At 45.4% G+C, this 118,774-nt stretch overlaps 2 protein-coding genes across 2 annotated transcripts; one reads left to right on the top strand and one right to left on the bottom strand.

Annotated features, from left to right (window-relative positions):
• Nucleotides 1–59,736: 59,736 nt before the first annotated feature.
• Nucleotides 59,737–92,305, top strand: PSMB2 (proteasome 20S subunit beta 2). Its single transcript, XM_044237787.1, has 6 exons — nucleotides 59,737–59,941; nucleotides 65,292–65,414; nucleotides 68,106–68,176; nucleotides 88,123–88,285; nucleotides 89,791–89,840; nucleotides 92,072–92,305. The coding sequence occupies exons 1-6, from the start codon at nucleotides 59,851–59,853 to the stop codon at nucleotides 92,177–92,179; spliced, it is 606 nt and encodes a 201-aa protein (XP_044093722.1). The 5' UTR covers nucleotides 59,737–59,850; the 3' UTR covers nucleotides 92,180–92,305.
• Nucleotides 92,306–100,498: 8,193 nt separating this feature from the next.
• Nucleotides 100,499–117,719, bottom strand: TFAP2E (transcription factor AP-2 epsilon). The gene is made up of 7 exons (XM_044236360.1): nucleotides 117,693–117,719; nucleotides 116,906–117,382; nucleotides 116,295–116,346; nucleotides 104,787–105,009; nucleotides 103,348–103,466; nucleotides 102,696–102,837; nucleotides 100,499–100,781 (listed from the first exon to the last, which is right to left on the bottom strand). The coding sequence occupies exons 1-7, from the start codon at nucleotides 117,717–117,719 to the stop codon at nucleotides 100,499–100,501; spliced, it is 1,323 nt and encodes a 440-aa protein (XP_044092295.1).
• Nucleotides 117,720–118,774: the final 1,055 nt, after the last annotated feature.

Below are 118,774 nucleotides of genomic sequence, written 5' to 3'. Positions count from 1 at the left end.
CTCACCCCTGCCTTAGAGCCACCACTTCCCTGGAGGGTGCCCTGACTGCAAAAGACTGAATTAAGGGGCGCCTGGGTGGCTCAGTGGGTTAAGCCTCTGCCTTTGGCTCAGGTCATGATCTCAGAGTCCTAGGATCAAGCCCCGCATTTGGCTCTCTGCTCAGCCAGGAGCTTGCTCCCCCCCACACACACACCCCGGCCTGCCTCTCTGCCTACTTGTGATCTCTCTTTCTCTGTCAAATAAATAAATAAAATCTTAAACAAGCAAACAAAAGACTGAGCTAATCTCCTCAGATGGTTCTGGCAGATGTGGTTACAGTGCATGTCTATGACTTCAGATATTTAATGCCAGTGTAGACTAGACCTTCTTTTTTACATGGGTTTGTATGATGATTTATCAATTCATTTCTCAAAAATTCACTTGTATAAAAAAGATATCTATTGCTGTATAACAAATTACCCTAAAACTTAGGGATTAAAATAATACACATTTGTTATCGCACGATTTCTGTAGGTCAGGAATCTCTCACAAGGCTTCAATGAAGATGTCGGTTCAGGGTCTGTGGTCTTATTTGTTGGGAGCATTCAGTTCCTCAAGGGAGGTCATTTTCTGTTCCTTGCCATGTGTTTCTTCCAACATGATAAGTGACTTCATCAAAGCGTGCAAGCCAAGAAAGTGACAGAGTCCTAGCAAGTCAGAGGTGATGATTTTCTGTAACCTACTCATAGAAAGGCTAATCCCTCAATGGTGCTGTATTCTACTGGTTAAAAAAGTTACTCAAGGGGCGCCTGGGTCACTCAGTTGGTTAAATGTTCAACTTGTGATTTCAGCTCAGGTCATTATCTCATGGGTCATGGGGCTGAGCCCCACACTGGGGAGTGTGGGGGGGGTGGTCCATGCTCGCAGGGAATCTGCTTGAGATTCTCTTCCTCTGCCCCTCTCCTCACTCACACACCCACACCCATGTGCACCCTCTCTCTAAAATAAATAAATGTAGAAAAAATAAAAAAACAAGTCACTCAAAGGGAGGGTATTATGTAAGACTAATTACCAGGAGGTTGAGGCTGCCTACCACAGAAGGCATTTTTTGATTGACTAAATAAAGGCATATTTTTATTGTTTTTTAATTATACAATCAAAAATTATGTTCTACTTCAATAAATTGGAACATTTCAGAGAAATCTAATGTCCCCTTGTACTTCTCTCCAATAAGATTAATATATTTTAAACCTCACAAAGTGTACTTTTCACTGAAACAGTGATCCAAGGCATTTTTGTTTTGTTTTCTTAAAGCTTTTATTGATTCAGTTGAGAGAGAGTAAGAGAGAGGGAGGGGGAAGAGAATCTGAAGTGGACCCTGTGCTGAGAGCAGAGCCCATGTCAGTGCTCGATCCCAGGACTCTGAAGTCAAAACCAAGAGTCAGCCTCTCAACCACCCAGGAGCCTCAAGGTATTAATAATTCTTGTCACCTTGACATATGCCATTTAAACAGAAACAATACTGCATCAGTTTTAACAAATTCCACTTATTAAGAGATGTTGTTCTAGCTAAGAGCTATAGCTTAATGAACATAATTGAAAATTAATACAAGGAAACCTCATTTGAAAAGCAGTAGGGAGAGCACCTGGGTGGCTCAGTCGTCTGCCTTTGGCTCAGGTCTTGATCCCGGGGTCCGGGGATTGATGCTGGCATTGGGCTCCCTGCTCGGTGGGAAGCCTGCTTCTCCTTCCCCCACTTCCCCTGCTTTTGTCCCCTCTCTCACTGTGTCTCGGTCAAATAAATTAAAATCTTAAAAAAAAGAAAGACGTGCAGTAGGGAGGCCAGAAGGGGGAGCTCTCACTTCCCATCACTCCTAGTCAATTGCATAACCAATGAACCGGGACTACTTTGCATTTCCAACAGGAAAAAGCTAATTCTTTGCTGCCAGAGCAGGAGCAAGAAAGGTTTTCTCCATGCCGGGCAACAGCCCAGCCAATGAGAATCTGTCACAACTCAGCTGTGACCACCACTACACTTCAAACTCCTGGGTTACTCCTACAAGGACTTTTTGTTTATAACAGCTCCTCCCAGTTCTCCTCTTTTCTCTATTAAAGAGCATTCTTCTCCTTTGTTCTCTGGACTTGCTATGGTTTGCTAAAACTTGTTTATTCTGAATTGCAATTCTTTGCTACCCTCAAATAAACCCATCTTTCCTGGTAAAATAACTGACAGTTTTATTTTTAAGCTTTTCAACTTTAACCATGGAGATGTCTAATAAGGAGACAACGCCAATCTCTCAGAGCACAGGATAGTGAATTTTTAGAAGGGGTTCTTTCCTAAATGTGTGAAAGCTCTTGTGAGCACAGCCAGTGGTTAAGATCACAGACTCTGAAGCCAGACAGACCCCTGGATTTGGATATCGGCACCATTGCTCTCTGTCTCTGTGACCTGGGCAAGTCAATTAACTTATCTGTGCCTCAGTTTGCCTCATCTTAAAATGGAGACAATAGGGGCGCCTGGGTGGCTCAGTGGGTTAAGCCTCTGCCTTCAGCTCAGGTCATGATCCCAGGGTCCTGGGATCGAGCCCCACATCGGGCTCTCTGCTGGGCAGGGAGCCTGCTTCTTCCTCTCTCTCTTTCAGCCTGCCTCTCTGCCTACTTGTGATCTCTGTCTGTAAAAAAAAAAAAAAAAAAAAATCTTTCAAAAAAAAATGGAGACAATAGTAGTAATTACCTCATAGGGTTGTTGCAAGGATTAAATGAATATATAGTATGCAAAATGCTTAGAACTCTACATGGCACATAGTAAACTGCATTAATGAGAGTTATTTAAATAGTGCTTTTGTGATACACAATTACATTTTTTTTTAAGATTTTATTTTTTTTTTTATTTATTTGACAGAGAGAGATCACAAGTAGGCAGAGAGGCAGGCAGAGAGAGAGAGAGGAGGATGCAGGCTCCCTGCTGCTGAGCAAAGAGCCCAATGCGGGACTCGATCCCAAGACCCTGAGATCATGACCTGAGCCGAAGGCAGCGGCTTAACCCACTGAGCCACCCAGGCGCCCCACAATTACATTTTTTTTAAATTAAAAATTTCCTTAAGGAATTTGAATCTAAAATTCAAAAGGCATCTTATTTTTTTTTTTAAGATTTTATTTATTTGACAGAGAGAGCATAAATGAGCAGAGCAGCAGGCAGGGAAGGAAGCAGGCAGAGGGAGAAGCAGGCCCTTTGCCAAGCAGGGAGCCTGATGCAGGACTCAATCCCAGGACTCAGGATCATGACCTGAGCCAAAGGCAGATGCCTAACCAACTGAGCTACCCAGGCACCCCTAAAAGGCATCTTAAAAAAAGAGCTTTTTTTAGCTCTCGTTGTCTAGTATTCCTTTCCATAAAAGAGCTGTCTGAACCAAGGAAAAGATAAAGCCAGACCAAGGAACTGGTGTGGTGAATTGTATGGACCTTTGCCAGTCACTGAGGGTCTAGGGGCAGGCTTAGCCCCTGGTGTGGTGGAGATCAAGAGAAGACTCCAGACTGCCTTGGTTTCTTCACCTGTGGCAATTGTGCAGCGTGAATGAGGAAATGAACCTGGAGATGTTTTGTACGCATTAAAACCCGCAAGGCCCTGTGGAGCCTGCCTCTGCCCTTGAGCACGCCTTACCTGAGCAGGCAGAGGAGACTTACATCTCAATCTCGAAAGACTAATGCATAAACCACTCTGGGCCTAGGAGAGGGGAGCTGGGCTGATACTTTGCACAGGTCTCCGCCCGAGACTTCTTTACTCCGGAGCTTGTTTTAAAGTCATTGGGTGGGGATTAGTTAGTCCCTGGGGCTGCAACAGGAGTAGGGAAGGTTCATGCCCAATTAGCCACTTCCCCTTCCAGCCAGAATGGGATCCCATGACCAGGAGCAAGGAAGTCTAACTTGGTTTTTGGTACTACCTGAGGAGTCTTGCTTAGCAGGAGGAAGGAGGGATGAGATTCACAGGGTCAGGGCACACAGCAGAGGCCTGAGCAGGGCCCAGGGACAGGGTGAGGCATAGAAGGGATTGGTGGGGAGGCAGTGCAGGGCTCATCCTCTGGGGAGAGAACTGGCTAGTTCCACAAAAACTTTCTCTCCTAGGAGAGAAATAGGTCATTTCCATTAAGTGTCCCAGAGCTGATGGGGTTAAAGCCTGAGGTGCAGGCAGTGACCTGGGAACTGAGGAAGAGTGTAGAGAGTTTGGCTCATGAGGAGGCTTCAGAATGTGCTGGGTGAGCTCCCCAACCTGGCTCATCAGGGCGGTGTGTGGTGGCTATCTCTGAGGAGACTGAATGCCCCCTGGTGGCAGCCTGTGATCTGTCTACCAGCCTCTGTTTCCTAAAAGCAGCTCCTAATCCCAGAACAGGTGACAGGAACAGAAAAGTGATGATATCTGAGAGCACCTGATCTAGAAAGGCTCCCTGGAGGTAGAAGGGCCTAGAGAATGAGTAAAAGTTGAAGCAACAGAGGATAGTGATTTCTAGTATAGACTGCACCTAGAAGTCTTGGATCCTTCACTTACTAGCTGTGCCTCAGTTTTCTCAACTGTCAAATGGGGATAATTAGTACTTCTTTCATTGGATTATGTGAGAGAGAGTTTACACATGTAAAGCGCTTACACCTGAGCCTGGCACAAAGAAGCGAACCTGAGCTGTTATTAACTGACGGGGAGAAGATGGGGAGCCAGCACTGGTAGGAAATACAGCTGGGCCATTGTGCTATTAGCACAAAGCCTAAGGGGCCTTGAATCCCAGACCCAGGAGTTTAATGAAATGGTGGTGGTTAGAAGAGGAACATGAGATGGGGGGACGTTCTGGGTCTGAGGCAGACCTCAAACACACAGGGCCCCAGATACAAGGTCCCACACCAATGCATGAGCGTGTACACACACACACACACCACTCACACTCACAAACGCACACTCCTGGCTACGGACCCCACATGCTTTCTCCCTCCTCCTCCTCCCTCAATCCCTTTCAGAAGTAAGACTGCACCCAGCCTGGGGAGGTGTCCACACTCCCGCCAACCCTGAGACTCTCCCAGGCCCAGTACCAGACAGCCAGAAATGTGTCTGCTTTTCCTCTCCAGGCCTGGAGGCTTCTCTGGCTAAACCGCATCCTCCGCGCCCCGCTCCTTTCCCTCCAACAACCTCCCCCACTCCCCCTCCGCCCTCAGAACCGGTCGATCCTCTAATCGCTCCATTCTCATTTATCACCAGTAGGTTTGAGAAAAGATTCATCCGGTTATGGGACTAGTGGGTGGAAAGGGGGAGGTGGCGCGCGAGAAACGGGGGTTCGTCCTACTAAGGTCAGGGCCCTTAAGGGATGGGTCCCCGGAGGCCTGTACTCGCCCCCACCTGGGAGGAGGGAGGGCTCGGACCGTGGAGTGGGAGATGTCCGAGGGCCTCGGGCGTTGCGGGGGCGGGGGGGAGCGTGACCTTTCCCCATACAGGCGGGGGTGTCAAGGTGGAGCTCCGTGCTCCGCCCTTGGGAAGAGGGAGAGGGCTGGAGGCCCGCGTTCAGCTGGTGTTCTGCGGGACCGGGCGGGGCTCGTCCCCGAAAGGCGCAGACAAAAGGGCGGCCTCCCCGGAGCCGGGGCTCCGCACAAAGCGGGGGGCGGGCGGGGCCGATCCCGCCCCACGCGCCGGCGCGCCCCGGACTGCTGATCCGCACGACTGGGAGCGACGTTTCCTGCGCTTAATCCCAACAAGCATGAAAACGGCTCGGGCCGGCCCGCCAGCAGGCCCTTTGTCCCGGCCTCCTCGCGGGACAGCTGCAGCCGGGGTCCCTCCTCCTCTTTGTGTCTCCTCCCCGCGCCCCACTCCGCCCTCCCCCACTCAGCTGCCCCGACGGCCTCGAGCCTCCCAGGGCTTTCGCCTCGGGCACTTGGGCGCACAAAGCGGGGCAGCGCCCCTAATCTGGGGGAGGGGAGGATTAACCCCAGGGTCTGCAGGGAGGGGCGGGGCCTGGGGGAGGAGCAAAAAGGGGCTGCGGGGTGTGCCCCCCTCTTGGAGTGCAGGGGTGTGCAAGTGAGAACACAGGTGTGGGACGGGACCTGTGGGTGGGAGCTGGTGCTGCCTGCTTCTTAGACTCGTCTAGCCAGCTCCGAGCAGTCAGTATTTAGACAGCTCTCAGGGCAAGCAACTCCCTCGGTGCGCCCCTGGGCTGTCCTGGGACCGGTTCTCTCCACACTCCTTCTGGGATCTCCTCCATTCTGTGACTTCAGTCCTTTCCTGTCCTTGTGACTCCCTCCCCAACCTCTGTCTCCAGCAGGGCCTCTGTCCCCCACCCCTGTCCCCCCCCCCGCCCCCCTCCCCCGCCCCACAGTCAGCTACCTACTGGACCGCGCCACCCAGATAATCCCGAGCAACCTAAACTTCCCAAGTCCCAAACTGAGCCTTCTTCTCCGTACCCACAAACTTGCTCCCTCCATTCAGTCATCTGGGGCCCTCCTCCGTCTCACTCACTGGACGTCCCCAGGCACTTCTCCAGCCCCCTCCAGCTCTGGCTCCCTCCCTTCCATTCAGGGCACTGACCCTGCTCTTCCAACTTCAGACCAGGGACTGCACTCTCTTAGCCTGGCTTGCAAGGCCTTCTCTGGTTCCTGCATGCCTGCTGGCCTGATCTTTCTCCAGAGTCTGGTGTTCCACAAGTTACTGTCTAGTCCACAAACACCTCCCTCAAGAGGCTCCAGGGAGATTGTTTCCCTCTCAGGCAAGGGAATGAAATCGCTGGCTTAGGCTCATTCCCCACAGAACCATCCCTCAGTGAATAGATACAGGGAATGACAGGGCAGTGGCTGAGTCTGGAAAGCTGAGCTCTCCAAAGATGGTGTATGTGGGCCCAGCCTCACCCACCCTGTGCCTGCCCTCCGCAGGACAGCCAGGCTCCTCCCAAGCTGATGAGAACCTGCCCTTCCTGGGGCTCTCTCAGGCCACTGCGGCCACAGAGGTCACTGCGGCCACAGAGGCCACTTCAGGTGCTTGAATCCCCAGAGATGTTGGACACCCACATCTCTGTCCCACATCTCTCAGGACGAATCCTATCCCTGGAAGGCCTGGAAACCAACAGTCTGCAAGCGTATTTGTGTCACCTTGCTCCTGTCACTACTGTCACAAGACATTTCCTCCGAGGTGCTGCCAGGAACCTGCCTTCATGCCTCATCTTAGTCCCAGACAGGAAGTTCCTGCATTGAACAAATATTTATTACTATGTTCCAGACTCTCTGCTAGGCACTGGGGACCCGGATGAATCCCAGCCTTCACAGTCTCTCCAGGGAGCCAGACCCAGACATGAGTAATCAGAGTGCAGTGTGGTAAATGCTAATGGAAGTCTGTACACAGTGCTATGGAAGCACTTTCCAGAATAATAGGCAGGAAGTAAAAGATTTCCGAGACCAAAGGGTTTGGGTTTAACCATGCAAACTAGAGTTCTTCTTTTTAAAAAAAAATATTTTATGGGCGCCTGGGTGGCTCAGTGGGTTAAGCCTCTGCCTTCAGCTCAGGTCATGATCTCAGGGTCCTGGGATCGAGTCCCACATCGGGCTCTCTGCTCAGCAGGGGGCCTGCTTCCCTTCCCCTCTCTCTGCCTACTTGTGATCTCTCTCTGTCAAATAAATGAATAAAATCTTAAAAAAAAAAAAAGGTTCTTCCTTTAAAAAATATTTTATTTATTTGAGAGAGAAAGAGAGAGAGCAGACATATGAGCAGGAGGAGGGGCAGAGGGAGAAGCAGAGGAGCCCCATAATGATGGGGTGCGATGATGCCATGCTCGGGGGCTCCATGGGATCATGATCTGAGCTGAAGGCAGACAGTTAACTGACTGAACCACCCAGGTGCCCCTTTTTACTTTTACTGCAGGACTCCTCAGGGCCTTTACTGTGCCAGTATGTGTGTGAGTTCCTGAGAGAAGAGCAGCGTATGAAAAGGGCTTCTCAAACTTATTTGAGCATGGAACCCTTTTCTCATGGATCATCTTCTAGATTGAGTGTTCCAGAGATCATATTTGGGAAACACATTGCTGTGGGGACCTAGAGAATGGAGAGATTGCTTCTGTGTCTGCAGTGGAAAGAGGAATGAGGGAGGTAAGGGGCGATCAAGAAAGAGTGCACAGAGGAGCTGAGGTACCTGGGAGGATGAGGAAAAGAGTCTTGTAGGAAAAGGAAGTGGACTTGTCCTTGGGAGGCAGGAACCCAGGGACTCTGGGCAGGGCACTGCGCAAGAGACAGAGGTGTCCTTTTGAGCCAGCAACTGCACTGTGGAAAGGGCTTTATCTATACATCTGTGGCAGATGTTCGCTCTGATCAGTTTGGCCTGGGACATCACGTCACTTCCTGGGACGCTGGGCAGTATAATAAGGTCAGTAAAACACCCCACTGGTCTGTGAGCCAGACATACCTCTGTCTTCAGGTACACCCAGGACTGCCGCAGTTTGGGTGCATATGGGGTAGTAGTGGGTGCAGACTGGGAACCCCAGAAGCCAGTCCTCTGTAAAGAGGTGTTCTACACCAGGGTCACTAGGTGTCATCAAGGGAACCCACAAGATCCCCTCAAATGGGTCTACTTTGTGTCAGCTGAATCTGGTCCTGCAAGAGCCCAGCATATGCTCCATCTAGAACATGCAGGTGTATACAGATGAAAATGCATGTTTAGACTCATGTGAAGAGACCCAGAGCATCTTTTCTCTGGCTGCTCTGGCAGCTTTCCATGCTGTGCTCTCTCCGTGTGGGGCTCCATGTGGGGCTTGATCGCAGGATCCTGGGATCATGACCTGAGCTATAGGCAGACGCTTAACGACTGAGCTACCGAGGCGCCCCATGCTTTACGCACGTTAACTCACCTAATCTTCACAGTAACCACAGGAGGAAGATACTAGTATCATCCGCATTTTGTGAATGAAGAAATGGAGGCCCAGGGGTGTGAGCAACTCGCCTAAATTCACACAGCTGGTAGGAGGCAGAGCCAGGATTCAAACCCGGATGGTGTGGCTGCAGGATCAGTGCTTTCACCCCCTCAAACTCCTCACTGCCCCACTTCCACCCCTACCTACCTCTGTACATTTCTTCATTTCTTCCTACTCATATTCCCACCCCAGTCTCCATGCCCAGATGCCATTATCATCCTGTCCTGAGAGTATGACTCCCGCCCCATTTCCTCTGGGTCCGGTTTCATCCCATTCAGTTCCAGCAGCCTCATTCGACCTTCCCATCTCTGTTCCCTTCCCCTTCCCCAGACCCCTTAGAAAACTGTAAACTTTACAGCCTCTTCTCAAGCTCCTCAGCTCTGTGACCAAGAGAGAAATTCATTTAGCCTTTTATAGCCTTAGTTCCCACATTTGTTAGAAGGAGGTAAGAAAGCAAGTATCATCTACTTTATTATTATTATTTTTAAAGATTTTATTTATTTATCTGAGAGCAAGAGAGAATGGGGTTGGGGGAGAGGGAGAAGCTCCTTGCTGAGCAGGGAGCCTGATCTGGGTCTCCATCCCAGGACTCTAGGACCATGACCTGAGCCAAAGGCAGATGCTTAACTGACTGAGCCACCCAGGCACCCCAAGTACCATCTACTTTACAGGATTATTGTAAGTATTTTAAAAATGCTCTTGTAATTGCTTTATAAATTGCAAGATTGTTACAGGCCAATGTGTTGTCCTTTTTGTTAATTTGTTTTGATATTATTTCCCAACCTTTCTAGAAGCAAATGTCTTTATTTCAGCAGTTGACCATTTGTTTTCTAAACAGTGACATTTTTATGCCGTTCTGAAAATAATTGTATGAAATTTACTGATGTGGTAATCTTTATTGTTTGTGATTAGTAAATTTTTTTTTTTAAAGGGGCGCCTAGAGGCATCTGAGTGGCTCAGTGGGTTAAACTTCTGCCTTCCCCTCAGGTCATGGTCTCAGGGTCCTGGGATCGAGCCCCACATAGGGTTCTCTGCTCAGAGGGGAGCCTGCTTCCCCCACGATCTCTGCCTGCCTCTCTGCCTACTTGTGATCTCTCTCTCTGTCAAATAAATAAATAAAATCTTAAAAAAATTAAATCCTTTAAAAAGTAATTTTTAAAAAGATTTTATTTATTTGAAAGAGAGAATGAAAGAGAGAAAGAGAGAGCATTAGAAGGGGGAGGGTCAGAGGGAGAAGCAGACTCCCTGCGGAACAGGGAGCCTGATGGGATGTGGGGCTCAATCCCAGCACCTTGAGATCATGACCTGAGCCAAAGGCAGTCGCTTAACTAACTGAGGCACCCAGGAACCCCTGTGATTAATAATTTTTTTTAAAGAAAAGGTTGCTTTTATTCGCAAGTTTGGGAATACTTTCCATGGTAGGTTCTGCTTTTAGTATTCCTGAACATGGAGTGGTTGTGAGTGAAAGTGGAGGTGAGATGGGGAATGGGGGATGGGGACAGAGCCGTTGGTGGGAAGAAGAAAGAGATATAGAGGCGACAAGAGGCGTGGGCACCGTGTTTCAGGCCTTCCTAGCGAGGTGCCTTTTCTGTTATCCCATTTTACAGGTGAATATACAGAAGTTACTTTAGGTGGGTTCCACTTCTGGGAGGAACCAGAAATACTCTACATTCTCACATTCCCCCTCCAACCCTGGCCAGGAAGAAACGAGGTTATAGACTCCTTGCCAGAGAAAGAGGCTCATCTGTACTCAGAAAGGGTCTGTAAGTTAGGGAACATCCCCACCAACCACCTGGGGCTGAGTGAAACTGAGCAGGAAAGAGGGGGGAGCTTACCATTGGAATGGAAAGGGGAGGGAGAAATGGTACATGGTACAGTTTCATAGTTAATGCCCTAGATTTAAATTTTTTTAAATATTTTATTTATTTATTTGACAGAGAGCGATCACAAGTAGGCAGAGAGGCAGGCAGAGAGAGAGAGGAGGAAGCAGGCTCCCTGCTGAGCAGAGAGCCCGATGCGGGGCTCGATCCCAGGACCTTGAGATTATGACCTGAGCCAAAGGCAGAGGCTTAACCCACTGAACCATCCAGGTGCCCTTAAAAATATTTTTTTTACTTAATTTTTTTTTTTTTTTTTTTTTTTTTTAGTAATCTGTATACCCAATGTGGAGCTTGAGAACTAATGACCCCAAGATCCAAAGTCACTTGCTCTCCTGACTGAGCCAGCCAGGCGCCCCTCTAGTTAATGTTCTAAATGACGGTTTCCTCCTTCTTATGGGAAAATGGAGAGAAGGGAAGGTGTTACTTATTCTGCTTCCTGTGCTGAATGCCTAGAATCCTCATTCGGCCTCCTGGGACTCCCAAACCACCTTACCCCTGAATTCCTTCCTATCCCCAAACTAAGGCAGATAGGAACAGACTCTTCTATTGATTTCTCAGGTGCAATCATCACTTTCATCTCCATAAAGAAACTTCTTTTGTGTGAGATACTCAGACACTCCCCTAATTCCTTATAAGATCTTCTCATTCATGGCTCTGTGTGTGTACGTGTGTGGGCTTGCACGCATGCGTATACATTTTGGGGATGGCGAGTCAATGATTATGCATTCATCTAACAGATGAGGAGACTGAGGCAGGAGAGAAGGCAGACTTTTCTGGCTCATTTGGAAATGAATGACAAATGACCTTATCGGAACGTCTCATACCTTGTCTCTTCATAATATTTAAGATTTTCTCAAATCACTTCCAGTTCTGTTATTTGGCTATAGAGAAGGTGCAATGAACCCCAATTTTTCAGTGGCGAGGCTACAGCCAAGGACAAGCAGTGTTAACTGACCTTGTGACCTAATGAGTCCCTCACTGGTGAGAAGGGAATGGTTAGGGTCGCCTTGGCCTTATAAACTGCCCAGAGAAGGATAACTACCCTCAGGGGTTCCTTACACCCTCTAATGTGCGATCAGAATTCCGTAGTTTACAGAACACTTTCCCTCTATTTTCCCATTGCTTTCTCATATACTGAGGGGGAGGCATTGTTATGCCTTTTTTATAGAAGAGGAAGTAAAGATCTGGAGAGGTTAAGTGACTTATACAAGCAAGGAACCCGCCCATTCAGCTAACAACCTACTCAAAGCACGCAGGTCCTGGTTGAATCCCACACAACCTTGCAGGACTCACAGGAAAGGCTTGCGCATGCGTGCGGTTAGAGAACGCTTTGGCGTTTGGATAATTCTTTGAGTGGCACTGTGCTAGGCAACGCAGGGTCCCACTTTAGCATCCCTGGCCTCAGATATGAAACCAATAGGACTGTCTCCGCGATGGCTGAGACAACCAATACATCTCTCTCATATTTTTAAAACCCCCCTACAGGGGTGGTGTTCCCCTCCCGCCCTCCACCCCCACCCTCACGCCAGCAGCTTGGAACCGAAGGGCTAGTGTCTCAGTTTTGGACCTCTCCCTTGTCTAGGTTTCGCTCAGCAAGAAGGTGTCAGCCTGCCTCTGAGGCCCAAGGAGGCTGTTCCTTTAATGAGGCTGGTTCCCAGGACTGGGTGGGGGTGGGGTGCTGGGGGTGGGATGGGGTGGTAGGAGGAGGGGAGGATAAGGACCCCATCCCCGCCCCCTGCAGGCCTCACCTAATCGCCACACTCTGCATTATTACCCGCCTAACGCAGCGTGCTTTTAAATAAAATATGCAAAGATTTCCCTCTCAAATTATCTCCCCAGGCAAGCTAGCTTGACTCCAGCTTGTTAATGGAAAAAATGCAAATAGGGCCTCCCATCTCTCTCCTCCAGCCCCTAGGCTCTGGACAGCTAATGTGATTTCCTTCTTTTTGGGAATTTCTGTTTCCATTGAAACCAGTTTTTAGGGGGGTGAGGGAGGGGGGCTTTTCCCAGGTGCCATCCAAAGAGAGTCCTAGAAGGGAGGGAAAAGCTCAGGTAGAAGTTGGAGGAAATCACTTTGTTATGAAGCCAGGCCCTTTGTAAGCCTTATTTTCTTCATCTGAGGTCTCAATTAGTCCCTCCCAGGGCTGCTGTGAGGGAGAGTAGAGCAAAAGGCTGGGGACCCAGATATGTGCGCCTTTCCAGTTTAAACAAACCTGCTTTGCATGTTGGATCCAGAGATGGAGAAAACAGACATGGTTTCCACCCTCATGAAGCTCACAGTCTAGTAGCAAAAAACAAACGACAAAAACAAAACAAACAAACAAACAAAAACCCCAGATCATTTAAAAATTTAAAAGCAATTATAGGACACCTTAATCAAGCAATCAAAATCAGTATCATCATAGTGAGACAAATGGCTCATCCATCTCCAGGTATGAAGCCCCGAGGACACACACTGCCATTGAGGGGGCAAGCCTGCCAACGATACAGAACCAGGAGACAAACCATCAGACAAACCCCAATTCAAGGTCATGCTAGGAAGCAGGCAGGGGCTCTTTAAAAACATCATAGTCAGGAAAGAAGAATTAACTCTTCCAGATTAAAGGGGCAAAAAAGACAAGACAACTAAATGCAATGCATGATTCTGAATCAGATACTGGACTGGAAAAGAAAATTCTGTGAAGGACAGCACTGGGACATTTGGCAAAATGTGAATATGGATTATATTATACATATCTTATCATATCTATCTTAAATTTCTTGACTATGATCAGCATATTATCATTACATAGAAGAATCTCCTTGTCTGGGGGGAAATATACGTGGAAATGTATAGGAATAAAAGATGATATTTGTCATTTAGCCTCAGATGGTTCAGAGAACAAATGTGGCAAGATGCTAACAAGCGGTGAATTGGGTGAGAAATTTAGGGTTGTTCATTGAATTACCCTTGCAATTTTTCTGTAGTCTGAAGTTTTTCAAAATAAAAAGTTGAAAAAAGAAAATTATAATTGACTTTTATTATTTAAAAAATTTAAAAGATTTTATTTATTTATTTGACAGAGAGAAAGAGTGTGACACTAGAAGCAGGGGGAACAGCAGAGAAAGAGGGAAAAGCAGGCTCCTTGCTGAGCAGAGAGCCTGATGCAGATTTGATCCCAGGATCCTGAGATCATGACCTGAGCCAAAGGCAGACGCCCAACTTACTGAGCCACCCAGGGGCCCTTATAATTGACTTTTATTTATTAATTAATTAATTTATTTATTTTTAAAGATTTTATTTATTTGCCAGAGAGAGAGATCACAAGTAGGCAGAGAGGCAGGCAGAGAAAGAGGGCGAAGCAGACTTCCTGCTGAGCAGAGAGCCCGATTTGGCGGGGGGGGGGGTGGGGGGGGGTGGGGGGGTGGGGGGTGGGGGGGGGTGGGGGGGGTGGGGGTGGCGGGGCGGTTATTGCTCGATGGGGAGCTGGTGCAGGGCTGGATGCAGGGCTCAATCCCAGGATCCTGAGATCATGACCTGAGCCGAAGGCAGAAGCTTAATCCACTGAGCCACCCAGGCGCCCCTATAATTGACTTTTAAAAGTACGATGAAGATACTGTACCTAGGATTTTTAAAGTCCTTCTCTTTTAGAGACACTTGCTAAATAAAATATTTTCAGATGAAATAAAATGCTCTGTATTGCTTGCTTAAAAATAATACAGGAGGGGCGCCTGGGTGGCTCAGTGGGTTAAGCCGCTGTCTTCGGCTCAGGTCATGATCTCAGGGTCCTGGGATCAAGTCCCGCATCAGGCTCTCTGCTCAGCAGGGAGCCTGCTTCCCTCTCTCTCTGCCTGCCTCTCCATCTACTTGTGATTTCTCTCTGTCAAATAAATAAATAAAATCTTTAAAAAAATAATACAGGAGGAGGGAAATAGTTGGGAGCTCAGGTGAAATCAGATTGACTATGAATTGATAATTGAAGCTGTGGAGTGAAAATAACCTCTTTTGTTTTTCTTATGTTTTAAGAAAAGCAATTACAAGAAAGATGTGTCAGGAGAGAAGTACAGGACTAGCAGAGGGGACACAATCAATCAGTCAAGGGGTTTGGAGCAAACTTTCTAGAAGAGAGGAGTGCTTAAACAGTCTTTGAGCGGGGCCAAAGTAAGCAGGAGTAAGGTAGGAAAGAGCTCTCTGAGGGATTAGTCCAAAAGGTATGAGAGCGAGACCCAGTGTGGTGGGGTTTGTAGGACCTGCAGGTAAGGCAGAGAAGAGGCCAGTTGGAGAATGGAGAGAGTTGGAGCTAGAGAGAACCTTGCCTACTAGGTATGGACTTGGGTATTTATCCTGAGGGCAGTAGAGAGCTTTGAGCTCTCTACTTTGAGCAAGGAAGTGAAAAGATGCGATTTGCAATGAGAAAGACCACTCTAGTGTGCTGTGGGCTAATATTATAGAAAGGTGCAAGGCTGGAGACAGTTGAAAGGTCCTGCCCTGTGAGCTGGAGCTGAATCACTTCTGTCTCTCAAGGCTTCCTGACCTTCCCTTCCCAATTAAGAGATGAAGCTTGGGTACCAGCTTTCAAACATGAAACCAGCCGGTTCTCAAAGCCGGGATGGCTGTCTCCCATCACCAGTTCCTTTGGCCTCCATCATCACAGGGAAGCAGTATGGTTAATGGTTAAGAGTTCGGACTCTGGAACCAGGCTGCCTGGATTCAAATTCCACCTCTGTCCTTTACTTGCTGATGACCTTGGGTGAATTTCTTTACTTCAACTCCCTCATGTATAAAATAGGAATGATAGTACTATTACTCAGTCATGGAAAAGTTGTAAGGGTTAAATGCATTGGTGTGTGTCAAGTGCTTAGAACAGTGTCTGTCTTGCAGTGAAGACTCAGTAAGTCCTCTGTACCAAGTACTGTCCCAGGATGATGCCAATGGATGGAAAGGGAACACAGATCAAAAAGCAGTATCGGGGTGTCTGGGTGGCTCAGTGGGTTAAAGCCTTTCCCTTCTGCTCGGGTCGTGATCCCAGGGTCCTGCTCGGCAGGGAGCCTGCCTCCCTTTCTCTCTCTCTGCCTGCCTCTCTGCCTACTTGTGATCTCTGCCTGTCAAATAAATAAATAAAAATCTTAAAAAAAAAAAAGCAGTACCAAATCAGTATATTATTGCATTATTTACAATATTATATGCAGCTAGAAAGGACCAAGGTCCATCAATCAGGGAATGGCTAAGGAAATTGTTATATCCAGTCATGGGAAAATTCCATTTTATCATATTAGGTAAAAATGCCATAAGTAAAATTGCAAATGTCATGTGACTTGAGCCATATTTTAGAAAGAGTAGAGAGAAAAAAAATTCAAAGGAAACACTGAAATATTTAGAGATTACCTCTAGATGGTGCTATTTGGGTGTGGTTGAATTTTAAAAAACTTTTCAAAATATCTCATAAAATGCATGAATTACTTTTATAATGGGAACATTTCAACTTTATTTTGTTAAAAAAAATTCCTTTCAGTTACAAATGAATAATGGGGAACATCATTAGCCATCAAGAAAATGCAAATCAAACCACAGTGAGATGTCATTTCACACCCACAAGGATGGCTATAACCAAAACAACAGATAATAACTAGTGTTGGTGAGGATGTGGAGAAATTGGAACGTTCGTGACCTGCTGGTGGGGATGTAATATGACGCAGCTGCTTGGAAAACAATCTGGCAGTTTCTCAAAATGTTGAAATAAAGTTACCATAATTCCACAACCCACTAATTTCACTCCTAGTAAGTCTATGCCCAAGAGAATTGAAAATATACATTCACACAAAAAACGTATGTGAACGTTCAAAGCGACATTCTCCATAACAGTCCAAAGTGGAAACAACCTGTTAAAAAACAAAATCCAACTGAATAAATTTAAAGATTTAATTGACTTTATTTAATGATTCATGAAAGGGCAGCATCACAGCAAATAGAAAGGAGCTCCAAGGAGCCATACAAAATGGAAGGTTTTTTAGGCAGAAGGAGGTGGGTCAAGAAGTAATTCTAGCAGAGAGGGGACTGTTTCAGGCGAGGTTACCTTCCTTTGAGGAGATCCTGTAGATTACCTCACTACTGCTGATGAGGTTCTTCTAGAACAACTGTTTAAAGGTTACATTCCTGGGAGAAGCTCAAACTGAGGTTACATTAGGTATTAAGTCTTGGTTGCTGATGTGGGCTTAGCACCAGTGATTCCATTAAAAAAAAAAACAAACCAGATTTTATTTATTTATTTATTTGAGAGTGAGCATATGTACACCCATAGCGGGGCAAGGGGGCGGGGAAGGAAAGGTGGAGGAAGAGGGAGACAGAGAATCCAAAGCAGATTCTGCACTGAGCACAGAGCCTGATGCGGGACTGAATCCCAAGACCCTGAGATCATGACCTGAGTCGAAACCAAGAGTTCAATGCTTAACCCACTCAGCCACCCATGTGACCCAACAGTGATTCCATTTTGAGCTTGCAGTTCCTTTTTTTTTTTTTTTAATTTTTAAGAGTTTTTATTTATTTATTTCACAGAGAGAGAGATCACAAGTAGACAGAGAGACCAGCAGAGAGAGAGGGGGAAGCAGGCTCCCAGCTGAGCAGAGAGCCCGATTCGGGGCTTGATCCCAGGACCCTGAGATCATGACCTGAGCCAAGCGCAGAGGCTTTAACCCACTGAGCCACCCAAGAACCCTCTTTTTTTTTTTTTTAAAGATTTATTTATTTATTTGAGAGAGAGAGAGCGTGCACACATACGAGCATGCAAAAGTGGGAAGGGGCAGAGGGAAAGAATCTTAAGCAGACTCCCAGCTAAGCCTGGAGCCGGAGGGGTGGAAGTTGGATCCCATGACCCTGAGATCATGACCTGACCCAAAATCCAGAGTTGGACTCCTAACTGACTAAGCCCCTGAGTGCCTCTCACTCTCTTTTTTAAACAGTATCCCAATAAATCTTCTGTGCAGCGCCTGTTCTGTGCTATGTGGCTCCTTCCACTGAATATACTCAAAGGTAATTGAATTACAGTGCCATAAGGTTGTGAGTGCTTGAGCCAAGTCAGTGGTGGGAAAGAAGGGAATCAGGATGAATTCATGACACTTTAGGCCAATTCGAATATCCGAATCCAATACATCATTTGGATGTAAGGTAAAGAAGGGGGGGATAGTTCACTCAGACTTGACCAGCCTAAGAATTGGGTCAGAACATGAGAAAACCCAGAGAAGGTGCAGGGTGGTTCAGTCTGGGGCAGATCAAGTCTGAGATACCCAAGCACATCCAAGTGGTGGTAGCGTGGCAGATGCTGTGGAATATCACTCAAATCTCTCTTTCAGGGCCAAAACCCTCATTCCCTCATCCCAGAAGCGTTGGTGGCTGAGGGCTCTCAGCTGAGTCCCTGTCTGTATTTGCCCTCAGCAGAAGAGGCCCAAGGTCACGCTGTCTTCCTAGGAAAACAATATCAATGACTGACCAAAGTGGAGATATAAAGGCCAGGCCCCCCAAGACTGGACAAATCCGAAGGCCATCCAGATTCCAGAGTTCTTTATAAGATTGGTGGTGGCTTTTGTTTTGACCCTTCAGTTTCCTCAACTGCGCATGTCTACTTCGTCCCCTCCCCCACAGACGCTGATCCCAAGAGCACTCCCCAATGAGCTTCCTGCCTACGGATCTCCATCTTGGAGTCTGTTTTCAGGGAACCCACTCTAGACAGTTGGAAATACATATCTGAGCTGGGGAGGAAAGTTGATTTGAGAGAGATAGATTTGGGAAGGAGGATAGGAGAGTGGGGGAAGGTGATGGAAGATGAGGGGCCGGATGGGTCTTAGGGAATGAAGGCCTGCGTGGAGGGGCTGGGAAAGGGCCTCTCAGAGTCTGACAGAGTTCAGGCCGTTATTTTTTAGTTGAGGGTCTGGGTAAATTAAAAAATGTCGAATACTAATATAGTGGGCTTAAAATGTAGTATAATTTAAATGCTTCCATTAATAAATTGATTCTTTTATTTTTTATTATTTTTTCTATTACATTTATTTTTATATTATATTTTATATTATATCATTTTCTATTACATTTATTTTTATATATTATATTTTTATATTATATTATATCATACTATATTATATTAAATATAATATGTTATTTTAAAATAATTTTATTAAATTATTATTTTAAAAGAGATTTTATTTATTTTTTTGAGGGAGAGAGAGAGCACGGTCAGAGAGGAGGGGCAGAGGGAGAGGGAGAAGCAGACTCCCCACTGAGTAGGGAGCCCAACAGGGGCTTCATCTCAGGACCCTGAGATCATGACCTGAGCTGAAGGCAGATGCTTAGCTGACTGAACCATCCAGGCGCCTCTAAATTGATTGTTTTAACAGTGATACAAAAACAGAATAAATCTATGTACTATCTCAATGGAAATTTAAAATAATATTTAAAAAATTTAAAATTTAAAATACAGAATTCAGGCTCCTCATGTATATGAAGCCTGAACCATGAGTCCCTTGTGGCTGCTGATTGTTCCGCCTTCCCCAGCAGTCAGCAGAAGCTGAGCTGGTTGCAATCTGGAAAACAAAACCAGAAAATAACAAACGTTGATGAGAACTTGGAGAAATTGTACTCTTCGTGCCCTCCTGGTTAGAGTGTAAAATGGGGTAGCTGAAAACAGTACAGCAATTCCTCCAAAAGTTAAGGTTAAAATACTATATGATCTAGAAGTTTCACATCTGGGTAAATACCTAAAAGAATTGAAAGCAAGGACTGAAACATGTTCATGGCAACATTATTCACAGTAGCCGAAGGTGGAACCAACTCAAGTCTCCATCAGTGGATGAATGGATAAGCGAAATGTGGTATAGACATAGAATAGAATAGTCTTCAGCCTTAAAAAGGAAGGAAATTCTGACATACGCCACAGCGTGGATGAACCTTGAGGACGGTACGCAAGGTGAAAAAAGCCAGTCAACAAATACTAAATGATTCCCCTTATGTGAAGTACGTAGGATAGTATAATTCAGAGACAGAACACAGAATGCTGGTTGCTAGGGATTGGGTTGGGGGAGAAATAGGGAGTTAGTGTTTAATGAGTATAGAGTCACCAACTGCTGCCTGGGCTAATCAGAGTCAAGTGACTTCATGCAATCCATACTCAGCAGTGTCACAAGCAAGTGGCATACAAGTTACAGCAGCCGTCAGCGCTTAGGAACAAAACCAACTCTGAAGGTGATACAGGGCTTTACAAGTCATGATTGAAAAATGGATTACTGGGGCACCTGGGGTGCTCAGTCCGTAAGCGTCTGCCTTTGGCTCCTCCGATCATGATCCCAGGGTCCCGGGATCCAGCCCCGCATCAAGCTCCCTGCTCTGCTGGAAGCCTGCTTCTCCCTCTCCCACTCCCTCTGCTTGTGTTCCCTCTCTTGCTGTGTCTCTCTCTGTCAAAAAATACATAAAATCTTTAAAAAAAGGAAAAATTAATTACTTTTACTTGTGGCTGGTGACTAATAAAATAATCGTCTATATCCTCTGCCAGGAAGGAAAAAAAAAAGGCTACAAGCAACAAGCGCAGACCGCTTAAATCAGGACAGCTTAAATAACTCAAGTTCAGAATTTGGGAGGATTTGCCTTTTTGACTTGGGTGATTTGTGCCTTTTGGAAAAAAGAGAAGAACCTGAACTCCTGTCAGTGCACTTGCCTGGAACTACAAAGACGGAGATAAGATCATCATGGTCTACGTATGGTGTCCTAGACATGTAGAGTCTACAGCCTGTGCAGCTGAGCTCCTTGAGTGGCAGGCAGTGAGTTAAAGGAACAAGTAAACACCTCCCTGAATCCTCAGAAATGCTTGGGAGAGGGGATGGGCTTCCATAGTCACGTGGTCACGCAAGATCAGTACTGGGTTATTGCTATGCACACAAAGGCACAGCCGTTGCATTAGGGAATCTCCAGTTTATGTGTGGGCAGGTGTGTGTGTACTGGACGCAAGGGCTACCCCCTCCTCCAGCAGATGGGATCAGAAGGAAGGGCTCTCTCCCTACTGCCAGGAGCTGGCGGTGATGCCCTTGACTGTTAGAATGGTGTTTGTAGAACTCTCACAGATGTAACCACTCACTTCTCCAGATAGGTGTGAATTGTTATGGGCTATGGGGCTGGAAAGGGGTCCTGAGGGCTGACCTTAGCAGCAGCCAGGCCTCTCCCTGGCCCAGTAATTCAGCCTGGCCCTGCTTCCATTGCCCCAATTCCAGGTTCAGGGAAGGAGGACCCAGTGCCTGAGTTAATGGCTCTGGGCTGAGTGAATGTCCTGGTTCCTGTGATCCTAGTGTGTTGCGTTTGGGGGAGAGGGCACTCCGTTTTCCCAGGCTATAGTTGGGCTTCATCTGAAGGGCTGAGTTGAGACTCCAGGGGCTTGGGGTTCTGGCCAAGTGCCTGCTCCAGTGTTGGGCACCAAGTCTGCCTCCCAGTCTGGTCCTTGGTTCTCCAGCCCTCCCTACCCCATCGCCCCTTTACCAGAGATGTGGCTGGCTGGGTCTCCCCCAGGCAGGTGCATGGACGGGGACAAAGCCCAGGGGAGAAATCAACCCCATTCCATCTCAGGACCCTCTGTGTCCCTCTTTACAACCCTTTTCCTGGAAGTCTTTTGTGCAAAAGGAGTGAGAGCCAGGACAGAGTAAGCCTCTGGCTCTTTATTAAAGATGTGTGTGTGTGTGTGTGTGTGTGTGTGTGTGTGTAAGGAGAGAGAAGTGTGCTGAAAAATGAATGTGTCCCTTTTCCAATTTCCCCACAGCTCCCACCTCCCAGCCCTGCTCATCTGTGCAGGTGGACCCCAGGCTTGTCATTAAGTCTCTGTCTCTGACACCTCGCAGCTTCCATGCCTGGGGCACCTCTGCCTCCCCTCACCCCACCCCTCCCCCTCAGCTTCAGCTGCAAACTGCCACCCAGCGTCCCCAAAGCTGCTCCCTCCAGCCCCAGTGCCCCAACCTGGTGCCAGCCTACAGAAGGAGCCCTTTGCTAAGTAACTCTCCAGCCCCGCTCCAACCTTGGCACTGAGCCACTAGATAACAGGAGGAGGAGACAGAGGAAGGAAAAAGAGGAAGAATACAGAGAACATAACTGAGTCTAGAAGGACCGGGTTTAGGGAGGAGAATGAATCTGTCGGTCCACTTATTTTATACTCATCTACTCACCTAGACATTTTCCCCCTGTCTGTCTCTCTCTCCAACTTCTCTTTCTCTCTTTCTGTGTTTTCCTTTGATCTATTACTTATCATTCATTCATTCATTCATCCATCCATGCACTCATTCATTCTTCATCTACTGATCAAGTCCCAGTCAAAGGGAACCAAAAAACAATTTACATATAAGAAAACATTTCCAAGCTCCACTTTTGGAAACATTTATTTCACCAGTTTTTCCACTTTCTGCCCAAGTGTGGTTTCTCTCTCTCTTTGAACCACTACTCCACCCAGCTCCACCTGTGCCGGCCCCACCTCTTCCTCAGCACTCCAATTCCCTTACCCTCGGCCTCCTGCGGCATCTGCCTCTCTAATATGCACTCCAGGCTGGCCTGTGGAGGGTTGTGGAGGGGTGGGGATCCCCTGGCCTTTCCACCTTTGAGGGCCATTCAGGGATGTTGCCTCTCCTATTCCCACTCATCCCACATACTCAGCTCCTCCCAAAGACCCTACCTCCTCTGCTCTTCATCTCCTTAACCAGGGCCAAGCTATGTATTCCACTTAGCCGGAAATGTGAACCCCTCCACTTACCCCCTCAATTCAAATGATCTCTGCTCTTCCATCTTTCTTTCACTTTTGATTCTGATTTCTCTTTCTGGGAAAGACCAACAACAATGTTGTTGTTGTTATTATTATTAAGGTATAATTGATATATATTAATTTCAGGCATACATCATAGGAATTCAATATTTGCATGTACTATGAAATTATCACCATAGTAAGTCTAGTTGCTGTCACCACTCATAGTAACAAATTTTTACTTGTGATGAGAAATTTTTCAAAAGATTTTATTTATTTGAGAGACAGAGATCACAAGTGGTAGGGAGGGGTAGATGGAGAGGGAGAAGCAGACTCCCACTGAGCAGGGAGCCTGATGTGGGGCCCGATCCCAGGGCCTGCAGATCATGACCTGAGCTCAAGCTAGACACCTAACTGACTGAGTCACCCAGGCATCCCTCTTGGGATAAGAACTTTAAAGATTTACTCTCTTAGTAACTTCAAATATTTGTCTTTCTCAGACTCATTTTACTTAGTATATTGTCCTCAAGTTCTTTCCCTGCTGTTGCAAATGGCGAGATCCATTTTTTAAAAAAGATTTTATCTATTTATTTAACATAGAGAGGGGGAGGGGAGAGAGAGGGAGAGAGACCACAAGTAGGTGGAGCAGCCGAAGGAGAAGCAGCCGCTCCACCAAGCAAAGAACCCTTCCGATCATGACCTGAGTGGAAGGCAGATGCTTAAACAACTGAACCACCCAGACATTCTGATTGATTCTTTATATGGCTGAGAGGTATTTCCTTGTATATATGTGCCACATCTTCTTCCATTCATCCATTGAATCCATTCATCCATCAAAGGATGCTTAGGTTATTTCCATGTCTTGGCGATTGTAAATAATGCAAGGAACATGAGGATGCATATATCTTTTTGAATTAGTGTTTTTGTTTTCTTTGGATAAAATACCCAGAAATGGAATAGCTGGATCATATGGCAATTCTTTCTGTTTTTTTTTTAAAGATTTTTTCTTTATTTAACTGACAGAGTGAGATCACAAGTAGGCAGAGAGGCAGGCAGAGAGAGAGAGAGAGAGAGAGAGAGAGAGAGAAGCAGGCTCCCTGCTGAGCAGAGAGCCCAATGCAGGGCTTGATCCCAGGACCCCGAGATCATGACCTGAGCTGAAGGCAGAAGCTTAACCCATCAAGCCACCCAGGCACCCCGGCAATTCTATTTTTAATTGGTTGAGGAAAATCCATACTGTTTTCCATAGTGGCTGCACCAATTTACTTTTCTGCCAATAGAGCACAAGTGTTCCCTTTTCTCCACATTCTCACCGACACAGATATATAAAAAGAAAAGGCAATCAGACCAACAGCAGACTTCTCAATAGTAAGAGTCGATGCTAGAAGGCAATGGAATAATATCATCAATGTGTCAAGAAGAATGACTGTCTACTTAGAGTTCTGTACCTGACTGACCTATAACAGAAAGTGGATGGCAAAATAAGGTGATCTTAGTCACATAAAGACAAAAATAGTTTTTGCTAAAAGAGCTATTAAAGGCTGTCTAGCAGCAAGAAATACATAAAATCTAGAGAAGGTGTGGGATGCAAGAAGCAGGAATGTTTAAAATGTTTCTAAATATTAAAACAATTCCATCTCCTGTTCAGGATTTTCCTTCCCAATTCATCTCCTAAATATTGCTGTTACTTTGAATTCTGCTCTTTTTTTTTTCCTGACGCTACCTGGGCAATTATATCTACACAAATATTTTCAAATATCATCAGTAAAGAGAAGTTTTAGAACATTCTATCTCTGTTCTTGAATTTGAGCCGATATATGCAACTGTATGAAGGGCATCTCTATTTAAATATCCCAAAGACTGCTTCAGTGCATCATGCTCAAACTAAATTCATCACTGTTTTCAAACCCGTTCCTCCTCCAGTTTCCCTGTCACAATAAATGTCACTGGTCCCTTCTCAGTGGCCCAAGCTACATGCCTATACATCATGGTCAACTCAGCCTCCCCAAATCCAATCTTTTAATGACTTCTAAAATGTTTCTTGAATCCATTTTCAGGCCACCATCATCCCTAGCTTTGACTGTAAAGGCAAGGAAACTTTTACTTGTAACCCTTGACTTAAACAAGGCAAAACAACTGGCACAATGTCCATCAGACAGCGACTACATAATAAGTGACAGGTATTTATTTATTTTTTTGACAGACAGAGATCACAAGTAGGCAGAGAAGCAGGCAGAGAGAGAGGAGGAAGCAGGCTCCCTGCTGAGCAGAGAGCCCGATGTGGGGCTCGATCCCAGGACCCTGAGACCATGACCTGAGCCAAAGGCAGAGGCTTTAACCCACTGAGCCACCCAGGCACCCCCAGGTATTTATTTTTTTTAAGTTAGTTGATCATAAACACTTTATGATATAGGTTCTACTCTTATTCTTATTTTAGAGTTCAGACAACTGATGTCCATGGAAACTAATGTCTCTTACCCAAAGTCACATAGCTTTGTGATAGAAGACCTCAAGCTTTTAACCACTGTGTACTTAATATATAATATTTTAATCATGGATAGAGGTATCTATCACACCCCCCCAAATACTAGCAGCTGCCCCAGGGTCAGGGACTGGATTCGATTTGTTTCTGTGTTATCCATAGATATTTGCTGAACTGAATCTGATTGAGACCTTTGAGGATGAAGCAGACACTGATAGTTGCCCATAAGGACTACTGGCAGAGTTAGTGAAGAGACTACCAAGCAGGGGGAGGGGGTATTTGTGGGCAAAAGGTAAATCTGGGGGCTAATGGAAAGAGGAACTTGATGTGGGGGGGGCCTGAAGCACACTGTCTGGGAGTTTTAGACTCTTGTCCTATAGCTGTTCCTTCTTGATGGTCCTTTAGGCTTTATTTGGGGGGAGCAAGGTAGGGATGCATGGGCGCTACGCTGGCACTGAAGGGGTCACATTGGGAGCATCTACACTCTTCAGTGGACCTCTGGATGGATAAAACAGAAGTTTATGACTCCTTTCTCAGGGGAAAAAAAAAACTGATTCAAAGCTAAGTATACAATGGCAGTTTCTTAGTTTTGACAAATGTATCATGACAATATAACATGTTAACAATGCAGAAGTTGGGGCGCCTGGGTGGCTCAGTGGGTTAAGCCGCTGCCTTCGGCTCAGGTCATGATCTCGGGGTCCTGGGATCGAGTCCCACATCGGGCTCTCTGCTCAGCAGGGGCCTGCTTCCCTTCCCCTCTCTCTGCCTGCCTCTCTGCCTACTGTGATCTCTCTCTGTCAAATAAATGAATAAAATCTTAAAAAAAATGCGGAAGTTGAGTAAGGGGTATACAGAAACTCTCTGTAGTATCTTTGTAGATTTTCTGTAAATCTAAAGTTATTTAAAAATAAAAAGTTTATTAAAAACAGAAAAACAATGTGTCACTAAATCCACGGCTAGAATCCTAGACGAGCACAGCCTCTAGAAATAGAAAGGAAAGCCTCTGTTGTCCTTGGGCAAGCTACCTTGCTGCTTTGAACATCAGTTTATTCACCTGTGCAATGGAGAAATATCCTTTTGCAGTGTACCTGCTGGAAATATGATGACAATGAAATGAGCGAAGGGACAGGAAAGAGGTCTGGATCCAGCAGAACCATGAGATTTAGGACCAGGCACGAGTCTAGCAGGGAAACTAACCTAAGCCCTAGGCAGAAGCAATGGTGGCGCTGGGTTCAGTTCATCCCAGTGCAGGGATGATAATTATCATTGATACCTCCCTTGATACCAAGGGAGGATAATTCAAGACCCTGTCCTCAGAGATAAGACCGTGGTCCACTTGATGGAGAAGGGGCAGGCAATGACTAACTCTTCCTTAAAGATGATGTCCCAAAGCCCTAGGTTCTGGGTGGCTTATCTCTGGCTCATCCTGTCTTTGTGTATCCCTGGGAGAGATGAACAGTTCAGTGGAGGTTGAGAGGGCCAGAACCCAGGTTCTGGCCCCAGAGGATAGGTCCTCCCTCCCCCATCAATGGAGGTAGGAGGCAGGTAGCAGCTCATGCCTACAGGAACAAAACAGCAACTTTGAGCTGGGGGCAATGAGTGAAGCTGGGCTCTGGCAGGTAGAGGCTGAGTGTTTCTGCACACTTGGGCCCTCCTTTGAATTAATTACCCACTGACATGGTTTGTGCGCTGCTCTCCCTTTGTGCTATTTTAATTAACAGAGATCTCCTCCGAGCAAACCAGCTGCTATGTAAGTTGTCAAACTGTCAGCACACACAGGATGGGTGCCATGGGGACATTAAGTGTGGAAACTACTGATGGGCTCTCCATCTCCTTGGTGTATTTGAACTTCCCTCTAAACCTACCCCTGTGGTAATAATGGGCAGAAGAATGCCAAGATCAAGAATTGGCTTTGGGTTTAGACAGACAGGTCTGACTTTGTGTTTGCCACAAATCTGCTGTGAGACTTTGGACAAATAACTTTACTCTTCTGGATCTTATTTTCCTCATCTGCAAAATGGGAATCATACTTACCTCGTCACGGGGATTGTGGCAAATGAAACATATGACATGCCTCCTCTAGTGCCTGTAGTACCCATTAAATATGATTTGTTATGAAATTGGTTTTCCTGGTCAGTATGGAGTTCCCTATCCGGCCCTTGAAACTTTTTTTTTTTAAAGATTTTATTTATTTGACAGAGAGAGATCACAAGTAGGCAGAGAGGCAAGCAGAGAGAGAGAGAGAGAGACAGAGAGAGTGGGAGAAGGAAGCAGGCTCCCTGTCTAGCAGAGAGCCCGATGTGGGACTCGATCCCAGGACCCTGAGACCAGGACCTGAGCCAAAGGCAGAGGCTTAACCCACTGAGCCACCCAGGCGCCCCGCCCTTGAAACTTTTAACTAAAACACGCATGGGAGAAATCTCATAGTTCTCACTATTTTTCTCTGCATTGTTCTATGCTCAGTAAACTCTCTTTCTCAGTAGTTTTGCCTCCCATCAAGTAATTAGGACCCTATAGTCCTCTTTCTTCCCTTTCTATTCCCCTAGCAGGTCCCTGGGTGGGATGGGCATTCTCTTTGAGAGCCTTAACGTTTATATGCAGCTACTCTCACCGAATAAATGAACACATGAATAAAAGGATGGGTGGGATGGGGAGGGTTTTAAGGAACCAATGGTTGAGTTGGGCCCTAAAAGATAAGTTGTTTAGGTGAAGGTAGGGACAAGGGTAGGGAAGTGTTCTAGGCAGAGATAATAGGACATTCAAATGACTAAAGGAAAGAGATAGCATCCTGTATTTCAAAAGTTGAAATGAGTTTAGCTAAATTGAAAAGGCTTATAAAAGGCAAGGGGGGTAGGTGTGAGAGGTGAGGTCACAAGAGAGGGTAGAATGTGAACACAGGCTTTGGTAAGCCACCTTTCAGAATTTAGATTTTATCATAGAGGCAAAGAGAGGCCAAGGAGAGATTTTATGCAGCAGAAGGACAAAGTCAGATTTGTATTTTAAAAGGATAACTCAGATGAAGTATAGATAGTAAGTTAGAAAAGGCAAGAGTGGATCCAGGAAATTTAGTTAGGGAGGTGTTGTTGGAATTAAGATTAAAGCTGAGGGGTTTGAAGTGGCGGGGGGTGGGTGGGAGGTTGGGGTACCAGGTGGTGGGTATTATAGAGGGCACGGCTTGCATGGAGCACTGGGTGTGGTGAAAAAATAATCAATAATGTTTTTCTGAAAATAAATAAATTGAAAAAAAAAGATAGTAAGTTAGAAAAGGCAAGAGTGGATCTAGGAAATTTAGTTAGGGAGGTGTTGTTCGAAATAAGATTAAAGCTGAGGGGTTTGAAGTGGCGGGGGGGGGTGGGAGGTTGGGGTACCAGGTGGTGGGTATTATAGAGGGCACGGCTTGCATGGAGCACTGGGTGTGGTGAAAAAAAATAATGAATAATGTTTTTCTGAAAATAAATAAATTAAAAAAAAGATTAAAGCTGATAAGTCTCATTTGACAAAAAGAGAGGTAGACTTCTTTTCTTTTTTTTTTTAAGATTTTATTTATTTGTTTGACAGAGATCACAAGTAGGCAGAGAGGCAGGCAGAGAGAGAGGAGGAAGCAGGCTCCCTGCTGAGCAGAGAGCCCGGTGCGGGACTCGATGCCAGGACCCTGGGATCATGACCTGAGCCGAAGGCAGAGGCTTTAACCCACTGAGTCACCCAGGCGCTCCTAGACTTCTTTTCCTTTGCAGATCTTTAGGAGGCAGAAGCTACAGAATTAATATTGATTGGACATGGAAAGTCAAGGAATAGGACAGAAGAAGAAGAAGCCAATAAGAAGTGGCTAGAGAAGTGGGAGGAAGACAAGAGAGTCAAAATTTGCCAAGAGAGAAGACAATCAGGGAAGACAACCCAAGGAGGGACTCACTGGTCAGTAATGTCCAACGTTGCCAAGAGCTTCCAACAGTGAGGACTGGAAAGTGGACACTGGGTCAGCTCAAAAGACATGGCTGGTGCCCTGGGTGGGGTGGGGGTGGGTGGAGTACAAAGATGTTGTAGTGACTGGGGAAATGCAGGGTGGTAAGAAGAGGATAGAGTGAGCAGACACAACTCTTCAGAGAAAACTGGCAATGAATGGAAGGAGACAGACAGAATGGCAGATAGGAAAAGTGTTGTATAGAAGAACAGCTTATTTTTTAAGCTGGGAGGATATGAGCATATGAGCACATTTAAATGGAAGAAGGATCTTGTGGAGAGCAGGCTAGTCGATGGAGAAAGGTTCTAGGAAAGATAGATGGGGATGGGAAGCAGAGCGTCAGTGAGCAATTCGTTGCGGATACCTCTGAGATGGGAGGACATTAGGATGAAACCAAATTTGAGGAGGATTCTATTGGGGGGTGTTCAGGAAGCTGAGAGGGTCTGCTTCGGTTGGTCCTTAAACCATGTATATTCTCTGTAAAGAAAGAAGTGAGATTATACGCTGAGAATGAAGTCAGGAGTTGGTGGAGATGAGGGTTTCAGAAGAGAGGTTGAAGCAGCTGTTGAAGGAAAGGCTGGGAACTGGTTGGGGGTTTGGGAAAAGGCCTCTGTGCCAGGTTGAGGCCCCAATGAGACAACCATGTGCCGCTCCCAGGATAGAGCTCTTCCTTTCTCTCACTCAGAGTTTTTCATCACCCAAGTGGAGACCCATCTGCCCACGGCTCACCTGCTTGCTGAGGATGCAGCAGTGAAATCAGGAGAGGAGAGACTGGGGGCAGCTAAGTTTGTGCAGACATCCTATGGGATATATCTGATGATTGTGGCATTGGCCTGGGGGATGAGGGTTCTCCAAGGACAAGAACTGTGGCTCAGAGGATCTGCAACTTCTGCTCAGAGGTGTGAGAACGAAGACCCCTAGGCATCTAGAGAGAGGCAGACAAGGAGAGCGAGGGAAGAGTTCAGTTCTTCTAAACCTTCTCTCTCTCTCAGACTCTCTGCTTACCTGACTTGGCCCCAGACAGATTGTGTCTCTGAGGATATGAATGTCCTGACGCAAAGTTACAGGTTGGCAAAATCATTTGCTAACCAAGATGTCTTCCCTGGCTCGTGGATGTCCAGTCAACTCAACCCTCTCTAGGCAGAAAGGCTTTCAGTTTAGGGGCACCTGAATGGCTCAGCTGGTTAAGTATCTGCCTTCTGCTGGGGGCTGAGATCAAGCCCCGTGTTGGGCTCTGTCTCAGCAGGGAGCCTGTTTCTCCCTCTCCTCCCTGCTCAGGCTCTCTCTTGCTATCTCTGACTTTCTCTCTAGGATAAATAAATTATTATTTTTTAAAAAGCATACCTCTACATGTGTTTATGGGTTAATGTGTCTGTGTATCTGTGTGAGCCTGTTTGCCAATAATAATGATAAAATACTAATATTTGTATTATTCATATTTTACAAGGCATTTAGACATGCTTTTCATTTCATCATACTTCTCACAACCTTGTGAAGAAGAGTCTGGGAGTGGGAATGAGAATATGTGTGGTTAATCTCAGTGTTGGGACACCCACATCTGTCCATGTGAACGGGTCCCCTCTTGTCAGCACAGGTGGAGCCTGTGGAGGTCTGGGCTCTCTGAATGCACATGAAGCAGTGGCAGGGGATGCTTGGAGGGAGCCTGCACATAACTAGCTCTTGGACAGCCCTTCACTCTTCTGCATCTTCAATCTGCATCTTCATTTTCTCCCGATCTATTGGCTCCTTCTTTTGCCTATAAACTTGCTTACATCGTCTCCATTCCAAAATAAGCTTACCTCAAACCATCATTCTAATCCCTTGCTTCCCTTCACTAGTGCAATTCTTGGAAAAATAGTTGTGATCAGTGATACACTTCCCTCCCTTCCAATCTCTTTTTGAAACACTGCAGTCTGGCTTTTCTGTCCCACCACTCTCGATAGAGCTACTAATAAATCTGAAAGCCAATCCCAGTGGCCTTTCTCACAACCTGTCTGAAACATTTGACACTTGTGGACCCTTGTCTTTCTCCTGAGATCCTCTCCTCCCTTGGTTTTTTGACAGCACTCTATGTTCATCCTCTTTGTCCTTTGCAATACCTCATTCCTGGTCCTGAGCTCCTCTTTCTTTACTCACCCTTTGTTAATTTTACTTTATTTATTTACTTATTTTTTTAAAGATTTTATTTATTTATTTGACATACAGAGATCACAAGCAGGCAGAGAGACAGAGAGAGAGGAAGAAGCAGTCTCCCTGCTGAGCAGAGAGCCCCACGTGGGGCTCAATCCCAGGACCCTGGGATCCTGACCCAAGCTGAAGGCAGAGGCTTTAACCCACTGAGCCACTCAGGCTCTCCTTATTTTAAAAATGTTATTTATTTATTTATTTGACAGACAGAGATCACAAGTAGACAGAGAGGCAGGCAGCGAGGGGTGGGAGGACTCAGGCTCCCTGCTGAGCAGAGAGGCCGATGTGGGACTCCATCCCAGGTCCCTAAGATCATGCCCTGAGCTGAAGGCAGAGACTTAACCCACTGAGCCACCCAGGCACCCCTATTTACTTATTATTAAGTAGGCTCCATGCCCAAAGTGGGGCTTGAACTCACAACTCAGAGATGGAGACCTACATGCTTTACCAACTGAGCCAGCCAGGTGCCCCTCCACCCACCCTTTACAGGCTGGGGTGGACTCCAATCTGCTTCTCTTACCTATAAATCTCATCTATGCCCAAGTCATGATCTTCCAACTCCCTGGTCTCTTTCTCCAGCGCCGATGTCTCACTCGGAATCCAGACTCTCCTGTTCCTATTCCGTGCCGACACCCAATGCTCCTCCCCTCCTCACACTCCCCTTGCTGCGGTAAGCTCTTTGCCATTGTTGTGTGAGCACCGCTACCATTCAGCTCCAGAACTCTTCGTGGTCCAGAACTCTTTGCCGTGCGAGCAGACCCTCTGTGTCGGTTACATAACAGCTCCCCATTCCCCTCCCCTCTCAGGTTCTGGCAGCCACCATTCTACATTGTCTCTCTAAGGATTTGGCTATTCTAGGACTTCATATATGTAGAATCATGCCGTATCCGTCCTTTTGTGACTGGTTTATTTCACTGACCATCATGTCAAGGTTCACTCATGTGGTAACATGTGTCAGAGTATCCTACCTTTTTAAGGCTGAATAATATTCCATTGTGTGAATATACTACCTGTAGTTTACAGCTTATACCCTTACATATTCTGCATAGTTCTATGCAATAGAGATCATTGTCCCCATTTTTCAGGTGAGGGAACACACTTAGAAGGAAGGTAGTTTGCGACTGTGCTGAAGGTGGAGCCAGGGCTAGAACCCAGGTCCCATCCTGTTTCTCTCCTCACTCCTCACTTCATTATAAGGCCCCCAGGCACAGGCCTCATGATCATCTGTGACTGAGATTCACTTATGATTGAGATTATCAGATAGCTCATGGTGGGAGATTGGCCCCTGTTCTCTCAGCATGCAAATCATCATAAACTAGACTCAGTTATAGGAGACACAGACTGAGATAGGGACCAGACCCCATGTAAGCCTCCAAGGACAGAATGGGAGAGCCCTTGGTGATGAGGTGGGGGGTAGGCTTGTTAGGCAATCTTTGGCTCTGGTAGAAAGCAGTAAGACCTGGCTCTGACCTTAAGGATGGGATCCTTGGAAGGAGGAGGGATGAGACGTGGGGAGATTTCTCTCATGAAATAGCAGGGGGAAAGGGTTTTGTAGAATTTGGGCAGAAGTTTCTCTATGCATTTGCCAGACAGGCTAGCAAGACACACAATTGCATTCCTAGGATGCAAACTGTTCCAGATGGAACTTTAAGGGTGGGTGGGAGCAGGAGAAGGGAAACACAGAGAGAGGAGCGCCTTTGCTGAAGCTTGCTGCTAGGGGCAAGCGCATGTGAGGGTCCACTCAGGTATGCACTGTGTGCTAGAAAGTATGATGCCATGTTCTGGGTCACACCCAAGTCCAGAGAGGGGGAGGGGGAGGGGTCACACCCAAGTCCATGCCATCTTGGCCACTGGACAAGGATTCTCTCTGTGTCTACTCCCACCCCCATCCTGGGCATAAAGAAGACAGATCACATCACATCAAAAGCTGGCATCCTTCAGTTTGTCTTACCCTAGTGGAGGCCATCACAGAAGCCCCACGGATATTGCCTGGTGCCTCATTAATGGCATTACTAAGCTCATTAAATTGATCTTTCTCTTCTCCTTAGTCTTTCAGCTCTGAGCTGTCACCTCAGACAATCCCAGCCTGGGACTGCGTTAACTCTTGGTGGCTCCAGCATAGAGGATCCTGTAGTCGGGGCATTGGGTGGCACAGTCGGTTAAGAGTCCAACTCTTAGTTTCAGCTCAGGCTGTGATCTCAGAGTCATGAGATCAATCCCCAAGTCTGGCTCCACGTTCAGTAAGGCACCTGCTTGAGACTCTTTTTCCCTCTCCTTCTGCCCCCACCTTTCTCTCACACACAGAAAATAAATAAATAAAAGAAAAAAAAAGAAAAAGGAAAAAAGAAGATCCTGCAGAAGTTGCTGTTGGTTTTATGACACATATTCAGAAAGTCCCCCTTTGGCGGTAGATTAGTTTGCTAGGGCTGCCATAACAAAGAATGACAAACTAAGTGGCTTCAGTAACAGAATTTGTGGTCACACAGTCCTAGAGGCTAGAATTATGAGATCAAGTTGTCCACAGGGTTGATTCCTACTGAGGGCTATGAGAGTGACTCTGTTTCAGGCCTTCCTCCCAGTTTCTGGTGGGTTGCTGACCATCTTTGGCATTTCTTGACTTGTACAAGTATCACCCCATCTCTGTCTTCATCTTCATGTGGAGATGTTGATGTGTGTGTCTGAGTTCGAATTTCCCTTTTTCTTGAGGACACTAGTCCTATCAGATGAGGTCCCACCCTAATGACCTCATTCTAACTGGATTTCTCCTGGAAAGACCCTATCTTCAGATAAGGTTGCATTATGAGGTGGGGGAGGGCTGGGACTCCAACATATCTTTCTTGGAGAATAGAATCCAATCAATCACGGGGACACAATCTTTTGCCCTTCACAATCTCCCTCCGGACACCATGTGTCATTAGGAAACACCTAACCTTTGCACCAGGAATGGTGTGTACTGAAGCTCAAAAATAACTTCCTAATAGGACATGGTGATAAATGTGTCTATGGCCATGGGGGAAGATAAGGGAGAAGGGCAGGAGGATAGGAGATATGGGGAAGTAGAGAAGATGAGGAGATGAAGGAGAAAAATTACCTCCAGACTTGCTTTTAGGGTGATGTTAATGAGAAAGAAAACCATGGCCAAGACTCTAAAGACTTGGGTTGAATCTCTCAGTTGGACCCAAACCAAAGCCTTGGCCAGGGACTATGATTTATATTAAAGAACCTTTCCTCTCACAGACAAAATGTTGAGTGAAAGAAGTGACACATAAAAGAGGACATGCCACATGATTTCGTTTATATGACAGTGAAGATGAGAGGAAACAAATCTATGGTAATAGAGGTCAGCAGGTGTTACCTTTGGGAGGTATTGATTGGGAGGGGGCCGTAAAGGAGTCTCTAGGGTACATTGATCTGGGTGGTGGTGTACACATATGTGACACCACAGAGCTTTATATTTTAGACAACCTCACCTGACTGTTGGTAAATTATGCCATAGACGAATAATCAAAGCTCATTCTTTATGTTTTTTTCTCAACTGATCACTCTAGGCCACTCTGTTCAGTTCTCAAGCTGTTTCTGTGCTCTGTGTCTACAGACACTCACAAACGAGAAATGATACCGATAATATGTAGCATGATGCCCAGCATACAGCAGGTACTCACAAAGTGCACATTCATATCATGTTCCTGTGCATATCATGTTCTGGAGACAAAGCTCTCACCTCACCTCCAATCCATGGAGAATGATGCTGGGCCCTGGGAGTAGAAGGGGGTTCAGGTCTTGGTGGAAGACTAGTAAAAAATAATATCCCCTATTCCCAGGAACAGAACATAGCCCAGCAGAAACCCCAAATCATAATTAAAAGATGCCCTGCAACTCTCTTGGCAGCATAAATTTTGAAGATGAAAGTAAATGATTAAAATAATTAAACACTTCAAGCTGACAAGCTGGAACAGAATCTTGCCAGCGGACGTTTGTCAGTAATTAGCTAATTAATCCTGGCGCAGATTATAAGCCATAACAAACCAGTCAGGCTGAACAGAGCCTGCTGCTCGGAATTAGACTTTTAAAAAAGAGAAGCACCAGTGGGGGGAGGAGAGGGTGGATAAGAAGGAAGGAGGAAAAAAATAAGAGAAAGACGTGGTGTTTGTGACCTCTTACTTTTTTACATTTAGCAGATGGTGTGGGTCCAACCTGTCAGGGGCTTCCTGGAGAGTTCTGGGCCCGTGTCTGGGCCAGAGACCCAGCATGTGTTTGGACTTCACGCAGAATGGGTAGTGGGGAGGAGGAGAGGGCATGCTCTGGCCAGGAAAAAACAAAACAAAACTCTGGACAGTGGGAAGGAGTCTAGGCAGGTGCTGATGTCCACGCCAGGCGGGTTTGGCATTAATGCATTTGTTACTCCATTCAGCAAGGGACTCCCATGGTGACAAGGGTCCCATTTCTGTGGAAAGCAATGACAAGACCCAAGCAGTGGATCAGGGCCCAGCCAAGTGGTCTGGGATCAGGACGGATCGCAGGCTAGTGCTTTCCAACACAAATGTGATGCAAGCCACAGATGTCATTAAATAAAGTAAAAAGAAACAGATGGAATTCATGATAGTAATATATTTTATTTAACCCAATAGTATATTTAAAAGGCTATCATATCAGCATGTAATTCATATAAAAACATTTTTCCCCACGAGATATTTTACATTCTTAATTTTTTTTCAGTCTTTCAATTCTGGTATATACACTACCCTTACAGCTCACCTCAATTTAGATTAGCCACATTTCAGGTGCTCAACAGCCACGCATGGCTAGTGGCTCCTGTTTTGAATGACAAGCTCTCGACAGAAAAGAAGTGGGGGGATTGGGATCCTAAGCCAGGGGAAGTCTGTGGCAGGTTGGAGGCTGGCCAGCGTGTTTGGATCTCCTCACAGTCTTTTCTCTTCTTGGCCATTCTCCCACCTCGCTGCTCCTGCAGGGTATTTCTAGCCAAATCAATCCCTGTTTCAAGGGTCTCCAAGACGAAGGGTCTGGAAAGGACTGGGGAGAATGAAGAGGGACTAGATTTCTCCCCGGCGCACACACGTGGGGGTAGGAAATGCTGCTGCTGTACCCAGAGTTGTGGGTGGGAAACAGTCTGGGGATGGGAGTGCGAGCGTGCGTGCATGCATGTGTGTCTGTGTGTGCACCTGGACAGGAGTGCTGACCTTGGGACAGCTCCCTGCAGCTGCAGTCCTCAGGCAAAACTCAGTTTCCTTCATTCTAATCAACACCAGTCAGGGGACCTGAGATGGCACATTTTACTGCAGTAGAATGTTCTGTAAAGACTCAGATGGACTCTTGTCTCTTGGAAAATAATCAGGATCACTTCTTTTTCCACATTTTTCAATTGCGATAAAAATGCACATAACATAAAATTTACTGTTTGAACCATTTTAAGTGTACAGTTCAGTCGTGTTGAGTACATTCACGTTGCCGCACAACCATTACTACTGCCCCTCCCCATAACTTTTTCATCTCGGAAAGCTGAAACTGTTTCCACTAAACAATAACTCCTTATTCCCCTCTGCCCCCTGCAGCTCCTGCCAACCACCAATCCACTTTCTGTCTCTGAATGTGACTAATGTAGGTACTTCATGTAAGTGCAATGAGATAGTATCTGTCTTTCTGTAGCTGGCTTACCTCCCTTAACATCATGTCTTCAAGATTCATCCAGGTGGAACCATGTCAGAATTTCCTTTCTTTTAAGGCTGAATACTGTTTGGGTATACACCATAGTTTACTGGTCACATTTTAGTTATTGAGAGCAGGGCTGCTAATCAGAATCTTTGTGAGATTGAGGTCAGCTCTTTTGGTTAGAGACCAGTCCCCTTTTCCACAGCTCTTTTGGTTAGAGACCAGTCCCCTTTTCCACCACCGCCCTGGCCTAAACTCTCTGTGGATATGAACGGAAGCTCTCTGAATCAACATCAAAGGTCTGGTAAGAGGGAAGGAGTGGTATGCAGCTTCAAACCAATGGCACAGACTTGTTGGTGCAGCCACTGCCACTGCCCCGTCTGCCTGGAGGAGACTTCTGGAGAGAAGAGAGGATGCAAGAGGGAGAAGGTAGACCTCAGACTGCAAGGACACAGAAGCTACATTAACTTCTAAACTCATTACCAAAGAAACAAAACTCTCCTTGCCTTGCCTCCAAACCTCATCCTTGTTTAGTCAGGCTTGTGTCTCTTGACTGTAGGAAGGAGGAAATCTCTTTTGTTATACACTGAAAGATCCACATTTTACTATGCATCTTGGCCAGTAGCTCTGTGCCCACTGTGGAATAAAGTAGCGTTGCTTAGGGCCAAGGGTGGTGCACAGAGAATCCTGTGGTGGCTCAGGGCCCAGGGCTCAGGGCCATCCTGTTAGCTGGGTTGATGAGGGAAGGCCCCTTGGAGATGAGGAGGAATCAGAGAGCAGAGAGAAGGAAGGAGGGAACTTGGGTAGGGGAATTTAACAAAGACTCTCTCATTCAAAGGGCTCTTTGGCGCTTACGAAGTATGTTCACACGTGTAACCTCATTTCATTCTCACTGGGCTGTGGGATCCCAGAAGCACTGTCTCATTTGAGAGGCAATATAGCATGGTAATTAAGAGTGCAGTCTTTGGATTTCTGGTTAAGTGTGGCAGATGGAATACATGCATTTATATCTGCGCCCTCAACAAGCCTCACTAAAATAAAAGTAAAGGAATATAAAAGAGGCAATGGTGGACCACAGATGTCAGCACATCTTTGGAAGATTAGCAAGTGGGATGGAAAAGTTGGCAGAGCTGGGATAGCTGCATATCAGGTGCCTCAACAAAAGATACCAAAGAGGAGTCATCCAGTTGGAGACCCAGACCCAAGAAAAGATACTGGAGGCAACAGTTACAGCAGAAGCTGGGAGTAAGGCATAGGGCTAAGAACAAGGAATTGGGAACAAGGGAGCATCAGAAACAGACCCCTTCCTTATTACACACAGATACCTGACCACACCTCCCCTAACCTGGAAGGGACTGGAGGTTTTATTCTGTTTCAAAAGCAAACCAGAAAGGCTCTAGTCTAGGAACAGTCAGCACTATGGTAATCAGAGAAGAATTGTCCCAATGAAAAGAGGAACATTAACTGAGAGTCTGAAGAGTGAGACTCTAGGGCTCACGAGACATGGCTTCTAAAATGCTTGTGGTCAGGGACATATCTGCTCAGGTGGAGACTGGTGGGTTCTTCGCTGGAGAAACTGAGCAGAGAAAGGATCTTTAGATGTTGAAAGATGGAGAAAAGAGGTTCACAGAAATAATAGAAGAAATTCCTCAGGGCTGAAAGACATGAATTTTCAGGGTGCCAGGTGGCTCAGTCTGTCAAGTGTCTGCCTTTGGCTCAAGTCATGATCCTGGGGTTCTGGGATCAAGCCCTGAGTTGGACTCCTTACCTAGTAGAATGTCTGCTTATCCTTCTCCCTCTGTCCCTCCCCCCTGCTCATGTACTCTCTCTTTCTCAAATAAATAAATAAAATCTTTTAAAAATAAATAAAAGACATGAATTTCCAAGTGAAAAGGCTTACCAAAGATGTGACAAGTAATATAAATTACAATAGGCCCCTATCAAGTCTCATGAACTTTTAGATGGGCGAGGGCACAGATAAAATCTTAAAAGTTTCCATATGGAAAGGACAATATACACATAAAGGACAACAGTGGAAGCAGCCATGGCAATGGACTTCTCAATAGCCATGTTGGAAGAATGACTTCAAAATTCTAAAGAATTCCTATACCAGCCAACTATAAATCACCTGTGAAAGTAGAATAAGTAGAATAAAGAATTTTCTGAAATTCAAAGTCTTAGAAATTTTACTTCTCATCTATTCTTTCTCAGGAAGCTACTAATGGATGTCCATCTAAATGAAGGACTAACCAAGAAAGAAAAAGATGTGGGATCCAGGAAAGAAGATTCAGCCCAGAAAAATTACAAAGGAGATTCCATGACCAACTGTGGCCCAAAGAGTCAATACACATTGAGCAGGTAGGTGGAAGGTTCCATCAGGGATACCCTAAGAAGAAAATAAAAGTAGAATTAATAGATCATCTGATGTGTTTTGCTATGTGGAAATTAGCATTTAGAAGGCTTTAACATTCTGTTGGAGAATCTGGGAAGAATGAATGGTAAGCAAGTACAAAACCAAGAAAATGCAAGAAAGGAAATAAAACAAGGCTGTTAACACAAGGGAAGATTAAGAAAAACCGTACAGGAAAGGTCATGCAATATTAGTGTCAGCAATGCATGACGTGTGCAAAATCAATAAGGCAAATCCTGAATATTGATGTAACCAAAAATTGTGATATAATTATATTAGAAGGATGCAACAGGGAGAGGTAGGGTGTAGGGGTAGGGTGCTATAAGATTTAATTATCTTTCCTAATAGATTAAAAACTAGCACAAAGGCATATTATTTAGATATTGAGAGTTAAATACTGGTAGAATCAACTCATATTATTTTAAATGACTGCCTTGGAGAGTGAGACGAGGGAGTGGGGTATGAACTGTTGTTTTTTGTGGTTATACTTGTATTACTAGCTGACTTTTAAAAACTATATATACGGGGTGCCTGGGTGGCTCAGTGGGTTAGGCCTCTGCCTTAAGCTTGGGTCATGATCTCAGGGTCCTGGAGTCGAGACCCGCATAGGGCTTGCAGCTCTGCAGGGAACCTGCTTCCCCCTCTCTCTTTTCCTGTCTTTCTGCCTACTTGTGATCTCTCTCTCTCTCTGTCAAATAAATAAATAAAATCTTAAAAACAACAACAAAACCATGTACACATATTGATTTGCTTTTTTACAAAAAGTGGGGGTGCCTAGGTGGCTCAGTCAGTTAAGCATCTGACTCTTGGTTTTGGCTCAGGTCATGGTCTCAGGGTCATGAGATTGAGCCCCATGTGGGATTCCACACTCAGTGCAGGATCTGCTTGAGATTCTCTCCCTCTGCCCCTCCCCCCATTCGCATGCATACTCTCTCTCTCTCACTCTCATTCTCTCTAAAATAAGTAACAAACTCTTTTTAAAAAAGAAATAAATATATGTGGTGCCTGAGTGACTCAGTTGCTTATGTGTTTGACCCTTGGTTTCAGCTCAAGTCATGATCTCAGAGTTGTGAGATTGAACCCAGAGCTGGGCTCTGTGCTGGGCGTGGAGCCTGCTTGAAATTCTCTTTCTCCCTCTTCCTCTGCCCCCCATACACACTCTCTCTGTCTCAAGAAAATGTACATTGGAATATCATTCTTCCTTAACAAGGAAGAAAAGTCTGACATATGCTACAACATGGGTGAGCCTTGAGGACATTATGTTAAGTGAAATAAACAAGTTATGGACACCCGGGTGGCTTAGTCAGTTAAGTGTCTGACTCTTGATCTCAGTTCAGGTTTTGACCTCGGGGTCATGAGTTCAAACCTCACATTGGGTTCCACACTGGGCATGGGGCCTATTTAAAAGAAATAAGCCAGTTACAAAAACTGTATGATTCCATTTATATGAAGTACCCAGATTATTCAAATTCGGAGATAGAAACTAAAATGGTGTTTGGCAGGGGCTGAGCGATGGGGGTGATGTTTAGTGGGTATGGAGTTATACTGTTGCAAGATGAAAAGAGTCCTAGGGATGGTTGGTGATCATGTGAATGTGAGTGTACTTAATACCAATACTTATAAAGGTTAAAATGGTAAATTTTATGCGATGTGCATTTTACCACAATTAAAAAATTTTAATTGAAAAAGAAAAGACTACAGCCTTCAATTCAGATATCCAGAAGATTAAATGTAGGATTAGAATGTAAAGATTAAATGTAAACTCCAAAAGGGCAAGATTTTGTGAGCCCTGGAGCCTAGTACAGTAAGCACTCAATAAACAAATACATTTGACTACCAAACAACACAGCTTTGGACCGTACAGGTCCACCTAAATGGATTTTTAAAAATATAATACAGTATTGTAATTGTATTTTCTCTTCTTTATGCTTTTCTTGGTTGTTTCTTTACTTTTTTTGTAAGAACACAGTAGATAATGCATATAACATATAAAATAGGTGTTAATCACCTGTTCATGCTATCAGTAAGGCTTCAGGTCAGCAGTAGGCTATCAGTAGTTAAATTTTGGGGGGAGTCAAAATTTATGTGTGGGTTTTTGGTTGTGCAGGAGGTCAGCATCTCTAATGCTCTGTTGTTCAAGGGTTAACTGTACAGCGAGCAATCAATAAATGCTTCCTATCATTTTTCTTCATATTTGTCTTCAGTGCACATAGTTTCATGAGGGCGTTGCTTCTCATGCAAGTACACACGTGTACATACATGCACACAGGAATGCAGGTAGGTCTCAAGGCACATTTCTTCAACAAACTTGCTGTATGAATTAAGAATAACTCCACAAGGTAAGCGTTATTACCCTATATTTCAGAGGAAGAAAATGGGCCATATAACCCATAAAAGAATAATTCTCATTTCCAATCTTGGCCTTCAGACTCCAAATCTGGCGTTTTTTTCCTCATCAGCCACAGCTGAAGAGTTTTAGAAGCACATTGCTGAGAAATTACCTAGATTTAGTGGGAAGGACAGACATGCCGTTTGGCTAGAAAAGAGGAGGATTCATGCAGGGGAGGAATGGGTGATGACTGGGGATGTAAATATTTGTCAGATGGTGGTGGACGGCCTTGAGCATCAAGCAAAGGGGTCTGGAAATTATTCAAAAACAACGTAGCTTCAGTGAGAGTCCCAGATGAAAGAAACCTTTGCAGGAGCATCATTTGGCAACAGAAGACAGAGTGTACTGGAATGGAGGAGAAGGTCATAAAAGCCTCTTAGGAGGCCACCACAATAAAATGATAATGTCCCAAATTGCCATAGTGGAGGTGGTGGAAGGAATAATGAAAAGTCAGTGAGGGGCATCTGAGTGGCTCAGTCGGTTAAGCCTCTGCCTTCAGCTCAGGTTGTGTTCTAGGTTATGATCCCAGGGTCCTGTGGTGGGAGCCCCTAGTTAGGCTCCCTGCTCATCAGGGAGTCTGATTTTCCCTCTCCCTTTGCCCCTCCCCCTTTCATGTTCACTCTTTCTCTCTCTCTCTCAAATAGGTAAATAAAATCTTTTTTAAAAAAGAAAAAAAAGGGACGCCTGGGTGGCGCAGTTGGTTGGACGACTGCCTTCGGCTCAGGGCGTGATCCTGGAGTCCCGGGATCGAGTCCCGCATCAGGCTCCCAGCTCCATGGGGAGTCTGCTTCGCTCTCTGACCTTCTCCTCGCTCGTGCTCTCTCTCACTGTCTCTCTCTCTCAAATAAATAAATAAAATCTTAAAAAAAAAAGAAAAATCAATGAAATTTATAAATCTCGAGTCAGACTAATCAGGAAAAATGGAAATAAGATGTAAATTGCCAATATCAACATCAGGAACCAGAAAGGGTTTATTTATTACTGAAGATCCTACAAAAATTTAAAGGTTCATAAGTAATAAGAGGATACTATGAACAACTTTACACCAATAAATTGGATAAAAATACAATTTCCTCGAATTACTCAAGAATAGACAACTGGAATAACCCTATGGCTGTTAGAGAAATCACATCATACTTTAAGGTAAAGGGGGATGTGCCTATAATTTCCCACAGCTCATTGCGAGAAGACTGGGCATTCAGTGTCAGCATAGGCCCCACCTCACTCATTCAGCTCAACCAAAGACTAACAGGTTAGTTTAAAGTAGGTTTCCATTTGTTGACTAGTCCATGATCTTAAAAAGAGTGCAGTTTCAGTACAACAGCAGCCTATGGCAGCTGTCCATGGTGCTGACTCTATGCCCCTAGTCATTGCAGCAGGAGGGAGTCAGGGCTACTGAACTCATTGTCACACCAAGCACCCCAAACCCTCTTGCTTTTATCCATGGTTCTGACCACAATCCCATCATTTGCCACTATAGCCTGAGGTTTTATATGAGTTTATAACTAAGTCACAGTCTCCAAATTTGGGGATTCAAGAAGATGCTCCCCTTTGGCTGTAGCCTCAGAAAACTTCAGTGGTCCCACAGTGGCCAACTAAGGCAACTGGGAGGCCAAGCTCTTGTAAAAGAAGACCAGCCATTACAAGTATATAAGTCCATACCCCTGGGGCAAGTTCAAGGCAGGAAATCAAGGCTACTACCAAATGGAGAGAGCTCCAGCCTTAGAGAGACAGGGAAGAAAACTAATGAAAAAAGCTTGTCATATAGACTAGGCACAATTGAGTATGATGGGAGGGGGCACAGCCTGACATGCACAAGAATGCTAAGGGCACCCCCTATATACCATGTAACAAGCTTGGGCTAGAACCTCTAAATCCAGATGAATCTTGGGGGGGGGTCTCATGAATCTGAGCCTATCTGGTCCCTTTACTGGAATTTGACACTCCTCCAAAGGCAACCCAATACTATAGGTTGAGGTTCCTTGGAGGACAAACTTCTCCAGGTCATAGCAAACACTGAGGTTTTGCTGTCACTTGAACATGACACTCAAGTGATGAAAAAAGAGATAGAACGAGGATTAACTACAGAAGGTTTCCCAGAGTGGGTGTCTCTTGAGGAGAATGGAGAATCAATTCCAACTAACTACTATGTGCCAGGGACTGCAGAGTACTTTTATATACACTTCCTTATTTAATCCAAACAATCCAGTGAGAAAAGTTATTTTTAATCCCATACTGTATTATTCAGGGTTCTCCAGAGAAACAGAACCAATAGAATATATTTAGACATATATATATGGAGATTTATTATAGGAATTGGCTCACATGGTTATGGAGGCTGTGAAGTCCCACGATACACCATCTACAAGCTGGAGAACCAAAAAAGCAGGTGGTATAATTCAGTCCAAGTCCGAAGGCCTGAGAACCAGGAGCTCTGATGTCTGCAGGCATGGAACATGGATATCTCAGCTCAAGAAGAGAAAAAGAGAACTGGCTCTTCCTCAGCCTTTTTATTGTATTTGGGTCCACCGACAGATTTGATGGTGTCTGCCTACATTGGTGAGGACAGATCTTCTTTACTCAGTTTACCGATTTAAATTCTAATCTCTTCCAGAAACACCTTTACAGACACACTAAGAAATAATGTTTTACCAGCTATCTGGGCATTTCTTAGCCCAGTTATTTGACATGTAAAATTAACCATCATGCACTCACATGGAGAACTGGGGTGCAGAGGAGCAAATGACTTGCCTATGGTCACATTGTCAATATGTGGTACAACCCTTGCTTTTTCCATAGCTTGTTATAAGCTACAAACTAAACCCTGTACCCGCTCACTCACCGATCCCTCCAAGCAGGTAGTGCCTTTTGAAAAGGCCATCTGTCCTCCTGCCAGCTGTACCTAGCATGGCTGGATGATGGGTAGTAGCCATGCCCTCCTCTGAGCACCCATTAGGCCTGGGAATTGGAGAGGAATTGGAGACTTCAAGTACCAGGGAGGGGGGAGCAAACTTCTGTGGAGGGAGGAAGCTGGTGGGGATGGATGTGGGAGAGGACTGGCTCCCCGCTGCTCCTGGAATGATTCTCACCTGCCAATCGATGGCTAGAAACTCACGCAAGTGCTAATCAGGTCCATTGACACACAGAAGCTGGGGCTACAATCCATTTTCACATGGGATGGCAGATCGATTCCTCATTCTCTATAGTCCTCAACCAGCCTCATCAGGCCATTTGTCCTTGAGGGGTTGAGAAGCTGGTTAACTCTGCACCTCTGGTCTCCTGAAAGATTTAGTCTTCTGTATATTTTCCCCATATTACAATCTCATTCCCCAAACCATTGCCAGGTAGAACAATAGAGTGGAATTCTGGGCTGGGAGTCCAATAGGTCTAGGTTTCAGTCTCAGGCCAACTCTAACTGTGTGACCTTGGACAAGTCACATCAGCTCTTCTTAACAGCGTCAGTCCTGACTATATGACCGTCTACTGGATGGTGCTAACAGCATCCTCATTGGTCTGCTGACCCCTAGTCTCTCTCCCTCCAACTCTTCCTCACAACTGCTACACCAGCTTTTCTAAAACATGTGCCTGGCTATGTTATACTCTTGTTTTAGCAGCAATGGCTCCCTTGGGGAAACCATTAGGGGAAACCAAGTAAAAGATATCTTGAGGGACGCCTGGGTGGCTCAGTTGGTTGGACGACTGCCTTCGGCTCAGGGCGTGATCCTGGAGTCCCGGGATCGAGTCCCGCATCAGGCTCCCAGCTCCATGGGGAGTCTGCTTCGCTCTCTGACCTTCTCCTTGCTCGTGCTCTCTCTCACTGTCTCTCTCTCAAATAAATAAATAAAATCTTTAAAAAAAAAAGATATCTTGAAATTCTCAGCACTACTTTGAAACTTTTCTGTAAATTAAAAATTATTCCAAAACAAAAAGTTTTTGAAAGAAATCATGGCTTGGGGTGCCTGCGTGGCTCAGTAAGGTAAGCATCCGACTCTTGATTTCAGCTCAGGTCCTGATCTCAGGATTGTGAGATCGAACCCCACATTGGGCTTTGCACAGGGTGTGGACCCTGCTTGAGATTTTCTCTCTCGCTCCGTCTCTGCCCTTTCCTCCCCTCATTCCATCTCCAAAAATAAATTAAACAAACAAACAAACAAATAAATAAGTCATGGCTCACCATAGCACTTACCCTGATATTCAAGATCCCCTAGCAAAGCCCTGCCCCCCATGGCTTTACCACCATTTCTTAAGGATGACATTCTGTTGGAAACCTCAATACCATTACATTATCTAGAATGTTCTTCTTCACACCCTTAAATTTCCACCCTGTCAGCCTGATGAATTCCTAGCCAGTTGTGTTTATTTACCAAACACTTGTATAGTGTTATGTGCTACTTATACTCAGGTTCTAAGCATTTTACAAATATCAACCCATATAATCATTGCAACAACCCCGTAAGGGCAGTATTATTATGAACCCATTTTATATGGGTAGTTGGGTGGCTCAGTTGGTTATCTGCCTTCAGCTCAGGTCATGGTCCCAGGGTCCTGGTATCAAGCCCCAAATAAGGCTCCCTGCTCGGTGGGGAGTCTGCTTCTCTCTGTCTCCCTTTACCCCTCCCCCCACTCATTCTCTCTCTCTCCCTCTCTCAGGGATAAATAAAATATTTTTAAATTTTTATTTACTTATTTGAGAGAGAAAGAGCTGGAGAGAGAGAGAGAGAAAGAGAAAACAAGCAGGGGGAGCAACAGAGGCAGAGGTAGAAGCACAGGCTCTCTGAGCAGGGGTGGGGCTTGATCCCAGGATCCTGGGAGCAGGACCTGAGCTGAAGGCAGATGCTTTAACCAACTGAGCCACCCAGGTACCCCAAATAAAATAATTTTAAGTGAACCCATTTTATAGATGGGGAAAGTGAGCCACAAAAAAGTTATGTAATATGCTCCAAACCACATGGAATTGGTGTTCCAATCCAGGCATTTTGGATCCAGACTCCATGCTCTTAACCAGTACACTGTGCTGCCTTTTCAGCTTTCAGGGTTCAGCTCAAATGCCAGTTCTTCTGAATCCTTCCTTGACTTCTTTCCAGCAAAGTTACTTTTTTCCCTACTCCAAGATCCATTAGTTCTTAAATGTTCATTCATTGCTCCATGCACTCATTCTTTCAATATTCACTGAAACATATTTACTGAGTATTTACTATGGTCTAATATTCTTCTATGCATTGGAAATATATTCATATACAATAGTCTCTATAATCCTACATTGGAATTCTTTTTGAGCTCTCTTGTTCCCTGTGGACTTCCTGAAGATGTTAATCTTTATAACTCCTTTAACATCTTGCATGGTACCTGGCATGCAGTTCATAGTTTATCTTCAGTAAATGCGTTTTGTAGGAATAAATTAATAGTTATCAAGAATGGTGATGACAGTAATAATAATGTCAACCATTCAGATAAATCTGGTGTGCAACTGCCACAGTGTGGGCCAGGGGCCAGGTACATTGTCACAATTGAGCCCCAGGCCAGGAGGCTCCTGGGGAGATGACAAGTACCTTCTGCATGTATACCAAGCCGTTGTTGTCACCATGATTATTTCTGCCATTAGTGTTGGTGTTATGCTACAGCGTGGCAGGTGCCAGCAGCAACCTGGCCTGCCATACTTCCTCGTGGCAAAAGAAGCATCAGGGAAGCAAAGTCTCTTAGAGGAGAAGCAGCAAGGAGGACTGGGCTCAGGATAGGCTTTCAGCCCAGAGTCTCAGCAATCCAAACATCAGCTCTGGGTGGTTGGCATCAGAGCTCATTTTCATCTTTCTCCTGTCTCCATAGTCCTAAGCTCTAGATGTGTTCGGATATAGGGATATAGAGGACGTGTGCTATGAAGCAGAAACCTACAGATTAAAGGGCCCTAAGCGAGATGGCTTATCAACTTTCATTGCATCAAGAGTGGGTAATTAAGGGTGGGCTGTCTATGGAGGTTGATTTGGGGTGAGAATGGGGACAAGGGAGAGGTAAGGCAGGGCTTACCATGGTTCTAGTTCCTTTATAGTTCCAAGACCTGGGGAGAGGCTCACTGGGCTTCCTGGTTCTGTAAAATCTCCTCAGAGGCCAGAAATTCGAGGGCACAAATGGTTGTCTGATCACGGACCACTTTAATTCTATGGGGGCTGCATCAGCTTCTGTGAGAACTACCAGAAGAGTTGTATTTGGGGCCACAAGCAGATATGATCATCCTGGTCCCTGGGGCTGATGTGAGGGGCAGGAAGGTGTCATTTGTCTGACAGCCTCTCAGATTCTGGGGCCTGATGCTGAAAACATCAGTCAGCTTTGGTGTTGGTGGTTTAGGCAAATCACACCCCAGGGATGATGGGGGGAAACCAGGCCATTTTCCGGGCAGAAGTTTTCTTTCCCAGGCAGAGAAACTAAGGCCTGGTGAGTGAGATCCAGTCACAAAGTTTGTTCAATCTCTAGGTCCCTGATTTTAAATTTAGCCTCCTCCCCAAGACTGGCTTCATTCCAAAGTCTTCTAACTGAAAGCCAAACTTCTTTGTTCCCAGGTCAGAAGTGGGGAAGCAGGATTCCCCTCTCCCCGTGATTCCCACCCCCCCCCTTAATCAGTACATGGAATCTGGTGTCAATGGTAGATCACAATGAGCCCCCTTTGGAACCTTCCCCAAGCCTCTACGTATGATCTGGCTGGGACAAGGACACTGGATTTTCTTGAAGATCAATCTCCTTCCACTACTACCCATTCAGGTTCTGATCTGTCCTGGCTCTTTTCTTCTAAGGCTCTGCTTCTATCAACTCAGGTTACCTTAGGTCTGGAAGGATATTGTCTTTTGGGGTATTTGTTCCAAATCTGTAAAGTTCACCCATTTATATTTTAACCTTTCACTGGTCACCCCAAACACACACTTATCTATCCCTGGTCTTCTCCTCTGCCCTGCCTCTCTAGTTGAGGCTTTGATGGGCTGCCTTCCCCCCTTCCACTCTTTGGCTTGGTGCTTGTGTTCCATCTGGCCTGACTGCTCTGTGGCCCAACCTCTTCTGTAATGAACTTCTGGTGCAGCCTTGGTTCATCTACCTCCCACAGTGGTGAGGGCTCTGATGGACAGTTCTTACTAGGTATTGCTTGGCCCTTTGCATAAGTGCTGCATAATTCTGGGCTTGAATAGCTGCCTTTGAAGATGGTGAATAAATAATAATAATGTCATTTATGACATGTATACTGCGTATTAGGCTCTGGGCTAAACACTGCTTGATCTCATTGTCTGTGTTATAAAAAATGAAACAGACTAAAAGAAGTTGAGCATCTTGGTCAAGGTCTCCTAGCTTGTGAGTAGTAGAGCCAGGATTCGAACTCAGGCTTGTTTTATTTCAAAATATAAGCTTTTCTTTTTTCTTTTCTTTCTTTTAAGTAGGCTCCACACCTAGTGTGAAGCCCAGTGTAGGGCTTGAACTCATGACCCTGAGATCAAGACCTGAGCTGAGATCGAGAGTTGGACACTTAACCAACTGAGCCACCCAGGTGCCCCCAAAATACAAGCTGTTAAACACCACATTGTGCTGCCTATCCAGGTTGGAGGACTTGAGTTTCTCAGAACATGACAAGCATCACTGGTTAGTATAGAGACTGTTTTATTTATTTTTAAAAGATTTTATTTATTTGACAGAAAGAGATCACAAGTAAGCAGAGAGGAAGGCAGAGAGAGAGGGGGAAGCAGGCTTCCCGCCAAGCAGGGAGCCCGATGCGGGGCTCGATCCCAGGACCCTGAGATCATGACCTGAGCTGAAGGCAGAGGCTTAACCCCCTGAGCCACCCAGGCGTCCCTAGAGACAGTTTCATAGGTATTTAAGAAATGTATGTCTGGAAGAAATCTTCCTGACACAATGCAGCAAGTGCTAGATATAAGTGTGATGAGGAAAGATGAACATCCAGACTAAAGTAAAAATAGATACCATGAAGGTCAAAGATGTGATATAGAAAGGTCCTTTGTAGAAAAGGAGGAGGCTGGTAATATGAACACAAAAATACCTATAAATAGGATTTAGAAATGCTGCTTATGACTTCAGGTGTCTAATCACTAACAAAATAGGGATGATAAAAAAATGAACTTAAAGTATTTACCCAGCCAGGGGTGGACACCTCAGAGGTACCAACAAGGGTGAGTAGAATGGGACACCTGATTTGAAAATAGAAGAGGATGTTTTATACAAAAAGAGTCTATGAAGACCAAAACCTCAGGAGTATCAGGGACTGTTCCAGGCGGGCAACTAGCATATATCAGATGAAGTCAAGGAGGCAAAGGTAGCATTGAGAGATGAAACCAAGGTCAACTGATGAATGTCAGTGGTTGCCATCATGACTAGTCTATGAGGCAAAGGTAGGACCAAAGGTGAAGCTGTCATTACTTAAGTTTCAGTCAGAATGTACCAAGTAAAAGGCTACAACTGGCAGACACAAATGAAACAGGGAACCCAGAAGCTTGAGTCAGGAAATGGTCCTTCAGTTAACCGTGGTTCTGCAGTTGGTGCCTTGCGAGCCTGAGACTGCTTCCTCTCAAGTTGTGGACTGTTCTGAAAGTGTCATGCTAAGCAAAATAAGTCAGTCAGAGAAGGACAAATACCTTATGATTTCACTCACATGTGGAATTTAAGAAACAAAGCAAATGTGAGGGAAAGAGACAAACCAAGAGACAAATTCTTAAGTATAAAGAACAAATCTATGGTTATGAGAGGAGAGGTGGGTGGGGTGATGGGGGAAATAGAAGACAGGAATTGAGGGGTGTACTTGTCATGGTGAGCACGGCGTGACGGACGGAATTGTTGAAACACTATATTGTGCATTTGAAACTAATATAACCCTATATGTTAACTATTCTAGAATTTAACAGAAAGTGAGGTAAAGAATGCTTTTAAAAAGTGCTGACTTGCATCTGGCAATGGAAGAGACACTTTTTTCAAAATAAATCCACTTACTGGAAGAAGTATGTTGTAAACTATATGACAACAAGATATTCACCCATAATGGATGTGAATTTTACAACACTCACATGTAAGATGTGGTATATTTTGTACATTAGATAAATACTCTTTAAGCCCTCACTCACTCTGGTTAACAAGAAATTCTATTTCAGAAATGTTTGGGGGAACTCTACTTCTCCATAAGGTTACATAAAAATTCTGACCAGCATCCTCTGGGTTGGTTTGCCTAGAGGCAGTCTGAGACAGTGATTCTTGTTCAAGTGATTTATTGGGGGAGTCATTTCTGGAGGAAGCCTGAGAGAAGCAGAATGAGACAGGCAGTAAAAAGCTGGCAAGGATGTGGTCTCAGCTGATTCTGCAAGAAAGCTCTGGAACATGAATTGGACCTCAGAATCAGTTCCTTATTGAAGCAAAAGAGCCAGTCTTTCATAACCCCTTGTCAGTTTTTTATTGCCCAGGTGGAATACAGCCTCCCACTTGAGGGAATTGACAGTTCTCCATAAGAAAGGGTAGCTTTGATGGGCTGAATATTTGTGTCCCCCCAAATTCATATGTTGAAGCCCTAACCGTCCAAATATGATGCCATTTTGAGATGGGGGTAATTAGGTAATTACCTTTGAGAAAGGTAATGAAGGTTGGATTAGGTTGTGAGGGTTTGGACCTCATGATGGGATGAGTGGCTTATATGAATAGGAAGAGATACAAAATAAAGTCCTGGGATGTAATGTACAGCACGGCAGCTATGGTAAATAATACCATATTGTATATTTAAAAGTTACTAAGAGAGTAGATCTTAAATGTTCTCATGACAAGAAAAAAATTTGTAACTTACATGTGGTGATGGGTGTTGAAGAAACTTATCATAGCAATAATTTCACAGTATATACATATATCCAACCATTATGTTGTATACCTAAAGCTATGCAATGCTTTGCATAGCTTTAGGTATAACATGTCAGTTATATCTCAGTTTTTTAAAAAGGAAGAAAGGAAAAGCACTCTCTCTCCTGTTTCTCTCTCAGTGTGCATGCACTGAGGAAAGGCCATATGAGGACATGGTGAGAAGTCAGCCATCTGGAAGCCTGGCAGAAAGCTTTACCAGAAACTGAATCTTGCTGGTACCTTGATCTTGGACTTTCTAGCCCCCAGAATTGTGCGAAAATAAATTTCTGTTGTTTAAGCCACCCCGTCTGTGGTATTTTGCTGTGGTAGCCCAAGATGACTAATACAGCAGGTGTGAGTTGTTAACCGTCAGTGTAGTTGGGGTGTGGGCACACCAGTAGATTCTCAGCAGTCCACCTCTTGTACCAGTTATCTCCAATTGTTTCTTACATTAAATTCACTCCGTCTAGGTATGGCTGCTCCAGGAACCTGATCGGCCATGATTTTTGCGAAAACTTGCTAGAGAAGGGTTAATGGAATGAACTTTGGCATTTGGCTCATGAATTGTAACTGATGCTCATCACCTCCTTCCATTACTACCCATTTTAGATCTCCTTCCCCTTTGGCTTGCCTGGTGAGTTGATGCATACTGTCATTTCTTTCCTCCCCAGCTTTATTGAGATATAACTGACATATAACATCTTGCAAGTTTAGTGTGTACAATGTGATGATTTGACATATATATTTACACTCTTATTTCTTTTTAAACGTATTTTATTTTATTACTTTTTGAGAGAGAGAGAGAGAATGCATGTGCATATGCACACTACTGGGCAGGGGAGGAGCAGAGAGGAGAAAAAACCCCTCAAGCAGACTCCATCCAATGTAGAGCCCAATGTGGGGCTCAATCTCAGGACCCTGAGATCATAACTTGAGCTGAGATCAGCATTTAGCTCCTTAACCAACTGAGCCACCTAGATGTCCCACTCTTATTTCTAGGAAGTAAGGCCTCCTGGTCACCACACTTTTCAGGCTATGGTGGCAATAATTGCACATTTATAACTCAACTGAGCATAAGTGGATCAAAAGATGCCCCCAGTGGATCACATGAATGCCAAAAACATTTCTCTATGCTTTTGTTAGGTAGCAGCAGTCCTAGGTCCTCATAATGATTAGGATTAATTACCTCTGACAGATTGTGCAGCTTACCTATATTCTCTGGACTTCCTTTTATTTATATGAGAGAGAGAGAAAGAGTACAAGCAGGGGGAGGAGCAGAGTGAGATGGGGAGGGAGAAGCAGACTCCCCTGCTGAGCAGGAGCCCTATGTGGGGCTGGATCCTGGGACTTCAGGATCATGACCTGAGCTGAAGGCAGACGCTTAACTGACTGAGCCACCCAGGCACCCCAATTTTGTACTTCTATTTTATGATATGTTACTGCTGAGCCCACAAGACCTTATAAACTGATGGGTTTGACAGAACCTAGCTCATAATGGGAAGTTCAAGCTACATAGTCATTTGGTACTCTATAGTCAGACACTTGGTTTCTACCAAGTTGGTAATCCCCTGTTCTAGATTTCTAGAGGTTTGTGTCTTGCAACTTTTCCATTGTGGATTATCAGAAGATCCATATGGCATATTCCTTAACCAAAGGCACCTCAGTAACATGCAATCAGCTGGGTCAAATGGCCTGATGTAGTCTGATGTTATTCCAGAGTCCAGCACAGCAGAAACAATGAAAGCTATTACTTGGTTAAGCATGTAGTGATCCATTGTCATCTGTTGTAGCTCTTCAAATCTTTGCAAGTGACAAATTGGTGAATTAAATGGAGTTAAGGGGGTACCTGGGTGACTTGGTCATTAAGAGTCTGCCTTTGGCTCAGGTCATGATCCCAGGGTCCTGGGATCGATCTCCACATCGGCTGTTTGCTCAGCAGGAAGCCTGCTTCTCCCTCTCCCTCTGCTGCTCCCCTGCTTGTGTTCCCTCCCTTGCTGTGTCTCTTTCTGTCAGATAAATAAACAAAGTCTTTTTAAAAATGGAGTTATGATGAGATGACCACCACAACATCATTGAAGTATTTGAGGGTCACACTTGGGGTGCCTGAGTGGCTCAGTTAGTTATAGCATCTGCCTTTGGTTCAGGCCGTGGTCTCAAGGTCCTGGATTGAGCTGCATGGAGGGTTCTCTGCTCAGCACAGAGTCTGCTTCTCCCTCTCCCTCTGCCCTTCCCCCCAATTGTGTTTTTTCTCTCTCTCTTTCTCTCAAATAAATAAATAATCGTAAAAAAGAAGAGAAATATTTGAGTGTCACTTTCTCAAGATATAATTAATGCATATTAAAATGCACATACAGGGGTTCTGGCTGGCTTGTTCGATGGAGTGTGTGACTCCTGATATTCGGGTTGTGGATTTGAGCCCCATATTGGGTGTAGAGATTGCTTAAAAATAAAATCTTTAAAAAAATAAAAAATAAAATAAAAGACACATACAATCTAATGAGTTTTGACACATGCACACAACTGTGAAACTAAAGCTGTACCACATTTTATTGCACTTTGCTTGATTGTGCTATGCAGATCATTTCAATTTTTTACAAACTAAAGGGTGGTTGGTAGCAGCCCTGTGTCAGGCAAGTCTATCAGAACCATTTTTTTCTTTAATATTTGATGTCTATCAAATATCTCCTTATTTGATAGGGAGAGAGCACAAGTGATGGGAGGGATAGAGGAAGAGGGAGAAGCAGACCCCCGCCGAGCAGGGATCCCGCCTCAGGGCTCCCTGTGGGGCTTGATCCCAGGACCCTAGGACCACGATCAGAGCTGAAGGCAGATGCTTAACTGATTGAGCCACCCAAACGCCCCTTTCAGTGCTATTTTCTAACAGTATTTGCTCACTTCATGTCTCTCTGTCACATTCTGCTAATTCTTACAATATTTCAAACATTTCATTATTATTGTATTGGTTATGGTGATCTGTGATCAATGATTACAATTCACTTTAAAGCTTAGATGATAGCTTTTTAAAAGCAATGATGTATTTTTTCAAAAAAGATTTATGTATTTATTTTTGAAAGAGTGTGGGGGAGAGAGTGTGGGGGTGGGAGAGGCAGAGAGATAATCTCAAGCAGACTCCCTGCCGAATGCAGAGCCTGTTGCAGGACTCGATCTCAGAACCTTGAGATCAGGACCTGAGCTAAGACCAAGAGTCCATGGCTTAACAGACTGTACCACCCAGGCGCCCCTTAGCAATAAAGTATTTTTTTAAAAGATTTTATTATTTTATTTATTTGTTTGAGAGAGAGAGGGAGGGAGTGGGGCAGGAGGGCAGTGAGGAGCAGAGGGAGAAGGTCAAGGAGACTCCATCCTGAGCCCTGAGCCAGGTATTGGGCTCTATTCCACAACCCCAGTATCATGACCTGAGCTAAAACCAAGAGTCAGATGCTTAACCAACTGAGCCACTGAGGCGCTCCAGCAATGAAGTATTTTTAAATTAAAGCATGTACATTGGGATGCCTGGGTGGCTCAGTTGGTTAAGCATCTGCCTTCAGCTCAGGTCATGATCCTGTGTTCCTGGGATTGAGTCCCATGTGGGACTCCTTGCTCAGCAGGGAGCCTGCTTCTCCCACTGCCTGCTGCTCCCCGTACCCCCTGCTGCTCCTCCTGCTTGTGCTCTCTCACTCTCTGATAAATAAATAAATAAAAATCTTTCAAGAAGTGTGTACATCGATTTTAGACATGATGGTATTGCTCCTTTAATAGACTATAGTATAGCATAAACATAACTTTCATGAGCACTGGGAAACCAAATAATTCATTTGACTTGCTTTATTGTGATTTTCGCTTTACTACAGTGGTCTAGAACCGAACTCTCAATATCTCTGCTGTATGTCTACATAACCACAATCAAGATAATTAACATGTCCACAACCCTCTAAAACCTCCTCATGCCCATTGCACACTTTCATCCCATCCCTCGCCCCCCTCTCCATCTAAGGCAACCACATATAGCTTTTCTATCATTAAAAATTAGTTTGTATTTCTAGAATTTTATATAAATGAAATCATACCATGTGTATTCATTTTGTCTGGGTTTTTTTCCACTCAGCATAATTCTTTTGAGGTTTTTCTATGTTGTTGTATGTAACAACTGTTCTTTTTTTTTCTGAGTAGTATTCCATTGTACGGATAGGCAACGTGTTATTCATTCATCTGTTGATGAGCATGACTCCCTCCAACTTTTCCAGTTTGGGCCCATTATAAATAAAGCTGTTATGAACATTCAGGTGCAAGTCTTTGTGTGTATTTAAATTTAAAATGGGTGAGGTGCCTGGCTAGCTCAGTTGGTAGAGTATGTGTCCCTTAGTCTCCGGGTTGTAAGTTTGGGCCCCATGGTGGGTGTAGAGATTGAAAATAAAATATTTTTAAAATATTTGAAAATAAAATATTTTTAAAATTTATTTATTTATTTATTTTGACAGCGAGAGAGTGCACGCGACCACAAGCAGGTAGAGAGGGAGAGCAGGCTTCCCATTGAGCAGGGATCCTGACCTGAGGCTTGATCCCACAACTCTGGGATCATGACCTGAGCCATGGTTAATGGACAGAGCCATCCAGGTACCCCTTGAAAATAAAATCTTTGGGGCGTCTGTGTGGCTCAGATGGTTAAGCATCTGCCTTCAGCTCAGGTCATGATCCCAGGGTCCTGGGATTGAGTCCCATACCCAGCTCCTCGCTCAGTGGGGAGCTTGCTTCTCCCTGGGCCTGTTGCTCCCCCTGCTTGTGCTCTCTCCATTTCTTTCTCCTCTGTCAAATAAACAAATTAAATTAAAAAAATTTTTTAAGATTTAAATTTTAAAAGATTTATGTATTTAACTTATTTTTACTTTTTAAAGATTTTTTAATTTAAAGATTTATTTATTTATTAGAGAGAGAGAGAGAGAGAGAGAAAGAGCACGCACAGCTCAGAGAGGCAGAGAGAGGGAGAAAAAGTCTTAGGCAGACTCTGGGCTCAGTGCAGAGCTTGACACAAGGCTCCATTTCACCACCTTGTGATCACAACCTGAGCTGAAATCAAGAGTCGGATGCCTAACCAACTGAGCCACCCAGGAACCCCACCACCAGTTATTTTTTAAAGATCATAAGATTATGATTTTTTTAATCATAAGAAACAAAGTCTTTTAATTTGTCCACAGAGTTACCATTTCTAGAGCTCTTCATTCCTTCGTGGAGACCCAGGTTTTTGTCCAGCATAATCTCATTTCCACTTGAAGGACTTCCTTTAATATTTCTTATAATGCAGGACTTCTGGTGATAGATTTTTTCAGCTTGTCTATGACTGAAAACACCTTTGACATAGGCCCTTCCACTTCAACACAGGTGAAAGTCCTAGGAATTGCAGTGTTACAGGTTTGAGACTGAATATTTCTGCCACCAGCGTTGCGTCCTCACTGTCATCCACCTAGTGAGCGTTCTCACTCTGCAATCCCTTGGAGACTGCTCTCTAGGATCACTTTTGGCACCAGATATTTTAGTTCAAATTCCTAGACACAGAACCAGAATGAGGATGTTTATTCAAATCATTTATTGGGGAACTGCTCTTGGGAGAAAGGGAGTAACATTAGCAGGATAGGGCCAGGGACAGGGTGGTGAGGAACCTGATCTATGGGGAAACTCTGGAGGACAAACTCTATCCCACTTATAGTTAGGAGAATTGACTTTTTGTCCTTGTGTCAATCAGTCATTGGCTAGGGCATGGGTATGGGTGCATAGCCTCTCAGGCAAGGATGCCTCCCATATGACTGAGGGAAATCTCTGGAGAAAGGGAGAGTTGTGAGTTGTATCAACAAACACGTATAGCCCCTGAGGGGTAGCAGCTACCACAGGTAGGTAAAAGGGCCATCGGCAGGCATTAAGAGCATCAAATAAATTAACATTCCTGAATATTTAGGGGTAGGCCTCTGATTTCCGGTCTACCATTGTCCCAACTCTATTGTCTAAACTCACAGGGTCTTTTGAGTGTGAGCTTCCATGTCAAGCTTGGACTTGGGAATGTTGCAAAGCTGGTAGCCTCCCATATTATGGTCATGCTCTCTAGGTACATTGTAGTCATTCTTCTTTCAGATCCTGCCAGACTCCCCAGGGTTCATGAAGGAACCGGATATAGTTCCTTATACTCAGGGAACCAACGAAATCTGCATCTTCTCCCCATCTCAAGAGAATTACAAAGCAAATCTCTCTTCTAATTGTCCCTTTATAAATAAGGAAATTGAGGCACAATACATTTTGCAGCAAGGTTGGAAGAAGTAGAGATAGAGCCAAGTTAGGCGTTGATTTACAGGTCTCTCACTCCATCAGGGGTCTGCAAACTATAGCCCATGGGCCAATCCACCTCTCCCCCTCTTCCTCATCTTTTTTTGTTGCTGTTGTAAATAAAGTTTTATTAGATTATAACCAAGTTTGCTCATTTATGTATTGGCTATGGCTGCTTTCCACACACAGTGGCAATGTTGCATAGTTGTGACAGATACAATTTCACCTACAAATTAAAAAATATTTATTGTCTGGACCTTTACAGAAAGAGATGGCCACATTATGCTTTTTCTGGAACCTCCACAGACACTTATTCTAATTCTAAGACTCAGTTATTCAAACACTTTATTTTTTTAAAAAGATTTTTATTTTTTATTTATTTGAGACAGAGCGAGCGAGCAAGAGAGAGTATAAGCAGGGGGAGCTGCAGAGGGAGAGGGAGAAGCTGCCTCTTCACTGAGCAGGGCTCCCCAATGAGCAGGGAGCCTAACTTGGGGCTCCATCCCAGGATCCTGGGATCAGGACCTGAGCCTAAGGCAGACGCTTAACTGATTGAGCCACCCAGGCACCCCTATTCTAAGACTTTAAGTGGATAAAGGATTCTCTCTGGTTCTTGGTGAGATAGTACAAGTTAGGTCTTGAAAATCTACTTTCTTTTATACCAACAGAGAATATCTAGTGTGACTTAACTCGAGGGGATTTCCTGGGAGGAAGAGGGAAGATACAGCTTTAAAGACCCTTGTGTCTTTTTTAGGGGGAAGAGCGTTCATTTTCCAATTCAGAATGCTGAAGCTTTTGTGAATGAATGAATGAATGAATGAATATTGGTATGTACAAAGGAAGAAAAATCTGGAAGGATACAGATATCTGGTGGGTAGTTACCTCTGGTGGGAAGAGGAGAGGTATTTATATTTCTTCTGCATGATTTGTGTTTAGGGTACAACTGTGTACTTTTTGCAATTAATGTACAAACACACACAAAGAGAAAAGGAGGTGGGAGAGAGACTCAAGAGACTTCTCCCACCATGGAGTTTAGGAAAAGAATCTTTCTAGGATGATGGATGCCTCTGTGTTCTTAGTGGTGTGGTTGACTTAATGACCTCACTTGCCCCTGGCATCCATCCTATGATAGATGGGCTGCCCCTAACTCTTCAGGCTCTATATTCCTTCACAGGCACAGAGCTGTTAGAAACATTCTGAAGGGAGTGAGGACTACAGATTTCTGCAGGAGCAAATGAATTGCAGAGTTGTGTTGGAAATAGAATTGCAACTGTTTTGCCATTTCTCAGGAAGCTAGTAAGGCTGGCATGAAGACCAAATTGTGAATGTCAGGAACTAATCATGGAATATTTCAGATTTTCCCAGAATGGCTGCAAGATATAAAGAGATGGCCAAGTGTGTTCCTATTTATAAGAAATGAGTAATACATGAACATTGTAGAACATTCAAACAATACAGATGTGTATAAAGTAAGTGAGAGTCCTCCCTTCCAAGTCGCTGTTATCAGAAGTAACTGCATGTAATTTGAAATTAGGACATCTGTAAAGATCTTTTATAATGTCTTCATGCTTAAATCTTTAACGCAACCATGTTTTATTTTTGTGAAGCATGTAACGAGGGCTCCCGTCAAGTTTATTTTTCTGTAATCTGGCTTTCAAGAGAGGTTCTGGATTTATTTTTACCGAGGGAAGGGAAACAACCATTTAGGAACGTCCGCACGCCTTTTTGGCACCCACACGTGCTCGGCACTTTATTTGCAGTGTGTGATTTTACCCCCACGCGAGTTTTGAACTCAACTCATAAGTAAAGAAACCGGGCGTTATCTAAGAAAAGCAACCCGTAGAGCGGATTTACAACAAAGCCGACAGACGGAAAAGCGAGCGTTAAGAATCCTGACGCCCAAAGCCTCGCCCCCTTTCCAACCTCTCGCGACAATTGTGCGTCATCCGAAAGCGCCGGTGGCCCGGGCGGTCGCGCGGCCTGTGTCGCACGAAATCTTCGCTCGGCCGTGCTGTCTCACCGGGGAGGCCGAGAAGCCGGAGAGTCCCACACTGTCCTCTCGGCTTCCCGACGCGATGGAGTACCTCATCGGCATCCAGGGCCCCGATTATGTCCTTGTCGCCTCCGACCAGGTGGCCGCTAGCAGTATTGTCCAGATGAAGGACGGTGAGAGGAAGCAGGGGAGATCCGGCGGGGCCTGGGTGTAAGGGGAGTCGGAGGGAGTTCGGGATGGGGGGTGGGGTGGGGGGAGTTCGGTGAGCACCAGGGAGGTCTAGGAACCCCGCGTGTCTTGCTCTGTCCTTGCATGTTTTATAGAAGGAGGAGACGGGCAGACTAGCTTAGGGCCTTGGCATTCGCTCCTCCTAGGTCTCCGAGGTAGTGCCCTGCTCCGGCCTTCGCTAAATGCTTGCTGGGCGCAAGGTGCTTGTGGGAATTCAGTTTTTAAGAGTTTAAGCGCCTGCCGGGCACCAAGCTCCCTTGATCCCCGAATCTTTTAAGTTTTTCTGTTGTCGCTGCTAATGAGGTAGATTTGCTGGCGGTGTAAGATGGGATCCTGGGGAGACTGAGACTGTGGGACTAGAAACTTGGCATTTCCCTTCCGCTACCTGTATCTTCCCCTTTCTCAGCTCTTATCCTCCTTTTCCAGTTTTCCGGGGCACTGGCTGCCGAGTTTTCCTTGTATTTAGGTAGTTAGTGGAATTCGCAGACTGGAGTCTTATGACTTACTTTCTTTGTGACTTTGTACAAGTTTTGTCACGGTGGCCAGATTGGCTCATCTGTTAAGTCAGGTTATTAATACCAACCTCACAATCTTGTTGTGAGTATGGATTGAAACAGTTTAGTGCAAATGCTTTAATGCAGTGACAAATAGTAGTAATGATACTAAGGACTTAAGTAGGTGCTATTTGAAGTGATTTACATTATTTCATTTAACCTTTTTTTTTTTAAGATTTTATTTATTTATTTGACAGAGACAGATCACAAGTAGGCAGAGAGGCAGGCAGAGAGAGAGAGAGAGGAGGAAGCAGGCTCCCTGCTGAGCAGAGAGCCTGATGCGGGACTCGATCCTAGGACCCTGAGATCATGACCTGAGTCTAAGGCAGCGGCTTAACCCACTGAGCCACCCAGGCGCCCTTCATTTAACCTTTTAAGATCACTGTCATATTGCCATTTTACAGATGTTAGTTCTGAGGCCTAGGGTTAAGAAACTTGCCTAAGACCACAGGAGGCAGAACCCAGGTTCAAACCTATGCAATTTGACTCAGATCCTTTGCCCATAACTGCTATACTGTACTGTCTCCCCATAGTCAGTACTTAATAATTTTTTTTAAGATTTTGCTTGTTGATCTGTGGAATCTAAGAGTGTGTTTTTGTGATTGATCACAGACATGCTACTGTTGAAAAAGTATTGTGCTTTGGCTCAGATGACTTCATGTTTATTTGACAGATACTGTGTTTTGACACCTGTGTTGCCCACTACCAGTGCTAGATTCTGAAGGGATGCAAGAAGAATAAGATGTGGCCTGTATCTGAAAGGAAGTTACAGTTTAATAACAGACTCAGATATGTGTACAAATAATTACAGAACAAGCTTGAATATTCTGCTATGTATGAAAAAAAAACTTCTCAGGTAATGTAGAGGAAGAAGAGATTCTTTCTAGTTGTAGAGATTAGGGAAGGCTTTGAGAAGGCAGGTATAGTTCATCTTTGGTTTAAGGAAACGAAAACTAAATCTGGAGTTTTCTGAAGTATGTGTCTATCACTGCTTTTATAAGCAACAGGCATCTGATTGTCAGGCTGTCATCACTTGGGGAGATGGAAAGAACACTGAGGGACTCTTCTTGAGTTCTGTTCTTTCATTCTTCTTCTTTTTTTTATTTTGTTTTTTTATTTGCGTTATAGTGAGTGAGTGTAGGAGCAGGGGAGCAGAGGGAGAGGGAGAAGCACGCCCCTGCTAAGCAGGGAGCCCAATATGGGGCTCGGTCCCAGGACCCTGGGATCATGACCTGAGCAGAAAGCAGACACAGCCATCTGAGCCACCTAGGTGCCCCTAGAAGTTTTATTTGTAAATCATGCTTTCCAAAGCAGTCAGTTTGTTTTGAGGGCAAATCTGTCCATTATTTTGAATACTAAGACCTTTGATATACAGGTGATTTTAGGATGAAGTAGTGTCTGGGTAGAACAATAACCAAGTCAATACCTTTACAGATACTCTGTATAACCAACACAGGGCAATAAGACATTAAGAAAACAAGGAAACAAGTACTATAAGATGATTTTGTATGATGAAAGAAGTATCACTAGTCAGTATTAGTTTTTAAAATAATGATTTCAGGAGTAAAGCCTAAGGGTATTCAGAGAAAAGAAAGATCACTGTTGTACGGAAGAAAGATGAATTTGAGTTAATTCTTGAAAAATGGGTTGGAAATAATTGCACTCAAATCTAATTTTCCCTGTAGTCTTTTCTGGTATGAAATGTTTTATGATAGGAGCTTTGAAATTCTATGAGGACTTTTCCACCTTTCATTTCATGAAGGAACTTAGGTAGGGTAAGCAGAATGCTGAAAATGGATAAACTTTTGGGATTTATTTTCTCCAAGTATAAAATAAGAATGATAATTCCAATAATTTTTTTTGTTTTGTCAGTTTTGTAAGATATTTTGATATAGAGAAGGTATTTCCCAGAGATTGCTTGCTTATGAAAGTGCCCCACATCTTCAGTTTGATTATATGCTACAATTCATGTCTCTTGTCTCTTGGTCTGTACAGAATTGCTTTTACATTTCTCAGAGTAAGGCACCTGGGTGGCTCAGTGAATTAAGCATCTACCCTCAGCTCAGGTCATGATCCTGGGGTCCTGGGATTGAGTCCCACGTCAGGCTCCCTATTTAGCAAGGAGTCTGCTTCTCCCACCCTCTGCCCCTCCTCATGCTTGTATTCTCTCTCTGTTGCTCTCAACTAAATAAAAATAAAGTCATTGAAAATTATAAATTACTCAGAGCACTTAAACCCACACAGAATGCTTTTTTTTTTTCTGAATTCATATAGCGTGCGTAATCTGAGTTACACTGACTAATACTGAATATGTGATATTGTTCATGTATAGTTTTCCCTCTGTACCAGGTAGGATAAGTGATGGTATAACCATTTTATACACTTGGAAACTAGAGCCCAAGTTCAGAGTGCTGAGTCCAGATTATAATATAGGTCTAAAGGGGCATCTGGATCAGTTATTAGAGAATGCAACTCTTGATCTCGGGGTTGTGAGTTCAAGCCTCACCTTTGTTGCAGAGCCTACTTTAAAAAAATAAAAATAACTAACGTCTGATGGGTTCTAGTATAGTTGGCCTTTCACAGTATTGTATGGTGATGTTCAATTTGTTTTCAGTTTGTTTCATCTGTGTGGATTTTTAAAGTTCTTTGTCAAGGATCAGAAATTCCCTAGTGTAATGCAGGCTGTTTCCTCAGAGAGCCATTAGCATTTATAACACCTCCCTTTTACTATTCACTGGACACACAATAAATGTTTAAAACACACTTTGGCCTTGTATTGAATTCATTTCAAAATTGAACAGTTTACTGCCTAGAATTTTAGCATTTTTTCTTAATGTGACATTAATTCTTTCTAAACAAGCTTTTTCTTTCCAAAATAAAAACAACTTTTTTGGGGGCGCCTGGGTGGCTCAATTGGTTAAGTGTCTGCCTTTGGCTCAGGTTGTGATCTCAGAGTCGTGGGATCAAGCCCCGAGTTGGGCTCTTTGCTAAGTGGGGAGTTTGCTTCTCCCTCTTCCTCTTCATCTGTGCTTTTCCTCTCTCTCAAATAAATAAAATCTTTAAAAAAAAAAAAAAAACAGAAAAAAACCCCAGCTTTTTTTCCTCATTATGAAAATAATAGGGCACCTGGGTGCTCAGTCGATTAGGCAGCTACATTTGGCTCAGGCCATGATCCCAGGGTCCTGGGATTGAGCCCCACGTTGGGCTCTCTGCTCAGCGGAGTGCCTGCTTCTCCCTCTCGCTCTGCCTGTTGCTCTGCCTACTTGTGCTCTTCTCTCTGTCATATAAATAAATAAAATCCTTGAAAAAAAAAAAGAAAAGAATGCAAGCTTATTAAGTAATATGTTCTTACAAAAATGATACAGGGCATTTTAGGAAATGCTAATAAAAAGAAAGAAATGAAAATCGCCCATACTCTTGCCACTGGCAAGAACATGGATGCCAGTGGCATCTAATACTTTTCTGGTCCTTTTTCTTTGCATAGATAATATAGCCATAAGTGAATTTTTTTTAAAGATTTTATTTATTTTTATGAGGGTTATTTTATAATCTTTTGGGATGTGGGGGCAGAAGGAGAAGCAGACTCCCTGCTGAGCGTGGAGCCGATGCAGGACTCTGTCCCAGGACCCTGGGATCATGACCTGAACCGAAGGCAGCTGCTTAACTGACTGTGCCACGCAGGCGCCCTGAATTTTTTTCTTTTATGACCATGTTTGCAAACAGTCTTTAAATCTGTAGCCTACAACACATAAACATGTGTTTGTTCAGGAATTGCAAAGCAGTTTGATACTCTCTGCAGGTACAATTTGTGTTTTTTTACCCCAAGTCTAAGAAGCCACATTGTGGTTCTACAACTTTCGAACATTTGTAGAATATTTGACTGTAGCATTTTGTTCTTTAAATCCTATTAAGGGATTTTGACATTTCAGAAGCTTTCAGACAGGAAACATGTCTCCCAGGGAAGATTATTCAGCACTATTTGAAAAATGAAAAGTGAAAGTGAGAGTGAGATAGGGAGATTTAGGCTTTTTCTGAAGCTACAGACTGCATTTGGGGTTTTCTTCCTTAGGCACTAACTGCTATCTGAATATTTATTTATCTGTGTAATCTGAATGAGTCTGGTTCAACTAGATAAGATTAGACTATGGGGATTTTTGAGGTATTTTTAAATAGCATAGTGTTAAAATATTCATTAGAATTTTTGCTCTGGCATTATAATTTTCTCTTTGCTTTGGAAATGGTGTTGATTTACTTTTTAAGGTAATTTATATTCTCAGTTGATTTTTTTTCTTTCTCGAGATGACTCCTTAATATTCAGTGTAGCTCTGGTCCTTCATGTATGCTTTTGTGTGTGTATAAATAAAATAACATATGTATATGAAGAAACATTGCAGGGCTTTGAAATCATGAACCTAAAGATGATGGCCATTGGCTTGATTCCTTCAGTCTTTGAAAGTTCAGTTTTTGCATTTCAGGGGCCTTCAAAAGTATTTAACTGTATTTTCAGTTTTCAGCTTTCAAATATATTCTCCAGCTGAGACTGACCTTAATAAAATAGGCCAATGGGTTTAACATGGACAGAAATAGAAATAATTAATACAGTTACCCATTAAAGTCTTCTAAAAATAGTGATTGGTAAAATTTTTCAATATAGTGATTGATAAACTTGTTTGTGGTTGCCTGTGTAATAGCGGTAAATTTCTGGTGAGGTAATTTTTAACATTTTTTTTTCTTTGAGCAGATCATGACAAGATGTTTAAGATGAGTGAAAAAATCTTACTCCTATGTGTTGGAGAGGCTGGAGACACTGTACAGTTTGCAGAATATATTCAGAAAAATGTGCAACTTTATAAGATGCGAAATGGTGGGTAATACTTGGAATGTATCTATGTTTTTGGAATATAACTTGTTTTGTCTTTAAATCTGAAATTAAAAAGTTTACTCTCTACTGGCAATTCTACACATGAGCAGACCAGTGTGGTCATATTTTTACTTGAATCTTCCTACTTTTAAAACATTATCTAGACCCTCCTGATCCTAAAAATTTTCTGCACAAATCCCAGAGCTGAGAAAAGAACCATTACAACACTGATACTTGAGGTCCACCTTGGAGATGAACATGGTAGTATCAAACTTTTTTAAGTGTTAGATATTTCAGAGGGTGTTACTTGACTAAAGTATATCTGATCCTCAGAACTAAAAGACCTCAGTTAAACTTGGTTTTACTATTTTTTTTTAACGTGACAAGTCACTTAGCTTCTTTGAGTCTTTATTTTCCTTACATCTAAAATAGGATAATAATAATATTAATGAATAATATGTAAAGTGTTTGTAAACTCAATGCTCTGTGTAGTTGTGGAGGAGATTTAATGTAATAGAAGAGTTCTGCCTTGCCTTTCTGGTGGATTCTTGTCTAGGAAGATAATTAGGATTTTTGTGAGTTCCCTCTGGGGCTAATAAGCTGTCATCCTTATTAGAGGATTCCTCACTAGGATTTCCTCATTAGAGAAAGCCTCACTAACAGATAATATTAGCCACAAGCTTTATGATCCAGGGAAGTTTATAGTGACACCTTAGCAGAAGGGACATTACTTCAGTTACTTACTTCATAATTTAATACACTTATGCACAGCACTGATACAGTGTGGGACTGTGAAAGAAGTTAATTTGAATATAATTGTATGAAATGGCTAGATATGACCCATTTATATAGATTTTAGGCAGCAAATTTAACATCATACATTTAGTTCCATGAATAATTTTGAAGGCCTCCTCTATCTTAAGCACTCTGGCTATTACCACAGGGAATTCAAAGATGAAAAACACCTAAAGGACGTAGCACTCAGGTTTAAGCAAATTGAGAATATTTCAAGAGTTATTTTTTAGTGGCTCTCTAATTTATGCCTATGGCAGGTGAGGGATGCCAGTATTGTTTCTCAAGTATATTTCTCAATTAGCTACAGCAATATTTCACTGTCCTGTCCTGGGAGAGGGAGGGAGAGTAAACAAACAAGAGTTGAGAGGGTTGCTTATTGCGTAGGTGTTAGGGTTTAAAGTCAGTGCACAAAACAAAAATTATGTGTGGTTAAAATGGTCTTTAAAATTTTTTAAATTGGGGCACCTGGGTGGCTCAGTCATTAAGCATCTGCCTTCAGCTCCGATCATGATCCCGGGTCCTGGGATCAAGCCCCACATTAGGCTCCCTGCTCAGTGAAAGGCCTGCTTTTCCCTGTCCCTCTCCCCTGCTTGTGTTCCCTCTCTCATTGTGTCTTTCTCTGTCAAAGAAATAAATGAAATCTTTAAAAAAAAAAAAAAATCTTTTAAATTACCTGTCAAGTGTAGTTTTGTTTATATAACCCTATATAGTAATTCTTATGCATATTAAAGGTCAAGAACTGAGCTAAAATAAGGGAAAGGAGGGAAAAATCTATATGTAAATAGGCATCAGACCTTTCTGCCTTTAAGAAAGGTCTGTCAAATCCTTAGTGGTGTTTAGGGGATTAGGTGGAGAATTGAAAAGTATTCCTATTTGTTCACAGTTGCTTGCATTATAATTTAATATGCACTAATAGCCTGGTTGTGAGGATGAAGTTTAATAAACTGTGAAAGCACCTGGCACAGACCCTGAAACATAGCTGCTGTTCAATAAGTAATTGTTAGAATTTTAATCTAAATCTTACCTGCTGTGCTTGCTTCTGCAGCACATTTTACCAAATCTTACCTGCTGTAGCACTGGTGTTTGATGATAACTTAACACGTGCTGTCTTTCCAAAGTTGCAGTTTATGCATGGGTCTTCTCAGTTGCGGGTCTTTCTTGGCTTTTGGCTTTAGTCCCATTTTACTGGGGGCGGGGGTTAAGTCCCTGAGAGAGTGCATTATTAAACGCACACCTGATGGCATTCCTCTGGGCTGTAGTTTTGTTGTCATTACAACTTTTTTTTTTAGAAGTTTTTATGCTTTTGATACTCCCATTTTTTAGAAATGTTGCAGATAGTGATGGAAATGTTTTTTTTTTCTGTTGCTTGTACTTTTGAAAATCATATTTAATAAACTTATTTTTTTAAAGAAAACCTTATAAAGTGGGACGCCTGGGTGGCGCAGTTGGTTGGACGACTGCCTCCGGCTCAGGGCGTGATCCTGGAGTTCCGGGATCGAGTCCCACATCAGGCTCCCAGCTCCATGGGGAGTCTGCTTCGCTCTCTGACCTTCTCCTCGATCCTTCTCTCTCTCACTGCTCACTGTCTCTCTCTCTCAAATAAATAAAATAGAAAAAAAAAAAAAAGAAAACCTTATAAAGTATGACCCCTCCTAACTTCTATCCTCTATTTTCCCAATATTCTTTTTAAATCAACTTTAAAAATCAGCATCTTGAGACCTCTTTCTTTTTTCCCCAATACCTATACATTTGTACCCTCTTCCTTCTATAGAAGAAACCAGTCTGACTCCGGGCGTACAGAGAGTGGAAGGATGTGAAAACAGGAGTAGTGGAATGATTTGGGGTGCTGTTATTCCTGCTGCTTCACTTTTAAGTATGATTGTTTGTCTCTTGTACCAGGTTATGAATTGTCTCCCACAGCAGCAGCTAATTTCACACGCCGAAACCTGGCAGATTGTCTTCGGAGTCGGGTGAGCAATATATCAAGCAGCCTTACATGAAAGCAGAAAAATCTTCTGTGCTTCTGTATCTTACTATACATGGGAAGCATTTTTGCCCTTTTTTTGGACTTCCTAAGCCGTTCTTCTTGGTACTTCTTCATTCTTCGGTCTCTATGGACTTGTTTTCTTTTTCTGCATAGTTGCTAATTAAAGCCCAAAGGACAAATACACTCCCAGAGAATTTGGATGGGGCACACCAGTATGAAGGCCTATGAAAGCCTTTAAAATTTTTTTAAAGTTTTCATAGCAAACTATGTTCCTTAATTCCAGTGGCTGAAGGTTCTTATGTGGTAGTGGAGGCGAAACTTTGAAAATAACAATGAAGGAGTACCTGGGTGGCTCAGTGGGTTAAGCCTCTGCCTTCGGCTCAGGTCACTATCTCAGGGTCCTGGGATTGAGTCCTGCATTGGGCTCTCTGCTCAGTGGGGAGCTTGCTTCCCCCTCTCTCTTTGCCTGCCTCTCTGCCTACTTGTGATCTCTCTCTGTCAAATAAATAAAACAAAATCTTAAAAAAAATAACAATGCAAGTTTTATCTTTTTTTTCTTTTAAGATTTTACTTATTTATTTGAGAGAGAGAGATCACAAGCAGGGGGTGGGTGGGTAGAGGGAAAAGCAGACTCCCTGCTGAGCAGGGAGGTGGATTTGAGACTTGATCACACAACCGCAGGACCGTGACCTGTGCCAAAGGCAGAAGCTTAACTGACTGAGCCACCCAGACGCCCACAAATTTCATTTTAAGATTATGTGTCTTTCTGTGATTATTCTTGCCAAAGCACACTGATTTATTCATCTTCACTTACTTGGGCCTTGTTGCTGTCTTAGAGCTGTTTTTGTTCCGTGGACAGCATGTTAAAAAATGGCAACATTAAGTTAAGGATTGAATGTATTAAAGATTGTGGAGGATGTGCCAAGAAAGTTCATATGATTGCTAAAGGTGTGTATTATTCCCTTCCCACGGGAACTAAGTAAATGGAGCCTTACCATGTGACCTTACCCCCTGTGCCTGTTTACTCATCTATGAAATCGAGATAACTTCCTAACCCCGCAGGAGTGCTAGGAAAATGAATGCTTGTAAATCATAATATTTAACATTCATATGACTTTTGCCCAAAGCATTTTGCTTAATAATTTAATCTACTCACTATTCCACTGAGATATATAGTAGTTAACTCTCTATCACTGATTCGGAATGAGTGGCATAAAGTGGGAGACGGACTAGCTCCAGGTCACACAGCAGGTCAGACAAAGTTACACTAATGGTGCCATAATTACTTGACTGTTCTGCCTTATGTCAGCTCCTTGATTTTTCAGTAGTGTTTCCAGAACATCAGTGCTATTCATATTTTTACTATGGTTTTAGTTTCATCTACACTTGCTTAAGCTGAACTATGACAGAAATCTAAAGTAGAGGTTGTTTTTTTTTTTTTTTTTTTTTTTAAGTTACATCAGAATATCTCAATAAGTAGAACCTCGTTTTCTCAGTGCTACCTTTGATCCAGGGGCTTGTGCAATATAAGGGTCATGAGGTTTGAAGGGAAGCTAAAGATATTTTGGTGAGAAGGAGATAGATTTACCTATATTGTTTTGATCTGGATAAAAGGTCAGTGGCCTTTTCTTGTTCACTGCTCTGTTGAGAGAGGAAAATGGATCAGATAAGGCCTTTTCCTGCCTCTCAGAAATTCCTGTGGTGTTTGGTAAAGAGTATGCTGTGGCTTGCTGTGTAAAATCTTCCTTTGACTTGTCAGGCAGAACTGGAATAAGAATTCCAGCTTTGGGCACAATAAAGACTTTGTCATAAATATAGCAGACATGAAGTAAGTTAAGCTCCTTTTAGAATTGAAATAAGAGTGGCAGGCAGTGTGCTTCATGTAAATGCAGTGGATCTGGTTAATCTAGCAGAAATGTTTGATGTCTTAACAAATAAATACCCCTTGTAGACAGTGACATAGGGCTTTAGTGAATACTGACTACATCTGCCTATGGTTCTCAGCCTAACCTTTGCTCTCCCTCCCTTCTATCAACTTAGATTGTTAGCTCTAAAATATGAGTTGATATTTTAGTCATTTTATTCTGGGGAGAAAGGTGATGATATTTTTTCAGTCTTTCTAATAAGTGTGAAGTCACTAGATTTGGTTCATTTATGCAGTCACACCAGGTGGCACATGAGACTTATTTCGGGTCATCCAGTTCCCATGTATAACTTTGTGTCTATAGCTCAAATTGTCTGATACCTAATTTGGTGTGTGTGTATGTATGTGTGTGTCGTTGGGGGTGGTGTTCGGTTGGGAGGACATTTACTTATTGCAGAATATATAATAAATTTATTGTAAATTAGTTCTTTAAGATGCAAGCACATTGAGCATTGTGATTAAGCACTGTCTCTGGAATTAGACTGCCTGAGGTTTTGTTTTGTTTTTTTTTAAGATATTTATTTATTTGAGAGAGAGAAAGCAGGGGGCCGAGCAGAGGGGGAGGGATGACAGCAGATTCCTTGGTGAGCACGAAGTGGATGTGGGGCTCAGTCTCATGACTCCCGAGATCATGACTTGAGCCCAAGTCAGGAGTGAGATGCTTAACCAAGAATTGAATGCTTAACGGAGCCACCTGCATGCCCCCTAGCCTCCCTGAGTTTAAATCTTTTTCTCACGAACTTACTAGCTATGTGTCTTTGGACAGATTCTAAGCTTAATTTCTCTATTTGTAAGATAATAGCACCTACTTTACAAAATTAATGTAAACTAAATGAAGTGGTCATACAAAGCTGTTAGCATAGTGTGGGGCACATATGACTAATCAGTCACTTGTTTCTATGCTGCCATTGCTGCTTGGTTGAAGAAGCAATTTAATAGCTATTGGTTGGTTTTTTATGGAGATTCTTTGTTGTGCAAGTTCAGTTGAACTTCTTTGCTGGTAAAGAGGATATAAAAAAGTATTGATATGAATAGGGAAGATGGAAGTAAAGCAACATTGATCATTTATTATGTGCAAGGCTTTATACATTTTTATGACCACTAGTCATAAGTGGCAATTAAAATTTAAAATAATTAAAATTAAATAGAATTTAAAATTTGGTTCCTAGGTGAGAGTCTCTTGGACTTTGAATGAAAAATAAACTTTTGTTTCTCTACGAACATTTGGCTCCTCAGTCATAGTAGCCACTTTCCGAGTGCTCAGTAGCCCCATGTGGCTAATAGCTACCATATTGGACATTACAGAACATCTTCATCATTATAGGAGGTTCTCTTGGACAGTGCTGTTCTAGATAGTTATATATGTGACCTAATTTAATGCTTACTATGACATCATAAGATGAATGTTATCCCCATTTTACTTATAAGCCTACTTTAGACTGGTTACTAATAAAAAGGTTAAATATTTCTGTTTCGTGTCTTGAGTATACCAAAGACACGAGTATAGCCCGTAAAAGTCTAAGGTAAAATTCTAAATTCCAATACCATACTCTTTCATACTGTCTCCTTAATTAGTGACTGGACTAATATACAAGTATGTTTGTGCGTTTGGGGAAGTATAAAATTTCCAGTTCTGTTCAAGTGTTTAGATCTCCAAATAAGAGGGGTGGCTCAGTCTGCTGAGTGTCTGCCTCTTGATTTTGGCTCAGGTTGTTGATGTTGGGGTCGTGAGGGCCAGGCCTGCGTCCAGCTTCATGCTCAGCATGGGGTCTACTTGGGGTTATCTCTCGTCTCTCCCTTTGCCCCTCCCCCAGCTCCAGTGCATGCATGCACATGTGTTCTCTCTCTCTCAAGTAATAAAATCTTTTAAAAGATATCCATGTAGGATTATATAGATAAGATATAAATATGTGCCCATTGTAGGCATTCAGTAAATATTTGCTGAATCGAGGCGCCTGTGTGGCTCAGTCAGGTAAGCCTCTGTCTTTCGCTCAGGTGCTAATCTCAGGATCCTGGAATCAAGCCCCGCATCGCATTGCATCGGGCTCCCTGCTCAGCGGGGAGCCTGCTTCCCCCTCTTTCTCTGCAGCTCCCACTGCTTGTGCTCTCCCTCTCACTGTTTCTCTCAAATAAGTAAGTACAATCTTTAAAAATATATATGTATTTGCTGAATAAATGTCACCCAGTTGGTCCACAGATACCACTGAAAATGTTATTGTACATTTATATATTGGAAGGGAATTTTATTAAAAGATTTTTTAAAAGATTTTATTTATTTATTAGAGTGAGAGAGCACAAGTCTGGGGGAAGGGCAGAGGGAAAGGGAGATGCAGACTTCCCACTGAGCTGGGAGTATGGCAGGGCTCAGTCCCAGGACCCTGGGAATCATGACCTGAGCCAAAGTCAGGTGCTTAACTGACTGAGCCACCCAGGCACCCCTTATTAAAATATTTTTAATGAATTGATGTTGCTTTGCCATGTACTATGAAACTAAAGATGAAATCAGCAGGAAGAGATGGAAAAAAAACACAGAATGGGAGAAAAAAATCAAAGGCTTCGTTCTAGTTTTTACTTAAATGCATGTGTATGTTTAAGTTGAGCTCCCCTTATTATACCCTAGGGAGCAGGAAAAGGCTTATTAGGCATTTTGCTATGGGTTTGTCTCCCCATTTTTTGATTATTTATGAGGCTTCTTTGAGCATGGGTTTTGGAGTCACATATATCAGAGTTCTAATCTGTTCTGTCATATGTTCTAGTTTCTGTGATCTTCACTAAGTCACTTATGTTTGCTAAGCCTCACTTTCTTCATCTGTTATGAAGGAAGGAGTGATCAGATGTGGCGAATTACAAGAACTAAGAATTAGCCATTGGCTTAATGAAATACATTTGGATGAGTGAATGATACCTCCCTAAAAATAGCAAGTATTAATAATGACTTTATCATTAAGAACATGCTGTTTGGATTTTTAATAGGATTATTTTGGAAAATTTCGTAATGGCTTATAGGCATAGTTGGCACAATGCTTATTTCGAGTCTCCTTATGATTTGATTAATGGGCTATAGAAGAGAGAGTGATAAGTAATGGGGCTGTTTCTTGCTTAAAATGAATTAGGTGGCATATTTGGCATAGTATTTGAATGCCCTAAAATTATCTGTTATTATCCACCCAGATCTTCATTTCACATATGCAGAGACCAAGGTATGAGCCAGCCAAATCTGATATCCTTAGGGACTGTGGCATGGCAAGGCTTAGAGTAGAATGCTGCCCTCCATGGTATGTAATCTTCAGGGCTTTACTGCTGCTACTCACTGGCCAAAGTGTTCTCATAGAACATTTTCTGCCAAGTACTTGGTGAGCCTTTGGTAATTTATCTTTTTATAGCGCTATACTTGCTATTGCTTAGCACCTAAAAAATGGAAATAACGAGTTGGAAAAATTATCAGCCAGGCTGGTGTGGTGGTTTTCAAACTCTGTTCCATGAAGCTGCCTCAGGAAAGTCACCAAGGAAGACCACTGTGGTGAAACTTTAGCTCTGCTTCTATTCTATTTTATCTATTGGGGTTCCCTGTAGGCTTTTATTTGAAAAAAGCAGCTTCACGGTCCCCTTTCTGCCAGAGTTTGGAAACCAGTAGTGTAATTGAAAGGGCCCTGCTTTAGGAAGTTTTCCCATCTTTCTTGTGAGGTAGTTGAAAAAACCCTGGGAGAAAGAGAGAATTTGTTTGAATAATTTTTATGGTTTCTTCTAGCCCTCAAATAGTATAAGTTAAAGATCTGATGTCAAGACCATGACCAGACTGAATTTATTTTTTTCAGGGAAAGGTAAAGAATGTGTTGGAAGGAATTTCAGGTATTAGTCATTTTTGGAAGTGACTGTGATTTATTCCAACACCCTGGCCTGACTTTGAGTGTATTTCGTCTGGCTTATAGTAGGCATGGATATGTGGTCTTGTCCTAGAACAATCTTGGTTGCTTTGAGCCTCTAATCTGACCAATAGAGTTACTGTCCTCTTGGCTGGCACAAAGATATCATCTATTTGTTGTTATCAGTGAGGTCATGTGACATGGTGAGCAGATGGCCCTGGTGAAACCTTGACTTTGCAGGTCTTGTCCTCTAAACACGACCAGCCGTTTGTTACATATGATTAAAATACCACTAACAAGGGTAATTTCACATGCTTTTTGGCGAATGTGGTTAGCAGGATGTGACATGACACAGCACTACCTTCTTCCTCCATGTGCCACCTCCCTTGAGGCCTTGTCTCCCCTGCGCACTCCCGTCTCACCCATGCCCAGGCTTGCCTTCCAGCTTACCTGCTCCAGATGGGCGGCACAGTGGGAGGACACTGGCAAAGGCAGATGTGTTTATTTTCCGGAGACAAAATGTTTTGCTGCCACAGATGGCAGCGCCTTCGAGCAAATGGCAGCCTTTGACACCACTGCCACACAGCCTGGGCATCTCGACAGACAGAGCTGGCTTACTTTTGGTGATGAGGAAATTGGAAAAAAAAAAAAAATCAAGATGTTCATCGTGAAACTCATGGAATTTCAGTGCAAGCAGCAGCTCTTTTAGACCTGGAGAACAGTTCTTTCCCACCAGACCGCAGTCAACTAGTCAGCTAACTAGATGGGCCAAGAGTTGTATATTCGTTTATTATCTGGTTTCCTAGCCCGAGTAGGACATACAGTAAAAACTGAAAACATATGATTACATTTAGATGGATATTTAGTGGTACTGCAAAACACATGTGCACCTCAGGTCGCATCTCACAGGAGTCTCTTAGGATTAGGGGTGGCTCATGTCTGCCCCATTGGAGATAGTGCTGTTCTATTTTTAGTGGTCATTTTGATTATCCAAGGGCCCAGCCACAGATAATGCCTTCAAGTTCAGATGCCTTAATTAATATGATAACACGATAACACTTGGTGCTTACAGTGTTTTCCTCCCAAGAAGAATAAGAATTCTGACAGTGGCCCTTTAACACAGTTTCCTTACTTAGTCATTAGGGCTTGACTAAGTCCATTAAGAAGACAAAGACTTGAATGTTGAAATCATTATACTTACTCATCTAAGGAAAAAATGGCTTAAGAAGCTCCTTCTTTGAAAGTTACTGGCTTTATCAGGAATCTTTTTTTTTTTTTTTTAAATATGTGCTGTTTTTCCCAGCCTTAGTGCTGATAGAGCTAGGAGTTTGCAGGTGTAAAGTCCTCCTCCCTCCCCTTCCCCATCTCTCTCCAGGGGGTTGTATGTGAGAAGGTGTTGCTTTCTCACTCAGAGAGCATATATGTGCTACCCTGTTGGATGCCTGCTGTGAGCAGAAAGAACCCCTGTTCTGGTTGAATGGAATGAGCTTATTGGGTAGCTGGGATTGTGCAACCCCATAATGCCAACTTTTCACTTCAAGAATCTTTCCTACCCACAATGGGGTTGAAGGTAATTGGTCTAAATTCATACTGTTTTGAAACTTGTGTCCTGAAAATTATGCTGTTTCCTACTAATAAAGCTTGGAGCAGCAGAGTACTGTGTCTGCTTAGTAAAAACATGCTTTTATTTTGAAAATGTGTACCATCAGAAGTACAGGTTTACCCTGCCTTTTAGGATTGCTTTAACCCTGGCCTGTGTGGGCACTTTCAGACATACACACAGATAAAAATATGCAAATATGGGACGCCTGGGTGGCGCAGTTGGTTGGACGACTGCCTCCGGCTCAGGGCGTGATCCTGGAGTCCCAGGATCGAGTCCCACATCAGGCTCCCAGCTCCATGGGGAATCTGCTTCGCTCTCTGACCTTCTCCTCACTCATTCTCTCTCTCACTGTCTCTCTCTCTCAAATAAATAAAATAAAATCTTTAAAAAAAAAAAAATATGCAAATATTTTGCCTCTTCCCATGCCCCCCAGCCACCTGCAGTTGCTAATGCCTTTATTTTTATTTCTTTAATTTTAATTCCAGTATAGTTAGCATACAGTATTAAATTCATTTCAGGTATACAATATGTGATTCAACTTGATGTCTCTCTTTTTTTTTTTTTGGCCTAACCCAGGATCATGCAGGCCTATGAATTCAGTGGCTGGTCCCAAAAATTCCATGGGGTTTTCCTGTACTCTAGTTATCTAAAGCAAAGGACAATGGGAAGTTTTTTTTTTTTTTTTTTAAAGATTTTATTTATTTATTTGACAGAGAGAGATCACAGTAGACAGAGAGGCAGGCAGAGAGAGAGGAAGGGAAGCAGGCCCCCAGCTGAGCAGAGAGCCCGATGCAGGACTCGATCCCAGGACCCTGAGATCATGACCTGAGCCGAAGGCAGCGGCTTAACCCGCTGAGCCACCCAGGCGCCCAATGGGAAGTTTTTGTTTGTTTGTTCTTTAAGATTTTGTTTATCTGTTTGAGAGAGAGCACATGCAGGAGCAGGGATAGAGGTAGAGGGAAAAGCAGACTCCCTGCTGAGCAGGGAGCCCCACATGGGGCTCAGTCCTAGGACCCTGAGATCATGACCTGGATCTTAAAGGCAGACACTTAACTGACCAAGCTACCCAGGCACCCAGGACAGTGGGAAGCTTTTGAAGAGGGAAGCAGTTCACTGTAGTATTTCTTAACCTAGAAAGTAGTTAACGTGTATACTCATTTTATTCATTAGCCTGTGTGTGTATATTCTATGCAGCTTTATATGTGTATGTTACTTCACAAAAAAAGTTTAAGCAAATAAAAAGGGTAAAAGGGCAAGAAAGCATAACACGTTTTTGGATAAGTTGAAGAAAATGAGGTCAGATTTACCATTGCTTTTGAGTGTAGACCATAGAGCAAATAGGATTAATTAGTTTGGAAAGAAAAAAGGCAGGGAGAGGAAGTAATGACCTCTGAGTCTTTGCAAATTGAAGTAACCTGCCAAACTCTGCATTTCCTTTCTGATGCCTCCTAATGTGTGCAGTTTTTTATAGGTGAGAAGTTCTGCAGGTGCTGATAGCATTCATTCAGTAAATCTACAGCTTGCATTGTCCTTGGGGCTGAGAAACAAGTGTAGAGCTCAGTGAGTTTAGATGGAGAAATTGCACTGCAGAGTGACAAGTGGCACATTGGCCATACAGAGATAGATGGGTGCTCTGGGAACAGAACCTAACCTGAGCCTTAAAGAACCCACTGTCATTAAAGCAAAGGTGAGGCCAAAAGGAAAACCAGAAGCACAGACCAAAGAGGTGTGTGAGAGTGTGTTAAGTCAGGCATAGGGGTTTTCTAATGAGTTTGGAGTGGGGGCAGATAGTTCTCTGAGCCTCCTACTCCTAGTTTTTTAGCTGTTTTAACCAGTTGGGTTAACCAGGACTCTACTGGTTGAAAAAACAAATATAAATACATACCTCTATGTAGTTTTTACTATGTATCCTACATATGTAAAATCCACAATCTAAATAGTTTGTTAAATATGGCTGAGATTTTTAGGGGAATGGAAGAGATTGAAACTAGAGAGGTAGTCCATGTTATGAAGACTTTGATGAAAAAGCTTTATGCTAAAGCAGTGGAGCTCTCTGGAAGCTTGTTGACTAGGAGGGGGATAGCATGATCAGATGAGATTTGGCTAGACCATTGGCTCCTTTTTGGTGAAGTGTTTGGGGAAAGAAAAGAGAAGCAGGGAGAACAGTGAGAAGCTTCCATGTCAGTTGAAGAGGTAAGAGTAAATTGTGTTGAACCTAGGCTGTTAATGGGGAGCACTATGTTCTAAAAGAAGGGCTCCTGAACACTTGTGGTTGCTGTGGCCGTCCAGAAACATACACAATCATATATGGTCCTAAATAGTCTTTCCCAGCAGACTTATTTATTAACTCGGGAAGGTGAATCAGCTCTGATGTTCGATATCCGTTGATATTCATGGGCATGCTTAGTATGTACAACCTAATATTTGCCTTGTAGTGTACAAAGCATGGCTTCTGCACTTAACTTTTTGAGAACTGACTTAAAGGTATATAGAATCTTGAATTTTCCCTGGAAACTGCTAGCTCATGAAAAAAATTCAAGTGGCCTTGTTGCAGACAATGGTGGTGTTGGTTTTACCATTGCACAATCAGCAATTTTATTTTGATGTTATTTGGGAGAAAGCAGTATTTTTGATTAGCAAGTAAAATTAATGTAGAAAACAAATACCGTGTTAACTAGTTGGTATAATAAGGCATCTGTGCCATGCTGCATTTCAACTCATTAAATTTCTAAACTTCTAATTACGATAAGATTACAACTTTAATGGGAGAACTCTTCAAACTTGAAGTTAGTGATGGCTTTAGAGAAGTAAAATTTACAGAAATTTTGGAATTATTGAAGGAGAACTTTAAAACTTAATTTTGCTAAAAATTGAAATAGGCACAATATTCAGGTTTTTTGCTCCTAAAATTCAGATTCAGTTGACATTTATTGGGCATCTACTACTTATTAGGCCTTCTTTCAGAAACTTTAACACAGAACAGCACTCTATTCCTCACAGCTGGCAGACAGGCAATACCATCCCCATATTTAGACGGGGCACTTGCCCCTGGAGGGCCAAATGACTCTCTCAAGTAACAAATGTAAAATGACAAAGCTGCAGTTGATCTTGGGTCATCATTGCTTTTTTTCACAAAAATACATCCCTATCTTCTGACTTACAGCATTTAAAATCATAGTTTATTCAAATAATAATTTGTTTGCTTTTAATTTTTTTTTTAAGATTTTATTTATTTATTTGTCAGAGAGAGAGGGAGAGAGAGCGAGCACAGGCAGACAGAGAGGCAGGCAGAGGCAGGCAGAGGCAGAGGGAGAAGCAGGCTCCCTGCCGAGCAAGGAGCCTGATGTGGAACTTGATCCCAGGACGCTGGGATCATGACCTGAGCCCAAGGCAGCTGCTTAACCAACTGAGCCACCCAGGCGTCCCGCTTTTAATTTTTAAAATGGTGGTAATTGCAGTAATTTAGAGATTGCTGAACTTAGAGAACTCAGCCATTGTAAGAATGTTGCCAGTGTGTTAAAACATTTGACATGAGCTAATCATTATAAAGGAAAGTGAGGACAGTTCTTACATGATGATGATTTCACATCTGCCAGCATCAAACAGGTACACCAAATAGACTTTCAGAGAAGGACCTATGGGGGAGAAAAGAGAAAGAAAAAACTTGGCTAGACACTCTCATTTTCATGGTAATGCTTTTATTTTGTCTTGGGCCTCTAAAAATCAAAGGTTTGCTTGTTTCTCTATTTCTCAAGTTAGTGTGAGAATCTATAAATATGGGCCAGTTTGTTTTTTTAGCACTACAAAGACGAATGTATCCCAAACAGGAGAAAAGGCAAATCAGGCGGTCATTTTAATCTAACTTCCTTGTTGTGAAGCTCAGATTGTTTTAAACTCTTAGTTTTTTTCAGTTAGAGGATTAGGAGGAAACTCATTCCAACTTCCAACTTCATACTTCCTTTTTTTTACCCTGTAAGTGGAAACAGTGGGTAACAGAGCTGATCCTAGCTTGTGATCATAAAGAAAGTCCAGTTTCTTCTCAGCTCCCCAGAACGTCTCTCTTAAACTTAGAAGTCCGTGCATAGTCTTCAAGATCATCCTCTGTTTTTCATCTTTCACCTTCCACTGCTGACCTGCCTCACCCTTGTCACCCTGGCTTTCTCCACTTCTTGCCCAGTCACTCGCACTCCCCAGCCTGCTGTGTGTTCTTTCTCGTCTCTCTGTTTTTGCTGACCAGGCCACTTTATTAGTCATTCGTGCCTGAATGTACTTTGACGTCTCCAACTGGCTGACTTTTAATTGCCATTTAAGACTCAGTTCAGCATTTTCTGGGGAAACTTACTCTATATTACTTTACCCCCCACCAAACACACACACATGTCACCCTCAGTTTCTTGGTGGTCTCATGGCAACCTAGGGATAGCTCTGCCAGTGTCCTTTTGTAATTGTTCACTATCTTTCTTACACATGCGAACTTTTCACTATCTTCCACATGTACAAGAATGAGTATTTGTAGAAATGAAACCTCCTGACTGGCTGGCTCTTCATTCAGGCTCCTAATTTGGGTTGTAAACTCTTTTCTCTTTCCAGCTGCCTCTCGAAAGCTCATGGGATCCAAATTGAGTTTTTTACATTTGCTCTACCATCTTTTCCCTTACTGAGAGCCTTAACTCCTCTTTCTTTCTCATCTTCTATTCTACTAGTTATTAATTCCTGTCAATTCTACGTTCCAAATAGATCTCATATTCCATTTCTCCCCTTCCATCCCTACTGCTTCTGTAGTATCCTATGACGTGGAAAAGGCTTGGCTCAGCAGGGGAATAGGAGTGGTTTTCACTGGCTCCTCTTCGGTTTACATAGTGAAGTTCATTTTCTTTAGGAAGCCAATGACGATATCATCCCAGTTCCTCTGCTTCCTGACAAAATCACCTAATTCACTAGCTATACATGTTCCCATATTTACCAGCACCCACAGTAAATGCTAAGTAACATCTGTTGAATTTAAAATAAAGGGGCGCCTGGCTGGCTTAGTCAGTGGCTTAGTTGGAAGTTGCTGAAGTCTCTTGAGATTTTTTTAAGTGTTTGATATAGCGAACCTGGCAATTCTAATATAGATACAAAGTCCTTTCATTAAAATGGCAAAATTGACATTGAAATTTTAAATTTATTTATTTATTAGAGAGCAAGAGCACAAGCGTGCTGTGGGGAATAGGGGACAGAAGGAGAGAGAAGACATCTCAAGCAGACTCCCCATTGAGCACAGTGTCTGACGTAGGGACTCTGAGATCATGACTGGAGCTGAAATCAAGTCCGACACGCAACCAACTGAGCCACCCAAGTGCCCTGACATTGAAATTTTAAAGTTATGCCATCAAACCCATGCAAAGCAGGTATCTAGTATCTAGTGAATTCTATTGATTATTGGAAACAAACTCCTGATTCAGAGTTCAGAGTATCAGTACAAGGAAATGATAACTAATCCATTTTGTTTATTAATGAATTTATAAAATTGGGCATTGGCAAAATAGTTACGGTATTGGTATCTGCTCATCATCACAGGTATTTATTAAGTACTTATTACATGTTTTATATAGTTTTAGACACTTTGGGGGAGTCATGTGGTCGGACATTAAATCTGCCTTTTTAAAACTTAAAATATTATTGGTCGTGTAAGATGGGATACATGAAATAGAGAACAATAGATACTGGTATGCAAAATAGTATATCCTGAAATATTTGAGTGTGAAACTGACATTTACATACGGGATCATATTTTCACACTGATTTCCATTTTGTGGAGGCAGCATGGTTTCCTAGAAAAGCACACAGACTCGGAATCAGAAACCTAAACTCTGGTCCTGACACTAATTAGCTGTGTGGCTTAGGGCACATCATTGTCCCTTCTTTGATTGAGTCCCCACATTTGTAAAAGGGGTGTTGGACAAACTAGTTGAGCTTTCTTCTAATTCTGTAAACTGCATTTTTGTGAAATACTCTTGGTGCCAAAGGTGAGATTTTAGGAAGCTTTGACAGTCAGCTGGGGTGAAAGAAATAGCACACACTGCCCTTCCAAGCCCCGTCTCTGTTTAGTGCATTCAGAAGTCTGTTTATTAAAACACTGTATTGCTAGATAAACTCCTTTGTCCTATTAGTGGTTCTGCATCTCCTTCCATTACCCCAGGAATGGGAGTATGCTTCATGTTCCAAGGTACAGCACAGGCAAAAGCAGCTGCACCTCCAGAGCACCTCACTCCCAGCGACATCGTCCTATTCAATTAGAGGTGGCAAAGGCTGGCCTGGCTCCAAGGGAAGACTGTCAATTCCTCTTTTTTCCTGTGTCCACGCTCGGCAGGATGCTTCCTCACGCCCACCTCTCCCCCCCTTGCTGTGACTTTGGCTTCCGCCAGATGTCACACCGCTGCTTGTCACCGCCCAGACTTTCGTCGCTGATTTTGTTGTTTCAGTGTATTTATCACAACTGTTCTCTTTAGCTGTAAAATTTATGGAATTTCACACTCTTCTTAATCACACAGTGTTTCTTTTTCATGAGAGAGGGAATATACAAGAAGTTGTGTGTGTAAGAGTTGGAAGGGGCAAAATGCTCTACCTAACTTGAGGAAAGTTTGTATGTGTGTACCATCTCACGCCCAAATACACAAAGTGGAACCAAGCTCAGTTCTACAGGGCTCAGGTATTAGGAAGTCCATTTCAATCCCAGGAAGAAGTGCACTGGAGATGTACTTATTGGCTAATTTCCCTGACTTAAATTTTATCCCTTTTTGCAACCAAAAACAGGGGTGATTTTATTGGTTCTTAGTGGGACATCTCGATATTATTTATCTAGTCAGATCTGTTAATAATACAGTCAGATCCTAAAAGTACCAGTCGTAGTGGTGATTATGGTTATAATAACTAATCTGTATTTTTACTGTCTAACAGGCATTTGCATTGGACACTTTACATTTACTGTTATTATCCCTGTTGTATAGATGAAGAAATCTCAAAATGACTTAAAGCTTTCCACTTTAAAATAACCTTATGTCATATATTAGGGGCAAGGGGAGCAGAAGAGGGAGAGTGAATCTTAAGTAGTAATCTTCCATTCCAAGTAGGCTCCTGAGATCATGACCTGAGCTGAGATCAAGAGTCAGACACTTAACCGTCTGAGCCACCCAGGCTCTTCTCATAGATTTTTAAAAAATATTTTATTTATTTATTTGAGAAAGAGAGCACGAGCAGGGGGAGGGGCGGAGAGAGAAGAACAAGTAGACTTCCCACTGAGCAGGGAGCCCGGCACTGCCTGGGCTCACTGGGCTCGATACCAAGACCCTGGGATCATTACCTGAGCTGAAATCAAAAGTCAGATGCTTAGCTGCATTGCCCACTCCCCAAAGAAGCAAAATTTTGGTGGTACCTTGTTTTAGAAGCTAAAATTCATTTCGTGTTACCAGAATGGTGCATTTAAATTTTTTCTTTGTCTCTCATTAGATATAACTTTAAAACTAAGCATTTTGGTGTTTGCTAGGCTGTTGGGCAGAGAGTATCTCATCTAAATGTTTGGATTCATTTATTGGTCATCTGGATGTTTAGGTTAGTTCAAAATTGTGTTTAATATTCAGTCCCAGCCTATATTGTGAAGGGTGCCTTGACATACAAGATACAGTTCTTGCCTTGGGGACCTCATAACTTTGTTTCATTACCTAGACTTGCTATCTAAATAATTAGAATAATGGTAACAGCCAAAGACTAGATTATATCATGACAGAACAAGGATTACTTTGTAAAGGATTCCATTTCGCTAGAATAATTGGCAGATTCTCACAGGGAATGCTGATCATGAGGTAGAATGGAACTGATGAAAAAGCTGGAGGGGCGCCTGGGTGGCTCAGTCGGTTAAGCTGCTGCCTTCAGCGCAGGTCATGATTCCACGGTCCTAGGATCAAGCTCTATGTCGGGCTTCCTGCTTAGCAGAGAGCCTGCTTCTTCCCCTCCCTCTGCCTGCCACTCTGCCTACTTGTGCTCTCTCTCAATCTCTCAAATAAATAAATATATATGTACCATATATATATTTACGTGTGTGTGTGTGTGTGTGTATCATCTTACCAAAAAAAAAAAAAAAGGTAGCTAGAAAGTGAGGCCTGGCACTCAGGTGCACATATCTATAGTGGAGGAAACAGCATGAAAGTACTTAATAAATAAAGTACTTTTATTTATTCTCCAAGTCTACGTGTAAGGTTTGTTTTTATTTGTATTTTTTCAGGCTTCCAGAAAATCTCTAGGTCTCCAGGTCTGTGATCAATCTCAAGATAGGTTAGGGTAGGTTCACGGTGAAGTGGATATGCTCTAAGTTAAGATACTTGCGAATGTCTTTGGCAGTGAATACAATCACCACGAGGCCCCTGAAAGGAGTCTGGTAAGGGGAGAGGAGGAAACTGTCATTTACTGCATTTCTCCCATGTGTCAGGCAGTGTGCTAGGGACATAATATACCTCCATGTCTCTTTATGAAGACACATATGCTAGGAGTAGGTGGACTTCTCCTGAATTCTTGTTCTGTGTATTTCATGGGCACTGTGAACTGCATAGATGATTGTGTTTCTCTAGTCATAATTTTAGCATTTATCAAGTCTTTACTGTGTCTTAGGCACTGTGCTTACTGTTTATATGCATTATCTCTTTGAATCTTCACTGTAGCTCTTTTGTATAGGTATTAGCCCATGTTTTTAATGAGAAAACTAAAGTTCAGAGAAGTTAAGTGACAAGCTTTCCTAAGGCCACACATTGGTAAGAGAGCCAGATTTTGAACTCAAGTCTAACTGTATAGTGTAACCCAGCAATTTTTTCATAAGATACTTACTTATGCTATTATTTTCCCTTTGTTCAGTTCTAAATGCCTGACCTGTATCCTTAGTTTTTCTTTACTTAGCAACCCATGTCTGAAGGGAGGTAGAAAGAGAAGGACCTAGGAATCTAACAAAAAGCAACAGTGTGTGGACATTCAGAGAGATGCTGGCAGTCTGTTTAGACTTGAGTGAATTCTTGGAAGTAGGACCTATCACTTTCTGACATTTGTTTAGTGGTTTTCCTCATCTTGGGATACTAGGCATTAGCCACATATAAGTTAAAACGTGTAATGCTTTCTGGTATGATTATTACTCAGCAAATATTATATTGAGTGTGTACTATGTGCTTATATATCATTGAACAAACATAATCCTGCCTTCATGGAGCTTTTAATTGGCATAAATATTTGAATATTTGTATTCAATACAAATTATATTGTATTTGTAGCTTACACATAAGTATTTCCCTAAACACACCACTAGCAGTCACACATGTGTATGTGATCAGAATAGCACAAAATTGAAGGGCTTGGAATTTGTCTCTTTCCGGGACAGTGGTAAGGATTCGAGAATATGAGGGGCTGTAACAGTCAAGAAACCCATAACTATGGCTTTGTCACTTTGAACACCATGATTCTCAGAGGAGCAGGAGTGACAGTATAAAAGACTTTATTTGAAATTTTAAAAAACTAGTGTGAGCCAGAGATCTTCGGTGGAGCATTATCAGAAGAATTTCAGAAACTGCCAAGTTGTTACACAGATGTATTGATTTAATTAGTCTAGATAACACCATTTATTTATGCTTAAGCATCTCACACTTGCGAAAGTTGGTAATTCAAAGTCACACAATAATTTGTGAGTTATCTTCTCTACCACGTATTGTGGCTTCTGAATACCGACTTCGACGAGTGCATGTATCAGATGCTTCAGCATAAATAAATGATATTATATAGACCAGTTAAGCAATACAGTTTGCTTTTGAAGTTCCGTTGATACAGTTTCATGTAAAAATCTTTTGGTGGTGGCTTTTAAAATCACGTGTTTTAAACACAGCGTAATCTCTCATAGTGTAGACAAGATCATCCCTGGAGATCATCCGGGTTCTGTTGCTTAGACTTCTTGGGGTAGCAGAGTGGATCCTTAACTTACCATTACAACTTGATAAAATTGTTATAGTTGACCAGATGGTGGGCGTTTTGGCCTGTGAACAAAGAATAGTAGAGTTAACCTCTTAGCGAAAAGATGAACTTTTTTTGTGATAGGTGAGAGAATTTATTATGAAATCTCTTGGGGAGGAAAACCAGCTAGAATCCCCATCTCTGTCTCTCTCCCCCTTCCCCTTGTTCTTCTCTGTTTCCTCTTTGCTATTTCACTTTTAACCATAACAACCTGAAGGTATTCTGTGTCTGCCTGATTTTACAGTACTGTTTTCACACTTGGAAAAAAATTCTATTAGATAAATATTTTTATCTCTAGCCAATTTAAACAGTTTTGTCTTTGTTGTTTAAAGTGGTAAACTACTGAAAGGAGACTGGGGTATGGCTAATATACTAAGAAATTTAGGTAGCATCTTTTCTTCCAGAGTTTGGGATGCTCACCTCTGTTATTTTTTCTCACCATACTTCCTGGAAGATAGAAAGGGGAAGGATTAACTAACCCAGTTTATACAGAAACAGAAGCTCCTAGGGGTTAAGTGTCTTGCCTAAAGTCAGACTTACTAAGAACTTAGTTGTAGAATGTGGCAGAGAGTTCTGGAGCCTGGCAGAGTGTAGCACACTGCCCACCAGGAAATGTGACAGGCAGGTAATTATTTTCTCAGAAGACTTGACTACTGCTGGTCAGTTCCTACTCCTCTCAGACCATTCACCATCTTATCCCTAAGGCAGAACCTTGTTTGCAGTTTAGAGCTACTCTGTAGTATTTGAGAAATGTTACTAGGACAGCTGGCTTGGAGTTCCAATTAAGTATATAATATTTTCAAGTGTTCTTCTAACATGAGTTTCTTCAAGTTTCCAAGAGCCCATGTTAACCATTGTTCCAAGAATGTGAGGTGTCACTTTTAAGACCACTAGCTGTTACTACTTGATGCTCTATAAAAGGGTGTGTAAATATATTCAGTTTCATTTAACGTGCATTTAATTGAATATGTAACTTTAAGGATGGGCACATAATCTTGAGCAAGGCTTGCTCACTACCCACAGAGGCAAATGTAAGATGAAAAACACATTTTGCAGTGAAAAAGGAAGCTATGTAAAATGGGAGTCTCACCACTGATGCCTAGGGGCATAGACAGGCTGAATGTGACATGGTAAATGGCCCAGCTGGTGTAAAAGAAAAAAGCATCCATTTGGAGATGAAGAGCAAGGCAGACTTAGTCAAGGTTCTTTGTAGAAACTTGCATATTTAGGGGCACCTGGGTCGCTCAGTCATTAAGCGTCTATCTTCGGCTTGGGTCTTGATCCCAGGGTCCTGGGATCGAGCCCCATATCAGGCTCCCTGCTTGGCAGGAAGCCTGCTTTCCCTCTCTCTCTTCCCCAGCTTGTGTTCCTGTTCTCTCGCTCTCTCTGTCAAATATATAAATAAAATCTTTAAAAAAAGAAACTTGCATGTTTAGATTTGCTTGTAATGCAAAGAAAAGACACCTGTTAATTACTTTACATTTGTCTCATTGATATAAATTACTTTTCAGTTATCTTAGGTGAGCCTTGTTATATAAGGAAAATATTATTAACATTTCACTTAAATCTACAGTTCTTCTAGTATTTACTATGTTTCCACAGTTCTAGCATATTTTTGGACTTCCATTATTACTGTCTGCACTAAAAGTTTAGTGATTTGAGGGGTGCCTGGCTGGCTCAGTTGGGGAGAACATGCAACTCTTGATCTAGGAGTTGTGAGTTTGAGCCCCACATTGGGCATGGAGCCTACTTAAAATTAAGAATTAAAAAAAAAGTTTGGTGATTTGACTTAAATTTTTGAGACTGCTATCCTTCTGCATCCCATGAGTTGTTTCTTTAATACTGGGGCATATGGTCTGCGGCTTGAGAGTTTGGTCCCGGTGCCCAAACTGAAACTATTATGGAAGAAGTGGTTGGGGCTGCTGCTTGCTTTATTCTGTGGCATGACACTCTCAGAACTGTGTTTGTTGGTTTCAGCGATTAGGAAAGACAGAAGAGCACCGATGCGTTCTCTGCCTTTGAAATGCTTTTGTAACAAGTTCTTGTCCAGAGGCTTTAAGAAGAAAGCAGTTTTTGTTTGTTTTAATACCTTAAAGAGCTCCCAATGCTCTTCTGTTCAGAGAAAAGAAGCCAACCTCCCATTACCTCTTACCACACTCTTGGACCCTTAAATTTTTCTCAGTTTTTACTTTCATCATGATTTCCTTAGCTGGTGCTATTTTCTCATTCATCAAGAATTGGAATGTTTCAGGGCACCTGGGTGGCTCAGTGGGTTAAGCCTCTGCCTTCAGCTCGGGCCATGATCTGAGGGTCCTCGGATCGAGCCCCACTTCGGGCTCTGTGCTTAGTGGGGAGCCTGCTTCCCTGCGCCCCTCTCTGACTGCCTCTCTGCCTACTTGTGATCTCTGTCAAATAAATAAAAATAAAATCTTTAAAAAAAAATTTGAATTTGGTGTGTTCCCATTTGTCATGGAAAGAGATGTTGGTGTTCCTGCTTTGACCATGTCTTTCTTTTGCAGACCCCGTATCATGTCAACCTCCTCCTGGCTGGCTATGATGAGCATGAGGGTCCAGCGCTCTACTACATGGACTACCTGGCAGCCTTGGCCAAGGCCCCTTTTGCAGCCCATGGCTATGGTGCCTTCCTGACTCTCAGTATCCTGGACCGATACTATACACCGAGTAAGTTCTAGTGCACTAGGTAGGGAGTAGTAGCAGAGCCCCATCCTGAGCTGCTTCCCCATTTTGTACACCACCTCTTGGGCTTGTGTGGTCAGGGCTTGAGTAGAGGATGGATGGAACCTGGGAAGCATATCCAGGTACCTTGTGGAAGCTGCTCTCCCTGCAGGTCAAGGCTGTTGAAGGGCTAATAAAAGTAGTCCCTTTCGGCCGGACAAAAGGAGATACTGCCTATGTCCAGAGCTGGGTTTGGTTTTGTTTTGAGGGGTGTGGGAGTAGTGAATAAGACTAACTTTTCAGTTTTTTAACTCACTTTGCTCTGCCTAGATGCTTATTAGCATCTTAGCTATAAAGAACGAGCAAATAAACCAAGTGGTTTGTGTGTTTGTTTTGAACTTGTGAGGTTGAACAGGTCGCTAGCATGACAACTGAGGATGTTTTTTGCTTAAATGTTAAAGCTTTTGAAGGCCACAAGTCTAGGCCCTTCCCTTGGTTCTTATCACCTGATGGCTGACCCTCCTATAAGAAAGAGCTGGCTCTCTCCTTGTCGATAAACTGTTAGCTTGGCCAAGCTTTCAGCACAGGAATGCTTTTGTGCTAAGTTCTATCTTCTGACTCCAATCCCAACCTTGATTTTCGCCACCATGAGCAACAGGCACTTGGGATTTTTCCCTTTTTACAGGCTGTAGATGCAGCACAGATAGCCACTTCTCTCCTTAAATTCCATTCTTCCCTGTCAGTATAGGAAAAATCTGGCTCCTCCACTCTTTTTTTGGTGCTGCCCTCTCATTCAACCTTAGCCATGCCAGAGCTCTAGGCCACATCCTGAAAAGAATTAGCCTGGCCTCCTAGTGACTGTTTCTTGATTTGGCATCTGTCAGTAATACAGCTGACTTGCCCACCAAAATCACCACTAACCACCCCTGAAGCTGAACTGCATAATATGTCATCCCAGTTTGCCATGCTTCTGGACAGTTCCTTTGGCTCTGATTTTATGAGAGTCTCAGCCCTATCCCATGAATTCTCTTTCCATTGTTAAAGGGAGACCCAGCTGGGAAAGTGAGGCTAAAACTCGGGCCCTGTCCTCCCTTTCCCTGACTTGCAGCTGGCTAGGGCAGATGGAACTGATTTAAGCCCTGGTCTAAAAGGGGGGGTTGGGGTGCGTGTAGGGGTGAGGGGGATGGGCTGTAAAAAAGAGGCAAGCCGCTGGACTTCTCTAGAGGCAGGCCCTGGCCATGGGAGGCGGAATTCCGTCATGCTTACCCTTCTCTGTAGCAAATCAATTTGCAATGGCTTGTGGCTGCCAGAGCACTGGGTCTGGGGCACCTTCCACTGCATATGGAATAAGTTTATTGCAAACTAGAAGGCTAGGCTTTTTTTTTTTTTTTTTTTTTTGCCATTTCCATTTGTCTGGCATACTGAGCTGAAGAAGTTTGAAAGGTAAAAGTTGTGGCAGATAGACTTAATGGCATCACCTTGAGTGCATGGTCTCTCGTGTTCTCTTTCAGCTATCTCTCGTGAGAGGGCAGTGGAGCTTCTTAGGAAATGTCTAGAGGAGGTGAGTAGCTCCCACAGGATCCTGAAAGGAATGTTTATCTCTGTTTGCCAATATTGTTCCGTTCCTTGGTTGCATTTTTTTCTGATCTTTGCCAGAAGGTGTAATACATACCCACTAACCAGATGTGAAGTTCCTACCAGGTATAGAGTTTGGTGGGTAATAAGCTTAGTTTTTTCCTCTCCTGGGTTTCCTCTCATCCATGTCAGTTTTACAGTTTAGATACTTGTTAAGTGGGGGTGGACAGGTTCATCCAGCCTAGTGGCTCTTAGATTTTGGTGTGTATAATCTAGGGACCTGTGGGGTTTTTTGTTTGTTTGTTTGTTTTTCATTTTGTTTTTAAGCAGATTCATGACTATCCCACTCCCACCTCCACCTAATTTTTTTTTTTCTTTTAAAAATGTTATTTATTTACTTGACAGACAGAGATCACAGGTAGTCAGAGAGGCAGGCAGAGAGAGAGAGGAGGAAGCAGGCTCCCCGTGGAACAGAGAGCCCGATGCGGGGCTCGATTCCAGGACGCTGGGATCACGACCTGAGTCGAAGGCAGAGGCTTTAACCCACTGAGCCACCCAGGCGCCCCATTCTGATTCATTTGTCCTGGTGTGGAGCCTGAGTAATTGGCAGTGCCAAGTGATTTTGTTGCAGGTGGTAACTGGAGCATACTTTAAGAACTACTACTGCTCTAGACTTTATACCTGCTCTATTCTTGTGCCATCTGGAGTTGCCATACTGTCTGCTCTCTCATAGCACAGTGATCCTGGAGAGAAAGCCTTCCCTGAGAATTCAGGAGACCACAAAAAGCAAATAGGAAGCTTAAAGCAGAAGAGAAGGGAAGCCTTTAGTTTACGAGGCCAGGCACATGGACCCCACCCATTCCAGTACTACTCCTAAGAGTCTTTGGGGTACATATGGAGGATGAGGAGGAAGAAAAAGCAGCTCCCATAGGCATTTGAATTCTTTCTCTGTTTCTGTGGCCTAAGGATGAACTTGAATTTGTGGTCTGGTGAGAGAGTAGGAGGGTGAGAGCCAGGTGGGAGCATTGGGCATGATGTCGATTTGCCTCTTATATGGTCCTGTCATTTTCAGTCCATGGTGCCCCCTTCTTCCTCTTGTTTGTGAATCCCCTTTCCAAAGCGGAAGCTGAGAATAAGCTCATGTGCTTTCTTCAATCATTCAGCTAAGAGGCTGTTATTAGTCCAGCAGTCCTAAGTGTTACAAGGGGCCACTAGGGAGAAGTCACTGGCATATCAAGTGTTTTGAGACTTTATTCACCATGGATTCTCAGGTTGATCATTTAGAAACCCACATTTCCTTATTGTCACCTTTTCTTGATTTTGCAGTTTGTTTCTGGACATAGGAGCCATCAGCTAGAGGGGTCTCAGGAAATGGAATGGGTTGTTGTCGATGCCTAGTCCTCTGTTGTAAGAGGAGATGGGAAATATGGGAGGGTGGGCATCTCTGGGATATGCTCCTAAGGGAGCAAGTAGAGAGCTTTCTGCCTTCTCTCTGAAGACTAAGTGAGGTATCTGGGAAGGGTGGCTGCAGAAGCATAGGTTTCCTCCAGCTGTGTTCCTCAGCTGTGTCTCTAGCCAGGTTAGTGGGGGCTGCTTCCATGCACCTAGACTACAGCTCCTTTGGAACAGTCTCTTAAGCAGAGAATCTTAAGAAAGTGCAGAGCTGTTACTTTATTCACAGGTCAGCTTGGATTGCAGGAGTCAAGCAGGTGTTGTTCCAAGAGCAGTTCTGCCAACCTCCTCCCCCCATTCCTCTAGCTGCTCACACCTGGGCCTTATATAATGTTGGGGTGGGGGGGTTGACTGGAGCAAATTCTTGGGACGTAGGAGTACCTTGCTTTGGTCGAAAGCTTATTCCTAGGGCAGTCACTCCTTTGTTGGCTTACTACCTTGAGAATTTTAAAAAAGAAATCCGCGTTTGCCAGACTGATTGGTAGCTGACTGTGGGGAAAAGAGCCTTGTCTTACTCTTTTATCAGCTGAGTGACCAGGGACGAGCTCCCAGCTGCCTCTCCCAGTTCTTGCTCACTGCCCCCAGCTTCCAGCTACGGTTTGGGCTTTCTTCAGTGTCTGAGTACTGACTGCCCCCGGTAGAAAATAAGCTCCACAAAAGCAGGAATTTCTATCTGCCAGTATGCCCAGTGCCTCGCAGAGAGCCTGGCCTATAGGTAGTGCTAAGTAAAGATCATTGACTGATTTTCTTCATGTCTCTCTGCAGCTCCAGAAACGCTTCATCCTGAATCTGCCAACCTTCAGTGTTCGAATCATTGACAAAAATGGCATCCATGACCTGGACAACATTTCCTTCCCTAAACAGGGCTCCTAACCTTATGCTGTCCCTCCCACTTGCCAAGGGACTTTTTTTGATGGGCTCCTTCATCTTTTCTACTCTTTTGACGTGCATCCTTGACAGATGGTTAATTCAGAATAAAGCTAAATCTGGATAAATTGAGCTCTCTGGTTTGAGTCTCAGTTTACCTAGTATCACCTCAAGACAGAAACGGAGGGAGGATTATCTGCATTGGACTTTTTGCCGGGACTGTTTCTCCCTCTGCCCCTTTCCCTTCATTAATGCTCTAGTTGCCCGTTAGTAGCAGACAGCCCCACGTTCTGTTTCACTGCCCGTCAAGCTCTTCATATATCTTGCTCACTAATGTCTCATTCCCCTAAAGCAGTGGTTCTTTTTGCCCCTAAGCTTAACATTTTAAAAATTAATTAATATGAATAGGTGATGCATACACTTAATTAAAAAATGCAAAGGATACAAAGTAAAATGTTACAAGTAAGAAAATTATAAATTAGAAGAAATTACAAAGTAATTACATAGTAAAAAATATTTCTCCTTTCCCTATAATTTGATCACCTGCTTCCCTTCCCAGAGGAAACTTCAGCTATTAATTTCTTATCTATCCTTTAAGATCTAAGTTGTTCCTATATAAAGCATGCATATGTATGCATGCATGCATACACATATCCCCTCTGAAAAATATTTTTAAATGTTCTACATATTGTTTTTTTCATTTAACACTTTACTGGAGATTGTTCTATATCTGTGTGTGTGTGTGTGTGTGTGTGTGTATACACATATTCTTGTTGACAGTTTTGTAATATTCTATTCAATTGATATACTATAGGCAGCTAACCAGATCCTGTTTTACTTCCTAATCTAGCTTTTTGGGTGATTACATGAATAATGTAGGTGTTTTTTGATTAGTGCCATTGAAACAGTGGTTCCTAACTGGATATTTGTATCAGAATCATCTGGGGAGTTTTCTTTTTCTGGGTACATGATTAGGCTGTTCGTCCAGATTCTTCTTTTTCTTCTTTTTTTAAAAAAAATATTTTATTCCTTTATTTGAGAGAGAACACAAGTAAGTGGTGGGAGTGCGTGGGGAGGGAGAGGGAGAAGCAGACTCCCCCCGAGTAGGGAGCTTGCTGTGGGGCTCAATCCCAGGACCCCAGGATCATGACCTAAGCGGAAAGTAGATGCTTAACCGACTGAGCCACCCAGGCACCCCTCACTCCCAGATTCTAACTAAGTAGGTTTGGGTCTTAGACATAGGAATATTTTTTAAAGCTTCCCAACTTATTTTTATTTTCAACCATGATAGAGAACCACTGGATGGAAGTTTCTTTAGAGAGTGGCCCTCAAACTTGAGCCTGGAGGGCTTACTGACACACAGCTTGCTGGGTCCTACCCCTGTAGCTTCTACATGTTTGGGGTGTGGCCCGAGATCTTGCATTTCTAACATTTCCAGTTGAAGCTGCCGCTGCTGGTCCAGCAACCAAACTTCAAACCCCATTTGATCTCAGACTAAGATAAGGCCTACCTTATCCGATTCTGTGCTACTCTTAATATCAAATACAGATAGGTTTTTTGTTTAGCTGAAGTAAAATACCATCTCTCTACAGATCAGAGCATTTGTACTAACAGTATTGTGTTAACATCAGCTTAGAATATCATACACTTTTTGATAAGCCACTGGTAAATGCTTTATACCTTAAGAAGGAAGTTAATCATTGGATAAGAGGGGAAAGAGATGGTTCATATCACCACAGCCGGCTCAACTGCTACTGCAACTATGAATATGCGTGGGTTTGGGCTTTTGACTGGATTCCTGAGCCTCTTTCTAGGGCATCTATTTTTTTTTTTTTTTAAGATTTTATTTATTTATTTGCCAGAGAGAGAGAGAGTGAGCACAGGCAGGCAGAGTGGCAGCAGAGGCAGAGGGAGAAGCAGGCTCCCCGTCAAGCAAGGAGCCCGATGTGGGACTCGATCCCAGGGTGCTGGGATCGTGACTCGATCCGAAGGCAGCCGCTTAACCAACTGAGCCACCCAGGCATCCCTAGGGCATCTATTTTTAAAGCTCCAGAGGGGATTCTGATACTTGCCCCAGTAGAGGACCACTGCTAAAATATAGGCGGTCCTGCTTCCTGTTTTTTTTCCAACCATGAAATGGTCAAAATTCTATCTATTCCATGGGGGATAGTTAGGAGGATTCCACGAGTTAATTAATGTAAGGCATTTCGAACAGGGCCTGGCATGCGGTATGTGCTCAGTAAGGATATAATTGTTGGTAAACTTGGAATTTTGTATCCATGCCTCACTAGGAATGAAATGGTTCTCTGCCTCTGAATGTTAAGTGTCCCCAGGACAATCTAGGTAAGCCCACCAGCCCACCCTGATTCCCAGTCTCTTTTCTCCAATCCAGATCTCTTTCCTGAGCTCCAGATCAACTTATTCCTAAGTAGCTTACCCTCCTGCCATAGAAACTCATGTCTAAAGCTGAGCTTTACCATCTGCTCCATCCAGAAGTCCTCTGCAGCATTCCATCTTAGATAATAATGGTCACCTAGCTCCCAGGTACCCAAACCAGAAACCTAGGCATCTTTTTTTTTTTTTTCTTTTAAAGTAATTTCTGTATACAATGTGGGGCTTGAACTCATAATCCTGAGATCAAGCATCAGATGCTGTATCAACTGAGCCAGACAGATGCCCTGGCATCATTTATTTTTAATAAATGTAATCTAATTACATTAGAGCCCGGATGGCTCAGTTGGTTAAGCATCTGCCTTTGGCTCTGGTCATGATCCCAGGGTTCTGGGATCATATCCTGCATTGGGCTCCCTGCTCCACGGGGAGCCTACTCTCTCTCTCGCTCTCTCTCTCTGTCATGAATAAATGGAATATAAAATAAACTAAACTTGGTTTTACAGAAAAGTTGCAAAGATAATACAGAGTTTTCCTATACCTCTCACATGGTTTTCCCTAAGTTAACATCTTACATAGTCACTGTGCATTTGTCAAAACTAAGAAACCATCACTGGTTGGTACGTTAGTATTAACTAAACTCCAGGTTTTATTCAGATTTTACCAGTTTGCCCACTAATATCCTTTTTCTGTTCTGGAATGTAGGCCAGGATACCACATTGTACTCAGCTAAGCACCATTTTTGGTGCCTTCTTTTTCTTCTACCTTCACATAGTCACCAAGTTCTAACAGTATTAGTTCCTGAATCTCTTTTAGTAAAAATCTCTACCCCAGTATTCTGATTTATTCCCTCATAATTTTTCCTGGACTATTTTTTTAAAAGATTTTATTCATTTGATAGAGACACAGCAAGAAAGGGAACATAAGCAGAGGGAGTGGGAGAGGGAGAAGCAGGCTTCCCACTGAGCAGGGAACCCGATGTAGGGCTCGATCCCAGGATCCTGGGATCATGACCTGAGCCAAAGCAGATGCTTAAAAACTGAGTCACCCAGGTGCCTCTTTCCTGGACTATTTTAACAGCCTTCTACCTTCTCTACTTTTCCTCTCTAGTTCTTCCTCTGTACGCTACAAGTTTGATCATTCATACCTCTTTTCACTTAAAACTTTGATGGGGGGGCGCCTGGGTGGCTCAGTCATTGGGCGTCTGCCTTCAGCTCAAGTCATGGTCCCGGGATCCTGGGATCAAGTCCCACGTTGGGCTCCCTGCTCGGCGGGGAGCCTGCTTCTCCCTCTCTCACTGCCCTTGCTTGTGTTCCCTCTGGCTGTCCCTGTCAAATAAATAAATAAAATCTTTAACAAAACAAAAACTTTCTGATGGTTTTCCACTACTTACAGTAGTGGAACTTATAGTTCTTTAGTTTGACATGCTGGGCATTTCTTAATCTCTATGCTAGCTCCCCAATTTCCTTTCCCTCTTCTATACCCCGTAAAGCCCTTGATTCAAATGCATTTCTATGGACTCAGCATGCGTTTTTACTCCACACCTATTTGTACCTACTAGACGAAGGGTGAACATTGCTTCAAGAAGCTTTTCTTACAAATGATGTATATGTATGTGATTGAGTCATAGTGTGGTATACTCTGATGTTTTCTAATCTGCAGTCTACTTAGATTATTTATTTATTTTAAAGACTTATCTATGAGAGAGAGAGAGCAGGGGGAGGGCAGAGGGAGAGCATCTTTCAAACAGACTCTCCACTGAGTGCAGAGTCCAGTGATGCAGAGGCCTGATCTCACAACCCATGACATCACCACCTGAACTGAAACCAAGAGCCAGACACCCAATCGACTGAGCCACCCAGGCACCCCCAGATTTTGTCTTTTTTTTTTTAATGTCAACTGTGTCCCTCTTAAATTGATTTTCTGAAGTTTGAATAACACTGGGAATTCACTGATTCTTTAACACTCCTGCCCAGGCTCCTCAGAACGGTCTTCTGATTGGTTCCCATCTGCTTTTAGGTGATTAATACACAGAAAACAGTCTATTCCTTTCCAGACCTGAGGTGAGAGGAGATAGGCTGGAGAAGAGCACTGCTGGTTTGCCTCAGGGTAGGGAAGCTCAGCCCCAACTGGTGAAGAGGTTGGGAAGTGATGAGGAACAGTGGAGGAGGGCACTGAAATAGCTTGAGAAGTGCTTGGCTTCCCAGCTCAGGAACAGTGGCTGAGCCTGCTCTGCCTGAATCCTGGCTAATGCCTGGAGCTCGGAGTCCTTTCGCTGTCTCCTCAGCATGGCCCTTGGCCCGAAGCAGCAGCTGTGTAGAAGCAGAAGGGGGGGCCTTCTTGGGATTCAAACTGTCTGCTGCTCCCTTAGCTCCACTGTGTGGGTTAGGGATACGTGTTTGACGGGAGAAAGGCCTGCCACTCAGCCTCACTCACCGAACGTTATGAGGTTTGAAAGTGGGACAGGTATTCAAAGGCTACTCTTACTCTTCCTGGAGCCCCATGAACCTTTAAAATAGAACAGGAAAGTCTTTTCTTTAAATGAATATAAACTCCAAAAACTGATGCTTAGAGTCTAAACACTCTCCATTTAATTCACAGCTCTTTGCTTTACAAAAAAGAAGCCACGTAATCCGTCCATATATGCTTTTCCCTTAATCATCATCTACTGTTCTTTAGGGCTAGACCCAGTTTGTCAGAGGCTAACACACAATTTTTTCCCCTGTGGAGTAACAAACAAAGCTTACTGGGAAGAATCAAATGCTGAGACCTCATTTGAAGCTTCTTATGCCACTTACATTCCCCACACTTACTCCTGCCTCTCCTGCTGCCGTCTTGACCGTAGACTGGAGGACCAGAGCCTTGGGGCCCAATGGACTGCAGGACCTGCTCCCTCGCTGGACTCAGATCTGGGAGCCCTTCTGCAGAGGGCATGGGGAGCAGTGGGAATAGAGGGGTGGATCAGACAGACCTGCATGCGTTCCTCTTGGTCGCTCTGTGACCTTAGTCAAGTTACTCGGGACTAGAATTTTCATATCTCTAAAACAGGACTTGGTTAAGACTACATGGTTAACAGGGAAAGTTGTCCAGCACCAAGTCATTCCTAATAAACTAATTTCCTCCTTGCTCACCTTAGAGATACCTACAGCCTTATATTGACTTGTTGCTATGTGTGGAGCATTGTTTAAGTGCCGTATGTGTCATCTCATTTAATCCCCTCAACTTCCCAAGGTCTCAACTTTAGTGGTTGAGTGTCTGTTTCCAGGCCAAGGACTTTGGTCAAAGCAGAGCATACATGCTTCCTGCCATCCCTCCCTTCTGTCTTCCATATGGGTAGTATGAGGGAGTGAACCTTCTTGGGAAAAGAGGTCATATCTTTGGACCTTTACCCTGGGGATGATCGCTAGACCTTTTGTTCCCTTCACTTCTGCAAAACACTCAACATCTTGGCCGAAGAGCATTCCTGGCAAAGAGCACAGTGAGTGCTTCTGCCCGGAAGCATAAGACTAAGTGGTAATTGCAGGTACAAGCAGGAAGCTAGTGTGATTTGCTCAAAGGGAATCAGAAAGAGAATAGTTTAAGATAAGGTTGGAGGTAGGCAAAGCCTGGGTCATTGCAGGGCTTAGTATGAGGGTGTACGGTCAAAACCGAGAGCGGTTGGAAGGTTATTGCAGTAGTCCCGAGGACTAGGTTCATGGCAGAGGGGACAGATGAAGATGGGTCTGCTGATGAATTGGGTGTAGGGAAAGAAATATGACCCCCCACTTTCTGGCTTGAGCAGCTGGGGGAGGATGGTGCCATGTTCTCAGAGGGAAAGTGTGGAGGAGGTCGAGATGGGAGAATCTGAGTCATATACTGCAATTTGGACGTACAGTTGAGATGCCTGTTAGTCCAGTGGAGACATCGGACAGACAGGCTAATGCACACACAAGCCTGGAGATCAGGGAGGCGCCCCCAAGGAAGGGCAACACTTAGAGATCAAGTAGAGAAGGAAGCCAGGATTGGAACCAGAGAGGTCAGAGAAACCGGATGTTGGGAGCCAGAGAAGAGTGTTTCTTTTTTTTTTTTTTTTTTTTTTTTTTTTTAAAGATTTTATTTATTTATTTGAGAGAGAGAGACAGTGAGAGAGAGCATGAGCGAGGAGAAGGTCAGAGAGCGAAGCAGACTACCCATGGAGCTGGGAGCCTGATGTGGGACTCGATCCCGGGACTCCAGGATCACGCCCTGAGCCGGAGGCAGTCGTCCAACCAACTGCGCCACCCAGGCGTCCCTAGAGAAGAGTGTTTCAGAAAAGAAAGTTGTCCATCATGTCAGAGCCTGCTAACCCCACAAAAAAGGCCTTCGGATTTGACATTGTGGCCATTGGTGACCTTGCTGAGTGAATTTCAATAGACTAGTGGGGATGGAAGCCAGAGTGAAGTGGGTTGAAGAGTGAATGGGGGGGGGAGGAAGGGGAGGCAGAGAGGTATTGATCTTTCACAAACTTGAACTGAGGGAGATAAATGGGGGAAGGTTTATGTTTTGTAAGGTGACAGACCCTAGAACAGGAGTGCTTTGGGGAGTGACGTAGTAGATGACTGTGTAGAGAAGGAGACACTGATGGATCCAGGAAAGGCTGCCTGAAGAATGAAATCCTCAAGAAGACAGCCAGACACTGGACACTCACAGTCACCAGCATCCATACTGACACAGACCCAACACCAACAGTCGTGGTAATACATCACATAGCCCTACAGCTAGACGGACACTTAGACACAGGCCCGCCGAGTCCAAGAGTATACATACACACCTGGGATCCACTTCTCTTAAACACACACACAGTCACAGATACAGACACACACACAGACACACACACACACACACACACAGAGATGACAGCCACACTGATGAAACAGATAGATACACTCTCTGCAGCACCCCCAACACACCCAGGTACCCACAGCCCCCTCCTGTGATTTCTCCCTCAGAGGCCCCTCCCCACTTGAGAGGCAAATCCAGGCCTGGGCTGAAGAAGGACAGGGAGGTTTTATACCCAGTGAAAAAATTTTATTAAGAGAATGAAAAAGTCGGAGAGCCAAAGAGGTACATCGATTATAGGGTCAAGAGAAACAACAGCAAATACAAAATCTTCGTGAAAACCTCATGATCTCCGACATAATCTTTCTTCCCCAAGCCCCCCGGCCCTCCCCCAGCCCTTTGTGAGCAAACACACCCTCTCCGTCTTGGTCCAGCTGGACATCTTGGTGTGTAAAGCAGAAAACAATGAAACAAGAATCCTCAACTCGGGATAAATAAGTTGCATTCGACATGTTTAGACTTTCAAATTTAATTACAACATACATAAATAAATAGGACAGATAGCAAGAGGACTGTGACATGCAGCCTGGATTCAAGTTCTGCAACGTGTGCTTTATCTTTGCTCCTTGAGGGCTTCCCCTGCCCACTTCTCCCCAAGTGGGATGGTTCCAGGACCCACGGGGGCCTCTCACCAGCACCCCTTTTCTGGGGGTCGGAGATGCTGGGATGAGGGATGCCATCTCCTCAACACGTCTGGTTTGTTAACAATTTCCCCCAGCCATAAGTAAAAACATCAAGGCCTTAGCTTCTAGGAGAATCTACCTCTGCCCAGGCACCCTGACGCACGGGGCTCAGCCTCAAGAGCAGGCTTCCCCATGCCATCCCTGTCCCAGCACTTACCAGCAATTAAGGGTCAGAAAACTGCACACACGTGGCAGAGCTCTGGGCCCTTCTCGACAAACAGCCACAGAGAAGCCACCTCCCCTTCTCCAACCTCTCACTCAGGGGTCTTGGGATGAAGGTTCTCTTTCTGGCCTGACACAAGCTCTGCCTTTTAATCCTTTCGGGCCCACTCCCAGGAACTAAGGCCTCATTTCAGGCCTTGGCAACCTCTTTGGGATGAGGTAGCGGAGACAGTTACTTCCGGTGCTTGGCATCCTTCTCTGAAGCCTTGGTGTCACCGTGCCCACTGCCCGTACCGCTTAGAAACATCTTGTCCAGGCCCTTGAGTGACTCCAGCAAGTAGTTCTGGAAGGCTGTAAGGGCAGCACAGATGGCGGGCCCACCAAAGCCATGGGTGATGAGGCTAAAGTGTGTCAGGCAGCTCTGTACTCCAGGCTCCAGGATGAGTGCTGGGCGGCTGTTGCCCAATGGGGAGCGGTCTTGAGCCATCAAGTCTGCAAACTCCTTGCAGATCTGCCTGGTGGGGGAAAGGAGGGTGGGGGTTAGAGGACAAAAGTCTGAGCCTAGAGAAGGACCTATTGTGTGTGTGACAATGTTTATATATTTATGATTGCTCACCCTGTCAATAGTCTGCAAATGATGATCATACCCATTCTACAGAAAAGGAAGCTGATTCAGAGACACTGACTGACTTGCCCAATATCACACAGCTAGTGAACGGGCTTTGCCAATACCCTATAGTCTCTTCCTGTGGATGTCCTGACCACGTTCAAAGTCCAGCTCTCCTACCTTATCCAGGAAACTTGCCTCGATCCCCTCAGCCGCTCCCATCCCAAACACCCAATTTTTCACAGAGCTTTGTCTTTGAAGTAATTAGGGAACAATGACCAGCTGAACCAATGCTGGCAGTGACCGTGAAGTGAGGCCTAGAGGCTGTGCCAAGCACTGGCCACCTCATCTGAGTCCTCACAACAAACCTACATAATCATCATCATCCTCATCACATGCGAAAGTTGGTTTCAGATAGGTTGGCTGGCCTGTGCAGGTGATGAAGCTGGGAACTCTTGCTTCAGTTTGTGGCCATTAGCCGTTTCTTTGCATCCTGCATGGGGCTCAGGCGGGAGGATGTACCCTTGTCTCACCTTTGCATCGCCATGGAACCCAGGCAGCATTTTACACATGACTGAGCCGCAGGACGTCTTGATGAGTTAGAGGACTCATGCGTGAGGGGAGCCCTGCCCTGGATATGTTTCTCCAGCAATGATAAGAACAGCCTCAAAGGTCCCATGAGACAGGGCCGTCCCTTGAGTTTGTAATTCTACTTCTGCCTCAGGAGCCTGAGAAAGTCCCAGAGGACGAGGGTGGAGGTGGGATCTGACTGCATTAGGACTGCCTTAGATGGGGGACCAGATGGTGTTCTAAGCAGCAGACATGAGGGCAGGGGATAGCAAGAAGGTCAGTCGCAGTGGGTGGGGTTTGTGCTCGCCAGATTGTGGGGCCCTCCAAGGAGTCCTAGACTTCCTCTTCTTCCCTCTCTCTGTCTTTTCTTGCAATGGGACCCTTCTGAAAACTAAATCTGAATGGAATACCAGTTCATTAAACAGGCCCTGGGACGCCTGGGTGGCGCAGTTGGTTGGACGACTGCCTTCGGCTCAGGGCGTGATCCTGGAGTCCCAGGATCGAGTCCCACATCAGGCTCCCAGCTCCATGGGGAGTCTGCTTCACTCTCTGACCTTCTCCTCGCTCATGCTCTTTCTCACTGTCTCTCTCTCAAATAAATAAATAAAATCTTTAAAAAAAAAAAAATACATTAAACAGGCCCTAAAGCATCCCCAGCGAACCTAGCTTGAAAATCAATGTGGCAGGTGGGGAGTCACTGAAGATTCTTGGGCAGGGGAGAAGGACACGTGCAGGAAAGCTGGGGGAACAGGGGAGCACCGGGATGAAGTCCAGGAGTGAGATCAGCAGGCCAGAGCTGAGGCGGCAGCGTGGGAGGGGCAGTGGGGGAGCCCCCAACAGGACTTGAAGGGGGTTACTTGTGAAGTAAGGACAAGGGAGGGCCAACTTGTGGCTGGGTGAGCACGGGTGCCCTGATGGAAGTGGCCGGAGCAGAAGGGCTGAGGGGCAAGGCTCAGGCGAGGGGGCGGGGGGAGCAAGACCACCGTGGTGGGAGTGGGGGTGGTGATGCCATGGGGCAGTGACTCCGGTTTTGCTGATGCACATAACCCAAGTTATGTTCGCGTGTCCTCGTGTGCGCCATGGTGGGCCCCGCGTGGTGCCTCGCTGTGCTCCCATGCAGTGCTTCTCGTACATCACATGTGCTCTTGAGTGGTGTCCACGGTGCCCCTGCCCGGTGTGTGCATCCACGCTGCCCCTCCGTGTGCCTAGTGCACGGTGCCCCAGGGCACCCCCGCGGGGCGCCCTCACTCACTTGGCAGCCAGCAGCATGCTCTTGCGGCTGTGAAGCTCCCCGGGGTCCGCATGCTGGCGGCACAGGTACTCAGCAGCTGCCTTGGCTGGGAACTCAGTCTCGCAGACGTAGCCAAAGTCTCGGGCCAGGTGCACGGCCTCTCCTGCCAGGGAGGAGAGGCAGAGCCTTGAATACCTTTGAGTCTGGAGCCTGGCCTTGAACCTCCCTCCCCCTGGCTGGGAGTCATTCTACCCCACCCCCTCCTATAGATACCTTCCTCTGGTTTCGCTCCCAGCGCAGCCTCAGCCCCAAGCCCACTGCCCTCCATTGGGACCCTAGGGGATGAGCTCTAAGCTCATGGGTGGCTGCTGAGCCCACCGTGTATCCCAGAGCCTGGGCTCGACATGAGCGAGCCCAGAGTCCCCAGCCTTCAGGGAAGAGACTCTCACCCCCTCTTCCCTTCACCCCACCCAAACACTGGCCACTCCTCTCCAACCCTCCACAAACCCACACACACAAACGTGTCCGCATGCCCAGACACATAAAGACTATACACGTGTATCACATACACCCCTTCCTTATACATGACATGTTAGGGACAGTCACACAGCCCCACTGGGTGACACAGGTCCCCGCATACTCACACTCACACCCACCCTCAGGCCTCACTCACCCTCCACCAGCGACGTCAGAAGTGTCACATTGGCAGCCTTGCGACGGCCAGCTGGCAGGTTGAGCCCAATCTTCTCCAGCCGTTCCCGCAGACAGCGGCCCCCATTCTTGGACTTGGCCCTTGACGTGCACAGAGAGAGACAGACATACACTATGAAGACAAGAAAGAAGCCTTTGGCTAAGTGGCCCCAACAGGCCCTTGCTGCCCCACCTGCCCCTGCTGAAGCTGGGGTCTGGCCCTGGGGATGCTCTGGGGCCTCTTTCAACCTCGTCTCAATCTCCTTCTAACCTCACTGACTTCGTAGCCAAGGCGGGGTTGGGGGGCCTAGCACCCCAGCTCCCAGAGCCACTCAATTCCCTCTAATCCTCTCAATAGCAGCAAGGACAGCCTGGGTAGGGAAGGATAGGCCAGAATCTTGAGGTGCCTTAGCACTCCAGCCGAGCCATACACAGCTACCCAGGGACACACAGAGCCTGACATGCAGAGATACACAGGGACACACACAGTCACCCAGGGGCACATAGATAAACAGGCACACAGATGAACACACACCGAGAGCGATAAGGACACACACACACACACCACAATCGTCAGACGCACACAGAGTCATGCAGACTCAGGCTCCGAGGGACACACGGGTGCAGAAGCATAGGTCACACCGAGCCAGGATCCCAGGGACAGATGTATAGACACTCGCGGACTCACACAAGCCCCTCTGGGGTGTTCAAAGAGACCGGGAATAGAGACAACCTCACCCCTGCACAAATGCAGCCTCAACACAGAACTGCAGACGTGTAAACACACATATGTCTATCCCTAGAAGTGCACGCAGTCACACAGAGGAGGACACACTGTAGCCAATGCAACAAAAGAAACTCACATTCATGGAGACATATATAAGCCTGACTCTCCCCTATACCACACACACACACACACACGCACACTCCCTCCTCACACACATCAAGACTCCTAGCCCTGAAGTGCAAATACCACCCCCACCAGGGCATTAGGATGTGCACAGAGAGAGACGCACACCCAGCTATGAAGACAAACCACAGACCTTAAAACACACACACCAGAGAGGCCTGTGTTCTGCAGGGAGTGGGCCTTGGGTCCTGGGGTCCCGTTCTTGGGGCAAAGGAGGAAGATGGCCCCCTCTCTTCACCAGCCCCAGCCTGGTCCATCCTGCCCAGCACAGGTCAGTCCTCCGTCCCTTCTCTGTGATCGGCCTTCTTTGTCCACCCCCACCCCCAAGCCCACACACCTGTGGGAGCTGCTGGAGACCAGGGCCTTGCCCCCAGAACATGCACAGTTCCCTAAGGAGACAGAGATGGAGAGGAGGCTGTGGCCTGGTGTGAGGCGGGCCCCTCTCTGCGCCCCGGAGAAGTCTGAAATGACCACGGATTTGGGCAGGGAACTGTGTGGGCTGGCCTTCCTACCTGCGAAGGACACCGCCTAGCAGGGAAGCATTGAGGCACTCGGGAGGTGAGAGTCGCCGCTGGACCTCCCCCACGGTCACCTTGTACTTGGACGTTGAGCTGAGCAGCGAGAGCCGGCCTGGCACGGAGCAGAAGACCTCACTGGGGTTCGTGATGCCACCAACCAGGCTGTCTTTGGCCAGTGAGAGGGCCGGGAGGCTGCTGGCTTTGGAGGGGATGGGGACTGCAGAATGGAAGCAAGAGCAAGAGGGAGAGAGACGACACTGAGCCGGGGGCCGCAGGACGCGGACGCTGGCCAGCTGTGGAGCGGGAGCACTGAGGAAGCGCTGACTGTGTCCTGGGCACTGGGCCACATGCTGGGCACGCAGCCACATCGAACCATCCCCGCGCCTCTCAGAGGACAGTTCTACCGTCCCTGCTTTACAGAGGAAGAGACTGAGGCACGCGGAGTTTATCGTGACTCACCCGAGTCCACTCAGCTAACAGGGTGGTGGAAACAACCCGGAGTCGTCTGGCTCCTGCACCTGGGTTCCCTTTTCTGAGTCAGGCTGGTGTGCTGTTAACTCAAACAGCCTCTGCAGAGTCCTGGAGTCTGGGCAAGTGCAATCCAAGAGAGAGCCACAAATGCGGAGGCAGGAGCTCTGGGTCACTGCCGCAGGGCCCAGCTAGGTCTGCACAAACGCAAGGAGTCCTCAGCACCCCCTGCCTGTTTATGACCCCCACGTGCCACCCCCACCCCCCCCGGATCAGTGAAGGCCTGGGGACTTTGGGATTCCACATCCTGGGTGCAGGAAGGTTATGGCCCCATTAGGCCTCTGGCCCTGGCCCCCTGGCTGCCGAGTCACTATGGGATGCTCAAAGAGACAGGAATAAAGAGATACACCCCCACAGGCCCCTGCTCAAGAGCTCTCAGTCCACTAATCTGTGTAGGACAGGGAAGGGACTCTGAGAAGTTAATTTTCTAAAACCCACTTGGAGGGGTGCCTGGGTGGCTCCGTCGGTAAAGGGTCCGACGCTTGATCTCAGCTCAGATCTTGATTTCAGGATTGTGAGTTCAAGCTCCGTGTTGGACTCCACGCTGGTCGTGGAGCCTACTTGAAAACAAACAAACAAACAAAACAACCCCACTTGGATACTCTTGGCCCTCAAAGAAAGTTCTTTCTGTGATCTAACTTCCATCCTCCTGCCTGGCCTCAAAGGGAGGAGAGAATAATCGAGGTACTTGCTTCCACCTGGGCTTCTCTTCCTACAAGGAAGTGAGAGCCTTGGGAGAGCAGGAGAGAAGGCAGTCCTTGTGTGTCTGTACCGGGAGGGACTAAGTGGGAAGCCAGAGACCAGCAGTTAACTGGGCACTCCCTGTGCTATGTACTTTACACGGATCATGTCACTGAATCCATGGAACAACCCGGGAGGGAACTATGTTTACTATTCCCATTTTACAGATGGGGAGACTGAAGCCCAGAGAGGTGAAATAGTGTGCCTGAGATCACACAGCTGCAAGACTGAGAACCAGTAACAAGCCCTGGACTGCGGTCTCAAAGGCAGGAGCCCTCCAGCCATTCAGCCATTACTCGCTGAGCCCTGTGTGCGGGAATGCAGAGGTAAGCAAGGCCTGCAGTTCCCAGCCAGGCAGAGCCCCTCTGCTTTTCCTGGATTTCTCTGGATGTGTGGAAACCCACCCTCCCGGCTGGAAACCTCAGTGATGCCCTCCACGCTGCCCCCTCCCGCCACATCCCTTCTGTCACTGTGTCCTGCGGCTCTCCTTTCTCCACGGGCCCCAGATGTTACAGCCACTTCTCTCTACACGTGCACAGACACTCACTTCCCATCTGAAGTTCGGGGCAGCTCTGTGCTGGTCTCCCTGCCCCGGCCCCAAAGGATCTTTCTGAAACACGTTACTTTCCACACTGACACCCATCGGTGGCCATCACTGCCCCTCGAATCAGATCCCAGTGTCAGAGCTGGACAGGACGAGGTGGTCTAACCTTCAGCGAGTGCCAACTGTACACCAAGTGCTTTACACAAACAGCTCTGTGAGGCAGATGCTGTTCTCCATCCCCGTTTCAAGTTGGAGAAGCTAAAAGTTCAGAGAGGTTCAGAGGGATGGCACAGCAAGTAGGAAGCGGAAATGGGTCTTGAACTCTGATCACAGACTCCGAAGTTCACATCCTTAGTCATCCTAACGCTGTCCATGGAATGTTCTGGAATGCTCTCCTTTGCCCACTTTGTATTCTGGCTGCGGCCTACCCCTCTTGCCTGGTCCCCCATCTGTCCTTTAGGCTCTGATGAACAGAAATATACTATATTACATATATACTATGTACTATATATATATAGTATATATACACACACACATATTATATATATAAATAGAATATAAATTTAAATTTAAATGTTCTGGTAGCTCCATTTTAAAAAAGTAAAAAGAAACGTGAGGTTAATTTTAACATATTTTATTTACCCCAATGTGTCAAAAAATACTATTGTGGAAACATGTCATCAATATTTTAAAGATTATTAATGAGCTATTTTACATTCTTCCCTTGTACTTAGCCTTCAAAATCCAATGCCTATTTTATATCTCCAGCCCATCTAAATTCAGACTTGCCACATTTCAGGTGCCCAACAGCCACACGTGCCTGGTGGCTCCCCCCGTGGACAGCACAGCTCTAGACCTCAAAGAGGGGTAATGAGGAAGCCTGGGGGGACAGGCACCACTTGGCTGGGGGTTACCATGCAGGACACACCAACATTGCCAGAACTCCCACGTTATTTATTTGCTGATGAAACCAGGATCCTGGATTTCTCTGTGAACTTGGGATTTTTAAACCTTGGCAACCGATTCAAAAAAATTTAAAAAGCCAGCATAGGCCACACGGGACATGGTGAATGATGTGCCATGCCTCCTGGGGTGGGGGATGCCAGGGCACTAGCTCTTTGGGCCCCAGAGAAGGGCTCACTGTCTCCGTATTCCTGAGCAGGCCCCTCCTCCCCAAGCCGCAGTGTGGGCACCAGGCATTGGTGCAAAGCTTCCTGGCTGCTTTCCAGGCCCACGACCGAGACCCTCTCACCCTCCAGCCCTGACCTCATCGCACTTTACGTCTGATTCCACCGCTGTCTTCCCCATTAATGAGGAGTGGGCCTTGAGGGCAGGGACTCAGCGCAAGTGGGCCTCAGTGCATGTGGGATAAATGAGTGGAGACCTGAAATGGACAGAAAAGTCATGTCCCACAGCCCAGACTGGGGGAGAGGGTGGGCATCGGGAGAACCTCGTCCCTGTCGTAGCGATGGGTAGTAAAACAGCCCTTCCTCCCTGGGTCCCCGTTCGGGTACCAGAGAGGGGCCAAGAGATCACAGATGGGGCGAGTGGAAGAAGAGGAAAAGGGCAGAATGTGGAGGGAATGAACAGCACACATTCTACCCCAGGCAAGTCTCTGTCCCCAGAACAGAACCAATGAGGGAGGCAAGTGAGGCACTTGCCTTGGGGGCAAAAATCTAAGGAGGCACCAAAAACTCAGCTCAGCAAGCAAGATAAACAGTATTTTAATGCAATATACATTGAGGAGGGGAGGGGCAGAGAGAGAGAGAACCTTAAGCCAACTCCACGCTCAGCACAGAGCCCTGCTCTGGGCTCAATCTCACGACCCGGAGATCAGGACCTGAGCTGAAAACAAGAGTCGGATGCTTAACCGACTACACGACCAAGGTGCTCCTTTAATGCAGTATCTTGAAAAATAAAAATTAATGTAAAAAAGACCTGGTGACAAAAATCAACGTTTTAATTAGAAACAGTCTCTGATGCTGCTCTCGGCTCCACCCTGCCTCGCTGCCCGTTTCTTAGTCCCAGCCCCCTCCCAGAGTGAGGAGCAGAGACGTCCTAACTCAACAGACACACGGACACGAGACAGACAGACAACGGGAGCCATGCCCACCTCCTGCTCCTTGTCTCCCAGGCCTGTATGTGGTTCCCTCTTCACCCGTGTCCCTCTCTCTGGAGGGCACTTCTTTGGGGTGATGGGACTACTCTATATCGTAGTGGTTACATGACCGTATGTTTAGATTTGTCAAAATGTAAATAAATGCAGGCGTAACATTACTTACACCTCAAGTTGACTTAAAAAAAAAAAACTACAAATTGATAAATTAAAACTAAAAAGAAGCCTTTAAAAAAGGGGGGGGGTGCCTGGATGGCTCAGTTAAGCATCTGTCTCTGGCTCAGGTTATGATCCCAGGGTCCTGGGATCGAGCCCCACATCGGGCTCCTTGCTCAGCAGGGAGCCTGCTTCCCCCTCTCCCTCTGCCTGCCACTTCCCTTGCTTGTGCTCTCTCTCAGTCAAATGAATAAATAAAATCTTTTTTCAAAAAATAAGTAAATAAAAAGAAGGGCAGAATGACCATTCTCCTTCCCATGACCCCTAGCCAGAGAAAGCAGTCAGAAGGAACAGAAAATTCTCTCCTTCAGCAGCCTCCTCCATCCCAAACCAGGTGCTCCCTGAGGCCAGGCTCTGTATGAGGGGAGGGAGACCAAGGCTGCATGAGGCTTTTTGTGCACATGCAAACAGAGATCAATGCGAGTCTCAAAAATGACCACACACACCGCAATGCCTGTCATGGACAGAGCACTGAGGGCCAGACTGTGCACGTGCACACTTACTCACTGAACAAGACTGGGCCCCAGCTATAATGCAGACAGAGTTTCTGCCCCCCTGAGTTTTGCAGGGATGTGGCCACATGCATACGGGTACCTGCAAGGGCTCCTGCTCCTGTCCATATAGTTAAACACAGAGTGTTTGCTCAAGGTATGCAAATACAGGTGCTGCTAAGTGTAGGTGTATGACAGGTGGACATATGTCTGGATATGGAGGGACAGACTCTGCTGCTTCCCTCCTCACTCCCCACCCCCCACTTGTCCTTCCCCTTTTCCTCAGAGCCTCTTCCCTCAATGGCAAGAGCAATGGGACCCAAAGTTAGGGAAGTGGATGGTGCAAGAAAGGGACAGTCATGGAGGCAGGAATTAAATTAGCACAGACTGCAAAGCAGGGACACTGGTGTTTGTCTCCCACATCACAGTGATTCCTGGGGCTGAATGGTCTACTCATGGTGTCCCCACTGCCTCCCCCTCCCCGCTCCATTACATAAGCAGAAGCCAAGACACTACAGAGGCAAGAGTTCCTAGTTGTCCAACCTGTCAGAAAAACCCACACACTTGTCTACACACTCCATCCACAGGTGGTAGATATGGTCTGACCACAGAATCTGGGGAGAGTACAAAAGATTCTCCCAGAAAACTGACTACAATTTCAATTCTGTCTAGAAGAAAACATAGGAGAAAAATCTCTGTGTTCTTGGGCTGGGGAAGGAGTTCCTGGATTCAACCCTAAAAGCATGATCCACAAAAGAAAATAATGATAAAGTGGACTTCAGGAAAATTAAACATCCTTGCACCTCAAAGGTACTACCAAAAAAGCTGAAAGACAAACCATCAACTTGAAGAAAACATTTGACAATCACATGTCTGATCAAGGATGCATGTCCAGAATATGTAAAGAATTCTTGTAATTCTATCATAAGATAAACAGCCCAACTGGAAAAAGCTCAAAATATGTGAATAGATAGCTCACTAAAAATGACAAATGGGTGGGTAATAAGCACATGAAAAAGTGCTCAACATCATTAGTTATTAGGGAAATGCAAATCAAAACATACTGAGGTACTACCACAAGGGCTATCGTAAAAAAGACAGACAATACTGGGGCGCCTGCGTGGCACAGTCGGTTAAGCGTCCGACTCTTGGTTTTGGCTTGGATTGTGATCTCATGGGTCCTGGGATGGAGCCCCAAGTGAGGCTCCGCGCTCAGAGGGGCATCTGATTCTCTCTCTCTCTCCCTGTGCCCCTCCCACTCGTGCTCCTTGGTTCCCTCTCTCTAAGATAAATAAATCTTTAAAAAAAAATAAGACAATATCAAGTGTAGGTGAAGAACCCTCTCGCACTGTTGCTAGTAGAAATGTAAAACAGAACAGTCCTGTTAGAAAGCCGCATGCCAGTCTCTTAAGAAATTAGACACAAACTTACCATAACATCCAGCAATTTCATCCCCCGGAATTGACCTAAGAGCCATGAGGACCCACGTCCACGCAAAGACATGTATGTGAATGATCGGAGCAGCATTATTCACAGGAGCCAAAAAGTGGGCACCATCCAGGTGTCCGTCAGCTGACGAATGGATACACAAAATGTGTTTCAAGCGCGCAGTGGAGGCCTACTCAGCAACACGAAGAAAGGGGGCTACTCACACCTGGTACGACACAGATGAACCTCGAAAACATTATGCTGAGTAAAAGGAGAGATGCACCTGTTATTTATTCCGTTGATATAACATGTCCGGATTATGCAAATATATAGAAAGAAAGCAGATCAGTGGTTGCCTAAGGCTGGGGGTGGGAATGAGAATTAACTACAAATAGGAATGGAGGAATTTTAGGGGATGATGGAAATGTCTTAAGACTGATTGTGGTAGGGGCACCTGAATGGCTCAGTCTGTTAAGCGTCTGCCTTCAGCTCAGGTCATGATCCCAAGGTTCTGGGATCGAACCCTATGTCAGGCTCTCTGCTCAGCTGGGAGCCTGCTTCTCCGTCTCCTGCTCTCCCTGCTTGTGTGCTCTCTCTCTGTCAAATAAATACATGAAATCTTAAAAAAAAAAAAAAAAGACTGATTGTGGTAATGACTACACAACTCTATAAATTACTAAAAATCATTGAATCATACTCTTAAATGGGTGATTTTTTAAGGTCTGTACATTTTAATTCAATAAATTTGTTAAGAAATGCAAGTTCCAGGGCCATACTTCAGGGACTCTCATTCAGTAGATGTGGAGTGGTGCCCATGAAATCTGGCATTTTCTTTTTCTTTTCTTTTTTTTTTTAAGATTTTATTTATTTATTTGACAGACAGAGATCACAAGTAGGCAGAGAGGAAGGCAGAGAGAGAGAGAGAGGAGGAAACAGGCTCCCCGCTGAGCAGAGAGCCCGATGTAGGGCTCTATCCCAGGACCCTGGGATCATGACCCGAGGCAAAGGCAGAGTCTTTAACCCACTGAGCCACCCAGGCGCCCCAAATCTGGCATTTTAAAAATAAGCACCTCCAAGGGATTCTGATGCACGGGGTGTTTTTAGCCTACACTTGGGGTACGCTGGCCCACAGCGGGGGAGGGGAGCGGCTGGAGGAAGGCAGACCTTCCCAGCCCACTTGAGCCTCTCTGCCGCCCTTCCTGGGTGGGGCCTCCTGGCGAAGTTTCCTTCCCACTAACTAACCCTCACTCTCCTGTCCTATGTGGCCCTCAGCTATCATCCAAACCCTATCTGCTTGGGTACTGGATTTTCAGTCTCTGGGGAGGCATGTAGAAGTGCTGGGTCAGATCCTCTCATTATGTAAAACCTTGATTTTTGTTTCTTGTGGATTTTTGGCAGTACTTCTTATACTAAAGTACTGCACTAAGATACATTATTTATGGGGCACCTGCGTGGCTCAGTGGGTTAAAGCCTCTGTCTTTGGCTCAGGTCATGATCCCAGGGTCCTGGGATAGAGCCCTACATTGGGCTCTCTGCTCAGCGGGGAGCCTGTTTCCCCCTCTCTCTCTGCCTGCCTCTCTGCCTACTTGTGATCTCTGTCAAATAAATAAATAAAATCTTAAAAAAACAAACAAACAGATACATTATTTACCTGGGGTGCCTGGGTTGTTCAGTTGGTTAAGTGTCTGACTCTTGATTTCAGCTCAGGTCATGATTTCAGAGTCCTGGGATTCCGCCCTGCGGGGGTGCTGTGCTCAGCCAGGAGTCCCCTTGAGGATCCTCTCCCTTTCCCCTGCCCCTCCTCTCTCTCTCTCTCTCCCTCCCTCTCTAAAGTAAATAAATAAATCTTTAAAATATATACATATTATTTATATAATCTTTGTCTCAGAGGTGAGTACTTCATTCACTCACCAGAGGCCTGGCCCTGCAGGGATTCACTGGGAAGCCCAGACCCTCCCCATCTCCCTTTCTTTCCCTAGAGCCAAGCAGAGCCGTGGAGAGGGTGGTTATTTACCTCAGCCCTTGCCCTGGAGACCCTGAGGTTGGACCACAGGGCCCTGCAAAGGGGATGTTCCTGCCCCCAACTAGGCAACCACCCACTCTCCCCGAGAGGAGGAATGATTGATCTCAGTTCTCATCCCTGAACCCCTTCCCTCCAGCTGTGGCTGCAGAACTTGCAACCCCAGCAGATTTTAACCTTTGTAAGGTAGCTGGCTTTTCCACAGTGGAGGGCCTTTGCACATGCTGTGCCTAGGGCGGTGAAAATAGCTCCGCCCTTTCTACAACCTCTCTCCTGATGCGCTCAGACCTCAAAAACCATCACTCATTTATTCAACCAGCACCCATGGAACACCTGCGGAGACCGTCCTAACCTCTCCTGTAGGAAGCCCCCAAACTCAGGCATTCTGCTATCCTCCTCTGAGCTCTCACAGGACCAGTACCGATACCCCTCACCACATTTCTCGGCTAGGAAATATTCCCATCCAGGTGTGTGACCCCACCAGTCCCGCTTGCTTTCCGTGCTCCTTGGGGCATGTTATGAAACTGGAGGTAACAAACGTGGGCAGAAAATGGAGGGTTCCCGGCCTCTCCTTGGGTCCGCCTCGACTCCATCTGCCGCCTCCGGCTTCACACCGTGGCTGCAAGGGGCAGCCGACAGGGAAGTGTATGGCGGGGCAGAGGCTTCGCTTCCCTTCTCCCCAGGACAAGTAAGTGCCTGGAATATGGAAAGTTTTACAAGCAAGGTCTGGACCCTCGAGAACTCCCAGGCTTCCCTCTCCGGCATGCGATAGGAAGACGGCTTCAGGGGTAGGGCCGGGGTGGCTGCGATTTCGCACCCAGGGCCTCGACTGCCCGGCCTCAACCTCAGCTGTCCCTCCCGCCAGGGCCTGGAGCTGCTGGAGGAATCGGATGCTTCAGCGAGCCCCAAATGACTTCCTAATTCCAGGGTCCACGGGGTCCGCTGGGTCCCCCACCACCTCCGGCGGGCGCCAGAGGGCTTCAGGATTTTACAGGGGCTCTCGATGTCATCGAAAGGGCCTGAGGCCGAAGAAGGACGCTAATCCACGACACCGAGTCCCGCAGTGACGGCGCAAATCCCCGGCGAAAACTGCCCGCTGCGCGCCGGGTTCCGGCCGGCGCACCTGCTTAGCCGCAGCGGCTCGGCGCTGTCGCTCGTCCATGCGGCCCCTTAGGCGAGGACCTTCGGGGATCAGCTCTGCCTCGGCGTTTACGAAGCTCGAAAGCGCCAGTACTGACCCTCTCTCCTCCCGAAGGCGCGGCGGGTGGAAGGCCGAGCTCGCGGCTAGCGAACCAGGCGCTTCCCTCCGAAGGAAGCCCGGAGCTTGCACCCCTGGTCCTTTGCCGCCGCGCTCCAGGTTGTGACTCGTCGTCCAGGGTGGCGCACCCAGGTCCCCGCGCTCCATCTCGCGGCGCTCGGCCACCGACAGGCTGGCACCGCGGTACCGCGGGTGTGCGCGCCCGCGCCCGGGACGCCCAGCGCAGCGCCAGCGCCCACATCAGCCCCGCCGGCCCCGCGGGCCGCACTCGCGACACCCCCGACTGCCCTCACTGTGGTCCTGGGACCGCTGTTGGGGATTCCGGCGCACACCTAGGACCCAGAACTTAAGACAGCTGATGTCCTTTGAGAGAAACCAACTCAGGGCAATTCCAGCGCCTCCTCGCAGCCAGTTCCCGGTGCTGGCTCTGGCCTGGGGATTGGAATTTAAGGTGCTCAGAGCCCCAGCTGATCCTTCACTCTTCCCCAGGGCAGAGGTTCCCAAGCTCCTACCCCGAAGGCGGGAGTCCGGCCTCCTCCAGGGAGTCAGTGAGCCTAGCAGATCCCGCAACCCGCCCCAGCCCCCGCCAGCGTGGGCAGGAGTCCGGAACTGGGGGCGGAGACCATGATCATATCTCCTGGCGGACGCAGCCCAGGGGCAGGCTCTTGCCAACCGCAGACAGAGCTCTGCTTTCCCACGGGGTCCAAAAAGTCCACTAAGCCAAGGCAGCAGTGACTCCTCCAGGAAGCCAGTTCTGGGCTTCCTCTCCACATCCACATCCCCAGGTGACACAGCCCAACACCTGGAGGCTCTCCCCTAAGTTCCCGGAAGCTTGTCCCTTCTTCTTACTCCCCACACATTCTAGGCTGTCCGACTAACTCTCAGGCCCTGGTAACCCAGCCCCACTCCTAGAAGTCCAGCCCCCAGCCCGCCCCCACACCCCAGCTTCAGTCCCAGTCTCCCGTGAGAACGCTGTGAGATCCCGTGAAGTCCAAACAGTGCCTGGGCTTGAGTTCACTCTTGAAAAGTGGCTGGAGCCAAATCCTGCAGGAGCTGTGCCTGCCTGAGGCACCACAAGCTTGTGTGTGTCACCAAGTTCCTCCTGGGGCACTGGCCCCAAATCTAAGAAGCCCACCCAAAGCCTGGACCCCTCTGCCTCTGCATCTCAATCTCTCTCTTTCTCACCTTTTCCTGGCATGTCTAGAATTTAGTCCTCCAGCTGGAAAATTTAGTGGAGGGCAGGTCTCAAACCCGTGGCTCCTACTAGTGCAGAGACACAAACACCCTCCCAAAACACACAGGAACTGATCCTTGCATACTCAGAGATCCTCAGAACCAGAGAACAAATTCCAGGACACAAGACCCTGACACACACGCATGCACACACACACACATGCACACACTCACACAGACTCCCAAACACTCAGAAATATACACCAACATAGTGGACATGCATTGCACACCCAGCAACAGGACCACACTTACACACCAAGAAATACCAGAAAGACACCCAGAAAAGGAACATACCAGACATGTACGGACCCTGAACTCACACAGGACATCCAGGATCAGGCAGGTCCTGGCCCTCCTATACTCAGACTAACACACGATATCCACATACCAACTCCCGCAACCCTAAATGTGGAAAGAGGCTCCTGCAAGGATAGAAAATTCCCTGGGGGAAACTTGATCCCCCCCCCCATTAATTGACCCCAAGGTCCTGCTGGGAAGGAAATCTTGCCTGTTTAAGAAATGGTAAGGCACCGTAATGTGGAAATCATTTAAGGAAACCCATGGGAACTGCGCACCCTTTCCCACCTCTTAGAAAACAGGAAAGTAGTTTAACTCTTCTGCAAATTATTTCCAGATCTACAAGAACACCCTCCCCTTGGTAGGAAAAGGCCAAACCACACAGAGGGTCTGCTGCAGAATGAGTCCGATGGGCTCAGCCCACCCCAGACGGCAGGCCCTAGGGCCAACCCACCAACCCGCCCCTCTGCTCAAGCTCTGGCCAGGACCCCAGCCTCTGCTGCCCCTCTAATGGCTAGAAGACAGCGACACAGAGGAAGCAAGCTCCACAGGGAAGAAAACGGGTCTGTGTGAGGGAAGCCTGCACCATCTCCCCCAGTTCTGCCCTGGCTGATGCACGCTGTTCCTTACCTTTCTTGATTACGGACTGGTCCAGAAGACTCATTCCCGTATCATCCATGGCCTGAAAATAGGAGAGGCAGTGGTAAGAGGGCTTATGGACCTAGTCCCCTGTCACTTCCCAAGTCCCTGCAGTCGCTGGTCCTGGTCCTGTCCACTCTGCCCAGTGCTCTCCACCTACCCTTGAGGCAGCCACTGGCAGGACCAGGACTGCCCGGTGGCTGAAGCCCTGGATACCTCACCCTGCCCTGCAAAATAGCAATTTTGAACCTTAGAAAACTCCTCTGCCTCTCTCCGCTTCAGACGGAGGCTGTCCCAGCGGACTGGGTCTGGACCATGGATGCCTCACGTGGCCGAGCGGAGAGCTAAGGACGTGTTCGAGCCTCTGTCCGTTGACTCCACCAAGGGTTGCCGCCCTCCAGGCACCGCGCACTGACTCAGTGCCAGGCCGCCTGAATGGACAGGCAGCATGTAACCCAGATTTGGGCTCCTCCTCGCAGTCATGAGTGAGAGGTGGCAGGGTGAGAGACGAGTGGGACACCCGCCTTTGTCACTGTGCCTCCGGCCAGAGTCCTAAATCCCCGCGGCCGGTCCTGGCCCATCCCGGACCGTTCGGGCCTCACCTGCAGGTCGTCTAGGCCAGGCGGCGCCGCCAGCCCAGGGAGGCCGAGGGGTGCATCTGCCAGGCCGTGCGCGCCGTCGGCTAGGCCGTGCAGGAGCCGGGGAACCGCGGCGGCGTAGTCGCGGCGTGGGTCGAGGCCCAGGGCGCGGGCGGGCGGCGCCAGCAGACTGGGTGGCTCGTCATGGGCGCGGGCGGCGGCGCGGGGCGCGGCCCAGGCGGCCTGTGGAGGCTGCGGCTGTCCCAGAGGCGCCAGGCCGCCGCCGTAGGGGTCCGCGGCCAGGTGCGGGAAGGCGGCAGCGGCGTCGGGCGCCTGGCCGTAGGGCAGTGGCGGCTGCGGGTAGGGCGGCGGGAAGTAGGGTGGTTGGAAGTCGGCGGCGGCCGGCGTGTGGCAGAGCGGTGGCGCCGGCCCGTAGGCCGCCTGGGGCAGAGACGACAGGCGGGCCGCGCCAGCCGCTGCGCCCAGCCCGTCGGGGCGCTCCTGGGGAAGGAGAGGGGCGCGTTAGGCCACCCGCTGATAGCTGAACGACCCCGGTCCCCGAGAGGACCGTCCTCAGCTCTCGGGGATCCGGCTGCCGTCCTGCCCGGGCGTCGCGGGGCCTGAGGTCTAGTTCGGAGGATCCCACGGGCGCGGGAGCCTCGAGCTAGGACAGGGGTGTCCCGCGCGCACCCTCACGGTTCGCAGCTGGCGGAGTCCCTGCGGCCCCCTCCTGCCGAGATTTCGTTGGAGGTGGAGGTTCGGCAGGTCCGGGCGCTCGGGTTCCCCGATCCCGCGCCCCTAGACTACTCACCATGGCGGAGTAAGTGTGCACCAGCATGGGGCGGGTGGCGCGGGGCGCGAGGCGTGGCGGCGGCGGAGTCCTCGCCCGACGGCGAGCGCCGCGGGAAGAGGCGCGGGGATCCTGTACAGCACTCGGGTGCCCTTTGGGGCGGCGGGGTGCAGCCCGGCCCGCAGCCCGGCGGGCGTCGGGTCCTCAGCTGTAGGCGCCCGGGGGCAGGTCCATGGGGGCGGGACGTGGGCCGGACGGGCGCAGATCGCACTTGGGAAAGTCGGTCAACGGGTGCCCAGCGCCCGCCCTCCTTCCTCTGAGCGCAGCCCTCTCCATGCACTCCAGTTATAGTGGCGGGGGCGCGCTGGGCCTCCGGGGCGCGCATTAAAGAGACACGCGGTGGCCGCTTTCTCCCTTCTCTCCAGCGACGGTTCAAGGGGAGGCGTGGCATTGGCGCGACCCCGTGGGGTGGGTAGCGGGGCGTGAATCCAACCCCCGCTGGTCTGAGCCGCCTTCTGGGCTCAAAGCTCCAGGTGCGGTGAAACAGAGAAGGATTGGAGGCTAGGATGTAGGGATGGTAGTTTTGAATCTCAGCGCTACCGCCTTTATTTGCCTTTGAGCAAGGCACGACTCTTTCTCATCCTCAGCTTCCTAGTCTGTAAAATGGGTATCAGTCCTTTCACTTACCCCCTCACTGGACTGTGGATGGGCCATCGTCAATGTGGAAGAAGTTTGAGAGCTGCCGACCCAAGCCCACTGGCTCATGTGCACACATGTGTCAGCGTGTGATGTGTGTACGCGCCATACACACATAGAGAGCCATTACAGTCTTTCTGAATGTTTCTGGATCAAAGACCCTCTAAAGGTGCCCACTTCACTCAGCCTTCTCCAGGGGCTGATAACTCCCAGTGCCAAGCAAGGGTCTGAGGTAGCTGGACACACCAACAAAGAGGGTTGTCCAGCTGGGGGTTGGACAAGAGTTCCACCAGAAAAGGATTCCAGATGTTTTTGAAGCCAGGAGAGTCTGGGCTGACTGAGTGGAGGTCTGTCTCACACACACACACACACACACACACACACAAACACACACACGAGAGACTGTT

The sequence above is a fragment of the Neovison vison genome, chromosome 2 (assembly GCF_020171115.1).
Source record: "Neovison vison isolate M4711 chromosome 2, ASM_NN_V1, whole genome shotgun sequence".
Classification (NCBI taxonomy): domain Eukaryota; kingdom Metazoa; phylum Chordata; class Mammalia; order Carnivora; family Mustelidae; genus Neogale; species Neogale vison.
The sequence above is the reverse complement of the archived record's forward strand: the minus strand, read 5'-3'. Positions and strand labels throughout refer to the sequence as shown.

Bases quoted from the DNA above. Each gene is read 5' to 3' on its own strand.
- PSMB2 (XM_044237787.1), top strand. From the start codon at position 59,851: ATGGAGTACCTCATCGGCATCCAGGGCCCCGATTATGTCCTTGTCGCC. The intron at 59,942-65,291 runs GTGAGAGGAAGC...TTCTTTGAGCAG, and splicing joins TATTGTCCAGATGAAGGACG to ATCATGACAAGATGTTTAAG. The intron at 89,841-92,071 runs GTGAGTAGCTCC...GTCTCTCTGCAG, and splicing joins TTAGGAAATGTCTAGAGGAG to CTCCAGAAACGCTTCATCCT.
- TFAP2E (XM_044236360.1), bottom strand. From the start codon at position 117,719: ATGCTGGTGCACACTTACTCCGCCATG. The intron at 103,467-104,786 runs GTAGGAAGGCCA...GTGCACGTCAAG, and splicing joins CTAGGCGGTGTCCTTCGCAG to GGCCAAGTCCAAGAATGGGG. The intron at 102,838-103,347 runs GTGAGTGAGGCC...CCTCCCTGGCAG, and splicing joins TCTGACGTCGCTGGTGGAGG to GAGAGGCCGTGCACCTGGCC.